The sequence below is a fragment of the Prunus avium genome, chromosome 6, assembly GCF_965620075.1.
Source record: "Prunus avium chromosome 6, drPruAviu1.hap1.1, whole genome shotgun sequence".
NCBI classification, from domain to species: Eukaryota; Viridiplantae; Streptophyta; class Magnoliopsida; order Rosales; family Rosaceae; genus Prunus; species Prunus avium.
In genome coordinates this window covers 10,140,105-10,281,685 of record NC_142289.1, presented here as the reverse complement: position 1 = coordinate 10,281,685, position 141,581 = coordinate 10,140,105, and the positions used below count along the sequence as shown (strand labels likewise).

The window sequence follows — 141,581 nt, the reverse complement described above, 5'->3', positions numbered from 1 at the left end:
TGGAACTTTTCAACTGGGAAATGTCTAAAGACTTACACAGGTCACAAGAGCTCGAGATTCTGCATTTCTTCCACCTTTTCTGTGACAAATGGGAAATACATTGTAAGTGGTTCTGAAGATAATTGTCTATACCTATGGGAATTGCAAAGCAGGAAGATAGTTCAGAAATTGGAAGGTCACACGGACACTGTTATATCAGTATCTTGCCACCCCACTAAGAACATAATTGCATCCGGTGCACTTGGGAATGACAAGACGGTGAAGATCTGGACCCAGGAGAACTGATTCATTTTCTGTGTTGTAAATGATTGCATCTGTGGCTCAAAGATCTTGACTTGAGGAGGTAGACTGATTTCTTGTATTACAAAGCGCGTTTTGTCCTATGCCCAAGCCATTGCTGCAAGACTCTTACCTTCTAACTTCGTTAGTAATTATCTCTCTGTATTTTTGTTGTATCATAGAACTTTGCTTCTTAAATTTCAGTTTAAACTCAGTTCTCCTAATTATTATATAGGGCATTTTTGTAACCTCTCTCTGTTTTCTTGTGAGCATGTATGCTGTGTTTTCTTGACGATGTTATAAAATTGTGTTGACGAACGGTTTTCTAGGCAGTGAGAAATTGTGAAGTGAAGTATAAATGGTAGATGAATGTGGTAAATAGAGATCAATGTTTGTGCAGGCTCCTTATGTCTTTGGGTGTGTGGAAACTTAAAAACCCTCGAGGTGAAGAAAGAGTGGTATGAACCTCCTTGATGGGTCTGGTTAGCCTCTGTTTTTCAATGCAGGTTTGAGAACTTGTCTCCAAACTCTGGCAATTTCTCCATCATCTTCAATGCTCTAATTTATTGGCCCTTTAGGCTTTCATCTTCAGGCGTGAGGCTTGAGACGAACAGTACAACGCGATCAGACCAGTACAAATAATAGGAGATTTTGAGAAAACTAACTACGCATTTGAGTCTATTCTAAGACCCGATAACTCTTAATGGTTAATAACAATTGACGCCACTCTTAGGCAAACCCTTTGACCTGTTTATTTATCAACCTCTTTTGGTTTTTGGAAGTAATGGCATTTCAGATCAAGAAGGCCTGATTGGTATACTTGGGCTTCAGAGATGGTATTTCTTTTCTAGCCAAGCTATTTGAAGCTCAACGAAAGGAATCAAGCACAAGTGCAGGATGGAGTTTGGTTCAAGTAAATAGATGGTTCTGCATTCATCCTTGTTACCAAAAGTTCTTAGAAAAGTTGAACCTTGAAATGAAAGAGGCAGCATCATATTTTTTTTTTTTTCGACAACATATACAATTGGAACTGGGAGATTCAGAAAACTTGGTTTCTTTTTACCACAAAACAATGAGCTAATAACCTAGCTAGAGGCTTGATATAGTAGAATAAGAGTATGGTTGATCACTTCAGATTATTTGGATTGTATGCCATCTGAAATTGTCATTTTAGTAGTATATATCTGAAACCCTAGCCACACTATATCCTCTCAACAAGTTGTCTACACATGTTGTTGAGTATCTAATTCGCTGAACTACTGCTCATGAATCATACAATAACAAGGAACTTGGGATGATATCCAGTGGCGAAGCTAGTAGCTTGTTTTTGAGGGGGCAATTACTGTAGTTTCAAGGTTTTATAGCCTTATATTTCAACTGATATAGCAGCAGGTGTTTAAGAGTTATTAGCTTTTTCTTGGAGCTTAGAGCAACTCCACCCATTTGCCCCTTGCCATGGCAAGGGGGGGGCTAGGGCAGCCACTATTCATGTGAATAATGGTTGCCCTTGCAAATAGTATATTTTGTGTTTCCACCCGTTGTCATGGCTAAGGGCAATTACTATTCATTTTTTTATTTTTTTCACAAATTTTTTTACCTCAATAATTAATTTGGATAATATTTTCGGATAAGATTTCCGGGTTCGTATGTGTCAATATTTATTATAAATTTCATATCTAAATCGGATTAAATTTTGGCATTTATAGAAGAAAAAAAAATCAGTAATTTTTTATAAAAAAATTCATTTTTTTTTTCATTTTTTTTATTGCACAAAAATTGACTGCCGTTGGATTGGAGTAAAAAATCTGATCGGAGAGCCCAGAGCGCGACACGTGGACTTTAGCGGCACTGTAGCACGAGTATTGTAGCACAATCACTGTAGCGAGAGCACTGTAGCGCTGACGTCACCCAACCCGCGAGTTGGACCTCAGGCTGAATTAGCCTTCGGGCCAGCCCGAGTTGGTGGGACCCCTAGGTTGCCCGGGCTTGGGCTAACCGCTGGAGCTTCGTTTTTTTGCCTTCCCCCCCAGCCTTGGACTCAGCCCCTCGCTGGACTTGCTCTTAGGGGGGCCACTGCCACTGCAGGCTTGTATGTGGCTCCGCCCTGATGATATCACACTTGCAATATTTTGATAAATATATGGTACGTACACTAATTGATATATATATATGGTACAATATATAGTACACTAATTGATGTTGTGCACATGCTTAATCCATGTGGGTGACTCATTATACATGAAGTAGATGAATGTATTTGATTCATGATCTCCATGTCCTGCAAATTCACTGGGCCATAACACTCCAATATATATATGGATCCTACACAGTTCAGTGTATAAGAAATATGATCCAAGGAGCACGACAAAAAAAACCGACAATAGCCACGGGATAATGGCACTTAACTAGACTGTAAAGCTCAAATTTCTCAAACACAGGTTCTTGGATCATCGATCGGATATTCCCTTCCACAATAATATATCTATGTTATATATATGTATATGTGTGTGTGCAGTATATGTGCATGCGTGTGTGCCCTTATGAAATGCAATGCTGGCAATAACGAAATTATAGAAGTATAGTAAATTCCAAGTTCAATAGTGGAAGAGGTTTTAAGTTCAAATTCCTCTACCTCGCCTCGCCTTGCCTTGCCGTTGATTAAAATCATCGGAGGGTCAATAAAAACTTAACATAGGATAGGAGTATAGTATGGGTGGAATAATGGTGGATGCTCTAGTAACCCAACGACAGCAACTCGCAGCAAAGCTGGGTGGTGGGGGAATCCTAACAAAACATGTTGGTCACCAGAAATAATGTAATGCAAAATTTACTCATGAGGCACCCAGAAGACGACAAATCAGTACTAGTACTTGCTTTGATGTCCTAGATTTCTTTATTGGATTTGCCAGGGTAGCCCTAGGAATTCTTCAACGTGAACATACAACAACATTGGACTTGGCCTTGGAGCAACATTGCTGACCCATTCGTGGGGATTAGAGCCATTAACAACGTTTTAATCTATAATTATTAAAAAGAGATACGGATCTGAACACAATCTTAATTAATGTTGATTAAATTAGAGGGATCATGTTTCTAATTTCCATGAGCTTTGTCAATGGAATGGAGAAACCCTTGGCATCAAGCTGAATTAAACAATTGCATATATATGTTGTCTGCACATGTTAAAATTGAGCTATAATTTATATATATTAATCAGCACTAACCTTTGATTTGTGCAAGCATCAAAGGACCACCTGCTTTGTGTTTTCATCCTTCATATTTTGTACTCTTGTGTTTGTTTTTATTAAGATTCTAGCCACCAATGTGTATGGGACCTTTCATTGTCGTTTTGTGAATTGGTTTGACCGTCAAGATCAGCATAATTGATTGCAGAAAATTAAAAATCAGTCCAAAATATCGTGGACTAAGATTATTATGTGATTATTATTGCATTAGATGGGGATCCCTGCAACAAATGCGATCCCGTCTAAGAAGGAATCTGTATGTGGAAACGATGTGATGATCATGTGTGTGAGAGTAAAAATGTAGGGTGTATTCAGTTGAGATTTTAATGGGATTTTAAAGGAGTTTAAAAGTTATTTTTCAAACTTTGGCAATAAATTTATATAAAAACAAAATTTAGAAGTTCAAGAGTATTCAATTAGGATTTTAAAAGTTCAATCCAGACTTTTATGGACTTTCATACGAAAGAGAAGTAATTTTTTGTACGCTGAAAACATTGAGGTAATAAGTGTAGTATTATTGTCTTCCAGAAAGGGGGAGAAAGTGCAAAGAGTTTATAGTTCAAGTGATTAAAAGCAGTCACACCTGAAGTTATGTGTTTGAACCGCCCTCTTCTATGTATGAAAACAAAATAAAAAATGAAAAGGGAAGAAAGTAGTGTCCAATTTTCACCATTTCATTATGAGACTGTTCACAATGGACTCCCTAAACCACCTCCTTAGATAAAATTTAGGAAGGAAGTGAAAAAACTCACCTCCAACCATGCTCCCTATCCAACTCTTAAAATATGGAGACCTCTAGAAGTTCCTAAATCTCAGGAGAGAGAAATGACTCCTAGTGATTCCCTATATTTAAATGCTTCTTTATTTTAATGCTATTTTAAGTATTTATTTAATGCTAACTATTTTTTTATTATTGTATATGAAAAGGGAGCATTTATGCTAAAAAAAAAAACAAATAAATTATTTATGATTCCCTAAACTAAGGAGCATGGTTGGAGTTGAAATTTTATAAGGAGCTCCTAAAATAGCTTTCTAGTATTTTTAGCTAAATTTTAACTAATAAATAAGAAGCATGATTGTAGATATTCTTAAGTTTAGTCTCTTCGTGATATCATTATAACAAAATCAGAAACAGAAAGAAAATAAATTAGCGGTCAGTTTACGAAATTCAAGCTCTCAAATAAACAGAGAAACCTTTCTCACGGGTTTCCCCATGTTTTTGCCATTTTCTTGGACTTGATGACTAGAGATAAGATAATTAACTTGTAGTGCACGATCAAGTGATCGTTTATTCCAAGTTCCAACTAAGGAAAAAGTAAATTAACCACAGATAAGAGAAAGAGAGCATGCATAGGCATCTGTAAACCAAGCACATACCCATATGCAAAATAAATTCTATTTGATTATCATTTATTAGTATTGGGATTTGATTGATAGACATAGTTTTGTCAAATAACCACGTAAAGTGTTTTCTTTTATTTACGATTTGTCATCTTGAATTATTTAATTTCTTTCATCAATTTAAACGTGAGGTTAATATCACAACAACTATTTTGATACTCCAACTTGGCTTTAGAGTGAGGAAACTGAAGTGAACGTGACGGATGGAGTTAGAAACAAACCAAAAAGAGATGACAATTTGTAGTGTAGGGTCCATTCCGTATTATATTATTCACTAATTCAAACTGTTTATTTTGTAAATACTCATTCGAAGATCATTTCTACAAAAAATCACTTGAATCCGATATCATTTGACCACTCAATTGAGTTATTGAAATTTTAGTACTTTCTTGAAACACTGTGTCCATTGATAGGATACAATTGGATGTCGAAACGGTTTCCGATTTGTCTAATTTTTTGCAAAAATGATCTATGAATGTAGACTTAAAAAATAAATGTTTTAGATTGTTAAGAAAATACTTGTAGGAGATTCTAAAGGGTGTTCTTCAAAAAAAAAAATATTTGGGGAATCCCTCAATAAAAAGGGACTAATATATATATATATATATATATATATATATGTTTTATATAGCTGTGAGCTCATGTGGTTGGGACGTGGAAATTGGATTGGAGGGCTAGGCCTTACACGGTAGGAAGGAGTCTCATTGAGGCAACCTGTGAATTTTGTTGGGAGCCCTTTCTGTACATAGTAAACCTTTTTTGGGTAATTAAGGTGGCGTGATATTAGCTAGTAATGTAGCATTTGTTTTTAGTTTAGCATGGTGGGGTTGGGTAACATGATTAAGAACATAACACGACACCAAATCCAATAAGAAATAGCTGCTCTAATTCTCATGTATATCCAATATATCAGTGACTCACTTTATTCAGATCATCTGATGCTTATCTATCTTCAAATTTCAACATTCTCAGCTCAATTTGCTGTCATCTTTTAACATTTTAAGCTTTACATGATTCTCTATCTCCGACAAAAATGGAAGGCAAGAAAAAAAAAATCATTAATCCGCTCTTCCATCAATTGTTGGAAATTTTATAATTACTATGGACGGTGAGGAAATTCTCATTCCAAATAATTCTTGTTTTTATTGTGCCTTTTTGGGTTGGACAAATTCCAAAACAAACAGCAACCCAACAACAGCCCATCAAGAGAAGACAAAACGGAGATGAAAATTGCTAGAATTTTTACAGAAACAACAACACGATTAAATCTGGGAAAGACAACAATACAAATTACAAAGTTTAGTTTTATAATTCCAGTAGATACGGTATCAATTTCCAGATCAAGTTGTCAAATTTTTTATGCCCCCATGATTTCACCTCACGTCAACGACTTGTGAGAGAGAAGCCAGCCTTATTCACATGAGGTATAGGAAAATATAATTGACGTACAACTGGTATAAAAGTGCTAAAGGATATCACTTTCTCCAACTCAAGGAAGGAGAAGGGTAAGCTTCCATATCTCTCTTCTTGTGAACTCCAGAGAGCTCCTTAAAGTTTCATTCTTCGAAATTTTCATGCTAAATTCGGATTTTGTTTTGACTTTTTGGTTTTCTTCATCTTTCTAGGATCATATTGTCCATATCTTTGACTAAATAGAGGAGCTTCCAGCCACATTAATATGGACATATCATCAGCCAAATGGTTCTCTGAATTGGTAATGTTCTGAATTGTTAATTATCCTGGAACAATTTTCCTTTTCTTTTTCTTTTTTTGTTAATATTTTTTTGTTACAATTAATTTTCAGGTAATCGATGATTACAATTTCATTCCTCAATGCGACTTGAACACTCTTGATGAAGGGTTTACTGCACAGGACATTGCCACTGCACTTGGGGAGAAATTCAAGCAATCTTTATCTTCTGAAAGTTATTCATCTTACCCAACTTTGACTACCCAAAACACCAAAACCACCACCACCACATTAAGTGGTGGTTCATCCATTAATGAGACTTCTCAGACCAGCTTTGAGAGGCCAGCCAAACAGCTCAAGACTAGTAACTGGAACTCTGGCATCACAGAACATGTTTCACCAAAACCCTCCTCTTCTTCCTCCCAGATTCTTTCTTTCGAGAGCTCGAGTTCACCGTCTTCCAAGCCTCAGCACTTCTGTAATAATTTTGACTCTACCTTGAAGCCGAAGGATGAGGCTCCATCCCAAATAAATATGCAGTTTTCACCTTTAATTTCCAAGTCTTCCATTAAAGACTGCAGCCAGGGGACTAAGAGGCCATACTCAATAACTAGAACACCTTCACACGCTCAAGAACACATAATGGCTGAGAGAAAGCGGAGAGAAAAGCTCAGCGAGAGATTCATAGCTCTTTCTGCCATTGTTCCTGGCCTAAAGAAGGTACTACATTTTTCTCAATGAAGTTGATTAAACCCCATTTCATATTAATAGCGGTAATTCTTGTTTGAATGTGTCGTCTATATTCGTAGTTACGTCTCGCAAGAAAAAATGGACTCCGAATAGTCTGTATGTTTACTAATTTAGATGTTTCAATTTCTTGGCTATAGATGGACAAAGCTTCTGTTCTTGGAGATGCTATCAAGCATGTGAAACAGCTTCAAGAAAGAGTGAAAGTGCTTGAGGAACAAACCAAGAAGAGAACCGTGGAATCCGTGGTGTTCGTGAAGAAGTCTCAACTCTCTGCTGATGATGGCACCTCTTCCTGCGATGAAAGCTTTGAGGGCCACTCTGACGAAGCTTCACTCCCAGAAATTGAAGCAAAAGTTTCAGAAACGGATGTTTTGATTCGAATTCACTGTGAGAAACAGAAAGGCTTTGTGGTGAAAATACTAAGCGAAGTTGAAAAGCTTCAACTATCTGTGGTTAATAGCAGTGTCTTGCCATTTGGGAATTCCGCTCTAGATATCACAATTATTGCTCAGGTATACATACCTTTCACTCATCTATAGCACTGAGAAAAGATTTTTATTTTTTTCTGTCAAAAGCACTGAGAAAAGACTATTCGATGCCGTGTACCGATATACAATACCTGATATATTATCGATGCAATATTGATACATGATCAAAATTTAGTCATATCAAACAAATTAATATGAATTCAATATGGTTAGATTGGTACCCAGTATGAGCGAAGCTAACAATTACATTTTTCTAAAAAAGTAATTTGAAGATGATGACATCAATGATTTAGTAAATTGTTTGCATATTTGTCTTGCAGATGGATGATGAATTCAATATGTCAGTGAAGAATCTAGCAAGAAACTTGCGAGTGGCTCTGCTGAAGTTCATGTGACAGGCCATGGGGCATTTTCATAGTCTGAGGTTTCTGGTTTTTCAATTAGCTAAAAGTTCTCTTTTCCCCACCTTTTTTTTCAACCTACTCTTTTTCCCAACCTTTCCGAGAAAAGTCCAATGCCTGTGAGTCTCCATTTTTGAGACCATCCACCATTGGGCCCATTGCTGAAGCTTTGTTTTCCCATGAGGTTTTCCCTATGTGTATTTGCTGGAGGGTTTTTTGTTCTTATTTTTGCGTGGTTGACTTGTTGGTACCACGTTGAATTTACCCACCTGCTGTTATTACAAGGAACCCCACGGCCAGACATTATTAAGTTTTTTGAGTTTTCATTTTTCAAATGAAATCTCTTCTTCCTAACTTTTAAGGGCTAGTTTGGTATCGATGTACTTTTAAATAATAATAAAACTGTGTATGATGTGCTATGAGAATAAACAGCTGTGAAATAAAGCAGTTATATGTTTGGTAATCTATATTTATAAAAGGGTTGTATAAAAAACAGTGTCATAACTTTTAGTAAACTTTCTTATAGAAGTGTTGTGATTGTGTATAATCACCAAAACATCTGTGATAAAAATAAAAAAAAAAGTTATTTATTTATGTTTTTTTTTGCAAAAATTCAAGAAATTTAAATACATTTACAATTTTTTTTTTATAATCTTAATAGTAATATACACTTATAATAAATAAAAATATATCTATGAGAAGGAAAAACCCCTTTTTCTCTCCCTTTTTTCTCTTGACCCTCCCCCCTCCTCCTTTCTTCTCCCTTCTTCTCGTCCCCCATCTCTGCAACCCCTTTGCTCTTTTAGCTTGAGCAAGTTTAGGGCTTCTCTGATACAAGCCACCCATCTCCCACCTGCCAACCCATCTCTTACCCTAAGATATTCCCACCTTCTCACCATGCCAAAGACTTTGATGGCCTCTAAAAACCAAAACCAAAACAAACCCACTTGTCGTTTATGCCCAGAATCAAAATTCTACCAACACTATGAACTATTTTGAGAGAAAAGGAAGAGATCTGTGTTAACATTAATAATGTGAGAGAGAGAACCTTCTTCACAGAGAAAGATAGATGTAGATTTCATCTAATCTTTCACAGAGTAGCAAACAAATTTTTAAAGAATCACAACACTTTATTGGAAGAATTTCTCCAACTTTTCTTTTAGAGAATCGACCTTAGGAATCGGGTTAACCAAGAATCGAAGTCAAGCATTCCAATTAAGTTTTTTACTGACTGTCAGAAATCAAAATATGAAAACCATAGTGATTACCAAAATTCCCTTACAAAACAAATTCAAATTGTTTCAACTACTTACACAATTTTTCTCAAACAATAAATTTTTTTGTTTTAACAAAAAAACATATTACATAGAACAAATGAAAAAAGTTCTCTGATCTAATAATAAATCTTTTTTTTATTAAAAAAATACAACTTTTTATATATTAGGAAAAAAAAAATTGCACACATCCTTTTTAGGGCTACCACACAGTGCAATTTCAATAATCAAAACCATCTATATTTTAGATATCCCTTCAAGGATCATCCTGCAAAAAAAATAATAACAATCAAAATATGAAATTGTTTGATCATCTAAAAATCTATAATAATTAAAATAAAATAAAAGGCACAATTCGTTAGATAAAACTAAAACAAAAAATGCAATAATCAAATGACTGAACAAATTTTCAATTTTCCTAAGTTTTAACATAAATTGTATTCAAAGCATAACAATCGTACAAGCCTGATATGAGAGGTGTAATAGAAAGTGAAAAGCTTTTATATCATTGTTCATTGGAGCTTGAAGTTGGCTAAAATATATACAAGATATTTTATCATGGATAAATAACCCTTTCGTTACCTATAACCTAATTCTAATTCATTTCCTCACCTTTAACCTAATCTCATTTAAGCCTAAACCTTGGTTTCTCATATATATTATTATAACAACTTGCACATTCCTTAATTAACAGAAACTGTCTAGAGGTGAAAAGGGGGTTATTTATCCATGATCAAATATCTTGTATCCGGCAAAAGTAGGATTTTGATCGGTTGTTAAGGGACACTATGGATTACGAGATCCCCAAGAACAATATATAACGAAGAATACTAACTATAATTTATAAGTAGATCCATCGCAGATTCCCCTCCCACTACAATTTTAAAAATAATAATATAATTAAATACGTACCCTTAGGGTCTGTTTTTATTATTTGGTTCTCCAATACCTCAGGTACTGTTTGTTATCAAATCCAATATATACCAAGTGACACAAATTTTTGAGATCATAGGATTGTAATTTATAACTACATATTATCATTGATTAGAATGAAACAGAAAGAAAAAAAGAAGTTGAAATCTTATGATTACCCAAAGCCAACCCATTGCCAACCATATGTTTTGATGATCCATCTATCGGCATTGACCTTTTAAAGTCCAAGCAGCAGCAGCTAGCTAGACACCATTGCCAGTGCACTGGCAATAATAACACAAATGCAGTGTCTATCATTTCATTATTAAAAGTTGTTAGATATTGCTGACTATTTAAAGAGATTCGAAGACTACTTGGAGCCTTATACTTGGGGGTAATTAAACTAAACAAATCTATAAGCCGCATGATTACATATTAATTTGCAAATCCCCTGAAATTTGAATGCACGTTTGAATTCGCTAAGCGTATGGTCTTCGAATACGTATGACACTAAATCATATACGAGTGAGATACATATATATTATATCAACCATTATTAGATAAAAACTTGGCTCTCTCAGTTGTCAGATTTGATCCTATTTTTTCGCCATAGTTGATAGGAGTTTCATTAAAAGTCCATATAGTTATACCATATTATAATGGAGACATTGTTGTCCTTACCAGTGCACTCCCCCCCACCCAAAAAAAAAAAAAATTAACAAAACTTTCTTATAACCACGTGATAGTTCTATGAAGAAGGATAGCTTATAGGCTGTAAAATTTATATACCACATGTAAAACTAACTAATTTACAGTATAATTTCATATAAAATTATACTGCAAGGGGAGAATAGTGCTTCCCCTATAATTATGATTCAATTCATATTTGAATTAGCTAGTCGATCTTAGGATTCTAAAATTAGAGTATTGACCCGTGTTCAATTCCGCCTTCCATTATCTGGAGAGAAACTTGACCTATAGGGACATTTCAGTTGTGAAAATAAAAGTTTCTCTTCATTCGTGAACTTCGTTTTCAATCTGATGCCATGCCAAATACAACCCGACCCCATTCTCTTATGTGAAAGACCAGACCCCCCCACCCTCCAAAATTCAACAAACCCCACCAATTCTTTATATCTTCCAACCATGTATTTCAAAGGTAGAGGATATCTTTTCAAAACATGTTACCTCAATGAAAGCAAAGTGATTGATGAAAAAGCTAAACTTGACTGGACGACAGAGGCGTAAAACAAAAAAGAAATGGAAGATATACATGAATTATATATAATGTTATGTTAAGTAGAGTGATGAGAAAATAACTATTGTTAATTAGCTGCTTGATGAGTAGCTTAAGATAAGAGTTAATTTAATCCAATCACGTTTATCATGTGATTACTGCCGGCTCTTTCCATGAATCGTGAGTTCTTATTGGTCATTCATTAATAAAATATATATGCATCTGGAAGGCCTTTGTGGATCGATTTGGACATCTCTCTTTTTTTTTTTTTTTTTTGGTCTGAAATTTGGACATCTCTCTTTATGCCTTCAGAAGCACACATGGGGGCCGCTGCATAAACTATACTTGTTTCCAATTTCGGATAAATCCAAGTTTTGGTGTACTTATTTTAATCTCTTTCCCGGCGCAACATGCCAACAGCTCATCTTATTAATATATATAATCATTTTTTGAGTTATATTATAATAAATAAATAAATAAATAACCCTAAACCCTAACTAACGATTGTGGTTTCTAGTGCTATTGCACATTGCATTATAATTAATATCTTGCAGCTTTTTAATTCCCATTTACATGGACAATGTTGATTAAAGTTTAGGCAAAAATGTCATCATTGAAGCATAAACAAGTGTACCAATTAGATCTTCGAGATCCTTCAATAAAGTCAATTGCTTGCTACTAAAAACTACGTACAGCTCACAAAGGAAGACAAAACACTTGAATTTCTGATCGATGAACAAGTTACTAAGTAAAAGAGTACGTCCATTTTTGAGTAAAAGAGTACGTCCATTTTTGAGTAAAAGGTAACTCACACGAAATGTAGCTATTGTATTTCTTTACAATAAAGGCGGTGCCTTGTTCACCTAGCAGAGCCAGATATTACTTTGCGTACTCGTAAACCCCAATTAATTATATAGATATTTATAAAAATACCCAATTCTAGACATGTATTTATAAAAATACCCAAGTACTATTTAAACATAGAAACATACCCAAAATGGGTTTTGGGTATGTGTGTAATGATGGGTTTTGGGTATGTTTATAAATGGGTTTTGAGTGTGTAATGATGAGTTTTGAGTATGTTTATAAAATGTTTTGGATGTTGGGTATTTTTATAATTTCAGCCCCCATTTTGGGTATTTTAGTGAAACTCCCTTAATTATATTGGTTTTTCCCTTTTTCATTTTAACGTGAAAAAGTATTGCTCCGTGAGAAATACATGCATGAAACGGGAATTAGCACTGTTTTGTTATTCCAGCAATAATGCTATGACGCGCAATAACTTGTTTTACATGGCATACAAGTATTGGCTGAGGATAGCAAAATAGTGTTATCCCCATTGCAACTGAGCACATTTTCATCTGAATGTGACTTGCCATGGAAACCAGTACCAATACTTTTTCTTATTTATAAAAAGGCAATAGAACTTTAGCACCAATATACTTTTAAGGCTATTGTTCGCGTAAAGCATGTTTAAAATTGTTACACTTTGAAAATTACAAAGTGAATACTATATATGTGATTAACATTGATAATTAGTGATCACTAGATACGATTTAAATTTGGGTTAAAAATAATATTCCATTCATCACTTTAAAAATAATATGTGTGCGTACAAAAATTAATTTTGATTTTTGAGATATATGAGAAGCTAAATAAAATAGAAATACAATTAAGATTCAAACTACCAAAATTTTGTCCGTCATACCATTTCGTCCAAGTTGAAGTCAGCATTAATTGTTGGTCCATAGTTGAAGGAGTCCTCCAAATGTGAAGCTACACCAACTTAATTAGTTTGTGTTTATACGTGCGTGTCCACCGACCAAATTAGTCAGTATTTTCGTCCTGCAAGTTTTTTTCTTATTTCCATTTTGTGTTTCTTCTTCCCTACATATATAAAAAGTAGTCATTCTAGAAGTAACAGTACGTAGTAGTAATCAGCCCAACATCATCTTTCCCGTTAGTATCTCACGAGTAGTTTATCTGCAGTTAGCAGGGCAAAAATGCTAATGATCTTGCTCGAAAGCTCTTTACACTTTGTTAATAGCAACGCTAATCTATGTTTATATAGGTTCAAAATCAATTACTATGACAGCTGAAGTTTTAAATTTTCTAATATAGCATGATGCTTAAGGCTTAGACGTGCATGGTTCAAGTCATCACCTCGGTTGTTAAATACAGCCAAAACAGCCATATATAGTACTGAAGAAATTAAGGAAATCTGCAAGTCATTGCTTCAAGGTGTCGCCCGAGTCATCATCCCAACAAATCATATATAAAAGAAAGAACAGAATCGATGCTCAATTATTTAGTTTGATCCTAAGCTTAAGTTAAAACTGCTAAATCTTTCAATCAGATCGTACACCTTAGAATATATCCTATTTTTTTGGGTTTTCCATTATCCCCTTTTAATTAAAACCACTATCCTTTATTCCTTTGTTTGTTGTATATATAATAAGTTCCAAGGTACCATTGGATTATCTATCTACCCTTTTGTTAAATAGTCATTAAGTACGTGAGCATGATGTGATTGATGACCATCATGAGCAAGATTATTGGAAGAGGAAATGGAATGGCTTGACCCGAAAATATATATATATATATAGAAATTCTCTTATGCGGACATCCGGACGTTATTATCGTGCGGACGCCGTGTATTTTGTACTACTCCTCTCTGTTTTCTTGCCTATTTACAATAGGATCCGCACGGTAATAACGTGCGGACATCCGGATAAGAGAATAACTGATATATAGTTATTCTCTTATCCGGATGTCCGGACGTTATTATCGTGCGGACGCAGTGTATTTTGTACTACCCCTCTCTGTTTTCCTGCCTGTTTACAATAGGATCCGCACGATAATAACGTGCGGACATCCGAATAAGAGAATAACTATATATATATATATATATATATATATATGGAAATGGCTACAATCGAGCTCGTGTGGAATTAGAACCCAGCTTGTCGCCGCCAAAAGCTGCCTTAGTGCATATAGTGAAACCTCAGCCAGCGCATAATTGCTTTCAAACTTTCACCCCATTTTCTCACATGCCTAAACAAAACTAATATAATAATAAGTAAGGCTTAAATGCCAATAATTTTACCTTTCGAGATTTTTTTTTCCCCAAAGTTAAGAAGGGAAGGGGAAAACTTACATACACGGGTACTATGGGGACTTGAATTTAGGACCACTTGGGCCAGGGGTCATTTGGAATTTACTTTATGTATTTTCAATTTGACCGGTTTAGTTCTTGTAATATTATTATATTAGTCAATCTTGTCCTTTCTATTAAATTATTATTTAAAAAATCATAAATACTATCTAAACTAATAAAAATATATATCACTAATTGTTTAAGGAAAAAAAATTCAATTAAAAAATCATCAGTTTTAAAAAATATAATTAAAAGGTTAAAAATAAAATGAAAAAAATTGAAAAAACAACCCAGACACGAAGTGGGGCGACAGGAAGTTACACGTTGAGAAGTAGGGATCGACCAAGGGTGTGTAGATGGTCATGAGTGGTGATGGTTGGATATTGACACCGTGGTAGGGATCGATACGGTGTGGTTAGTTGAGAGAATGGGGTGGCTTAGTTGGCTCATGGTGTTTGGGGTGGTGGTGGCGGCGGGTTGAGAGCAAGGGCAGGATGTATATGAGGCTGATGGGTTTCCAGTTTTTCTTAATAATTTTGTTATTTTAATTCTTATTTGTTATTTGTAAACTGAACTTTATAATTTCCTTAAACAATTAGAGTTTTTCTCATTAATTTTTAAAACTTTTAAAGAATTTTTTTAATGGTAATTTAACAAAATAGCCAAGATTGGATGACTAGGTAAACCACAAAATTTAAAGAGCCACATTGAAAACACTCATACTAAGGGGCGGTTTGATAACCATTTCAGTTTTCTTTTTGTAAAATGAAAACGGGAATTTTTTTTGGTAACCAATTTAACAGAAACTGATATAAAAGTTCCATACAAAAGAAAATGTTTAAAAACTTGTTTGGTAACTGATTTCAATTTCATTTAGTTTTATGGGGAACTTGAAAATGAAATTCCTTTTGAAGTCAATAAAAATTGTGAATTTGATATCATAGAATAAAAATGCATGTTACAAAGAGTTCGTAATATTTTTCGATGAATTTTTTGGAGTCCGGGGGAATGTCTGGTGAATTTTAAACTTAAAAGTCATAAAGCTCAAAATAGGGTCAAACACAAGAGTCGAGTAGTTAGGTTCAAGTTCGGATGTCCCAAATATCGAGTTTTGGTAACTTGAGTGCAATGTATGTGTGGTAATTTAAAATTGGTAAATGAGAAAGGAGGGTAAACAAAATGAAAACGAAAATTGAAGACACTATCAAGTTGTTTTTAAAAAAATAAAGGTGATTTTGAAAACTAGTTTTCACTTTTCTGAAAACACAAAATGAAATATATTACTAAATTTTTAATTTTTAGAAGAAAAAAAAAAGTTATTAAACGGGCTCTAAGTTAGCAGAACGGGTCAAATACTCAGACCATTTTTGACATTAGAGCCTATAAGTTATTAGAAATGAGTAGTGTTCACACTTTGACCAAGAGAAGAAAGCCTCCAAATGAATAGTGTTCATTCATCAGAATGCGGAAACCATTTTCACACGTGCCACTAAACTTTAATAGTAAATTAAATTGGATCTGTTACGTACAAATTTTCTTTGCTACCCTTTTCTTTTTAGTCATCTGCTCAGTGTGGAGTGGAGCGCGTTCGTACACCTATAAAACACTGCAAACTCGTCTTTCCTGCGAATTGGAAAACAAAACTTGGTTCTTCTCTCTTCTCAAGTCTTATTATTATAAGGTGAGCTTTCAACTTTCAACTCTCCTTTTCCTGTTTTTTTCCAAATACCAAGGAGTTTCTTTGAGGTTTCCACTCTTAATTTCTTCCCTGCACTTGTTTTTAAGGTTTTATGACAAAAGCTGGTTTTTCAGATTTGGGTTTCTTCTTCCTTAATTTAATCAAGCATTCTTCCATGATATCTTTATTCAAGTTTCATATCCCTTTATTTTTATCAAGAAAGAAGAAGTATAACTAAGATTTTACTGTCTTGTTTAGTCTAATCCAAAGGTGCTGCCAATTCCGATCCACTCCAAGGAAAGAAAGAAGGTGCTTAAATGGACATGATTTCATCAGCAAAATGGGTATCTGATTTGGTATGCAATTTATATATACATCTGAGCTCATATCCCTTAACATGAAGAGACTTTAACTAAGAAATTTAAAATACCAAAATAAATAAATAAAACTTTAGCAATAAGTTCTTCATAATTTGTGGTAGCTATCCATATTAATGCTTCCATATATATATATTTTTTTATAGGAGATGGAGGATCCTACTTTTATCCATCAATATGAAATGAACTCTCTGGACTACTCACTTGATGATCTCAATTTCCAATCTTTTTCTTCTGAGAGCTACTCATCTTACCCGAATTTCACCCCTAAAGCCACACACAACTTCGGCAACGCATCCATCGAAACTCCTCATCAGGCCGGCACTCAAGAAAGGCCAGCAAAACAGCCTAAGAACCACACTACTTGGAACCCTTGCACCACTGACCACACAATTATGGCCAAGGCTGCTTCTTCTTCCTCCTCACATCTGATTTCTTTTGATAACTCCAACTCATCACTCCCAACCAGTTCTCAGCAGTTCTATGGTACTCTAGACAGCACAATGAAGCCAAAGAATGAGGTGGAATATTCCAATGGGAAATTGAACCTTACAACTTTGATTTCCCAAGGTTCCGATGACCCCCAAACTTGTTCACCGAAACATGGACAAGGGATCAAGAGAGCAGCTACAGTCACTAGGAGTCCTTTACATGCTCAAGATCATGTTCTTGCTGAGAGAAAGCGCCGAGAAAAACTCAGCCAGCGGTTCATCGCTCTATCTGCCTTAGTTCCAGGCTTAAAGAAGGTACGTACTTAATTAATTGTTTCTATAGTTCAATGCGTAATATGTTCCCTTGTTAGATAGCTTTACATATTATGTTGTAAAACTGTTAATCTAACTATAAAGTTAGATTTTGTCTGCTAAACAGTTCAGATTGACCGTGTAATGTCTTGCAATAGAACAATTCCAGTAATATTATTGAAGTACAGCCAAGCTTTCTAAATGACCCCTTTACACAAAATTTCAGATGGACAAAGCTTCAGTCCTTGGAGATGCGATCAAGTACATGAAGCATCTTCAAGAACGTACGAAGACGCTGGAGGAACAAGCGGCTAAGAAAACCGTGGAAGCAGTGGTGTTTGTGAAGAGGACTCAGTACTCTGCAGATGATGATATCTCTTCATCGGATGAGAACTTTGAGAGCTGCTCCGACCAGCCACTCCCTGAAATCGAAGCAAGGGTTTCGGACAAGGAGGTTCTCATACGAGTCCATTGTGAGAAAACCAAAGGATGTTTGGCAAAAATACTAAGCGAAATAGAGAACCTTGATCTCACCATTGTTAACAGCAGTGTCTTGCGCTTTGGCAATTCAACTCTTGATATCACTGTAATTGCTCAGGTATATTTCAACACCTATTCACTAACTACTTAAATTAACATGATATTATTTCTTCTAGAAGAAATTAATGTTTGATTTTATGTAAAGGCCTAATTAATGAAACTTGTTATTTCTTAATTACAGATGGACGCTGCATTCAGCATGACAATGAAGGATCTTGTGAAAAACCTGAGACAGTCATTGCTCAAGTTTGTGTGACCAGCAAATCGGAAGTTCTGAAGTTCGCTTTGTGCTTCAGAGTTCGATCTAGAAGCTGGAAGATAAATAGGAATAAATTAATTTTATTGACAGTTTTCTTATGCATGTCTTTTTCCTCTTTCATGTCTTTTATTTTTTCTGGCTTTCATGGCCTTTTGAAGGAAGCAAAGCCTCTCTGTGAAGCATGAAATATTAGCCATTGCCATGGCTTTGTTTTTGTTGCGAGCGCGGTTTTATTTTGCAAGAGGGTTTTTTGTGATTTTTGCGTAGTTGACCCGTTGACCACGTTCAGTTTACCCTCCTGTTATATATGAAAACCTAGCTGCCGTTTTTTCTTTTATCTTTTTCATTTGTTTTCCGGAGGGGTTGTGTTAACTTCCTTTGTATTTTGTGACTTTAATGATTGATTGTTGTTTCTTTGGTGAATATTCTTCATTCCATGGCCCATATCTCACTTTGATATTCTATTGACAAGTTCTCTTTGTCGACCAAAAACAAAAACAGACAAAAAAAATCAGATTTTAGTTTTAGTTTTCATCTTACAATGGGCCACAACCAAGTATCGAACTTATCACAAATATTTATTGTCATCGCCATCACTGTGAGCCAAAACTGAAACCTCCTCCAACTTAATTGAGAAAAATACCAATAGACCAATGACTAGTTAGTCGAATTAAGATATTTAGGTTTTCAATAAACCTTATATTATTCTAAATGAAGTACAAAAGTTATTGTAAAACCACCCCAACCAAAAACAACAAAACTGTCTTTGTAAGACAAAGACGGGAGGAACCGCCTAAAAGTCAGAAGTAGAGCTTGCAAAAAATTCTTGACAGTCAATTTAGAAATGTAACTTCAAATTGTAAGGAAATTTGTAGAGTTTTCAGCAAAAGAATTCATAATTACCATTGAAGATGTTGTTGTCTCTCTCCCGTTTTATAGGGTCGCACAGGGACCATTTAAGTAAATATGATACGATCAATTATTGTTTAGGTAGGGGACAACCTTAGTCCCACCAGAGATTATGTGATCTGCCCAGTTTGTCTTCTTCTGGATATATTCTTGCTGTCTTTAGGTTCAAACCTCTTCGATTTATTTTTTAAGAATAAGATTTGATTCATAAACCTCTTCGATTTATTTTTTAAGAATAAGATTTGATTCATAAACCTCTTCGATTTATTAAATGCGAAGATGTTCAAGTAGTATTTAAGAAATTTAATTGCTAATTAGATATAAATAAATAAAGCTTAGCTTATTAATTAGAATATCATCTCCTCTAACTTGGTAGACAGATTGCATATTCTGAGGCCGATCAGATGTGAGGTGACTCTTTCAAACCGCTCAGCAAACAATGAACACTTGATGGGAGCCACCAAATGCTAATAAGAAACAAATTTCAAATATTTATTGACTTGTTGATGTAAACTATCTGATATGCACGGCTCCGGAGATTGGAACTAGAAGAAGGACTTATTGCATCATCATCTATAATATTATCTCTTATCTAAGTTACAACTAAAGATGCTTTACTTTTTTTGGTAACCAACATGATAGTGAGATGCAACGATTAGGACACAAGAGTGCATCCCAATCGAATCATTAATAAGTTCTCCTCTTTATTAAGGTTCATCACGGCATTCCCTGGTCGATAATAATATTGAGAATATGTCACATTAAAGAATGGAAGTCTTGGATAAGTACTACTTAAAATGATTTTGGGCTTATTTGCACATTCATAATTGGATTTAAGTTGGATACTCACATTTTAATAAAATTTTAATGTTTAAATGTACAATTCGACTTGAAAGGCTTATAACATGTTTGACTATCTGTTGAAAAAAGAACCTATCGGTTAATTATTTTCTTCATCTTATCTACTAATCAATTTCATTAAGTACAAGCTCTTTGTATGAATTGTAAGAAATGAGGACAATCAAGATTGCACTGCCATCTAGATGATGAACAAGGGGAAAAAAACAAAACAAAAGTCCAGCTGAAGAATATGCTGCCCTAATTAGTATTCAAACAAAAAACTTTGATGTCCTTCAATGGGGGTAGATGAAGCAAAGCCAACCCAATACACCGACCAAATTGCCACGTACGGCATTGGAAAACAAGGATTTGTATATGGTCAAAGGCCAATACGTGTTCACCGGATAAAGGCTTTGAAATTCAATCAGCTTCTTCTCCTACCAAGTTCTTGGACTTTGTTGGACCTCTGACCCAAATGGTCCCCATTATTAGTCGGTGATCTTATAGTTATAGGCATAGTTTAAAATATCGATAATATCGACGAAATATATTGAGGATATTATCGTTTTTTCGGGTCACGGATATTTCGAAACGTATCCATACACATATTGTATAAATATCGATAATATTGGAAAATATCGATAATATTGGAAAATATCGATGTTTATAATTTCGCCCACACTTCAGCAATATTTTGTCAAAATATCGCTATAATATCGAAAATATCGATGTAATGGGAAAGAAAAAAAAACACACAAAGCACTCACACAAAGGAGATTCAAACCCTTGCAATTTCACTCCTCCAACACCTTAACCATCATGTTGTTTATGTTTTTGTGATAATATGCTCAAATATGTATATTTATATTGTTTTGTTTTGAACTATTTTTGCAAGAATTAGATTTTCACATGAGAATGTGAGTCTTTGACCTTTCCTTTTGGGATGGAAACGAGCGGCTCATGGAAAGAATCCATGACCCAATCTTCAAATGATTTTGCTTATGAACAACGTCAACCAATCTCGGATCCATATGGGTGGCATGTTAACAATTACATGGAAAACTATTTTGGGGATTTATCATTTGATGACTACTCACAATACACTTACTCTACACATAGAGATGATGAAGATATTGAAAATTTTGAACCTCATAGTCACTCATGTATCTTACCATGCAATGTATAAAGTGTAAAATATTGTAGTAAATCATTATATATAAATGATTATGGTGTGTTTAATATTTTTTCATTAATTACTACATATTTTATACTCTCACAGTGTTTATCAGCTCGCTATATAATCAACTTAAATAAGTTAAACCCATCATGCAATGAATTTCCTTCCAATTTTTTGTGATAAACTAATAGATAATTGACTAAATAAACATCCTCCAAAGTTTCAATATTAATACAAATTTTCATGTTTTTCTTACAATTTCCGTGGTTTTTATTCCATTTTTATCGATATCGATAATATCCCGAAATTTACATCGAAATTTCTATGTTTTTAGACTACCAATATTTCCGATACCATTGATATTTTAGACCTTGATTATAGGGTAATAGAAGAAGCCTTAATTATTGAAGGCTCATACATACAGTCTACAGCGAAGAGAAAATAAAACACACACACCCAAAAAATAGGTATAATTAATCGGGAAAGTGTAAAATGACAGCTATTGTCATAAAGAGTAAAATGACAGCTACTGTCATTAAAAAAAACACAAAGATTAACAAAGCATCAATCTTTGATGCAACTTTTTGATTTTTTTGTGCTACCTGAGTCATAACATGTTATTTTCATTTAAGACTTATATATCTAATGTTATTCAACTTTAATCTAACATACATACATAATTAACCACATAAAATGACTTAATACTAATCTAATTCATTTTTTAATCACGTCTTTTTTAATTGCCACACTTTGTAATAGGGCTGGGCATAGGTCGGTTCAACCCTCCCTAGCCCTTTAAGGTTGTAGTGACGAGGCAATGTCGTAGAAGGGTAGCTGAAGCAGTTACAGAATTTTGATATATATGAGAAATTTTGGCTTTTATATGAGGACTAATTTGATTCAATTCTCTCAATCCCTAAATTTCAAACCACATCTGAATCATGTTCGGTCCAACCTGGGTGATGTAAAGAGATAGAAATTAAAAACATCATCACATCAATCCAAACTAAACCGTTTGGTTCATCAATTGACCCAATTTTTTGCCCAACCCTATTTTATTTTGTAAATTAAAGAATTCATGACTCCAATCCTTTCATATTAAAACAAAACTATCATCACTATTTGTACATTTCATAAAATAAATTTTCAATCAAAGTAGCACATCATTTGTTGCATAAATCATTATATAATGAATAAATAAAATCAACGATAAATTCTTCCATACAATATTCTTTGGCTCCGAAGGACCCTTCTCCTTGATTTTGATGTTCTTCAATAAATATTGTTTCTCTTTCAGTTTCCTTTCATCTAGAAACGAACCAAACAACATTTGCTAAAGTCAAAGAAAAGAAAAACCAAAAGAAATTATCATATTTATTGATTAACATTATATAGGTGAGAGCAAAAGTGTAAAATCATCCAAGACTTCCTTTACGAAGATACAAAGGAATCATCATCATGATTAGCACAAAAACTTTGACTTGTGGCAGCTTTTGCGTTGGTACGACTTTGTTGTTCCATGTAAACACCCACATTTCTAATTTTGGGGTCTCACACCATTAAAGCTTGTCGAACAAATAACTAGTAGAAAATTGAAATAAGTATGTTTCATGGACAGGTCGTTTTTCCAGCTTCAATTGTCAGATTGTTATTCTTATTATTGAAAAATTAACTCTTTTTTTTTTTTTAATCGAATTGAAAAATCAACTTTAGGTTGTTGTAAAAGGTTTATGAGAACAACCTTTAATATCCCAAGTAGGACTAACAAAGACTTATTAACAAATAATTTCGACGCAACGAGCTTGTAGCTTAAGATTATTTATCTTTGTGTATGAGATTCTAAGTTTAATTTTTCCTTCCCCAATATTGCTTATGAAAAAAAAAACAAAACAAAACAAGCAAACAATTTCAACTCGATTTGTACTTGGTTATAGGGGTGGGCAAGGTTCAGTTCGGACCGGTTTTTACCTTAAATTGAAATCGAAATTGATACTATTTATCCGGTTCGTTTTGGTGTAGTTTGAGTTGAACCAATTCCGATCCAATTCTGGTCTGATTCAGTTTTGAAGCGGATTATTATCATTATTTTTTCAAATTATTTTTTTATACAAATTTCAACTGATTTTTTTTTTTTTTTTGGCTTGAAAATTAACAAATTATCTAATTTCATACCAAGAAAAAAATATTGGAGCTAAAAAAGAGAGATGTTTTAAAATTGAGCTTGGATAAATATTAGTTATGAGATAAAAAAATATAGCATTGGATATAAATAAATATATAAATTTGGCTGGTCCAATTTGGCTTGGTCCGGTTTATTGAGGTATAGAATCAGAACATGAACCGGTAGTTCGGTTTTTTGAATTGAGTTTGACTTTTTGGTCAACACAGTTTTTTTTCTTCAGTTTTTCCAATCTGATTTGGTTCGATTCTTCAACTCTTCAGTTCCGATGCCCACCTCTACTTGGTTGGTTACATATCAAAACTCTTAGGCCTTCTAGTAGCCCAAATTGAATTTATTTAGGCCACCCAATTCCCGGAATGCCCAATTGCAATTTGCAAGGTACATAGTTTGAACCCAAACTTCCGACCAAAAAATAAAGGTTTGAACCCAAACGAAGGACTCAGTCCAGCCAGCTTAGAACTTACAATCCATGGACTTGAATTAATTGGACTATTCCCCAATTTCAAAATAGTAAATTGAGTAACGACGCAAATAATACTAAAGTTATTTTTTTGAAGTTCCAAAATAACAATATTAATAAAGCAATGCTCTCAAATAACGCTATCACTATAGCAAATCGGTTACATCGACAATATCAACACAATATTGATACTTTATGTATATCATATCTAAATTGTATGGAACCATTTGCAATCGATATAATAGGACAATATCGACATCATATTGAGATAATAATATTAGGTAATAGTGATGGAGGAGGATATTTTTTTCTTAAATACGCATCATAAAGTTTGTTTAGTTTATTTTTTAGCTTATATGTGGTTGTCTTTAAAGATATTTTTGTCACTATGATTTTTGGTGAAGTCTGTGACACCATAGGTTTGGACGTGACTTTATAATTTCAATATCATTTGAAGATCTCAACTGTTATATCTTGAATTAATTAAGACCTTCCAACACAATCAATGCATCTTATTCCCTCCCCTCCATAATACTCGTTCCTCACTGCACAAATAACGGTTTCTGTTATTCCGAACCAACATATCATCAGGAAAAAAAAATAAATGTATAGCAAAGCCAATATTATTTTGCAAGTTGTTGATTGATGCACACATATTGGCATCGGAGAGACAATAAAAATGAGGAAGGAGGTGCTGGTGGCGGCAGCATTGACGGCAACTGCCACGGTGGTAGTGGCAGCGGCATTACTTAGACAGTGGAAGCGGGAGAAACAGAGGCAATGGAGAGAAACACAAAAAATACTACGCAAATTTGCAAGGGACTGCGCCACGCCAGTGCCAAAGCTATGGCTGGTGTCAAATGCCTTAGTCTCTGACGTGAAAGCTTGCCTTGCTTCCAGTGGAACCATCACAACTCTCAACATGCTCGTTTCGTATGTTGCTCCCCTCCCCTCCGGGTAGGCTAGCTAGTTTTTACTTCATTTATTCAAGCCTCATTTGCTCAAATGGATTGTTAAAAACTCGTCTTTGTTGAATTTTGATTTGGGATATGTTGTGTTGTGGTGTGGTGGCAGAGATGAGGAAGGGTTTTATTATGGAGTGAATTTGCGAGGAACAAACTTCTTGATCTTGTGTGCCAGACTTGGAGGGAAGAACAAACCCATTTCAGATTTGCATAGGGAGGAGATTCCCATCCCCTCCAATCTCATGGCTGCTACTTCTAAGGTAAGTTTTTTGCGGCAGCTTCAGCTTCAAGGATCATTTCTTCTTTTGGGGAAAATTTAATTGTTACGATGTCATTTTAAAGTATAGAGTTTAGGGTTTAGCTCTTAGGGGAAACATCGTAGTTTTTTATATGAGTGCGGTATCAACATCAAAACATGTGCAGAGGATCTGAACACCTTCTTTTGGAGAAGAGGGAGTGTGGCTAATGACTTATGTACATGTATGCATTGGTTTCAAGTTCAACCAAGTAAGATCATGCATTGTCACAACTATTTTACATTTAGAGTTGAAAACTTGAACAAGATCAAAATGCGTTTTATGAACTGTGGTGGAAATAGATGCATCTGAGGTTTTCTGGTTAAACAGGAACTGTTTGATTTTGTTGCTGTGGAGCTAGGAAAGTTTATTTCAGAGCATCCAGACGGTCAAGCGGACTCAGCAGAGGAGAACAAATTGGGTTGTATAGTGTCATGTCCCGTCGATCAAGCTGTTGTTTCCCATGGAACTGCAATCAAATGGAAAAGTTTTGCAGCTGATAGCAAAGTTAAGTTCTATTTACCCATTTCTTGGTATTTTACACTCAATGAATCAACAAAAATAACTGCTCAATTTTAAAATTGTATAAACATTTCCATTGCAATTGATCATGGCAATTGCAGAGATTTTAACCACCAATATATCCACAATTATGCAATGTGATCAGGTTGGAAAGAAGTTGGTGAGTGACTTCAACCAAGCCCTGGAGGAACATGGAGTAAACTTGCGCGTTTATGCAATGGTAAGCAGCTCCCTTGGTCAATGTGACTTCCATTTTTGCCTGATTCTAGTACAACAAAGTGATTCCTTGCAATTGATTCAGCTATGTATCTTCTTGAGCAGGTTGATGATACAGTAGGAAATTTGGCAGGAGGTAGATACTATAACAAAGAAAGCGTGGCTGCGGTTACTCTAGCAATGGGCACAGATGCTGCTTATGTAGAGCCAGCAGATGCAGCTCTCCAGTGGCATGGTCCATCACCTAAGTTAGGAGAGATGGTAATTAGTGTCTATTGTAGTTGCTTATTGCATAGAAATGAACAGAATAATTAAATTATCTGCTTAGTTTTGCAGGTAATTAGCACACAGTGGGGAGATTTCAGTTCTCCTCATCTTCCAATAACCATCTTTGATACTTGTTTAGATGCTGAGAGCTCAAATCCTGGACGGCGGGTAAGGAAACCCTTGTACTCCAATCTATCGAAACACATGACTTCTCTGCTTCTTCGCTAATCCTGTTTTGTATCAGAGATTCGAGAAGCTGATTTCAGGAATGTATCTGGGGGAAATTGTGAGAAGAGTATTACTGAAGATGGCCCAGGAAACAGCATTATTTGGAGACCATGTGCCTTCAAAACTCATGACTCCTTACGAACTGAGGTGCAGAACAAAGTCTAATGTGCATGTGCTTTTAGTAGCATGTTGAATTTGTGACCGTTGGAAAAATTATGCATTGATTTTAGTTAGCATCTTAATTTGACTAACTGCTGGTATAAATCAAATAGAAATAGTGAAAGAAATGATGTAATACTGTGGTTAAAATTTGCAGCAGATTTATACTTATTTTGGCAACGTTGGACCCAAGAGAATAATTTTCAGCTGCTACTAATATGTCACTTGTCATTTCATCTAGCTCACCTGATATGGCGGCTATGCATCAAGATGCATCGGATGATCGTGAAATTGTTGGTGAAAAACTGAGGAAAGTTTTTGGGGTAAGGTGTCTTCACAATGAAGTACTAAAACAGTAACTGATATGCAAAATATTTAACTCTTATTCTCAATCACTACCAGATAACTAGTACTTCTCCAAGGGTGAGGGAGGTTGTTTCCGAGGTTTGTGACATCATTGCAGAACGTGGAGCTCGTCTTGCTGGAGCTGGAATTCTTGGGATAATAAAGAAGCTAGGGAGAATTGAAAACAAGAAAAGTGTAGTTACCGTGGAAGGCGGGCTTTATGAGCACTACCGTGTCTTCAGAAATTACCTCAACAGCAGTGTGTGGGAAATGCTTGGGAATGACCTATCAGACAACGTTGTTATTGAACATTCTCATGGTGGTTCAGGAACTGGAGCCCTATTTCTTGCTGCATCCCAAATGGACATGCAGAATGATGATCCTGATCCTGATAATGATAACGATGATCCTGATTCGGATAATAATGATCATGATCCGGATCCTGATGCTGATACCTGAATTTATTGCTACATTTCTTTTTAGCATTATATAACAGCCAAACTTTTTTTTGTCAGCTCATTCTTATAATCTTTTTCATCATTGAGTCTAATTCGCAGATTAGCTCTAGATCACTTCCACAAGACCTGTACTAAAAGCTTTTAAGGAAACGTATTCAACAGCTTGCCATGTTCAAGTTTGGTAATAAGATTGCAGCTTTTGCAACACATTGTCTCTTGCAGAAGTAGTTGGATGTATGCTTTGGTTTCTACTAATAAGATTGCAGCTTTTGAAACTTCAAAACACCAATAATGCATTTTGATTCATCTGGATTATTGCTTAATTATGTACTTTCTAATTCCTTACCAAATGCAAATGATGCTTGATTATCAGGAATTAGAAGGCCAATTCTTGTAAAATCATCTTGGCCATACCAAATATTAGGTACTGCAGAGAAGCAAACCAGAGCCATACTTCAGCAGAAATATAAAAATAAAAATAAAAATAGCACACCAGTTTGAGATTTTCAAAAAGATTTCTGCAGACTACAAGGTGTTCCTTGGACCCAAAAAATACCAATTGCGGAACACAGGAAACATAGAACATTACAAGCAAAATGGTAAACTGCAGTTTGACAGTATTACGACTTAGAATTGCACACCCAAAAAAAAAAACAAGGTCCAATGCCCCCAACTTGTTAGAAACGATTACAAGCTAGACAAGAAATAAAAAATGAAAGTGACTCATGAACAAAAAGAATCCTGTAAACCTGTTATTTTGTCAATTAGGCAAAGAAATAAGAACTGTCCAAATTCATAGAAGCAACAGAAAGAATTCTGTCAGATTTGTAGTGGAAGCTCCTACACACGAAGACAGACATACAAACAAATGCCTCTCAAAAACCTGGATATGGATGGATGGGTGCCACCAGGCTCCAATTCCATTTGGGATTTTCTTCAAAGTCTCTTCACTATGAATTATTATGACAAGTCCATTTTGGATATGGAAGCCCACTCCAGTTGAATGATAAATTGGAAGGGAGTAACATGTTCATGGACCACCTATAGTTCTCTCATTGGAGCTCATTAATCGAAGCCCATCTCGGTTTATCCTTTTAAGTATGATTTTCTCCTTTTAAAACAAACGAAACTGGAAAAGAAGAAATCGAACACAAAACCTCGTTGGAAACCCTCATTCTATCATTACAATTAATTGATCATGAAAGAAAAAAAGGCTATTGATGTGCTTTTTGTTGTAGACATATATAATTAAGCATTTGATAATTACATGAAATATAAATATAATCATTCCACATATACTAATTAATGTTGTACATACAAATGCTCATCTCATAAACAAATTGAAATCACATCATTGCTTATGGTTTCCAGAAACTCTCTCCACTACATGTCCATATCATAAGGTAACTGTAATACAATTTCATATTGAAAAATAATATCAGTTTTGTCTTGACATGAAAAAAAAAAGATAATTAATTATAGCAAAGAATGGGATTTGGGAAAGGTTCTTGTTTTAAGGGAAAAAAGGAATGGTGACAGTGTTTGATAACAGAACCGTGTAGCTTTATCCTTTTATTGGTCAGGAAAACACCAAAGGAAATTTGATTCCATATGGAAACAAATAATACATAATTTTAACAGAGATGGGAAATTGAAAAGCTCTGTAAAGAAAAGAATGCTAATCGATTGTTCAGTCACTTTCTGTCAAATTGTGTTGGAGCAGCACTCATTTCTGTTTATTTTTTGTTTATTTTTTAATTTTAATTTATTCATCAGAATTATGGCTGGCTCTTCCATGCCCTTGGCACTGGGTAACTGGGTATCAATTAAAAAGAGGTGCTTGTGGGGTTGGCAAAGAGATCCAAGGTATTGAATTCAAATTAACATTTATAACTTAGTTCTGTAGAAAAAGACATTGACTTATACACAAATGGTATTGTGTGTGAAAACATTGTAAAGGGTCAGATGCTTTAGTGCTTGTAATCATCCTTTCATGTAATTATCCATTTCCCAAATTCTTCTTCTTCTTCTTCTTCTTCTTCTTCTTCTTCTTTCTCTAGAGTCTCTTGCTCATGCTGGCCCCTCCAAATCAAATCTAGAACAGAACAACATTGAAGACTCATATGCAATTAAACTTGTTTTATGAGCAAAGCAAAGTGGCATACAATTTTTATGGAACTCTGGTGTTTCTTTTTGTTTGTTGGTTGGCAACTTTGCCAATGCCATGTTCTCTAATAATAAGTACTCCCCACTACCTCCAAAAGCCATCTCTATCTTAATTTGATACAATTAAGAAACCAGCTTGCAACTTGTTCAGCAGCCCACACACACATTTCTATAAAAACAGAGGCACCAACTGCAACATGATAGATCTTACACATAAACCAAAGGCCAAATTAGAAATAAAACAACTGAACAAAGATTAGATTAAGATTTAGGATTGTCAATGCCAAATTAAAATTAAAATTATGAATTTTGGAATTGGTGGATTCCAGATTTCCAAAGGTGAGGGGACAAAGGGAACACAGTCCAAGGCATAAATTAGTAATTTGATACAACGTGTTTTCTGGGATAAAAAAGCTTTGGGCTCAGGACTTTTTAACATAGCCCAAAGTTTTCTTTCTAGTTCTAAGTGAAACAGTTTGACGAAAAAGGCTTTGGATAAAGCCACCGAATCTCCTCCCTCTCTTCTTCCCTTCCCCACCCACTCCCTCCTCCAACTGCGCTCCCAATATCTTTACAAATAAAAAAATATAAGGAATGTGATTTTCCCACTCCTCTTTCGTTCTACATATTCTAGTAAAAAGTATTAAAAATCAAAAGGATTGTAACTGAACAAAAGAGAAGTGGGAAAATTAGCATCCGAAATAAAAAAAACCCGAACCTTTCATGTTATGCTTGCTTCCACCAAATTCTACACCAACGCCAAGTCTCACACAATAGACTCAACAACCACATGTGGGTGTGGAGCTTTTTGTTCAAAATTTGACTATTTGATGACAGATTTAAGGCTGATTTTTGGGCACTGTGATTCTTGATCATGGTCTCTATTTTGGGTAGAAGCTCATTTTTCTTCTAATAAAACAAAGATTTTTTTACAGAGCAGAAACAAAGTAGAAAAAGGAGAGAGAGAGGCCACAAAAATTTGACCCTCTGATGTGTAGAACTTTGCTAAAATAAGAACAAAAACCAGAAAATTTGCTAGAATTGTGACATTAAAAAGAGGAACTATGTGATTTTCAACCCTTGTTTGAATCAAAGAAGGATATGGTCTCAGTGATCACAGCCTTTAACATCAAATTCAGTACAAGTTTGTTAATAAAATCAGAGGAGCCAAAATCATTGCCTTTTGAATCTTTTTCATTAAGTCTGAACAATGGGGTGAAAGGTAAGTGAGCCAGTCCAAATCTCTGATAGCTGGAACCTCTGACTGAAATTACCATAAAAGCCTTCCAACCACATGAGGCAGTTTTTGTGCTGCTAGTCCCCCCTCCTCCTGATAGAGACGCTTGCTTTAAATCCATTAATTGCCCACCAAATCAAGGGCATTATGGTCACATAATAACAAAAATAGCAATTTTGTGTCCCTTTCTTTGGTGTGGGAAGGGCTGCAAGGTCATTTTCTCTCTACAGTCTTCTGGGACCATTTTGATTTCTTCTGGTTTGGGACCACTGTGAGAGATGAGGATCAAATGACTGTAATTTTGGTTTGGCTGTAGGGGTAGAAAGGGTAAATGCGGGATGATGAAATAGGGGCCTATTGGTCATTATGAGAAATGTGCGGAGAGAGACACAGAGATGGGGTTCAAGGAAAACACCACGTCTCGTGTCCCAACATGTCAGTCAACCATGTTTGACCAGCTTTATCCAACCCAGCAAAATTATTACTGCTTAATAATTACATATTATTGTCACTAATTTTCCCCTTTTTTTCTTTTGTTTGTTTTCTTATCTTTTTGCTCATAATCATTCTTTTTCTCTTTTTGGTATTACAAGTACTACTAACCATCTATAAATAAATAAATAAAAGCTTAATCCAAATAGTATAGTACAAAACAATATGTAACTCTAGATATCTTAAGTTCGAATCATTAAATATACGACATAATGTATTGTAACGGTCTACTCTTCGTGAGTGATTAACATTAAACCAAGGAATTTCAATGTGTTATCTTAACCTTTATGGTCACTTTCTCTTGGGTAAATCCTCCTAATGGGACCCCCAGTTAATCATCTAGTTCAAATGTTTTGATTCAACAAGAGGGCCCCATATATTTACCATGAAGAATATGCATATATATACATGTGTCACCCTCCTGATTATCATTAATCAATAAAGTTGAAAGCTGAAACTGTACCGAGGTCTAAGGGATAATAATGCACTATTCATATATGATGGAGGTGGAGCATCGAGCATTGCTGGGTTTGTCGTTTAGCCCTAGCATATGTTATAATCTGCAACAGTGTTTTTTGCTATGCTATAGTTGGACCGTACGTGGAAGCAACCCCATCAACACCCATTTTTCATCATTATAATAAACCTGAAAAAGAATTCGAACATTATTCTGGCTAACTAGCCTAACCCACATGTGTGATGTGAACGATAATGTTACGTTTAATACATTGAAGGGGATCCGAGGGCTTCGCCTTCCACAATGAATGAGAACTCGAAAAAGATATTTGGTTTCATATTTTTCAGGATGTAGGAATTCTATCACCATCGATACTTTTTGTTATAAATTAAACCCTAAATTAATAATTAATACTTGTGTGTCACAATTAATTAAATGTTTCTAAGAGATCCGGATATCTTACCAAGCAAGTATTATTATTACAACAATTTATAATTTTTTATTTCTACAAGGAACTTAATCTTATAAATTAGTTAATGTTAGTTACATCAAAATGGTGGTTGCTTTGCTTGGTCAAAGTTTTGGTCAACAAGTAAAGTAGGATGTTCTGATCACCAGCAAAATTAAGAAGAACGTAAGCTGTGGAGTGACACTAATGTCGTGTTTTTATTATTATTTTTATTTTTACACTTGAAAAAAAACAAAAATTTGTTTATACATAACATTAAAAACATTGCTCATGGGCATGATTATAATCATAATTAAGGACATTTGGGTAATTTGGGTGATTGTTTTATCATTAGGGGAATTGGCACATAAGTAGTTAAAATGGTACTTACGCTAATTCGTTTTTCACATCACAACAATTATCATTCATTATAACAACATAATTGGTAATTTGCACCCAATAAACATATTAATTCCACCAATTCATACAATTCATGTGAGCATAGAATATAGATAATATACAAAATCAGGATTAATACATTTAATTATAAACTGCGATAATCTAAACTACAATAAAATGTTAAATATTTATACGGATAGTGGATTACTTGATTTTTCATGTAACATTTTTGAAAAAATATATATATAATACTTTCAATTTTGAAATCGTAAGTAGTTGTATAAACCATATACTAGTTTATTGAGGAATTAGGAAATTGGGTATGTAAAAATAGACAAACCAACTACGTTAGGTCAGAATTGAGTAAAGGCAAATAAACTAAGGGAATCATATAGTCCCTTTTTGTTGTGTCTGTAAACCTTGTTCAACAACCAGAGATATATAATATAAAGCTACCCTACACAAAAGTATTTGATATGCATTACCTACGATTAGGGCCCATATAAGGACATTTTTCATATTTAATTTAAATATCTATTTTTATCTAACATTTTTTATATCAGCGATATTCTATTTTAATATAATCTAAATTATGAAAATGGCAATTCGAACTCGGATGCAGAATAGAGAGCACATCTGCTCTAACCCACTTAAACTATAAGTGTTTTTGTCCACAAATTGAATATTATATATTTTGTTTAAATGTATAATAATGTATTTGATGGATCATTTTGTGATATTGTATTTGATCGATTATTGTATAATAAGTTATTTAAATTATTGTTTGGAAGTGGATACATGATCCATTTTAATTTTTAATTGAATATTGTGTGTATATATATATATTTTAAATAATGAGATAGAAAAAGGAGATAATATTCAAAATTGTCGCAAGATTGAAAAAATACCACAGAACTACTACGAGACAAAAAACAAAATGCGCATATCAAGTTTGTTACGTTTGTCATCAAAGAGGAAAAAAAAAAAAAGAAGAAGAAGAAGAAAGAAATCAATCTTACGTTAGAAGGATAGCAAATTGGATGTTGAGCAAGTTGGAAGTTAACATCATCAACCCAACAAAGGCAACAATGTTGTAATTCGACAAGTCCAATTAAATACATGTAATGACGAATTGTACAAACATGATAAAGACTTAGGTTTTTTTTTTCTTCTTCAAATGATTAAAGACTTAAGGTTTTTTTTTCTTCATATGATTAAGACTTATATAATCCTTAATTTTAACATCCATTTCCATTTTATCAATTGCGTGAAGTACTAAGGCTATCTTTGACATGTGATCTAGTTGATTTTAGTCTATTTTATGTTAGCTGAAGTATTGACTTCAAATCTTATGAATGAAAACAAAATCAAATGTATAGATAGGATAAAGTTCTTTTACCATTTTTATATTCAGGAGCGGATCCACATAGGGGCAAGAGGGGTTAATTGACCTCTGCAAGCTCGAAATCCCCATTGGAGGCGAATATGTTGACCCCTGCAAATTGCCCATAAACTGCTTGATGAAATGCTCCAGAGGGCGCAGCATAGCAGGCAGATTATCTTATTTCCATTTTCAACATTTAAGTAAATGTCTTTGTCCTTTTACTTTCATTTATTTTTATATTACTCCATTTACTTAAGTTTACAATGTAAATAAGGAAGTACCCCTCATTTGGATTCAAATAAAAATACTAGAAAATCAAATTCCCACCAAATCAAAATATGAAAAATCGGTTTTAGTTCAAAATACGATTTAGGCTAAAAATGATGGCTCATTAAGTCAATATATACTTCATACTAAAATTCCATAAAATCAAGTTTTCTTATTTGATGTGTAAGGAATAAAAGCTGCAAAAAATTATCTTGAGAAAATGATTATTTTGAAAAACCATTTTTCATACTTAGCCAATATTTGTACATAAAATAATTTTTCATGTATGATATGAATGCATGAAGGGACCTAAGGTCAATCTAGGTAAAAAAACCTTAGATGTTCAATCCACAAAGAGTTTTATAAGAATAACCTAACTCATACGTATTGAAGAAATATTTGCTTGAATAAGCTCCCCCTAAGACAGTACTTATAAGGGTCCAAAGTTTGAGAGTTAGAACCCAAAAGAAATGCAGATAAAAGCCCAAAATCAAAACTACGACGAACCTTAAAAATGATGTAAATGCCCTAAAATGAGCAGGATTGCGCTAATATATGCTAGTTTTTATGTCGAATAGGATGAGATGCCTTGGGAGGTGAAGAGGATTGCACTAATTTTTTTGGTTTATTATCACATTCTTAGAGATATTTTCTGGTGTATTGCAATGTGTGTCTATTTTTTGAAGTTGATGCAGTTCTCTTTGATAACGAACATGAATATTTTGTATGGTTTTGTCTATTAACTATGAATTAGAGTATTATCATTTCATTTCAATGGGTCTATTTTGTATAGAAATTTTTTTAAACCTTTTACACGTTGACTCCCGAAATGAAAATTCCTAGATCCGTCACTACTTATATTGTCATCACAAGTTTAAGTTCGAACAATGTTGGAACCTAGGTCATTGGTTCCTACTTTTCTTTTTGAGTGTTTCATAAGTTTCTCGCTCAGATTTAACTTTTTTAACTCTCAAACACCGCGTAAAATACGAAGAGATAAAACCTAACAGGGATATACTTGAGAGAAGATAAATAGAAAAAGAAACTAAAAGTAATAGATACATGATGGTTGTGTATTTGTAGGCATGGCATAGCATAGTATAGATAGTACATCGATAATTGGACACACATCCATGATACATTGCACGCCAACTATTTATCAAACTTTATAGAAATAAATAAAGAAATGGGGTATAGCTGTATTATTGTAACATCGTTGAACCAAAAGATTCAAAACCAAAAAGCACCTCTCTTTTTCTCTATCTTTAAAATTCTCTTAACTTTTTAATATTTTTCCCGGTGCGAAAGAAAGAACAATAAGCGTCCAAAACATTCAATCAAATAATTCAAATTCAGGGATGCCCCTAAAATTTAAAAAAAATGAAAAGAAAAGAAAACCATCCTCTCTTTTTATTTTTATTTTATCTTTTTTATTTATTTTTCATTTTGAATTAAAAAAAAGAAGACAATAAAATCACACGAAGCTCACCCGCCTCTCTACCCTCTCTCTTCTTCTTCTTACTGAAGAAGTGAACAAAGTCTCACTCTCACTCAGCTACTCTCCCCCCACCCCTCCTCCTTCTCTCCTCCACCACCCAAGAAACCACAAACCAAAATTAAAAAATGCGGCTCCTTCTTCTCCTCCTCCTCCTCCTCCATCTCCACCACTCCCTCGCCGCACGTGAAATGTCCGATTACCGCGCCCTCCTCTCCCTCAAATCTTCCATATCCTCCGACCCAAACTCCGTTCTCTCCTCCTGGACCCCCACCACCAGCCACTGCACCTGGACCGGCGTTACGTGCGACTCCCGCCGTCACGTGACCTCCCTCGACCTCTCCAGTCATGAACTGGTCGGCACTCTCTCCTCTGACATAGCCCACCTCCGCTTCCTCTCCAACCTCACCCTCGCCGACAACCAGTTCTCGGGTCCCATCCCGTCCGAGATCTCGGCCCTCTCTGGGCTCCGCCTCCTCAACCTCTCCAACAACATCTTCAACACCACCTTCCCTCCTCAGCTCTCCAACCTCACCCGCCTAGCCGTCCTCGACCTCTACAACAATAACTTGACCGGTGACCTCCCCGTGGCCGTCACCCACATGACCAGCCTCCGCCATTTGCACTTGGGCGGCAACTTCTTCTCGGGTCGGATTCCGCCTGAGTTCGGCCGCTTCCCGCTTCTGGAGTACTTGGCCATATCCGGGAACGAGCTTGGCGGCTCGATACCACCCGAGATCGGAAATTTAACCAGTTTGAAAGAGCTCTATATGGGGTACTACAACGTCTACGAAGGCGGCATACCGCCCGAGATCGGGAACTTATCACAGCTCGTCCGGCTAGACGCGGCCAACTGTAACTTGACCGGAGAGGTCCCGCGGGAACTGGGTCGGTTACAAAATGTGGACACTCTGTTTCTTCAGGTCAATGCCCTTTCTGGGTCGTTGACTGCCGAGCTGGGTTCCCTCAAGAGCTTGAAGTCGATGGACTTATCCAACAACATGTTTTCGGGCGAGATTCCGGGCTCGTTTTCGGAGCTCAAGAACTTGACCCTTTTGAATCTCTTCCGAAACAAGCTCCACGGCGCCATTCCAGAGTTCATCGGCGACTTGCCGGAGCTCCAGGTTCTGCAGCTATGGGAAAACAACTTCACTGGTAGCATTCCTCAGGGCTTGGGCAAAAATGGAAAGCTTATAACCTTGGACCTTTCGTCGAACAAGTTAACTGGGACTCTCCCTCCCGATATGTGTTTCGGAAATAATCTTCAGACTCTCATCACTCTCGGAAACTTCCTTTTCGGGCCGATTCCCGAGTCGCTCGGAAAGTGTGGCTCGCTGAGTCGGATTCGGATGGGTGAGAACTTCCTCAATGGGTCGATTCCGAAGGGTCTCTTTGGCTTGCCCAAGCTCACTCAAGTGGAGTTGCAGGACAATCTCTTGGCCGGTTCGTTTCCCGAAACCGATACAATATCGCCGAATCTCGGCCAGATTAGTCTTTCAAACAACCGGCTTTCTGGGTCTCTGCCGCCGACCATCGGCAACTTCTCCGGCGTCCAGAAGCTCCTCCTCGATGGCAACAAGTTCTCGGGTCGAATCCCATCCGAGATTGGGAGACTACAGCAACTATCCAAGATCGATTTTAGCCACAACAAGTTTCTGGGTCCGATCGCACCCGAAATCAGCCAATGCAAGCTCCTGACGTTCGTCGATCTCAGCCGAAACGAGCTCGCCGGCGAGATTCCGAAGGAGATTACAGGCATGCGGATATTGAATTACCTCAACCTCTCGAGAAACCATCTGGTGGGTAGCATCCCTTCGTCCATATCCACAATGCAGAGCTTGACATCTGTGGACTTTTCCTATAACAATCTTTCGGGTTTGGTTCCGGGTACTGGTCAGTTCAGTTACTTCAATTACACTTCCTTTCTGGGCAATCCTGATCTCTGCGGTCCCTATTTGGTTCCGTGCAAAGATGGGGTTGCCAATGGCACCCACCAACCACATGTCAAAGGGTCCCTTACTGCTTCTCTGAAGCTATTGCTTGTTATTGGTTTGCTTTTGTGCTCCATCATATTCGCTGTTGCTGCAATCATCAAAGCCCGGTCTTTGAAGAAAGCGAGCGAGTCCCGGGCTTGGAAATTGACTGCTTTCCAGCGCTTGGACTTCACAGTTGATGATGTATTGGATTCGTTGAAGGAAGACAACATCATAGGGAAAGGAGGGGCTGGGATTGTGTACAAAGGAGCTATGCCTAATGGTGACAATGTGGCTGTGAAAAGACTACCAGCAATGAGCAGAGGGTCATCCCATGACCATGGATTCAATGCCGAGATTCAAACTCTGGGTCGAATTCGACACCGGCACATTGTTAGATTACTGGGTTTTTGTTCAAACCATGAAACAAATCTTCTGGTCTACGAGTACATGCCCAATGGTAGCTTGGGTGAGGTTCTTCATGGTAAGAAAGGGGGCCACTTGCATTGGGACACAAGGTACAAAATCGCCATTGAGGCTGCAAAGGGGCTTTGCTATCTTCACCATGACTGCTCACCGTTGATCGTCCACAGAGACGTGAAGTCGAATAACATCCTTCTTGACTCCAATTTTGAAGCTCATGTTGCTGATTTTGGGCTTGCCAAGTTCCTGCAGGATTCAGGCACGTCCGAGTGCATGTCTGCAATTGCTGGTTCTTATGGATATATTGCTCCAGGTATTATGATTCATTCAACCCTTGAATATTTGGGTACTTTTACTACTGTAGAAAATGTACTAACTCCCTCATTTTAGTCTTAATTGAGAACTATTTTGACCCAATAATACCATATATATATGTTTTACAGTGAGTGAGGCCCTGCATTTATTTCTGCAGAAGCCTCTTTGTCATGTGGTGAAATTTGACTTTGGGTTTCTAAATGTTGGATGTATGCTCTTGATTAAACATTTGAACTGTTGAAAATTTTGATATGGTGGTTGGCAGGAACCCTTGAAAGTACATGAATTTAATGATTTTTGACTGTTACCCATCAAACGACCGAGACTTTAAATATTGAAAATATTACCCCTACAAAACAAATCATAAGTAATTGAAAATTGAACTTGAGTCTGGGTTGACTAGTTCAAATTCGTACAAGGGTTTTGGTTTGATGGTTTCTGGTTGTAATAATATGATGTTTTCTTTTGTGTGCAGAGTATGCTTACACATTGAAGGTGGATGAGAAGAGTGACGTTTATAGTTTCGGAGTAGTTCTGTTAGAACTCGTTAGCGGCAGGAAACCAGTTGGTGAATTTGGAGATGGAGTAGACATAGTCCAATGGGTTCGAAAAATGACAGACTCAAACAAGGAAGGAGTCTTAAAAATCCTTGACCCCAGGCTCCCTTCAGTCCCTCTCCATGAGGTTATGCACGTGTTTTACGTCGCAATGCTGTGCGTGGAAGAACAAGCTGTGGAGCGTCCAACAATGCGGGAAGTGGTTCAAATTCTAACAGAGCTTCCAAAGGCGCCCGGCTCAAAACAGGGAGGAGGAGATTCAGCAATAACAGAGTCCTTCCCTCCATCTGGCACTAGTGCATCAGATTCTCCAACTACAACGAGTAACACAAAAGATCATCAACAGCAGGCGCCACCGCAATCACCGCCGCCTGATCTTCTTAGCATATGAAGTCTTAGTTTTCTGGGGATATTGGAGTGTTTGTTCTAGATTCCAAGAATTGTATTAGCCTTTTTACTGTGTTCTTTTAATTTTCTTTGGGGTGGGGTTGGTTTGTTCTAACTTTTAAGTTTGAAGTTTTTGGTGTACAGTAGGATTTGGGGGGGTATTTTCTTATAAGTTTGTCTTCTTCTTCATGTAGTAAGTACCACTGGCTGCTGATTTCCACTTTCACCTTATGCTGCTCACTGTTTATGGCATGTGTATGCTTTACTGTTTTAAGCCTTGCAGAAGCAATCCCTTTGTAAAAAGATCAAGGAGGGGCGAAAAAAGCACTTTTAAATCGAGTGTTTTCATTTGAGTACATGTGACTTGTGAAAGGGAAAGGTGGAATCTTGAAAGGAAGTGCTTTTTAACTAGTTTTTTTTATTTTATTACCGACGACTTGTCGTGAGATGAGGGAAAGGTTCAAGATACAAACGGATGTGTTTCTTTTTGTTATATACCTTTTAACAAATAACAGGATAAAATATAAAAAGAAGTTAAAATTTAAAAGTTCAAAAGTGAAAGTGCTTTTTTATTTGTCTAGTAATTGGTAAATAGAAATTGCGTTTGTGAGATGAAGAGAATGGTTTGGTTGGTTGGTTTAAGTACTAAAGTAATGAGGAAGAAAATATTTTGGTATCAAATATTCTTATAAAATAATCGTAAAATAATTTAAGATCGTACAACTTTTAGTAAGAATTTTTTTTATTTGCTAGAGCTAGTAATAAAAAATTATGGGATGGGAAGAATGAAATGAAATGGAGATTTATTTTTTAATTGCTTTTGTTACTTAAATATTAGGCCCGTTCTAGTGTATGAGGATTTTTGTGTAATAAGAAATAAACATAAGAAAAAGAGTGGACCGCTTGTACCACTTTTAGAATTATTGGCACAAGTAATTATTTTTTAATGTTAAAGAGATCCCAAGTTTGAATCTTTCTATTTAATTTTTGCATGGTAGAAAAACCGGAAGAATAGGTGAAGTTTAATGATAGACATCTTGGCTCCCTTACCAAGTTAGTACCCTATCTCCTAATTAAATAGAGCAGAAGAAGCATATGGGCAGTGGCGGACGCAGGATTGTGTCGCCATGGGGTCATAGTGTAAAGTCTCGAAATTTTGTCAAGAAGAAAATAACACTAAAAAATACAAGTTACAATTGTCCACTAAAACTAGAACTACCATAGGCACTTGCACTAGAACTACCCGGATTAGACTCACCATCCATGATAATTTTTTCTACACATAAATTTTTCTATGATAATCATTCCATGAATATTTTTTCTACACATAAATTAATTAAATCCATCAATTATAAACCCACACAACAACATTAATATATTGAATCAATTAATTAAATATATTAGAGAGGGAAATCATAAAGACTAATCTATATTGAATTAATTAATTAATATATTGAATCAACAACATTAATTTTTCTTGACGTGGTTGGCGACGGTGGCGGGGTGGAGGTTGGGGATTAGTTAGGTTTTTAGAGGAGAGGGAATTTTGAAGAAAAAGAATTAGGTTTTGGGAAGAACTGATGCTGCTGGGAGGAAGAAGAATCAGGTAGATGGGCTGGGGTTCTTTGTTTTTTTGAAAAAGAAAAAAAAAACCTAGCTCAAAACGACGTCGTTTTAAAGCCAGGTGAAAAAAAAAAAAATTAACACACCTGGACCAAAACGGCGTCGTTTTGGCCAGGCGGTTTTAATAAAAAAACAGAAGCTCGCGCGTGCGCAAGGTAGGTGCTGCCTGCACAAGCTTCTTCTTCTTCTTCCTCTGCTAGGCATTTCATCGAGCACTTGGTGTGCGCCATGGGGTCACACACCATGCCTTCCCCACTACAATTCCCAGCTTCCATGGGGTCAACTGACCCCATTTGTCCCTCTGTGCGTCTGCCCCTGCATATGGGTCAGCATATGCAAGAAAGACTTCCATAAAACGAGGATAGCACTATTTTGCTATTCCCGACGAATAACGTCGTGACACACGTGACAAAACTTCAATGTGACATAATATTATGAGAAATGCTAGCAACCTTCTCTCCAACCTTCTCTTTTGGACCTTCTCCCTTCTCCTCATGACAAGTGTCACTTTCCTTATACTAAAAACAATGTTATTAATTCATCACACAAGTTAGTTTTTATTTTCCAAGTTTACCCTTTTAAAATGTATTGGCTTCTATATTTCCTTCAATTTATTCAAATTTTGTTACAACTTCTTTAGCACATTATTAAAAATTAAATAATAATAAAAACATAAGAAAAACGTCATTTTTAAAAAAAAAAAAAAAAAAAAGTTCGTTTCATGACATTGTTATCATCTTTATTTTGTTTATAACAAAACACACATTCTCTTTGGAAATTTTTTTTAAAAAAAAAACTTTAGTTTTTATTTTCTTATTTAATTTTTTAACAAAATGGTAAGAAAGTTGTAAAAAACATTAGCTTGTTATTAAAAAAAATTAATACATTTAATAAGGGTAAACTTGGAAAACAAAAACTAGTTTGTGTGATGCATTAATGACATTGTTTTAAGTGTAAGGAAAGTGACACTTGTCATGAGAAGAAGGGAGAAGGTCCAAAAGAGAAGGTTAGAGAGAAGGTTGCTAGCACTCCCCTAATATTATTGGTAGAGGATAGCAAAATAGTGTTATCTCCATTGCAACTAAGTTTTTTTGCAACATGTGCTAGTCTTGCTCCTAAAAGAAATAGATCTTACTTAATTAGAAATGTATATTCTAGCTTGTACTTGACTCCACCAGGACTTTCCCAAAGGGAAATACAATGGGCTTCCAAATCCTGGTTTTAGTGGGAAATGAAATCGGCATTGTGTTGTTGTCGCCTCAATATTCAATTGCAACCCAAACACAACGTTTGCTTGCCATGTTTCTTTGCAATATGCATTTGATTAGACCATTTATTCATGCACCTCCTAGTTTCGATTTTCCCCTTCCTCAATATCTTTTGTGTATTAAGAAAGACTTTGTAATTTTAAACGGATTAAATTCGCGTAATGTGATAGTTGATATGTTAATTAACAGTTAATTATGATAATTGATGTTGTATATGTATAAATAAAAGGCTTATTTACACCAATGCCCCCTGAAACTACGGTCAAATCTCACTTTGTCCTCCCAAACTTAAAGTGGCTCACTTACCCCGCTTGACCGTGGTTTGGTGACCCACTTTGCCCCATGTTGTCAACTTCGTCCAAAAGTTAGTTAACTATGATGACGTGGCAAGGGTGTTTGTGTAATTTTGCACCCATGGTTCATTATTCACCAATATGCTAAATTGTAGTAATGGTCCCTCGAATAAGACCAAACTTTACTTTTCGTCCCTCATACTACTAAATTATTACAGTGGTACTTTAATTATGCCTCCACTTTCCGAAATCGTCCTTTCTGTCATCTCAATCAACTTTTTCGTTAAAAATGATGACGTGGCATGGACAAGTCCTACTTGGCATGGGCACAAATGTATTTTCACACAACAAATTTATAAGAAAATATCTCATCTCTTCGATTTTCTTCTTCCCCCCCCTCCCAGCCATTTTCTTCTCTCTCTCTCTCTCTCTCTCTCTCTCTCTCGCTTCACCTTCATCCTTCAGACCTATTCACAAAACACAAGTTCAAGATCAAGATCAAAACCACTTTTTTTTTTTTTTCTTTTTTTTTTTTTTTAATTCAAAGCAATTTGATGGAATGGTTATTACCTTGAGCCAAGCGTGAAGAATGGACGGCCAATGCTACATTTTCTGTGACTTGGTGGAGACTAGGAACGTTTAAGACATGCACGGCTTTGAGAGCCATTTGCCCTTGCAAATTTGCAAATTCGTAAACTTGCAAAATTGGAAGCAAGCTTTGGAATTCAAGAAATGAGGACGGTGAGAAAATTGGGTTATGCTTCTCTGTTTTGATCGGATCCAGGGTTATGGGTTCGTGGGTGCTGGGGTTGCAGGCTAGGGTAGAGGGTGGTTATGGGATAGGTTTGAGGGTTGGAGCTTGCAGGTGGTAGTCATAGGGGAATGGGGATATCGTCAAGGGAAGTGGGAGAGCGCAGAGAGAGAGAGAGAGATTTTTTTTTTGAATTTCCCAATTTGCCCTTAATTTTGACAGAAAATTTAACTAAGTTGACGGAAAGACCAATGATGCAACATGAAAGCTAATTGAAACACCATCGTAACAATTTAGAAGCATGAAGGACGACAAGTAAAGTTACGTCTTAGTCGAGGGACCATTGCTACAATTTGGCCTTGATAAAAATATAATTAAATATTTTAATACATAAAAATAAAAATAAAAACATTAAAAAAACTACATTAAAAGAAAAGGCAAAAAGTTTAAAAATTGATAACACAGTCCACTCACCCCATCTTATGACCGCATCTAGGGGTGAGCATCGGGTCGAAACCAATGGTTTCTTAACAATCCAATCCAATCCAATTTTTCATTGGATTACAGATTTTACAATCCAATCCAATATGATCAAATATCAGGATCCAATCCAATCCAATCCAATGTACATTGGATTGGATTGGATTGGATGATCGGTTTGTATGAAAATATAATCATTGCAAAAGAACTTTAGTTTTTCATTACATATAATTCAATTCAAAATTCAATCTGAAAATACAACATGAAATTTAAAAACAACATTACATTAAGAGCTACATCCATTCTTAAAAAAAAAAAAACTAAAATTAACCAAAAAAACTTTGAGAACTCTTTTAGGCTTCCAGGTCCATCAATCCTTCCATGTTAGAGATTATGCAATCATCCACATCAATTTTCATTCAATGTAAGTTTTGATGTAGGACCCAAAATTTCTACAAAGAAGAAAATATCATATTAAAATAAATATAATAAAATCAATACTAATTAATTTAAAATATGAAAGTTATCTTGAAATAATATTTACATGATTCAATGTCTTCGATATCATCTATGATCTCAAGAATATCAATTTTTGGTGAAGAACGTAACCAATTTTGTGTGCAAATGAGTGCCTCCACTGTTCTTGGGGATAATGAACTCCTATATGGATCAAGAATACGACCACCATTACTAAATGTTGATTCTGATGCTACATCATGAAGAATCGCTGGGTTTTGTTTCTTGTAGCAACACTTCAACATTTGAAACTTTGACAGCATCAATAACATTAGAAGTTGAAAGCACATCAATTGGTGGTTGACTTGTATTTCCAGTTTGGTTTCCCATGGAAGTTGAAGTAGAAGTTGCCATCTGTTTCATAAAACTATGTTAATAACTTAATATTATGCTTGAATGATGAATTACTGAATTCTTGAACCCAAAAATAATAAACACTTACCAAATATGCTGATGAAGGGTGTGAGAATTCTTCTGACCTTGTTCAAACTTGTGGACCCTTGGTAAATAAAGCAAGTATGCTATCTAATATATTAATAACGTATGGGAGTTTGTGAGCATGTTGAGCATGCTGTGTTGTCTGTAGGAAACAAATATGAGAGTTTCTGAGCATGTTTAGCATGCTGGGTATGGGTAAGGTCAATATATTAATTTTTAATCAATATGTATTTATATATTTTACAATAGGAACGTATGGGAAGAACAATATTATATATATATATATATATATATATATATATATGATTGGTTCGGTTTTGGTTGGATTTTAAAAACTTGATCCGTCATCCAAACCGATCCAATTGGATTTTCAATTTTCTGATCCAATCCAATCCGCCGATGTTGTCGAAACCAATAAAAATTGGATTGGATTGGATTGGTTTGGTCGGTTTTAGCGGATTGGTTTGGATCCTGCACAGCCCTAACCGCATCCCCCACTTCCCCATCTCCACCCTCTTCCCTATCCACATTCACCCAACAAACCCCTCAACCCACCCCCCACCCCAAGGGACGGACCCATTCCCAGGCTAACCTGGGCTATAGCCCAGGTGTCTTGATTTGTTTTAGCCTATAGCAATACTCCCAGCCTACCCAAGCAAACCCCACACACCCTCTTGCGCAGAAAACATCCCTTTGCTAATGCAAGGGGAGAAATAAAAAAACATGAAGAAAGAGCCAATCATCCCTGCTACACGCCAATCAACCATGCCCTTCAATGCTTAATTAAAGCAAACCAAATTAATCTTCAATTATTAATCTTCTTTTATTGTCTTAATTTGTTGATGTTGAAATTTGGGGACTTTTTAGAGTTTATGAAGTATCAATTAGGGATTTACAATTTTTTATTTAAAAAAATTATATGTAATTTTTTTTTTTCGGCTTGGCCAAAACATTTGATTGTACAGATTTTGTAATTAAAAATAAACAAATGACAGTAGGTCAGCCCCTTATAGTCCCCTAAAATTCCAATATATTTTAAATTGTAATCATTCATGTTTTACGACATAAAACTTTAATCCTAAAAATTTCTACATTTTTGGAAAGAAAAAAATAGCTTCTACATTTGTAATTGTTTAATTAGTATGAGTTTATTTCTTTTGTTGGTTAGTGTGAGTTTTAGTTTTGGTTAATTAATATAGGTTTTGTGTTTTTAAAAAAATTGGAAATTTGTATACATCGATCCCATTGATTATGTTCCTCCCTTCAAAGCTTGTACGTAAGGTAAATTTAGCCCACCCTAATTTGAAATCCTGGGTCCGTCCCTGCCCACCCCCACTCCCCGACCCACTCTCTCCCTGTCTCCCTCAACCCAACCCCTATACATCCGCCACCGACCCACCCACCGACTTGCCCTGACCTCAACCTAACCCCCATAGATCCGCCCCTCCCAGATCCATTCTCTCCTCTCCTTCTCTTCTTCTCTCTGCCCTTGTCTTCGTCAACCCCCTCATCCTAATAGTATAAACTCAAAAATCTGGGTAATGATTTAGATGAACCCGAATTTTTAGAGTACTACAATTGACGAAGTAGAGAGCCCTCACATGGCAAAGGAGCCCAGGCTACTGACGATCATGAAGCCCAAGCTCGAGATTTCCCAAAACTAGAAGAGACTACTCCGAGCTAATGAGGAGTTTCTTTAGGAATTAATATTAGAATTTTGTTCAATTTGTCTTTGGTTATTTGTTTGGTCGAGATCTGGATGTGTTTGATTTTGGGTTGGAATAGTGGATTTTGAATGTTGGTGGAAAGCACTGGTTCGTAGTTTGAGTGGTTGATTGGAAATAGGTAGCAAGAATTGAAGAAAGTATGACAATTGAAGGTGCCTTTCATGGTTTTATCGGTGTGGGTGGTGGTTGTGGTGTAGTGCGTGGTTGAGTTTGAACGAGGCGGAGGAGGTGGCTAGGGTTGCTTAGGGGGGTGGCTCATGGGTGGGTCGGGAAGCGAGGAGAGGAGAGTTTTTTTAATGGTATTTTATTACTATTTTACTTAATTTTTTAGTTTCAATAATATTTTTATCTATGTAGAGGTGGTCTCCACTTGCCACGTTACCCCCTCAATTGTGAATAATGATCCATGTGTACTAAATTACAAAAGCATCCCTGTCACGTTATTATATTTAACAGGCGTTTGGACGGAGTTGACGGTAAAGAGCAAAGTAGGTCATCAAATCACGGTCAAGCAGGGTAAATGGGCCACTCTAAGTTTGAGGGAACAAAGTGAGATTTGATCATAGTTTCAAGGAACATTAGTGTAAATAATCTTAAATAAAATATAAAATTATTTTTTGTTATGTCATTTGATTTGATGTAAAATCTCTACCTTCACTCCACATATCATATGTCACTTCAAGTATGGCTCATGTACGGTCATTTTTAGAATTTCTCAATTGACAACATGTGATTCTTCAACACTCAATTCAAAATTTTGAATACCTTTCGGTACCAACTAAAGATAATTATTTTGAATACCTTTTGATAGTTTGCTTATTTTGTATTAAAAAAAAAAAAACTAAAGAGAATTATTTCTTTAAATAGGGGTTGGTTGGTCAAATAACGTAAAAATGGTCAAACAAAAGAAAGATATTATTAAACACTGGTTTTGTTTTATATCTTGAGTAATTTTCCAACAAAATTAATCTAAATTCTGATATTCGAATCATTTCAAGTAATCTAAAGCCGAAATTGTGATGAATTTGAGTGATTGATTGTGCTCTTTGCTTTTCTTTCTGAGGAAGGTGACAAAAGGACTCACGTTTCATTTGGCGCACTTTGTTGTATCATCTGTTCTTTTACTCTTCATAACGTACAAATCAAACTAAGATGCCACCTCGGTATTGTTCTTGATTTGACAATCCAACTCAAAAAACCACATATTTTTTTTGCCCTTTTTCTTTTCTATAAAATTACTGACGAACCCCAGCAATTAAGATTTGATTGATTTTGCATGCGGCGTGCTTTCTCACTGGCATGTCCAATTTTTACCTGAGTTTGAACCTCGAGTAAAATAAATAAATTCACCTTTCAAATGCAACTATTTCTTTCTACCCGGGAAGAATTTATCCACTAATATCCGCAAATATTGCAAGTATGATTCATCGGATCAGATGCAAATCAGTCTACAGTAAGCTTATTGAAATTCAAAATCAAATTAGACCTTCACTTTCAACTCTTTTTTCCTTTGATTACGAGCAAATAATGCATCGATTTTGAATAATTGTGTGTTGTTTTGAGATGTCTATGATATTATTGAGGACGAACGGTGTCTCAAGAAATTATTATAGTCAAGGTCATAGATCACGTCTCCCTATTATAGGCATAAATCACGTACGGTGAATGCAAATCTTTTGCATGTTTAAATTAAATTCTTTACCGGACCTTGGTATAAAGTTTCACTCCACTTATTCTGCTTACCCAAACAAGTTTTTAAAGATATTTTTAGAATAATGCTACTCTTATTACAAATATATTAATTGTGTATGTATATACGAGAAATTTTTGCATTATTAAACAGTTAGACATGTTCAGGTTATTATTAAACAGTTGGACATGATTTTCTCCCATCATTTTTTACTAAAAAGTTATGTATAGTTAGATGGAAGGATTGAAAAGTAATTCTCATATAGATTAAAGAAAAGAAAAGAAAAAAAGACAATAGTTTCAAACCTGATGTATATATAATATTTAATTCATTTGACTTTGGATCTTGTTTTCAGTTTAGAATATACTATGGTACTTCTTTTTTCACTGGGATATAATTAGAACTTTAATGCATGGATCATGGTCATGGATGGGTACTGTCTTGTCTAAGTATTTAGCTAGTGAATAGAAACATCTTTAATTTTCTAGACTTTTCCACACATCTGTTGGGGATCTGGTCTTAATCATAGGGTTTAGGGTTTAACCCGTTGATACGTAATTGATTTATAATTAATTGGTAGGTTAAAAGCTGAAAGACCTATATGATCAAACCTAATCCACTTTCACCTGCCCACACTCGCATCATAAAAATATATGTACTCAGAATCTCAGTGCCCAAAATAATTGAACAAAACACACTCAAAAAAAAAAAAAAAGGGTTTGGTGTCCACTGTCAAGCTCAAGCATATATATATAAATATATATAATACAAATGGACTGGTCGTTCGAAAAGCCTAACTAAGAAAATTACAGCCTCCTGTTGCTGCTGATGATAATTTTGAGGATTTATTTGTAAAAATATCAGAAAAATTATATTCAGAAAACACCAAATATAGAGGACAAGAAACTTGTGGAGATCAATTAATGGGTTTCCAGAATATCATTTAATCGTGTGGATTTTCAAACGTACGTGTAGTGCAGGCAAAAAATATATGCAGAAAAACAGGTAGAGTTAAAGTTGAGGGGGAGGGGAGAGACAGTTTGGCCCCAAACTGACAAACAACTTTGCAGAAAAATCTATGGAGCATGGGACTCCACCGAAGGCCTACCTTTCTTTTAAATATGTCTAGGCAAATCAATCTGTCTCTTTGTTGTAAAAAAAAAAAAAAAAAAAAAAACCCAGAACTACAAAATATCCTTTATTTAGTCTTAGATTCTCATATTCGAATCTGCTCCTTCCACTATATATTTGTCTTGTGCTAGCTTTTTGCAAATGCTAAGACAAAAGAGGATTGAGTAATTAAATGCAACGCATATGGAATTAGCTAATTTGTCTCTGTCTGTTCCCCATTTTCCTTGTTTTCTCAAGCATGAGTTCATCATGGACCCTCATCTCTCCTCACAATTACTTCCATTTGAAAAAAAGAGAAGTAAAATAATTTATATTTAAAAATAATAACAATAACAATTAGCTTTACATCAAATTTTACGAGTTGTCTTGGTGATGTGTTTTAATCATCATTAATTTCTGTTGATTGAGGGTGCATGGCACGGCCCCATCTAATTAAGAGAATTTTCTGTGCTCCCTGCAGCGCCACAATCGCATTAACTAGATGAAGATCAATTAATTAAGATTCATAATTAGTTGACTTAATGGTTGGTTTGTGTTAGTGGAGGAGATATTAGTGGTTGACTGCATGCAAACACGACAACAATAAATTTAATAAATTTCTGCTTTTAACAATAATTTCTATGAGTGGATACGAAATACAGTTTTCAAAGACAGGGCTGATCTGTTCTGGGCGGAGGATTTGGTATGAGCAATAAAAGCAGCAATTGAATTGGGAAAGAGGGAACTGCAAGTCCACGATGTAGGTAAGACAGTTCAATTCCTTCATCTATGGTATCTATCTCTAATTTATTAATGTTGCCCTCTCAATCTGCTTCTTTGACTTCATTCAATGTCATCTATATGGTCCTCAGCTCTGAAGTGAATTCTTGCTGTTATAGTTGTCAACTTGACAGATCTCTCAACCCTGAAGATAAATTCCTAGAACGACATTTGGTGCTCTAGTGCGCAAGTCACAGTCTAAAATTACTCAAAGTAAATTTTACGCACGAGGAGTTTATACTTCGAGTGATTAAGAATATTTATCTCTTGCTTTTTTCGGTGTGCAATATTAATGAAGTGATTTTTACACAAAGAAAAAGAGTATTTACCATGAGACTTATTTCACAATGACCTTATGTTATGAATTCTAAAAAATTTACAGAATTTAATTAAAGTTAATTGTTAAAAAAAATAGAACTAGATGGTAATTTCAACCCTCTTTTGATTGTGTACTGAACTCATTTGAATTTTGAGCTGTCGACCTAGTTTTCCGTGGTTTGTAAGAACACAGTACTTGCCACAGTGCCACTGCATAAAACGTTAAGATGTGTTTATTGGACTTTTACGAAATTCCTAATTCTTGCTGTTATAATTGTCAACTTGACAGATCTCTCAACCCTGAAGATAAATTCCTAATTGGTAAGAACACAGCATAAAACGTTAAGATGCCAGTGCTTTCCAGTGCCACTACATAAAGATGTCTTTATTGGTCTTTTACGAAATTTCTATATATATGCTCAGCTTTATGTTTCTTCTTCTTTTAAAACAAGCAAAGGAGCCATGTAACACATGTTTCATACACTTTTCTCTCTAATTATGTGATGATCTAGATAGAAAGAAAAAAAATATGAAACATGTTAATCACTTGGAAGTTTTAGCGATCATAATCAAGAGGTTTGTGTCGTAATTTCTAAGTGTCCATGTCATATTTTTTTCATGAAAAACTAAAAAAAAAGCATTGCCTTCATTGTGTGTTCATCTCAAATATTGATAACGGCTAATAAGCATGTACACTTTTAAAGTGTATGAATCTATTGAAATTATTATATCATCCTTAATCTTTTTTTTCTTTGGTTGATAAATATCATCGTTAATCTTAAAACAATTAATTAAAGTACTAAAAACATACTTGACATAGAAATCTTAGAGGCATTAATTATTTTTCGTAATCTTCTTGTTGTCCTCTTACAAGAAAAAAGAAAAATGATCTTGTTGTCAAACGAATAAGAAAACGAAATAAATAAATAAATAAATAGAGCAGTAGGTTTTAGACCAGTCAAACAAGAATTTGTGATTGCATTGAAATCACGTGCAACCAATGATAGGATATCAGAACCCAGTTACTATTTAACCTAGCATCAATGCAAATGATGGAGACACGAGGGTTGATGCATGTCGTAAAAAGCAAAAGGGTCCAGAGTGAGTGACTCTGCCTTCCATCTCCATAACATTTGAAAAATCCAATCTACGCAGCAGAAAACAAAGCTGTAAAGGGGAATGCAAATGTTCTGGCCTTTTGGTTTGTTTTATTTTTACCATAAAGTTGCTGTTAAATTATTCTAGCAGAAAGTCTACATACTATATTATATTATCAGTGGAGATTAGAACGATTTTATCCAATGACAATAATGTTCTTCACTTCGTTGAACGAGATTTAACTTTAAAGTTTTAAGGAATAATATAAGCATTTTATCTCGGATTTTTATCACAAAATATCCCAAGTTTACGAAAGTATGAGCTATATAGCGCTTATCGTTTTACGATTTAGAATCAAATTATTTGAGAACGGGCGTGGGGTTGAACTTGATTGATACACAAAATGCATGTTAGAATGTTGTGAATAGCTAGTAAAAGAAAAAAATACGCAACTTGTTGGATGTTTTCCAAGGATATGCCGACATATATAAGGTTTGGTAGGGTCACAAAACTGAGAATTGAGAAAAGGGTTGTTCCTGCTTTAATAATGCAATTGCCTCACGGGCCCTTATTCTTCATAATTGTTGAACCAATCTTTGGATATATATGCACCGCTGGTTTTGCCCTATCAGTCGGGGAGTCAAAAATTCAAGATTTCAAGTACATGCATGATGCATGGTAATGGCATCCTATCTCATTATGTTCTTTATGCAATCCACCAACCAACAAAACAAGAACATCGCACTTTCCACTAACGTTCTTTTGTCTTCTTTGATCAATTTTGCTTGAAAGGGCGTGGATTTGTATCCCATTAAACTTTAGCGGTGGTTAGTCTTCCATATTACTTGATTATCCGGAAAGTTTAATTTTGCTCCCCGCCTTTAACCACGACGCGTGATTATAATTCAACTCATCCATCTCACGTGTTACACGTATTAATTATGGTTAAGTTTTTGTGGTAAATACAATCTCATATGTTAATCATGGTTAAGCATGTTGAATGACTTATAAGTACTTTAATTAAGAAGAAGTAGTTGGTTCAGAGTTGAAAAAGGCAGTCCAAAATTTGGATCCTCATGAAAATCAGAAAATCTGGCATTGACAAGCAGCAGTAATTGGGACCGGCCCTGCCCAACAGCCAGGCCTGGGTCTATTGGCCTATAATATTTTTTTTATTTTTTTGTAGTTGACATGGGTTCATATCTATCATATCATGTTAAGAGTTGGGTACGCACTGATTGCACCTTGTCTATGCATTGCTTTTTTCTTTTTTAAATGAAAAAGAAAAAAAAAGGTTTCGTTTAATTTTATTCAAGCATCTCTGTCTCTCTCTGTATTTTGAAATCAGTGTTTGATTGTTCATCTGAGTTTATTGTTTTATAATATTCAAGTCCAAGATCAGACCCACAGCAGAAAAACCCTAGTTCAAGACCCGTCCGGAAAAGTAACAAGTACCTTATCAGGCCAGCCCTTTCGGATCTGGGCTCCCTTCAGCATGACCCAGTTCAGTTATTTTGTGGGCCGCATCTACTAATAATAAAAAACTGGACCTATGTAGATGGGCTTAAATCTTTTTAATGGGCCAAGGTCTAAACAAAACAAAAGAACAAGGAACCAATGCTCGGTTGGTTTTATTTTTGTCAAAGTTAGGAAGGAGAGGGGGGCAACTCACACACACGGATATCATGGGAACTTGAACTCAGAAAGCACACCAAATGACACTGCCAATCCAACTAATAGCCAATTGGTGTGGGTTTTAATGTACTACTCATTGTTTGGTTTTAAGGAGTGTTACTTTGAGAAATAAATAAATAAATATAGAACCCACACGACAATATTCATTAATTGACATGGTATGATTATATCAGCTGTTGCATAAGTACGTTGGTTAGTTAATGTGGTCATTTTTGTGTTTCTAAATAGCATTACTGATAAGGACGGACCCATGATTTCAAAATTGGGTGGGCTAAATTTACTTTATCTACAAAAGTACTAAGTAGACAGAAAACTCAACAATACCATGTAATTTCATTGATTGAAAAAAAAAAAAAAAACCTATCTATTTAATAAGCAAGAACAATAAAATCAATTACAAATCCTATTTGATAATTCATAATTCATAAATCGAAACTGATAAGCCCCAATTGCAAATCCCTAATTTATAATTCATAAGTTTCAATTGCAAATCCTAATTGATACTTCATAAACTCCAAAAAAAACCCTCAAATTAAAGCATCAACAAATCGAGAGAAGCTTACCTAACGAATGTATGAAATTGGTTCACTTGAATTGAGTCTTGAAGGTGAGTGCAGCAACAACAAGAGCGTTCTTTTTTTTTTTTCCCTCTACGTGCAAGGGTAGGGTGCTTCTTCTTCTTTTTCCTTTTATTTTTCTTTTATTATTTTAAATTTAAATTTTACGTGCTGTGTGTGAGTTTTTTTCTCTCTTTATTTTTTTTCTATGTGTTGTGCTGTGTGTGAGTTTTGTTTTTTTTTTTTTTTTTTGTCTTATCTTTTTATTGACAACATGCTGTTCAAGGAGGAGAATTAAAGGAGGCTAGGTAGTTTAAATTGGGTGAGCTATGATTTTTTTTTTTGGGCTGGAAAATAAAAGCCACCTGGGCTATAACCCATGTTAGCCAAACCTAGGGTCCATACTTGATTATTGAGTGGTCAATTTTCTGTGTCTAAATAACATTACTGATAAAGAAATATCGAAGCAAGGAATAACCAATATTCTTGAGGAAATTACAAAATCAACCTACAATATATTTCCTCTATCATCTCTAATCAACACATTCATAAAGATGAGCACGAAGGCGTGGGGTGAGAAGAACCTCAACTGGGGTGGCCTTCATGTTGGTTATTCCAAGCGTTCCACCCATATCGATTAGTTCATCTGAACCTGATGGAGTTGCAATTTCAAACCCATGTAACAAATGAGCCAGCGTAAGTTGTACAACTTGAAGAGCCAGAGAAATTCCGGGGCATATTCTCCTACCACTTCCAAATGGCATGAACTCAAAATTCTGGCCTCGAACATCAAAATCCTTGTGAGTTGTAAGAAATCTTTCTGGTTGGAATTGGTCAGGGTCGACCCAGACATTTGGATCTCGCTGAATCTTGGAAAGATTGACTAGAAGGCGCGTCCCGGCCTTTACATGATAGCTTGCCACAGTGCAATCTTCCATGCATTCATGTGGAACAGAAAGTGGTGCAGCTGGATATAGTCGCATGGTCTCTTTGACAATGGCTTGGAGATAAACTAGGTTTTTTACATCTGTTTCCTTCACTTGCCTTTCCCGACCAACTTGCATGTCTAATTCATGTTGAGCCTTCCTTAAGGCTTCACGGTTGTTCAATAGTAAAGAAAGAGCCCATGTTAATGTCACTGTTGTGGTGTCTGTTCCTCCTAAAATTAGAGCCTGCAAATTAAGCACATGACAATGACATTAATTAAACAATATTAACCCCGGCACATATTGCAAGCTGTAGCTCAAATGGTTAAGAGTATTTACTCCTGCACCAGATATCTTATAGTTTCGATTGCGCCCTCACCCAATATTACTTTTATAAAAATAAATAAATAAATGAAACCCCGTATATACCAGACAAGTAGCTTTGTTGATTGTATCAGCAGATGTACTAGTAGAAGCTGGAACCTCTGCATTTATCTCATCGAAAACAGAAAGCATCATGTCCATGAAGTCATGCTCAGCCCTTGCATTCCCATAGTTACTTCTTTTTTGCTTATGCTCTTCCAACCATCCTTGAAGGGCAATGTCAAGATCTTTAGACGTCTTCTTCATGGCCTTCTCAAACCCACCCAAATCTAGCCACCTAAGAAACGGAAGTGCATCCGAGATCACAAACTCACCCCTCAATTTGAAAAAATCCCTCAACCCCTTTCGACACCTCTCGTTCTCTTCCTCCTCTTGCTTTGTTTTTGCCCCAAGAAATCGTTTCCCCACAACCATCCTGAACATGACGTTCAAAGTCACGTCTCCAAACCACCTATTCATCTCCACCAACACTTTCTCTGACCTACCTTTGTTTTCCTCCCACAAATCATATATATGTTTTGTACAAGCTTGAACCTCATATTCACGCACGCGCTTGAGCAACTCCAACCGGTGGTTTGAGAGGAGCTCCACGGTTGCTATCTTGCGCATTTGCCGCCAATAAGGGCCGTAGGGACTAAAACCAAACATGGCATAGTCATAGCCCATGATCTCTGCAGCCAAAAATTTAGGGCGGGTGGCAAAGTTTTTGTCATTGGTGGTGAAGAACTCTTTGGCTATTTCCCAGTTGCTTACAACAAGAGCTCGGTGCACGCCTAGCTTGATTGTGAAGATTGGTCCGTACTTGTCGGCCATGTTGCCCAAGCTTATGTGGGGAGGCCGAGGCCCTCCTAGATAGGGAAGGTGTCCGATTAGGGGCCATGCCCCGGGTGCTTCCGGAGGTGCTCTCTTCTTGGCTATGTTAGTTTGGTAATATTTAGATATGCATAAGAGAGAGAAGAGAAATAGTAGAAAGGCAAAGATGATAGATGGAGAAGAAGATGTGAGATATGAAAGAGAAAACTCCATGGGTGCGCAGTTTCTTGATGGTAGAATCAAATGAGATATGGGAATAGTAACTCTGCACAACTGTATGTTATTTATATGGAAAATGCTAGGGAGAGTGAGAGAAGAGAAAGAATAGTGCCGTGACCTGCACCCGATCGTATTAAGGGAATATCTTTTTGACGTACATTATTGATCATCTATGATTAAACCATAACTATTAATTATCACTAAGTTTGTAATAATTTGATGTTATAAAATTAAAACGTGAAAGCATCAAGAGATTAAATTTTTGCATAAAGATACACAAGATCTCTTGGGCATAGCAGAGAGGCGATGGATACAAATATTTATTCTTGGAGGAATTCGCACCCAATCGTAATAAGGGAATATCTTTTTGACGTACATTATTGATCATCTATGATTAAACCATAACTATTAATTATCACTAAGTTTGTAATAATTTGATGTTATAAAATTAAAACGTGAAAGCATCAAGAGATTAAATTTTTGCATAAAGATACACAAGATCTCTTGGGCAGAGCAGAGAGGCGATGGATACAAATGTTTATTCTTGGAGGGACCGAACAATGGGAGTATTTTTGCCCACCAATTTAACCATAGGTGTACTCTCACCACCATCCTCAATGCTTGACACGTGTCCATAGGTATAATCATGATTCCATAAATACAAAGCAAAAGTTAACTATGGTTATGTCTATGGACACGTGTCAAGCATTGAGGATAGTGGTGAGGGTACACCTATGATTAAAGTGGTGAGCAAAAATGCACCCCTGAACAAAAGATAATGGAAGTTTTGGTCCACTGTTTGCCTTTGCTAATAAATGGATTTGTGTTGTGAAGTATTGAGTGGAGCCCACACATTTGGAAATAATGAAGAATATCAAGATGAAAGTGTTGTGGAAGTGGAATCCACATATTGGAAGACATAATTGCACATCCACGGGAAGCCAAGAGACTTTGCCTTTAAATGGACTTCCTCCCTTCATTGTAATAAATAGACAAAGATTCAATAAGATTTGAGCTATAGGAATTGATCCTATATTTTCTCGGTCTCTAAATTCTCTCTACAATCTCTTTAGGGGGTGTATTCAATTGAGATTTTAATAGATTATTTTGAAGCTTAAAAGTCTAGTGGTATCCAATTAGGATTCTTAAGTAATCAATACAAGTCTGGTGGTATTCAATTAGGATTTTTAAATAATCAATCCAAGTCTTGTGGTATTCAATTAGGACTTTTAAAAGATAAGAAAAAGTACGGTGGTATTAAAAAACTTACTGATTTTGAGGTATTTCATTAAATGGTGTATTGTGTGAGACTTTTGAGTGGGTGATATAAATACCAAACCCCATAAAGAATCTCACCCTCCTATGCCTGATTCTCACGTTTTTTTATTTTTGGGGAAGATGAACAAATGAAGATAAACAAGGTACTCATGTCTTTACAAGGGCTTGGTTTAATCAAACTCGATCCATCTGTATTTAGTGAATAGACTTAGATAGCAGTCTTTGTTTTCTTTGCTTTCTCTAGTCTATCTTTGTTTTCTTTTTCTCCTTGTTGTTTGGTCACATGAGGTGTTTCCCGGCTTTCTTTTGACTTCATGTTTATACTGTTTGTTTGCTTTCATCTTATGGATAATCTCTTTGCCCAATAAAAAAAGAGACTCAGATGGCTTACCTTTCTAGACAATAATTTCAGATACGTTGCTTTCGATAGTTGTTCATATTATGCAATATGCATGCATTTTTCTTAATAGATTTTCGGTTCGTTTATTTCCTTTGATTTATTTGTCTTTCTTTAGTCAATTTGTGAAATCAATTTGAGGGACAAGTGTTCTGTACTAGTATTGTTAATACCACTTTGCAAAACCCAAGGGAAGGTATCGTATAGTAGTGTAGCTCGGAAGTCTGAGTGTCGTATCCACAGAGAGCAGTGTAAAGAAAATAACAGAGATGAAAAAGAACAAATGTGATTGAGAGGTAGATTTATGCAAGATTTGATTTAGAGAAAATTTAATTGATTAAAATACTAAGGCATTGGGGTTCCACTTTTAACATAAGCATGCAACTCTTATTAATTTGATCCACAAAATATTTTCCAATGTAGTTGTTCAAAATAATTAAAGCTCTTTTTAATTTCCTTTAGAAGTATTCTAAGCATAACTTGTACCATTGGCAACAAACTATCAAAAAAATAATCTTAATCAAAACTCTATTAATCTAATTAATTCTCTTCTCTTTTAAAAGTATGAAAATTTTTACTACACAATGGGAAAAACATGATTGAACCCATGAAATAGATTATCAAACATTCATCAATTAATTAAAAAGAAAACTACAAATTCCATTTGAACAAAAACTACAAATTCACATTAAAGCTTAAGTTTGAATCAAACTAATAAAAATTACACACTTATATTAAAAGATTTCTCCCTAGCCTTAGCTAGGGAGTTAGTTCCCCATAAAAACTAAATAGAAATTTAGAACTATAAAGATGGAGGAAAGAGAGAAAGCTCAAGAGTTGTGGAGCTTGGGTCTGTGAATACTGCGGAGGACTTCTCTATTTATAGGAAAGTGGGAGTAGCTTTTGTTTCATCAATTCCATTCATTGATTGAATATTTCCTCCACTTGCCGACAAGTCAATTGCCACTTTGCCAATTTTGTCTATTTTACTCTAGTGCTGGCAGCATCTTCCTTTTCTTTTCTTCTTTTAGCATGGGTTGGCACCTCTTGTTTTATCCATCATTGCATTTGCTGCAAGATCTCTCCTCCCATGATGTGTTTTCTGTGCATAGTCCAAGTTGATTAAGCCATCCTTTCCAAGTGCGGTAAAACGTAGAAAAAGAGTTGACACAAAAAATGATGCCACAGCAGCCCAAAATGAATTCTCTGAACCATGTTTGGAGTGGGAAGGCCTGAGGTGTCAATATTGATCCAATGGGGCTCAAATTTGGATATGTTATAATAGACACCCATTGGATCAACTTTCATGAAGATTGTATTCTCATCTTAGCAGTATAAGAGGGCATTTTGGGGCTTGCAAGTTGACTGCCGAAAATAGACTGGAGTTGGGGCTTCATTTCTTTTTCTCTCCTTGGGCTGCTGCACAAGAAAGAGCTACCAATTAGAGAATTCAATTGAATTAGCCTTTATTTCAATGAAGTGCAATTGGATTTGTAAAATGCAATGTAACATTCTAATTGGTGCAAAATTAATTAAAACAAAGTACTAACAAATATAGATTAGGGATAAAAATTGTAATAATTATGTGTTTATCAAATACCCCCAAACTTATAATTTGCTAGTCCTCGAGCAAACTAAAATTAAAAACTAAGAATAAATGAAAACTAATTAAGCCACTTCCGCAGGGATCTCGATTGCATTTAGCGTATGCAATAAGCCTTTAAACCCCTAGGTTGCCCTAGTGGACAAGTTATAGTCTCGTGAGGGTTTTCAGGAATGATACCCACAAACATCTGAAATTTTAAGTAACTCTCCTGCCAAATCATCATCAAGAATGTCAAAGCTCAAAAACCAAGATTCTCGATTCATGAACAAATTTAAAAGAGCGAACACAAATCCAAAACTTTAAGTTCTTCCAGTCTAAAGTCAAAGTCATTTATCACCATTAATAAACTTTTCATTTGCTTTCTTTGGTGTAAAGTGAACTAACACAGTTGAGAAGACAAAAATTCAATCATAATCACACCATCCTTGCTATCTTAGATTTTTATTTTTTTTTATTTTTAAATAATAAATATATACATGCTATTATGTGGACTGTGGACTGTGCAATGTTTAGCTCCCTTAAGCTTTCTAATTAACCCATGTAGCAAGTGTTGGGCCAATGACTCTCAAACACAAAGGCTTTAAGGCATTAGGTGTTGAAACACCCTGATGAGCTTAATAACTCGAGTTAAAAAGGCTACAAAGCTAAACAAGTCACACATGCATTTTTTATTTTTTATTTTTTTAAGAACTTCACGGTTTGACGCGAACACTCACTACTGATTAGGCAAGAGGCCCGGTTACTAAGTGAAAGTTCTCTTTTTATTTATTTATTTTTTTTTTCAAGACAACAAAGATAAATACAATCAATCTCAAACTCTATCTTCTCAAGCGTATTAGTGTGAGTGTGATTTTATCAAAGCCTAGCTCATAAATCATTCATTAAGTAGAAATAAATGAAAAAGACTAAAGACTGGATTAGTTATTGTATCGCTCAAGTGTTCTCAATTTTAAATTCATGCATGAATATCAAATCTCAATTTAATGCTAGTTTGTTTTGATAACAACAAGCGTGGAGTTTATTTGTCTCGGCATGAAGATCGAGCATTATGCCAACGAGATTCTTGCTTATACTAAGAAGGTATTGAAGCATTTTTATGTGGATTATCCGTTGGGCACTTAAAGGATTTTCCAGAAGTATACTGGATCGGATATTATATTTTTCAGATAGAGCTCATCTCCATCACCACCACTTTGGGATGATGTGAGGCATATTTGATGCTATCTCCACATAACACCATATACGGGCATATTCTTTTCAAGTGAACTTACAAATAGCCCAGATTTTGTTGGATAGGCGGACTCTGGAAATTTCTATGGTCGCTTACTGGAAGACGTTAGTCATGAATATTTCAGGGGGAGATATTCTTCAGAGGGAGCATCCAACAATATTATAAGATTGACTCACAGAAGTAGTGTCACCTATGATATTCATGAAGATGATCAACAGTATGGCTTAAAGATATTTTGCCAAGCATCAAGGGGAGCGTGTTGTCAATAACACACTATACTCTTTTTCCTTCATCCAGGTTTTTATCCCACTGGGTTTTTCCTGGCAAGGTTTTAACGAGGCAGTGTCACACGCGTGTCAATATACACAGAATTTTATGTTACACATGGTTATGTACTTTTTTTCCCTTCGACCAGTTTTTGTCCCACTGGGTTTTACTGGCAAGGTTTTTAACGAGGCATATTTCATACATGGTGGTCTCCAAGGGGGAGTGTTGTAAAGTCTTGAGTTGAGCCCACACATTTGGAAATAATGAAGAATATCATGATGAAAGTGTTGTGGAAGTGGAATCCACATATTGGAAGACATAATTGCACATCCACGGGAAGCTAAGAGACTTTGCCTTTAAATGGATTTCCTCCCTTCATTGTAATACACAGAACAAAGATTCAATAAGATTTGAGCTATAGGAATTGATCCTATATTTTCTCGGTCTCTAAATTCTCTCCACAATCTCTAGTTTATAACAATTTGGTAACTAATAATGGAAGTTTTGGTCCATTGTTTGAAACTTTTTATTTTTTTATATTTTTTTGGTAGGAAAAAGGGGAGGTGGTGTTGGAGTTTGAAAGCAATGCAATGCTTTTCATCCATTGAAATTTAAGCATTGAGAATGTGCGAAATTCTATCTTTAGGACATTACCAATATGTAAGCCTCTAGTTACATAAGGGAGCTGATTTTTTCACTCCTTTTTTATCTACTTACACTCCCTTTTATTTTTTCATTATTGATGTTATATATATATGTTATTATGTTATTATATTTAAACAGTTTTGATCTGTTGTTACTACATTAATTTTAGTGATCATTTAATATAATTATTTACTGATTTTCCCTAACATGTAGGAGTTTATGGAGAAAGAAGAAAGGTAGCAGCAAAAAAACACTCTTTCCGATTGCTTTCAAGATCAATCTCTATCGTATGATAAGTTGAGGACAACGTTGGTGTTCCTTGCTCTGTTTTGATGGCAGTTTGGTTTGGTGCGTAATCATTTCTTCAGCCTGTTTGGTGGGTTAGACTAGACTGGTTAGGATAAGACTTAAAAGTGTTAGACGCAAACATAAACTAACAGACTCAAACATAAACGTTGTTTCTCTAATTCTAATAGATGCAATTCTAACAGACGCAAGACAAGAATAACAAGCAGAAAGGGAATAAAACCAAAAACCTTCTATTTTTAGTTTTGAGCTTTCCTGTTTTAGCAAGGTTCTGCAATTTGAACACCCAAAAATGAAAAGGCCAAAAACTCTCAAAATTTTCAATTTTGCATATTCAGCAACCGCAACAGAGATTTACAAATTAGGAATTCCAATCCATGGCCAATTAAAAAACCAAAATTTCTCATCAAATCTTTCCTAATCAGAAAACCACCAGAAACCACAAAGTACACATAAAATTTTCATATTTAATAAATAAATAATAGAGTTTTTTTCGAGTACCTGTTATTCAACAAGTTCTCAACAGCGCCTTTAGTCCCATCACTAAGAATCCCACTGTAAACAATCCCATACCCACCTTTCCCAATCACATTCTCTTCACAGGGCCCATTGGTGGCCGCCTCAAGCTCTCTCAGAGTGTACCATCTCCCCCAACCCAGATGCGACACCTCAAGTCACATGCTTTCTGAAAAAGATGATATAACTGAAGTTTGAGATAACCAAAGTATTGAAATCACTTGCAAGCAAGCAACCAACCCAATTTGGTATTGAAATCACTTTTAAAAAGCCTTCAAAAAAATACAAAACAAAAGCCAAGTAAATTAATAAAAGCCCAAATCATTTTAGGGGTGCTACCACTTACAATCTACAAGGTACGCCAAATGCTGAATGTTCCTTATTTGTGTTCCATTTAACTTCAAAACCTGAAATCAATTTTTCATTAGCGCAGCCATACGGTTGGAAAAGACATGTCAAAGTTGTAAACTGAAACAGATAACTTGCCTGCTGATTGCTCATATCCTCATACCCTATGTTCACTTCATTTGCTAAGACCTATAGAAGATGAATCCAAAAATAAGAAAAAACAGCAACAGTTTAAAATTTTCAGAAACAAAGAGTGATGCAAAGGAATATGAATCCAAAAATAAGAAAAAACAGCAAGTTCTCAAGTTTTCTAATGAAAAGGAAGAGAGTGTATTAAATGAACTGAGATGATAATCTGATCTTTTAAAAAACACTTCAACTTTTGACAGAACAATCTAGATGCTCTTATGAAAGCTTAATGGGAGCAATGATATACCCTTTTCCAGACAGTGTAAAAATATTTATTCATCAACTATTACAGGTAAGAAAAATGAAAAAAATAATCTTGCAAAGGGTTCAAGCACCAGGAACAGAACCCTTTAAAAAAAATAGTGAAAAAAACAGCACATCATGACATGTGAAACATCAGCAAGCAACTAACATATCATTCCACACATATAAAGCAGATAATTATTCATAAAAATGGAGATTGTTAGCAATTAATCAAGAAAGCAATTAAGTTGACATGCGAAAAAGGGAAGGACTTTATATATTATATTTCATTCAATTTGGATGCACTGAAAAATAGCAGTAGCATAATTTTTTTATTTCAACTACATAGTATTGTTGTAATGGAAATTTGCATAAACAAAGTTGCAAACGCAACTAACCCACACCCCAAAACCCCAAATCAAAACTTAAAAAAATGCAGAATATTAGCATAATGAACCATCAACAAACAACCCCCCAAAAAAACCATGGCACTCGAGCTCTAATCCTGAAAAAAGAGATGGCAGTCATCTCAATATTTAACAATTAAATTAATAAAATTAAGAGAGAAATCTGATATCATAGATGAGAGTTGAAAGGAGAGGAGAGAGAAGAGATGATAGAAGAGAGAATCACACCTCCATAGAAGAAAAAAGATATACAGAGGAAAGAAATCTACGTTCAAAAAGGCAGTGATGAAGTCACAGAGGAGAATGAAAAGAAGAAAAAGATATACAGAGGGAAGAAGAGGAGCACACGTTGCTTTAAGCAGCGAACGGGGAGGCGGAGGCTTCGAATCGAAACCCAAGGTTTCTCTTGGGTTTATAATAACCCCATTTGCTGGATTGGTATCCCGAGCAAAATATCAAGCCCAACCAGTCCAAGAGTGCATTTAGGCCCACCAAACGACGGATAGGATTTTAGTCCATTTTAATTGGAGAAGTCTGGTCCAGTCCAGTCTATCAAACAGGGCCTCATAATATTCACTATAGATTATAGAAGATGTCATTTCTACAGTGGATGAGTAGGAATTTTTTTTTAGTGCAAGCGCACTTAACCACAAGGGCAGGTAGAAGGCCGGTGATTAGTATGATTTTATACTGTAAACTCAAAGTACGTTTTCTACTATATTCACGGGCAAGGGCGGAACCAGGAATTTTTCAATGGGTGGGCTAGCTAAAGTTATTAACTTAAAATCTAAGAACCAAGTTTTGTTTGGGTACTTACTGTTTCTCTAGTTTTTCTAGAAATAAAAGTATACATTGGGATAAAATAGTGAAAGGTTGAGAGTTAAAATCATGAGTGTTTATTAAGAGATTATGTTTCCTAATCGAGCAAACAAATTAAATATAAGATGATTATAGGCCTACAAAATTGAGTGGACAATGAGTTACAAGGCTACATTTGAGTGGGCTACTAAGTTTTTATGGGATGAATAACATTAAAATACATGTAATATATTTTAATTTTATAAAAAGGCTACCTAGGCTAAAGCCCATGGTAACCCTCTACCTAGTTCCGCCCCTGTTCATGGGTACATTTTCAATCCTAATTGAGAATTTGGCTTTGGCTTTAACCCTTCGAACTTATTTTTCTTAGCTAAAGTCCGATGACTAGAATCCAACTAAACAATGAAAGATTTTACACACAAATGGAAATTTACATAATCAAATAACTAATGCAATTGCATGAACGTTGGAGCTCCGTGCATGCCCAGCTTGCGTGTGAAGATTGGCCTGGAAATTTACATAATCAAATAACTAATGCAATTGCATGAACGTTGGAGCTCCGTGCATGCCCAGCTTGCGTGTGAAGATTGGCCTGTACTTGTCAGCCATGTTGCCCAAGCTTTTGTGGGGAAGGTCGTGGCCCTCCTAAATAGGGAAGGTGTCCGATTAGGGGCCATGCACCGGGTGCTTCCGGAGGTCCTCAATTCTTGGCGGTGTTATTTTGGTAATATTTAGATATGCATAGGAGAGAGAAGAAAAATAATAGAAAGACAAAGATGATAGATGGAGACGATGTGAGATATGAAGGAGAGAACTCCATGGATGGCATTTTGTTGATGGCAGAGTCAAATGAGATATTGGAATGATCCATCAATTTTAAATTTCTCTTTTTTTGCCTAGAGATTTTGATCTTATTAGGGCCTCTATTTTTACTGTCCATCATATTCCAGAATTTTGATTGTTATGGAACCTTCAGCTATGCCCAAGCTTTTTTACAGAGTCCATGTGTAATTAATCTCAGCCCAACGTCCAAACATGATCAGTGATCAACCCTAAAAAAGTAAATGAAAATGAAAATAAAATAAATTCCAGAACCATACAAGCTATGCCACACAACTCAAGAACCTTGTGTCATGCCCTACATCAAGGAGTTGTAAAGAGCCCCAGCTTGCATCTGGTTACCCACCGTTTATTTTATTTTTATCTCTGTGATCCTGAGGAATTAATGGACCATCTAACATGGCTTTATCTCCAACATAAAGTTGTCACCAGCACCTCTTCATTTTCTGACGAAAGAAACCCCCTTCTGAATGCTTGATTCTAATTCTTTCTTTGCCTTCTCCAAGCCAGCCCTGTTTTGCATAATTGGAAAATTTTCAAACTTGTCTCGTATAGAGAAATAAGATAAGGCAATTGCAAGGGTTCAAAACATGTAAAATTACAGACCTCTCGTACTCATTCAGGGGGCCAAGAGGGTATATTTCCTCAACTCCAATACGGCCAAGCCGTACCTTGGATGCAAAGAAGGGAAGTTCAGTCACCTACAACAGGCATGCGTCCCTTGTTAGGCCAAATACAATAGAAACCAGTTTATGATTTTCGACAAATTTGTTCAGACAACGCCAAATGAAATGATGGTAGTAACGTGCCTGAGAAGCCACAAATGCACATTCAACAACGCTGGCATCTCCTCGCAAGCCACGGAGGCATGCGTCTGCAAATTTAACAGCAGCATATGCCTGCATTTTTCACTTACTGTAAGATTTAAGCAGGTCGAAAGTCAAAACAGCTAGAAAACAAGGATTTATGAAGAAATAATGGGAAAAAAGAGAACTTATGAAAGCTAACTTTTATAACTAACCATTGATAATGTTGCAGAACCAGCTCCAGCTTTGGCCTGAAACAATGTCAAGATGGAGCATAAGATGGCAGAGTTTTGAAGCTAGGCACTATTCTTTAAACTAACTTTCTAAGATTCAATCGCGATACAGAAGACACATCAAACTTAAGCATAGTGTTAAAGAAAGTTACGGTATTGAGCAGAGATGGTAGCCTAAAGCCAAAAAAGCAGGGTGCCCACTACTATCAAGCCCAAGAGATTGCTAAAAGCCTAAAACTATACAACCTGTTCCTTGCCTAATATCAAATGACTACTTCAGGAATCTACGCCTACAAACTCTGAAGAAATAGCAAAAGTGATCAATATCCTGCAACCCGTACAACATTTTTAATTTTGAAGTAATCTCTTCACAAGAGCAAGCCTGTGACACCAAGCACCCCTATCTTACACTGTCATTTGTATAATCTATCTTCCATACCCTGATTTGCACCTTTCTATAATTATAAAACCAAGAAGGTACTCGAAATAGAAAGAGTCAGCACCTAATGCTCATTTAATTAATTGTATAGCATCTGAACAAACAGGAAGGCAACTACATAAATAATGGAAGATTTTTTCATATAGCTACTTTTTTGCTGTATCAGCATTCAGCGTACTGTACAGAACTTTAAATGTTTTTCCACACTGTCTGGTGCAAGATCATAACTATCAAACCATTCTTTAAAATTCTTAGAAAGACAAAAATTTAATAAACAAATAAGAGCGCAAAGCCAGGGACAGTTCCCTTCACCTAGGAATAATGTATGTACCCTGGACTCATGACATGATTAGCCCTATATGCAGCAACAACTCAACGAAACAAGCACTGGTTACTAACCTCAACAACCTCAGTTCCACCATTCTGAATGCGATGTGTTAGGTAATCAACTTCTTTTGGGGTGAAAGAGCATGGAGGCTTAACCTGCATAAAACAATAACAACAATGAATTTAACTCAACTCTATACCAACACACACATGATTGAGAATCTAAAAACAAGCTGTCCTGAACCTGAGACAAAAGAGGCAAAATTGTAACCCCTGCATGACCCCCAACAACAGGCACATTAACGTCCCTAGGATCAAGCCCCAGAACCTCTGCCTGCAACAAAATCACAAACTCATGAATTATAACCAAGATGACCAATTGGGTAGTAATGAAACATGAGAAAATTTTACCAAATGCATGCATACCACAAAAGTATTGGCTCTAACAACATCAAGCATGGTGACACCCAATAACTTCTTAGGATCAAAGGTGCCAGCTTTTTTGAAAACTTCAGCTGCAATGGGAACAGTGGAGTTCACAGGGTTGCTAATCACGTTGACAATGGCGTTTGGACAGCACTTAGCGATTGCTTCACTAAGCGTCCTGACGATTCCGGCATTGATATTGAACAAATCGTCCCTTGTCATGCCCGGTTTTCGGGGCACGCCGGCAGGAATGATCACCAAATCAACTCCGGTCAGCGCTTCCTCCAGCTGCTGCTGCCCCAAAAATCCACGCACCTACAAATCCAATCACCCAATCTTTGAAACTTTTACAAATTCAGAAATTTGGGAATTGTAATGAATGAACCAACGAAATTGAAATTTGGGAACTTACGACGGCGCCGGTGTCCATGTGGCTGATATCGGAGGTGACGCCAGGGGTGTTCACGACGTCGTACAGATGGAGGACGGAGACCAACGGGTTCATCTTCATCAGCATGGCGAGAGGCTGTCCTATGCCGCCTGCTGCTCCGAGTATGGCTACTCTGAAACCGGCGGCGGCGCCCTTGGCTCGGCAATTCAAGCGGCTGACACTGGCAGTGTTATCCATATGGAGATTTGGAGGGTCGAGATGAGCGGAGATTCTAGCAATCCGTTGATTCACGTTTTCTCCTGAGCTAGGCTGCATCGTGTATTTTTAGAATTTGATCTGATCGGCGATAAATAAATGAAAAGAGGGAGCGAGAGAGAGAGAGATGGGGAGGTTGATGATGAGTGATGACGTTAAAAGCTTCGCAGAGAAATTGGGAAGTGTGGAAAATGGAAACTAATCTTATCCCAAGTTCCCAAAACCCAATAATACGTTTGATGATCCGAACTTTCTGACTTTCTGATGCTAAGTTTTCATAAAGGACGAACGAAGGCAATGTATACATTTCTTTTGGACAAGCGTATGCCACAGAAAACAGGAATTTCATGGTGGTAGTTTGTGTCGATTTAACTTGACTCATTTAATTAAGAATAAACTGTCAAAATTCCAATCAACTTGTACCCAACTTCGAAAGTAAAAGGTTTAATCAAGAGTAAGGTTAAAAACACCAAATTATGTGTTGATCTGTCATTTATTCAAAATCGGGTTGATGAATAGACACATCATTTGATGAATGGATCTTCGCGAAGAAAGTTTGTGCCTCTTTAAATTCAAGGGTTGCATCTAAGTGTGTACTATACTCTTTTTAAAATGGTAACTTTCAAATTATTTTCCTTTCTTCAAGATATAAGATTGCGAAACAAACGCTATTGGGGTTAAAGAAAATGGGTTGCTTTTGATTATAATGTAGTTCAATTTGTTTTTTTATAAAAGCAATATTGCCAATATCATATTGTCATATTGGAGGAGTCATTCTATAGAAGGTCCTATTTTTTTTATACTATAAAAGGTCCTTAAATGCCCTATCTCTTAACCGTTTGATCAAATTGGAGATAGAAAAATTCTTGCATATTGGAGATGGTAAAAACGAATCTACCAGTTTCTTAAACCCAACAAATAAGACACCCATAATCTACACAAACAAAACAAGAGAGAAAAAGCCAGCGCCACCCCTCGACTCTTCTCCCCCCAACCCAAAACCAACTCCAGATCTGTAAATCTCCTTGGTTCTAGGGGATCTCCCTTGGAACCACCCCTTTCGGTTAATGATCCAGGGCTCTCTCCCCCTTGTTATGTTGTGGAGAGGTTTTCCTTCCCAATTTTTGTTGGGTTTTGTTTGCTCCTTGCTTTTGAAAGGTTTTGTTTCTTCCCTTTTTCTTGAGGGTTTGTATCCCAGTCTTTTGGGGCTGGTTATTGAATGATCTTGCTAGATCTGCTGCTTCTGTGGTAGATCTCGTGTAGATCTCTCTGTATTGGAGGTAGAGCTGCTGATTTTGGTGGATCTACTCTTATTGTGCTTGGGGATCAAGGGGGATTAGGAGATGTTGTGATATTCTTTGGAATGTCCTGGTGGAAGTTGAGCAGGTATGCCCTCCACTCGTGGGGTGTTTCTTGTCCCATGAAGTTTGAGAGATTATTCTGTCTTGATCTTATTAAAGCACTGGTTGCTGCAGAATTAGGGTCCTCCTCATCTGTAACTCCTTGTTAGCTGGGTTTCAAGTTGTATATTTGCTTTCTAACTATCTTGTAATACTTGTGCTTAGTTGGTGTTGTTGTTACAGTCTCTATATTGCAAGAACCTCCTTCTGGGACTGTGTTCTTACTGTTGTATCCTGGATTATCCTGGGTTTATGCCATGTTCTTCTAATTAATCTCTACTGTTTCGCAAAAAATAAAAACAAATAACATACCCCTGAAGACTCCCCACATTTAGGTTGGGGCCTATCCTTAGTAAGCCTGCCCTTATTGCCAACCAACTCAAGGATGAAACTCATTCTTGAAATGTTTTGGACATACCAGACCAGTCCAGCCCATGTTGGTTGTTAATAAGTTTAGGCCAATTAGGTAAATGGTTCACTATTCTTCCTGGGCCTCTTTGGCCAGGTGTCAAATGTTTAGCTTCCCGGAAAATCAAAATGAATGGAAGACCCGGAAAAAAAAAAAAAAAAAAAGAGGTAAAAAAGAGGAAAGCAGTTGAAAGATACTTATATATGCATATATCTTTTGCATTTGTCTTCCTGTGCTCCTGATAGCAATCAGAAAGAGGACAATGGCCCATCCTTTTTTACCTTAATTTTTAAGTACCCAAGTAAATAAAAATGACTAGCCTAAGATGTAATTAAGAAGAATGGTAAAAGACCAGAGGTCTAAGGTTTGAATCCCCACAGCATCATAGTTTTGTGTGTGTGTGAAATTCCCCTCCCCTGTAGTTTAAACTATTGCTTATACTATAATAATAAAAAGTTACAATTGTAAAAGACTAAATGGGAGCACAAGGCTGTGGACTATTTTGTCGGTCCTTTTGTTTCAATGGGGAGGACTCGGAGGCACTAAAAAGCACTAAAAAAATAATGAGCTTCTAGAAAACAGCAGGACGTCGCTTTTGGTGTCCTATATTGTGGAGAACGCTGTGATGGGTTTGTTTGAAAATGTTGGTAGAGAATCATTGACGTTTAAGGCACAACACCACCACCCTTTCATTGTCATGAATCATGAATCATGATCATCAAGCTGATATAATGGATATGTGTCTCCTTAACTATTTCACCAATGTTCATCAGACGCAATGTTTTTACACCAAACGAATTCAGAATGTCTCACTTATTAATTTTGCCATCTAAATGCACTACAATATATTTTTCGCTCTTTCTAGACTTGGAGAAATTTTTAAATGCTCCGGGTACACCACATGGTTGGTGTACCATCCAATAGACCTAAGACATGTGGAATTACTCTTCAATTTAATGCATTATTTTTTATGACATGTGGGCGGGCTGCATTGAAAATATTCCACATGTCATCCGTCTAGTGGATTGTACACCAACCACGTGGTGTACCAAGAACACCCAAAAATTACTCACTTGGATATTTATCGTAACACGTTAAGTATGAGTTTGATTCTTGTCATTTCACTTTTCTTGAATTGTAAAAGAAAAAACTCTATGAAAGTTTCAACACAAAGAACATCTAGAAGCTACAATCTTAGGAATCCCTAATTGTGGTAAACATGTGTAAAGATAGTAACTTCACTCATTACTTTTGACCGTAGTGTAACATTATCTTTCTTCTCAACATGTTACGCGTTTAGACTATATAGTTAACATTTCATGATGAATGCAATACACATGTTATTACTGGTTACACCATTGTTTAAAATGATTAGCAATGTATCTCAAGATGATAATTTTTTTTTTTAATGTGAAAAAATAGTAGTAGATATAATACAAACAAATATTGTGAAACATGACTCAATGAATGTTCACATCCATCTCCTTTAAAGTGAAAAGTTCAATTATTATCTCCCCTCCTCAAGACTTACTTTTTTGGGTTCATACATACACCAACTTGATGAGTTTAATTAAAGTTGCATGGAAAATGCATGAATCGTTGGGGCAGCATAGTGTGACTTTTGGGAATAATTAAATACCAAGAAAGGGCACACTTCCTATCTTACCAGAAAACGGACCAAAGGGTAAGTTGAAAAGGGTGTTTCACCGGCCATCCAAACGTCCATAAATCCAAATGGCTTTGCCAAATTTAGCCGCTTGGCCAAAGACAAATGCTTCATCTTCTATCTGGGCCCAGTCTATATAACCCCATCTCTCTCTCTCCCTCTTCTTTCATTCATTCACAGCCTTCTCTCTCTCTCTCTCTCTCTCTCTCTCTGAAAAAGAGAAAAAGAAAGGAAGGAAGAGAAGGAATAAGTGGTGGGGTCCGGCTGCTGGGCAAGCAAAGTCATCAGAAATGGCTCAAGACATTGAAGACAAGAAGCACTTGTTTCTCAACCACTCATTTCCATTGCCATTTCCCAATATGTCAAGTGCACTGGCCAAACTGCCCCTACAAATGAAGCGGTACCCTACAGTTGAAGACATTCCATTGGGGAATCAGAGGTCACTGTCAAACAATCCCAAGAAGAATGAAGAATGGTAGCAGATCAATTAATGTAACTCATCTCTTCTTGGTTTGTGTAGAGAGAAACCAACTCAACACCATTCCTTGATAGAACGTTTTAGAGGCAGACAGGATGGAGCCAGGCAATTCTAGTTATAGTTTTCTCATGTACCTTCTATTTGGTAAATTCCACAGTAATTAATTCTATATTTTCTTACTCCTAGAATCTAAGATTTTCATATACCAACTACCCTTTTTTTTGTTTGTGGCTCTTCTAACTTTTATGAATCTAAAGGAGGTCATGGAGAAGGAATAAGATGGTTGAAGTGGCGGAGGGTCATCGTCTTCATGGGTGAAAAGTTCATGGGAAAGTATACATACATGGAAGTGATCTGAAGAATTTGGTTCATGTATTTAAATGGGATCTTGAATTTTTCACTTTGTAATGAGATGCTAGCTGCTTCTGCTTTAATTTGCTGCATTTTTTTTTCTCTACTTATCTCCTTTGGGATTCATTTGTTTAGATACATAATTAGATCTTCTATACCGATCTGTTCTGGCTTCTCCATCTCATTTCACTCATTTGTTTGTAATGATAGCTGGAATGTAATGAATTTGAGGCACTTATGGCTACATCTATCCAATTATATATCACATGATTTTATTGTGTTGATTAATGCATTTGTCTAGAGGATTATACGATGATCAGTGTGATTTCGTTTAGATATGGCATCGTGTTAGGTTTTAGTATGTATAATCAGATGGATTCCTGAGGATCAACTTTACAGTCTATGATTTTCCCCAGGAAGTTTGCTTGAACCCCTCTCCCGCCCTCTACCGGCGAGAAAATTCAGAACTGAATCGATGTTTAGGGAAAAGGTTGATAAGTACTGTAGATTGATTCCTACAAACATAAGCTATAAATTCACATTTAGACTTTACATTAGCACTTTCGTCTGCATTGTTTATAGGACGATCAGTTTTACTTTTAAAGAACAAACATTGTTGCTAGCTACCGACACTTTTGGGATTGCTACTGTCAAAGGAGAACTGTGCCTGTCCAAGTTTTATGTTTTTTGTTTTCTCGTTTTGCTTCTTTGTCTCGTTGTTTTATAATAGAGTAAGTAAATTTATAAACCATGAAGCGTAAAATATGTAAATGCTTCTGTTAGCTACAATATTGTTGCTTCCCTGCAGTTTCCAGCTTCTTCATTCGTTCAAATATTTCTGCTGTATATGTTTTTCCTTCATGGGTTTCAAGGTTTCTTGGTTCTCTTATAAACAAGTTTCATTCCGACTTCCGATCATGAACTTTGATGTTTATATTTGACACTTTTGACACTGGCTGCGCACGTGTAGATAATGAAGACAATTAGTGTAACATTAGCATAATTATTTTCCTTGATGACTAGACTATAATATTATTGATGGGTGTTGGTAGTTGCTTACTTGCTCTGTTGAATCCGTGTGGTTCTAGGGCAGTGCGTATATGTTTTCCTGTCTGGCATCTTTCTTTCATGTTAGGTGTCTACTATTCCGCGGGGTCAAGAATTACGGCAGTTTCTAATTTTAATTTACGGTGATATTAGGAAACATTTTGCATAGGATGCTCAACATGCATATGCAATGTGGGAGCTCAATTATAGTTCTATGGACTTGTTTGGTGGCTCGATCTGCGCTCAGTTGGAATTGATTTCAAGCAAGTTCTTATGAGTTTTATCCATCTTAATAAGACTTGCAAGACACAATATATTCACTAAACAACAATCACGACATTGTCAAATTTAATTGAAATGGTTCATTGCATATCGAGCCACTGAGCAAAGTCATATATACTAGTGGTATAATAAAGACATTTATCCTTCCACCAGAATTAGAGTTCAAATTCATCCTCCAACCCTCTTGATTTAAAAAGCCAAAAAGAAAGAAAGATTGTGCAATTATATTTTATAAAATAAGAAAAAAAATATGTAAAGTTTCATATTGCTTTACCATGTCATTACATAATTTGGAGTAGAGCATCCTTTTGTTGTGAAGCATCTACTAGTAATTGATTATTAATATTTTATTTTATTTTACAACTTACTTGTGAAAAGATAAACACATATTTATACACATTTAATTACACCTAAATTTTTCTCTTGTTTCTAGTTTCATTCTCATGGATTAGATAAATTTAAGGGGTGTCTATACTTATAAAGACTTTTTTTAAAGTGAGTGATTTTCATAAAATTGACAAATTCTTAAATACTTTCATAGAGTTTATAAAAGTCACTAGTAAATTGGCAAGACTTTTACTATTTTCAATTAGCCTTTTTTTTAATATAAAAGATTGTATGTCATTTAACCGAAAGGAACATTTCACGATAAGAACTAGCATGTTAACGGGGCCTCGTTAAAACCTTCCTAGAGAAAACAAAACCTCGGGGTAGGAAAGAGTATCGCCCATGCTATTGACTAAACAGAAGAGTCAAACAACTTATACAAAACAGACAAACCTAAAACCCAACCACAAAACCCTTAAAACAACATCCCATCACTACGTAGGTACTAGTGAAAGAAGTCCTCCTATGATTTATAGAAAGCATCATGATTCTTCATACAAAGTCAAAAACGTACTATGATCCAGCCAATCACCCAACCGCAAAACCATTTAAACACATCCCATCACTACGCAGGTACTGTCAAAGAAAGCCTCCTATGATCTAAAGAAAGCATCATAGTTCTTCGTACAGAGTCAAAAACGCATTATAAGCATCATAACAGATCCAGCCAAACACCAACCGCCACCTCCATTTTTCTTGATCAAGAACCCCAGTAAAGGAGACCAAGATTGGCCTCTTTGCTTGAAGAAATTTCCGAAGAAAGATCTTCATAGTAGGAACGTTCATCGGTTGCCAAGCCCACGAACGTTCCATAGGGGAATTATTATGGAGACCTTGGAGACCCCTTGAGGTTGGTCTCCTCCGCCTTGTCAACAAAATCCTAGATACAAAAACTACGCTTACCAGAAAAAGCCATGCCACTAACAATCAAATGCCTAACACCAGTTTCCACACGCTTTTGATTCTCGCTTGGTGTTGCATGCTTATCATCCCCTTCAACATAAGAGGTGGCGGTCACCTCCATAGCATTAAGATGGAGACCCTTCACCAGCGGCTGCCTCCTTGGGAACCTAAAAAGGAAGCCAGTGCAGCTACCCCATGGAGAACAAAAGAGAAAAAAAAACAGTGTACCCAATACACCAAGAAGAACCCATAGAGAATCATAGAAGACTAAGAAAGACGGCGCAGAGAATGAATAAATAAAACTGGAGAAACCCTAACCCTAGCCATCAAGGCTCTCCTCGCGTGAACGAGAGAGCGACCTTGAGGATATCTTGAAGTCTAGCCTTAAAATTATGCAAAAGTCATTCATTTAATAAGCTTTTTTAAAATCATTAATTGGATACAACCAAACTTTTAAATACTTTTAAGTACTTTTTAAAAGTCACAAATGAATATGGGGGATGATTTCCCCACTCCCCTTTTCTCTACTTACACTCCCTTTTTCTTTTTAATACTTTTTAATCAATTTTGTTCTTTCTCTTTCCTATTTTATCCTTACCCTACATTAATTTCCTTTTTACTTCACTTTTATATTATTTCTTTTTCTTTATACTTAATTTTCCAACTTACACTCCATTTTTAATATTAAAGGGAAGAAAAAAAAAACTTAATTTCTTACTCGATTAAAGGAAAAAAAAAATACTGAAAATGGAGTGCAAGTTGGAAAATTAAGTATAAAGAAAAATAACTAATATAAAAGTGAAGTAAAAAGAAATTAATGTAGGGTAAGGGTATAATAGGAAAGAGAAAAAACAAAATTGATTAAAAAGTAAAAAGGAGTGTAAGTGGAGAAAATGGGAGTGAGGAAATCATATCCCTTGAATATCACTAAACTTTTAAATAGAATTGGATACACGCCCTTTGGAGTAGTTTAAACTATTAATTGTATCAACACAAAAAATCTCTTGTTTCGATAAATATGTACATCCATTTGAAGAGGATTGAGGGTGTGCTCAAGACAGAATGCTTTAAAAGTGAAACATTCAAAATTTTAGTATTAATCTTGATTAATGAAAATGTTAAAACAGAAAAACATTTTAAAATACATGCATACGTGTATATATATAATATACATATATATATATATATATATGTATATTATATATATATATACATGTATATACATGTATATTATATACATATACATGTATATATACCCATGTATGTATATTATATATATACGAGTATATACATATACATGTATATATATACATGTATATACATGTATATATGTATATTATAATATACATATATACACCTATATACACATATTATATATGTATAATGTATGTATATATATATATATATATATATATATATATATATATATATATATATGTTATATATAAATATATAAAATATACATATATACATGGGTATAATACATATATATATATATATATGTATTTTATAATATAATATATATATACATATATATATATATATGTATTTTATAATATAATATATATATATATGTATTTTATAATATAATATATATATATGTATTTTATAATATAATATATATATATGTATTTTATAATATATATATATATATATGTATATACATGTATGTGTACATATATATATATATATATACATACATATGTTTATATTATTTATAATATACATATATACATGTATATACACATACATGTCACATATATTATAAAATACATATGTACACATACATAATATATGTATTTACACATATATACATATATATAGATAGTTTTGAAATAAAAAATAAAAAATCTAGTCCTAGTCCAAGTGTACACCAAACGCAGGATAAGTGTTATCCAACTTAGACCAAGCCAAGCCAAGCCAAGACAGTCCCTAAGTATAGTCCATGTCAAGACAGTCTCGTGTACCAAACGAGCCCTTAATTGTATCAACACAAAAAATCTCTTGTTTCGATAAATATGTACATCCATTTGAAGAGGATTGAGGGTGTGCTCAAGACAGAATGCTTTAAAAGTGAAACATTCAAAATTTTAGTATTAATCTTGATTAATGAAAATGTTAAAACAGAAAAACATTTTATTAAATAAGAATAAATTAGTACATTACAATCTGTTTGAATTGAATTAAATAAAAAGAAAATAAAAGAACATCATCTGCAGCTGCCCATAACATTATGAGACAATCAAGCATTTCAGATATATATTTTTAAAAAAATTATAAAAGATAGAAAATTAAAATAAGAACTAAAAAATAATCCAATTGGCACGCACGCACGTTAAAGGGGCTGGTCTCAATTATGCTAAGGTAAATGCTTAAAACGAGCCCCACCAAACATGTCCTGAACGTCCCAATTATCCTAAGCTAAACCAATTCAAATTATTTGAGTGGTTTTGCACAATCACCGTTCAATTACTGTTGGGCCCATGAGCCCGCCCTCATCTTATGCTAATAGTATAATTATCCAATGGGCTTTAAAGTGGAATTTTAATTGAGAATGTCTGGTTCTCAACATTCAACAATTCCTTCACATGGGATAATGTGGCTAGACTTTGATCTAAAATGCCATTCATTTGATTGGTGTTTGCAGTTTCTGAAGCTTCCTCTCTAGGGAGACTTCGAAGAAGACTTGTGATGCTTTTGAGTCCATCAAAGTCTTGAGGCTAAGATTTGTTGAAGACTTTTTGTGTTAGGTCGGGCCCAAATTGAGACTTTTGTTTGTGTTTTATTAGGTTCCTGGTGGCGCCCTTTGTATCTCACTCAGAGGCCAACTTTTTGACTAATCCTTGGTTATTAGTTTCTGTGCTCATTAAATATGAGATAGGGACTGCCACCTTTTTTTTTTTTTTTTTCTTTTTTTTTTTATAAAGTCTAAGCAATAATTTAAACTAAAAAAAGAGGGGGCTTTTTACACACACACTACTATGGTGCTATGAGATTCAAATATGAGCCCACTAGTGTCAAGGTCTTTTTCCATTAGACTGTCACTTTTAATTAGTACTTAGTTTTGAATTTCTGAATGCAACTATTTTTTTCATACAAGCGGTATTTAAAGAGGAGAAATTCGAACACTGGATCTTGTATGACTCTAGATTAGTTAAGACAGAATTATAAAAGCACTAGATGCAATGCATTTTTGAATTTGAAATGCATTTATTAAATTTCCCTCTTATGCAGATATTAACTTAAAGTTGAATGAGTCAATTGAACTAATATCTTATACTTATATGTTTGGATTTAAACTCACTATTCAAATCGACTCTAAATTTCTGTTAACAAATTTGAACATGGGAATTCTTTCAACATTAGTAAGAGAATTACCACTAAATTAGCTAGTTGGTAATAATAAAAAAAATTATAAATTACTCGAACCCGAAACTATATTACTTGAGGATTGATACCTTAATTAGCATAAAAATTCTCACTATAGAATTGTAAAAAAAACTGCACACGAGGACAAGAACAAATTACAAAATATGAAAAATGATCTTATTTCATCTGTAACCACACACACCTCAAATCTGCCCAAATCACCAGTCAAATATGCTTTTTAAGTTTTTATCATGACATAAAATAAAACATGATTTGCCGAAAGTAGTGCGTCCACAAGTCAATTAGTCGCCCGACAATTTCAATTTGGACTGGTTGACTGGAGAGTCCAACACTTTGTTAGTAGCTAGAAGCAACAGTACCCTAATTACCATTTGTAATAAAATATGTCATTTCAATTAAAAATAATTGGGTGAAGAAGCTACTGTATTGTGATGGGCTAGTGGGTTTGAAAACTTGACCTCTAAAACAATGAAATGGAATCGGATAGAGACCCATATGGGTGCGTTAGCTCACCTACTTGGCTTTATCACCAACAATCCAGGACCCACTAGAAAGTGATCGCACATTATAAACGCGAAAATAAAATTATACAGATCAACCAACAAAAGCTGGTCCAACTATGTTAAACAACACGCATAATGTTCAATGTACTTAGCCTGAGTGCTATTAAGCCATCAGCTTAAAGTAAAAGCTAAGTTTCAAAATCCAATTGGGTCCATGTTGGTGGTTCAAGTCAAGAGCATCTACCTTTAAGCATATGGGTAGGCTTATGTGCATTTGAGGCATGCTGTAGCAGATGGCTTCATGCTCACTCGGGTTAACCTAAAGGACACATTTCCACAAGTTCAGGCACATTCTAGGGTTTCATTTTTAATAAGTCAACTTGGGGAACATGAAAGTTTCGACAGCTTCGAACCCCACCAACTGAGTCTTCACGGCGACGTTTCAGAGCTTGTTTTTTTACCTGCATCATGCATGGCTGCTGTGTTCAACTTCCTAGACGGGATATCCAACGTTGCCTTATCAGCTATGGGGGTATGCTCCCTGAAAAGTAAATGGTTGGAACCATAATGTGTTTATTAGATCCATGACATTGTGGTTGGAACCAATGTTGCCTCATTTCTCACTAAATAATTTGGCATGGATCAAGATCACTCATCCTAGAGCTTAACGAACAATCACTCATATTTAAATACATAATCTTAATTGGCAATGTTGTTGCTCATGAATTGGCTCAATTTGGTCTGCGACACAAGCAGTTTTTTGTTTGGGATGATGCTGCGCTGCCGTGGTTATCGGCATTCTTAGCAAAAGATTGGGAGGGAATGAGTTCTTTGTTTTTTAGGGTAGGAGGGAGCTGTGGTACTCTTTTTACTTGACCGGATTTTCCTCCTTTTGAGGTTTTTTAAAACAAGATTTTAATGAGATTATTATTTTGCTCCTCCAGTTTTTGTTTTCCTTTTTTGGGTTGTACTCTACAATGTGTTTAATCAATGAAGCATTTTTCTGATTTTTTTTTTAAAAACATAATCTTATTAATTGATAGCCTAACAACACATTTTTAACATCCCTTGTTATGAAAGATTCCAATGTCGGATTCAAAACTCCCTATCCTTCGATAAATAAATAATGTCATCACAAATCCAGACCCATACCATTAATATCCAGTAGTTATCATTTTGATCATAAATCACAAGTGAAATAAACGTAATCACACAGTTGTTATATCCTTACTATAAAATCATACCAACTTTCATTGTTTGAAGTTCTTACTATTTGTCGTCGTTTTCCACAATATATATAGTATATTAGTCTACAATATTATTTTTGCAATCTATATTCTATACCATTAAACCCCACACCACCTGTTCTAGGAATTGAATAAAATAAAAGGTTATTCTTCTAAGAAGATCCTCCTCTATCTCAATCCCACACAAATGTCTCATTGGGTTCTAATTCTTTTTCTCATCCATGCATGTGTATCTAAGAATTTAGAAGCAATTCAATTCACCAGATTATGTGGTCATCTAATCATCATGTATAAAAAGAAAAGAAAAGAAAAGTAGTGTTGATTCTTTTTTAAGTACAAGTAATGGTCTAAATTACATAAGAGAGAGATTTCTCAAACATAAACAAAACTAAGATATTATGAGAGTTCGAATCTGAGATATCTGATATGCACGTAAATACCGTTTTTCTTTAAACTAACCCCTATTGAGTCTTAAATTGACCCCAACCAAACTTTTTCCAATCCTTGCTCCTCAAGCTGGCATCAATTAGCAACACCACCCCAAATTCCCATCCTTTTCAAACATCACATTGTTTGCCTCAATTTGCAAGATAAACATCAATTCCCAACCTCCAATAGAACCTGTCCTTATTCCAATGTCCCAAAAAAAAAACTAAAAAAAATGACACCAAAAAACCGTAGTAGTAAATGAACCTTCACACTTTCCCCCTACTAGAAAAAATACAATGGCCCTGGTTGGCAACAATAATCAATAACAAAGAAAATTTGACCCAGAAATTGTTCTTTTGCTTTTGTGCTAAGTTCCAACTTACTACTAATTATATTGCCACTTTCTACTAAAAAGCCAAAATCGAATCACGTTTCATTTGCTCGCATAGTAATAATATCTTCCCTCCATAATTAAAACCCGTATCTTCTTCTGCCCTTTCCAGGAGAAGTTTCAGTCCCTCTTCTTCTCTCACAAAATCCAAAAAGATGAAACAATAAAGCACCTTCCATGTGAGCCCTTTGAAAATTGAAGCCCTTCTAAATTATCCCTCCCTCCATTTAAATCCCTATCTCTGTCTCTCTCATTGCCTCCTCCCACAAAATGTCACCATCTTCCTCCATGCACACACACAGTAACCCACCAACTCTAAAACCCAAACCCAACCGTTATGCTTCAACCTATAAACATATGTTCCCTTCTTCTCTGTCTCTGATCAAACCTTAATTTGGCTCTCTTTTTTTTTTTGTTTCTTTCAAATAAAGATGAGACATTTACCTCTAAAATCTCTTTTTGTGCTGTTTGCTGTACACCTATGCGTTTCATCGGTGATGGCCTCTTTGGCCGGAGATACCCAGACCTTGATTCTGGTCAAGGCTAAACTTTCCGACCCGGACGGAAAACTCGACGATTGGGTTCCCAACAGCGACCACAATCCCTGCAATTGGACGGGGATTACGTGTGAACCAAACAGCCACACAGTGCTTGCTGTGAACATTTCCGGGTTGGGTATTGCCGGCGGGTTTCCATTCGGGTTTTGTCATATTCGGACCCTCCGAAACCTCTCTGTGTCTAGCAACTCCATCAACGGCTCTCTCCAAACCCAGACCCTCTCCCTCTGCTCGCACCTTCAAGTTCTGGAATTGGAAGCTAACAACATCGTCGGAGAGTTGCCGGAGTTCTCGCCGGACTTCACCGATTTACAGGTCCTGGACCTACAAAGCAACAACTTCTCCGGCGATATTCCGGCGAGTTTCGGCCGGCTTCCGGCGCTCAAGGTCCTACTCCTCTCCCAGAACTTGCTCACGGGTTCAATTCCGAGTTTCTTGTGCAATCTGACTGAGTTGACTCGCTTGGCACTCGGTTACAATCCCTTCAAGCACGCTGTGTTACCTTCAGAGATCGGAAACTTAAGAAAGCTCGAGACCCTCTTCATCCCCCAATCCAACGTCAAGGGCCAAATACCAAACTCGATCGGGAACTTAGTGTCTCTCAAGAGCCTCGACCTGTCTGAAAATTCTCTAACTGGCGTGTTGCCTGAGAGCATTGGAAGGCTGAGAAGCGCGGTTGAGATCGAGCTGTTTACAAACCACCTGTTCGGCGAATTGCCTGAGAGCATCGCAAACTTGAGTTCTCTACGATACTTGGATTTGTCGCTGAACGCTTTCACTGGCAAATTGTCTGAGAAAATTGCAGGGATGCGTTTAGTTTCTTTGAATCTCAACGACAATTTTCTCCAAGGCGAAGTTCCTCAAATCTTAGGCTCCAACCCGATACTTGAGCAGCTCAAGCTCTTCAACAACAGCTTTTCCGGTTCGCTACCGGAAAATCTCGGCCGATATTCAGATTTGGACGAGTTGGATGTCTCCACTAATAAATTCACCGGCGAGTTTCCCAAGTACCTCTGCTACAAGAAAAAGCTCACGAGACTCGTCACATTCAGTAACCAGTTCTCTGGTAACTTGCCTGATACATTAAGCGAGTGCGATTCTCTCGGCTACGTTCGAATCGAACACAACGAATTCAGCGGCGTCGTTTCTGACAAGTTTTGGGGTCTGCCTCTGCTTACTTTTCTTCAAATCAACAACAACAGGTTCAACGGCACCGTTTCGCCTTCGATTTCCGCTGCCAATGGTCTCACGACACTTCTAATTTCCGGCAACCAGTTTTCCGGCAGTATTCCGCCGGAGATGTGCAAGCTTTCTGATCTCGCGAAGCTTGACCTCAGTAAAAACCAGTTCTCCGGCGACTTGCCGCGTTGCATAACGGAGTTGAAGAAGTTGCAGAAGCTTGAGATGCAAGAGAACGTGTTCTCTGGACAGATTCCGAGTCAAGTGAGTTCGTGGACCGAATTGATCGAGTTGAACCTAGCCAGTAACCGGCTCTCGGGTTGGATCCCACCTGAGCTCGGGGACTTGCCGGTGCTGAATTACTTGGATCTCTCCGAAAATTTTCTCACGGGCGAGATTCCGGTGGAGTTAACTAAGCTCAAGCTCAACCAGTTCAACGTCTCAAACAACAAACTGTACGGAAAGATTCCTTCCGGGTTCAATTACGAACTTTATGTCTCGGGTCTAATGGGCAACCCGAATCTATGCAGTCCGGATCTGAAGCCCATGCCAACCTGCTCCAAACCCAAATCCGCTGCCCCATTTCTGATAGTCATTTTATCCGTCTGCGTTTTATTGCTAGTCGGGTCTCTGGCTTGGTTTTTGAAACTCAGATCCAAAGCATTTGGCGGTAAAGTCAAGAGGCTTTACCGGGTGACCACGTTCCAGCGGGTCGGGTTTAACGAAGAGGAGGTGATGTCGTCTTTAACGAAAGAGAATCAAATTGCGACGGGCGGATCGGGTCATGTTTATAGGGTGAAGCTGAAAACGGGCCAAACTGTGGCGGTTAAGAAGCTGTGGGGCGGGTTAAGGAAACCCGAAACTGAGGGCGTTTTCCGATCCGAAGTGGAGACGTTGGGTCGGATCCGCCATGGCAATATCGTAAAATTGATGTTTTGTTGTAGCGGTGAGGATAGTAGAATCTTGGGTTACGAGTACATGGAGAATGGAAGCTTGGGCGATTGCTTGCACGGAGAGAAGGTCGGGGCGTTGGAGGATTGGGCAAAGAGATTCGAAATTGCGGTCGGGTCGGCCCATGGGCTGGCATATCTGCACCACGACTGTGTTCCTGCTATCGTGCACCGGGATGTGAAGAGCAACAACATACTTTTGGATGAGGACTGGACCCCACGGGTGGGGGATTTTGGACTGGCGAAGACTTTGCAAAAGGACGTGGCGGCTAGCTGTGGTGCCATGTCAAGGATTGCTGGGTCCTACGGCTACATTGCTCCAGGTGAGTCGTTTTCATACTTTTGTTGGGGTTTTCTGGTTGGTTGCTAACTTTTGCTTTTTTAGGTTTGTAATTTAGAATCTCTGGCTCATGTGATGGCAACTTTGGGACCCAGTGTTGTTTTCATTTTAGGTTAAATTGAAATCAGAAACTATATTTGATTGGCTGAATTTAAATTTCATGCAATCAAACTTCTTGTGGTCTTTGGTCTTGCTTGTTGATATATATTATTGTCAAATGCCTACTGTTGGCACAAGTGGCCTTGGTCTTGCTTGGGGAGGAACAAACGCTCTCTGCCAACACCAACATCAACATGGGTTTACTATTTTATTAGGTGGTAACCCCTGTTAATATGCATTATTATTATTCAAAACAAATCTTATCGACAATCTGCTTGTGCAGTCAGCCATGACTGTAAACTCTTGATATGTATGTATGTCTTACATTAATAACTGCTGTCGGTCACCCACTTACGTACGTACGCGTGTAACATGACCTTTACTTTTTATTATCGAGGTTCTTTCCTTAAAGGGGTGTTTTAACTTATTCACTTGTGCTTTTATCCTGTTGGCAGAGTACGCATACACACTCAAAGTTACGGAGAAGAGTGATGTCTATAGCTTTGGCGTGGTGCTGCTAGAACTGATTACAGGCAAGAGGCCAAATGACTTGTCCTTCGGTGAGAACAAGGACATAGTCAAGTGGGTTAGCGAGGCCGCCGTAGCTTCTCCTCCTTCAGGAGGAGGAGAAGAAAACGGAGGTGACGGCAATGGTTGTTTCAACGCAGATCTCAGCCAGATTGTTGATCCAAGGATGGACCTGTCGACATGCGATTACGATGAGATTGAGAAGGTTTTGATGGTGGCTCTTCTATGTACCTCCGCGTTCCCAATTAACAGGCCCTCCATGCGAAAGGTGGTCGAAATGCTCAACGATCGGAAACAATCTCGATCATTCAAAATGTTGGCCCAAATTTAGTACAATTTTGTTGCATGGCTTGGTCTATGGGATTTTGTAAAGACAGATCGGTGTTGCAACCTTGGTTTGGACTCTTGTTCCTTTTGCAGTAATAATGTAAGGTCTAAAAGAAAGAAAGATTACGTATTTATCAAGCTCTGTATCATATTTATTTCTAGTGTTTTCGTAAGAGCTATAAAGTATAAAGCATGCTTACAGCTTACACATAAGTTCTTTCAACAATTCGCTCTCCTATATAGATGTCTGTTTCAACATTTTCCTATTTTAATTGCGCACGTGTGATAAATCGTCGTGTTAAACTTGAAGTATAATTTTAAAAAAAACACAGAAAAACCTTTCCACCCTTTTCCTCCCTCCGACTCTATTTTAATTCATGTAGCAAATGGATCCCCTGAGAAATTAAAGAAAACCAAACAGAGGGATAAAAAGAAGGCATCAAACCAAAGCGTCATAAAAAACCAAACCAAAAGAACTGAAAACCGGAGAGAAGGCAGAGAAATAAATGTATAATTAAAAGATAATCAAAAGTTTTATTTATTGAGCCTATTAAATGTCAAATGTCACAAAATGCACAAAATCATGAGAAAGAGAAGTACCTGAGAGGATTGGTGAATTAGTTAGACATCACGATTTTGTACCCCAAACCCAAACATTTGATTCTGTATTCAGAAGGAATAAAACCATGAACTAGAAAAAAATAAACAAAAAACAAAATAAAGCCAGACTAAGCATCCAAACATATATATCACTTAAGTGGTATAATGAAAACATAGAATAAACAATTATTTTAATGTAATCGGTTTTGTTGAAAGCAGCTCACCAATTCCTCTGCAAGCCTCCTGCACTTTGGGAAGTTGAACCCCCCCTTGAAAACCTACAATGTTAACAATTCACATTAAGGAACGAAAGAAAGAAAATAGCCATTTGAACGAAATTTGAAACAGATGCAATAATTAATTGCATACGTCTTTATTTATAACCCAATCTCAATACATCAAGGTCTAATTGCATACATCTGCTTGTACATCAAAGCCTCCAGCTGCTGTCTTCTTTGTCACCAATTTAACTATCAAAGAAACAAATATCAGCATAAAAAGAAACAAACCTCTAAAAAGAGAAGAAACACAGCCGCGGGCAGTAAGTCCTTTAGCAGTTTTCCTCCACTTGAACTCCCTCCATCTCTATCATCCTCATTTTGCTTTTAATTCCTCTACCAAAGGAATCCCAGGAGAAAAAAAAAATAGAAGGAAAAAAATCATAGCATAATCTGTATACATGCGGTCCTCCTCTTCTTAGAACCCTTTCACCCCGTTCACCTTCCTGGCTTGGGTTTCATATCAGTCATGGCCAAAAAGATGTTCTCACCTACCAACTGCTCCACATAACCAAGTTAGCAAGGGTTGCAATATCCACAATATACAACATATATATATATACTAGCCTCCTTGCAAACCCACAAAATTCAAAGAAGCAGAAGATTGGGAACTCACTACTTCAATTTTGACCAGAATGTGCTAGGCTACTATCAATTTCTCAAACAATTTAACGAAATGCACAATTACAAATGCGAACATTACCAAAAATTATTAAAACAGTAAATGCTGACCTTTACAGCCAACCTCTGCAACTTGGGAACCTCCTCAAGCAATCGAGCCTTGGCCCTCCGAATCTCAGCGTTCAGCGCAACAGCATATGCCCTATTTTTCTCTTTCGAAGCAATTTCCGCTTTCTGCAAATAAAAAGAACTCCGGTTTCAGTTCAGCACACCTTCCATGAAATATCAGAAATATACATGCATTAATACCAAAAAAAGGGGGTAATTTCAATTCAGCAGAAACAAAAGAAAACAAAAACAAAACCCAAAATTAAACATGTAACCAATTGGACATTTTTATTTGGGTGGTGAAGACAACTGGTTAAAGTTGAGAAATGTAGGTTTAAAATCAATCAAATTGAAACCAATTGAATGAGTTAAAAAGAGTAGGTAGAGCACTAAAGAAGCAAAGTTTGTCAGACAGTATAAATTGAAATCCTAAAAGACTTATTTTACAAAATGATATCAAACCATTTCCTAAGTGAAGTTTTTAACTTGAATGCCTTCTTATATTAGTTTGCATTGCTTTCTTATATTTGTCATTCGTTTTATACGAAAACCTAAGCCCATTTTTTCAGTCACTTTGCATGAAAACCAACACCGTCCTAAGTTACACGGCTAATCGAACAAAACAATCTAAAAACAGCTTGTAAGTCAAGCAAAAGGTATAAACAACCACCAAGGTATATAACAAATTTCCCAATTTAACCCAAATAAGAGTGGACATGATATCCATATTACATGAACACAAACACTGCATAAGGAATAGAGAGGCAATCATGAATTATACCTTTAAAGTGAAGAGTGGTTAGACAATTTGGGCGAACGACCGCTTCTTGTATTTGGATTTCGTACCCAAGCTCTCCTGAAACAATCAAAATTTCATAAAAGCTTGAGATTAAATCAGGGAAAAAAAAAACAAAAAGAAAGAGAGCAGAAAACACATAGTAGTAGAGTCAAGTCGAATTTTGGGAAGGAATTTTGAGGGAACCCAAAAGAAAAAAAAAATGTCAATAAAACAAAATGAAGAAACATTAACCTGAAAGTTATCTTTGCTTCTTTGCTTCAATGATTGCTTATACATCAGAGAGGTGAGAGACGATAGAATCTGTTGAGATAAAATTCCAAAGTTTCAATGAGACATGTAGATTTGAAAAACTTTTTAATTTTCATAAGTCATACCTGAAGCAATTGGATGACTGTCTAACTGTGATTCATACTAAAAAATATATATATAAACAGTAATTAGAATGAAGTACAACAACCACATAATTACATAGCCTCAAAATACAACCAACAAACCAACTTGAAGCAAATACTTAAATTTCAGGATTCTAACAGTGTAACTACAAAAGAATTCTAACATTACAAATCATGAAGCATGAAACTTAAACTGAATATTTATTTAACCAAAAACTAATACGAAGTGCACAGTGAAATCCAAGTAAGTACAAAGGAAAACATGATTAGACATTCAAGCAGGTCATGTTCATGCTTTAAAAAATTAGAAACTAAAGTGAAACCATATGCGGATGCCAAAAAAACAAATGCAATTTAGGTAAGCGAAAGCAAAGATGGAGAGAAAAGGAAATTTGTTAATTTGTTTTAGTTTGCTAACAATATCCAAATTAGGGGGCGAGTGGGAAGAGATGGAGGCTTGAATGGCGGAATTCGGAGTTCGTTTGGCGGTGGACTCTTGAGAAAGATGGCGGGTTCAAAGGGAGGTGAAAGTCCTGCACTGAGAAAAAGTTGTGCTACGCCCTCTATGTCTAAGTTTCCAAGGAGTAGAAGTGTGTGTGACAGAGAGCCAAAGATCCCAATTAGTCCCTTCAACTCAGCTGTAGGTACATTGCTCCTCTTTGAAGGATTAAGAGCCGCAACAACTGCTGATATGGATGAAAGCAAAAGGGTGTGTCGTTTGTATTTTTTCACTTCCAAGAAATGCATTTCTTTTTTAACCTGGTGGTTGGTCACCTAAGAGACTAAGAGGATTAGATGTGGATGAATTTAGTGCCTTGTTGGGATCAACTTGACGGTGCTAGACTCGTGCACTTTATGCCTCCCTACCACTTTTTGCATGTGTTTGTGTGTGTGCACATGCCCAGGCTTTATCAATGAAATTATCTGTTTTTTATATGCTTAACAAAACCCTCCATTTTACATATCGTGCTTTGATTCTATGAGCCACATCATCTCCATTAATCCCTGAAAAATAATTAAAAACGCAGAAAATCAGAATAGATGAAAACCATTTAGTGAACCAAAAACAAAACCAAAATGAGAGAGAGAGAGAGATTCATACCATTGACATCAAACCCATCAAATCTAAATGCTTTCTTCATTGGTGCTATGGAGAAACAGCATATATAATCAAAGAAATTCCATTAGGATCCAAAAATTAGAGATAGTAAACAGATCAAACCTAAATGCTTTCTTCATTGAATAAGCCTAAAAGAGCAGAAATTGAAGCAAAATTCTATCATGAACCAAAAATGAGAGAGAGAGAGAGAGAGAGAGAGATTAATCCCCGAAAAATAATTAAAATTTTATAAGAAAATAGAACAGAGAAATCCACATAAGTAACTGAAACCCAATTGCAAACCCACAAAATTCAAAGAAGCAGAAGATTCGGAACTCACTGCTTCAATTTTGACCAGAATGTGCTAGGCTACTATTAATTTCTCAAACAATTTAACGAAATGCACAATTACAAATGCGAACATTACCAAAAATCATTAAAGCAGTAAATGCTGACCTTTACAGCCAAGGACGGACCCAGGAAATTTTATAGGGGTGGACTAGTATTTTTAAATGGGAGATCCATTATATTACCTTTTTTTCCTTTATGTTACATGGTTAATTGGCTATAGGCTACAGGTTTTTTTTTTTATATGTAAAGAAAATGAGTGGTAGCAACTATTTTTCAATTAACAAATTTTAAATTTTATGGGAGTACACATAGACGTAGGGAGTGTAGTCATATAGATCTACAATTGCACAATCACAAGCTACAAGCATTCAACAAAACCAAGAGACAACTAGACTATATAAAAGCAAAGATCAAGTAATAAATAGATTAAATTAGAAAAATGACAAGTCATCAATAAAATCCTAGCAAATTGTATAAGAAAAAAATTCCCAAAATTTAACACCCAAACTCTAAATCATAAAAGGCTAACAATAACAATTCAAATTGGAAATTAAACAAAAAGTAGGAGAGAAACTTTACTAATATTAAAGAACCCATTGGATATAGGTTGATACAATTTTAAAGAGGAGGAGACCTACTACTTCTAAGCTCTCAAGTTCAAATATAAAGTTATAGCTTACATGGGTGGGTAATAGAAAAACATGATTTTTGATGTGTGTGGGTGCCTCTAGAGATGAAATCTTACGGTTGTGATAGGCTAATTTCAACAAAAAGGGGTGGACTATTTTTAATTAACTTGGGTTTAACTTATAAAATTAATATTAAATTTTTTTCACCTCCAAATTTAGCACTAGGCTAGAGCCCACTCTAGCCCATGCCTAGATCCGTCCTTGTTTACAGCCAACCTCTACAACTTGGGAACCTCCTCAAGCAATCGAGCCTTGGTCCTCCGAATCTCAGCATTCAGCGCAACAACATATGCCGTATTTTTCTCTTTCGAAGCAATTTCCGCTTTCTGCAAAGAAAAAGAACTTCGGTTTTAGTTCAGCACACCTTCCATGCAATATCAGAAATATACATGCATTAGTACCAAAAAACCGATGCTTTACCTTTAGTTACAGGGTAGCAGGTGTGGTGTGGACTGAGAAAGGAAGGTTTTTGGGTCTGACTAGTTTTTGATAGTATACTCACAGTAGTTCAAGCCCAGCATAAAGACAAATCATCAGGAGTGCCATGTCAGCAGACTGAGGATGATTCTAGTAACTACGACTGTGGTTAATTTGGTCAATATTGTTAGAATTGATTTTAGTTAAGCTTTGATTAGCTGTCATCACAGCTGTGTAATCGGTTAGGTTGTTAGAGGTGTGAACACGCCTTCTCCAATAATATATTCCCAAAATGTAATTTTATCAATTAATGAGAATCAGATTTCACAATTTCATCATGGTATCTAGAGCCTTTGTCTAACGACTTTTCTCTGCTGATTCTCGGCCTTTCTTACTTTTTCTCAGCCTTTCTCTTCTTCCAAACACTACTCTTCTTCTTCGTTTTTGCCATGGATGCTCCCCCTTCTCCCCTTTCTCCTACCTCCGAAACTTCATCTCCTATTCCTCTGAATTCTCTTTCCTCCATTACCATTCCTAACATCGCAAGTATGGTTCCTGTAAAGCTGAAACGTGAGAATTTTCTTCTCTGGAAGAGTCTTTTTCTTCCTATTCTTCGTCGATTTCGTCTTCTTGATCTTGTTGATGGTTCGCCGTGTCCTCCTCGCTTCTGTGTTTCTGCAGCTGGTGTTCAATCCATCAATCCTGCCTATGAGATCTGGTGCGATCGTGATCAGAGCTTGATGATATGGATCAACTCTACATTATCTGATGATCTTCTTCCCCTCATTGTTGGTACTAAGACTTCATATGCTCTCTGGCAAACTCTGGAGAAACGATTCTCTGGCTCCTCTCGTACGCATATTCATCAATTGCGCTCTCGTATTCAGAATCTTCAAAAAGGAGATCGATCCATGGCACTTTATCTTCAAGTTATCAAAGAGATTTCTGATGGTCTCGCTGCTGCAGCTTCTCCGGTTTCTGATTCTGATCTTATTGCCTATGTTCTTGCTGGTTTGCCTGATGAGTATGAATCTTTGATTACTTCTGTTGAAACCGGTTTCTTTTGAGGAACTCCATGGTTTATTGCTTAGCAAGGAATCAGCCTTTCAGAAACGCAAGCTTCGCTCATCTACTTCCTCCTCTGGTGAGCCATTTCATGCTTATTCTGCTCAGACTGCTGCTCGATCCTTCTCTTCTGGTCGTGGTCGCGGTCGTGGCCGTAACTTTTCTTCTTCGCATTCGAGTAGCATGAATTCTGGTCATAGTGTGCCCTATAGTCATGGCATGCCGTCTGGCTTTCAGAATTCGCATGGTCGTGGTTTGCTTCCTACACCACGTCCCTCTGGCGGTTCCTTCACTAGTGGATCCTCTTCTTCTGTGCATCATCGCATTGTTTGTCAAATCTGTGACAAACCAGGGCATTCTGCTCTCATGTGTCGTCAACGCATGAATCATGCTTACACTGGTGTCTCGGTTCCTCACCGTTTCAATGGCATGTATGCTTCTTCGGCTGGTCCTTCCTCCTCTACAGTATGGCTTGCTGATAGTGGTGCTAGCAGTCATGTTACCTCTGATCTACAACACCTTCATCACCTTACTCTCTATGATGGTTCTGATTCTCTCTTTGTTGGTGATGGTCAAGGTTTATCCATCACTCACACTGGCTCTGCCTACTTTCATACTCCTTCTTCTACATTTGCCTTGCATGATGTGTTGCATGTTCCTCAAATTGCCCATAATCTACTATCTGTCTACCGATTTGTTAAGGATAATAAATGTTCTCTCACGTTTGATGAATTTGGCTTTTGTGTTAAGGAACTTCAATCGGGGAAGATGCTCTTCCAAGGCCCCTGTGATAATGGTTTATATCCATTTCATTGCTTTGACTCTGCTTCTCCTAGATCTGGTATTGCCTCGCCATCCTCTTCGGCGGCTTCTGTTGTCTCTTTACATGTTCCTTCTACTCACAGCTCTCATGCTTTTGTGGCATGCAAGGCTCCACTTACTGTTTGGCATGCAAGGCTTGGTCATCCACACCTACCTTTACTGAAGACTATTATTTCTTCACATAATTTGCGAGTATGTGGTGTTTCTAGTTCCTTTTTCTGTAATGATTGTGCTGTGGGCAAATCTTCCCGATTGCCTTTTACTTCATCTCACTGTACTTCTTCTGTTCCATTGGAAATAATACACTCGGATGTTTGGGGTCCTTCTCCCACGTTATCTTGTTCTGGTTATCGCTATTATGTTATTTTTTTGGATGACTTTACTTGCTATTGTTGGTTGTATCCCCTGCGGTATAAATCAGAAGTTTCTGAAGTCTTCAAGGTATTTCAAACTAAAGTTGAGAATTTGGTTCAGCATAAGATTCGTATTTTGAGATCTGATTCTGGTGGAGAGTATCTTAGCGCCCATTTTCAGTCTTATCTTAACTCTATTGGCATCACACATCAATTATCCTGTCCCCACACACCACAGCAGAATGGTGTTTCTGAGCGAAAACATCGGCATATTGTTGACTTGGGCCGCACATTGCTTCATGCAGCTTCTGTTCCTCACAAGTATTGGGTTGATGCTTTTCTTACTGCTGTGTATTTGATAAACCGCCTCCCTTCGGTTCACAACTCCAGTTCTCCTTGGCATCTTTTATTTCATAAGTCTCCCACTTATGATTCTCTCAAAACCTTTGGCTGTGCTTGTTTCCCATGGTTACAGCCTTATGCCTCTACAAAACTTCATCCCAAGAGTCGACAATGTGTGTTTCTTGGCTATAGTCTTAATCACCATGGCTATCGATGCTTGGATATTACCACAGACAGATTGTTCATTTCTCGCCATGTCATCTTTCATGAAACAACCTTCCCCTTTGCCTCTACATTTTCCGCTGCTCCAATGTTCTCCCCCTCTTCATCCTTGGTTTCTTTTCCTTTACCATTGCCTCCTCCTCCTCCTCCTCCTCCTCCTTCTCTATCTCCCACACATACCACAAATACCCCAGCTCCCACAATTTCCACAGCTCCCACAAATACCACCGCTCCCACCAATATCATGAACACCACAGCTCCCGCAAATACCACTGCTCCCACCAATGTCATGAATACCGTAGCTCCCATAACTACTACCGATACCTCTTCCCTTGATCAACCTTCTATTAATACACATCCAATGGTCACTCGCAGCAAAGCTGGTATTCACAAACCTAAGGCGTTGACTGCTACCAACCATCCTCTTCCCTCTGCTCTTGATCATTTGGCATGCATTCCCTCTACTCCTTCCACTTATAAACAGGCTGCTAAATATTCTCAGTGGCAAGAAGCTATGCACAGTGAATTTGATGCTCTGCAACAGACACATACCTGGTCTTTGGTTCCCCCACATCCTCAGCAAAATTTGGTAGGATGTAAGTGGGTATATCGCATTAAGCATAAAGCTGATGGCTCGATTGACAGATTTAAAGCCCGTTTAGTTGCCAAAGGTTTCCACCAACAAGAGGGTTTGGACTACCATGAAACATTTAGTCCAGTAGCTAAACCTGTCACAATTCGCTTGTTTCTTGCTTTGGCAACTCAATATGATTGGTTTCTTCACCAACTTGATGCTAGTAATGCTTTCCTTCATGGCACGCTCTCTGAGGATGTTTTCATGGTTCAACCTCCTGGCTTTATTAACTCTTCCAAACCTGATTATGTGTGTAAACGTCATCGTTCTCTTTATGGCCTCAAACAGGCTCCACGAGCCTGGTATGAAGAGTTGTATCAAGCGCTGATTTCCTTGGGTTTTACTTCCTCTGCCTCTGATACTTCCCTGTTCATCAGTCATACTTCTGCTCTCACTTTGGTGCTTGTGTACATTGATGATATCCTGGTTACTGGTACTTCTTCTGTCGTCTGTCAGCAGGTTATTCATCAACTCAGTTCTCTATTTCCTGTCAAGGATCTTGGCCCCCTTCATTATTTTCTTGGCCTTGAGGTTAGGCGCTCTTCGGATGGTCTGTTTTTGTCTCAGACCAAGTATGCTTATGAGCTTCTTCAGAAAACAGATTTTTTGGGTGCAAAAGCTTGCTCTACGCCTACTAGTTCTACCAAGCTTCTGTCTACAGGTCGTGTGCTTCCTGATCCTACCTATTATCGCTCTACCGTGGGTGCTTTACAATACTTGACTTGGTCTCGACCAGATCTTTCTTTTGCTGTTAATCAAGTCTGCCAACACATGCATGCTCCTATGGATTCTCATTTTGCTGCTGTGAAACGTATTCTGCGGTATCTAAAAGGGACTTTGGAGTTTGGTATTCATTTTTCCAAAGGATCGACAGCTTTGGTTGCCTACTCTGACGCCGACTGGGCCGGTTGTCCTCTTGATCGTCGCTCTACCAGTGGCAATTGTGTTTTTCTTGGGTCAAACTTGATTTCTTGGTATGCTAAGAAGCAACCAACTGTGTCTCGCAGCTCCACGGAGGCTGAGTACCGTAGCCTTGCTCAATCTGCTGCAGAGTTAGTTTACATCTTGAAGCTCTTTTGTGATATTGGTTTATATCTTTCCTCTCCTCCAGTTCTCTGGTGTGATAACCAATCTGCTCTTCGTTTGGCTTCAAATCCTGTGTTTCATGCTCGTACTAAGCATGTCGAGGTCGACTATCACTTTGTCCGTGAGTTGGTTCTTCACTCCCAACTCCGCATTGGTTATGTCTGTTCTGCTGCTCAAAAGGCTGACATTTTTACCAAGTCTCTTCCATCTGCTCGTTTTGTCTTTCTTCGTGACAAGCTGTTTGTTCGCCAGGCTCCTATCAGCTTGAGGGGGACTGATAGTATACTCACAGTAGTTCAAGCCCAGCATAAAGACAAATCATCAGGAGTGCCATGTCAGCAGACTGAGGATGATTCTAGTAACTACGACTGTGGTTAATTTGGTCAATATTGTTAGAATTGATTTTAGTTAAGCTTTGATTAGCTGTCATCACAGCTGTGTAATCGGTTAGGTTGTTAGAGGTGTGAACACGCCTTCTCCAATAATATATACCCAGAATGTAATTTTATCAATTAATGAGAATCAGATTTCACAATTTCATCAGTTTTTACACTCCGGTTACTCGCGATTTCAATTTCTGAAGCAGAAAATGGTGCCAGTAAAGTGGAGGAAGAAAATATAAGTAACATGGTGGTGATGGGTTCTGAAATTGTGGAAACTGCCAGCTTCGTGGGTTTTGAACCCGTGGATTTTTTCTCCACGTTCTTCAGCTCTTCTTCTTGTCTAGGAGTCAAGCACAGCATGACTATATTTTTCTTTTTCTTTTTCTTTTTTTATAAATAAGTGGTGTTTTACTATTTCACCCTCTTTAAATTAAAATTGTGTGCTTTTAATTCTTTCTTTGACAAAGGGCATATTTGGAGTTTTTGAATGTTTCACAATTCTCTACTTTTTACTTTATATATATAGATAGATAATACATTAAACATAACTCCATTTTTTTTTATTGAAAAGAATTAAATTTCATTAACCGGAAGCACTAGTTACAATAAGGTCATCAAGAATGCAATTCATTAGCCACGCAAGGCCTTTTTCTAACCAGAAATAAGGACCTTATTCGTGTAAAGCAAAACGGGCAATAACATGAGGCACTTTATTACACTCCCTAGGTCGAAATTGGACTTTCTTAATGGAAAACCGCATAAGCAAGTCTCTCACATCATCCACCATGTTGCCGACAGAAGCCCAATTAGTTTCCCTTGAATTAATCATCATAACCGCCTCCGAAGAATCAGTTTCAATGAGGAGAGGGAAAAAACCCACTTCTATAGCAAATAAAACTCCACTATAGATTGCTTGCAATTCTGTAGCTAGAATGGAAACCTCGCGAGGGCTATGCAAAGCTAGGGCCCCATAAAAACTCCAGAATCGTTACGAACAACTGCACCTATACTACAAATATTCACAAATTTTCAACTACAAATACCTCTAAGAGCAAAATAAACATAAAACTAAGTAAGTTGGATTGGATTGGATTCTCATGAGCAAATTTGTCATATGTTCTAATCATGTTAATTTTCAACATTATGGATCCAATCCATCAAATCATCAAAACCAATTGAAATTGAATTGGATCAATCAGTTTGGACGAATTGGATTGAATTTTGTACACCCCTAGGTCGGGCTAATGTTGGGGATATAAAACCTACTTTTGTATGTATGCTTCTTCTCTTCTCTTTTTGTTGCACAGTAGGCTCCACCATCTGGTCGAATCATGTTAATTTTCAACATTATGGATCCAATCCATCAAATCATCAAAACCAATTAAAATTGAATTGGATCAGTCAGTTTGGATGAATTGGATTGAATTTTGTACACCCCTAGGTCGGGCTAATGTTGGGGATATAAAACCTACTTTTGTATATATGCTTCTTCTCTTCTCTTTTTGTTGCACAGTAGGCTCCACAAAAACTAACACATTAGGTCCGGCTAATGTTTTACTTTTCTTTGTCCAAAAAAAAAAAAAAAAGTTTTACTTTTTCTCTTTTCCCTTTTATTTTCGAAGCACATGGAAGCACGTGCATTATGCAGAGGTAAAACGCCATCGTCTTCACCTCACAACCACTTTCAAACCCATTCAAAATTTGAAATTACAAAAAAGCGAACCGTTCCCGTGAAACAAGCGACGCGGTTAATTCCGAAGCAGTTAAAAGAAAAAAAAGGCTGTGCAACTGCAACAACACAGCCAATACCAGCAGGTAAAAAAGCATTGACCTCCCCGTGTAAACTAACCGCGGTTAAAATCCCCTTCCCGCTCCAATTCCCCTCGTCCCCAATTATAAAAACCCCAACCCAGCAAAAAACCAGACCCACATTGCCTTGTCTTCCACCTTTGGCGTCTTAATAAACGCCAGGTCTCTTTTTCTCAGTCTCTCTGTTACTTCCATTTTCACCTCCTCTTCTTAGTTTTCTAGGGTTTTCTTTCTCTTAGCGAAAATGAGGGAGTGCATCTCCATTCACATCGGTCAGGCTGGTATTCAGGTCGGCAATGCTTGCTGGGAGCTTTACTGTCTCGAGCATGGAATCCATGTACGTATCTCTTCTTTTTCTCTCATTTCTTGTGCGATTTATTTGGGATTCTGCTAGATCCTGTGCCTTATCTTTCTTCAACTTGCCTCATTCTGGCTAGATTTCTTCATTTTTCTTCAATTTACGCTGGATCTAGGGTTTCTAGGCTTCTCTATGGCTCTTTGGTGTGGATTTACGAAATGAATGCCTAATTTTACTTGATCCTGTTCGATTATTTGTAATTTGTGGACCGGATCTGCAATTTCTCTTGGTTTATATGATAGACAATCATAAGCGTTGCTTGTTCCCTTTTATTTTGACTAGATCTGTTAGGTTCTGTTTAAATATGTTGCATGTCTAGGCAATGTATTAGATCTAGTAATTTATATTGAATTAGTGCTTTTCTTTTTGTTTAAATTATGTTTGTTATTTTATTTTAGACGTGGATTTGCTTGATTTTTATTTTTATAAAGCTTTATGAGACATGAGAATTTATTTGGACTGTTTGGATTCTGAAATGCTTGTTTACATCAGATAAAATTGTTCAATGTGAGTAGTTTTGAATCAGCTATAATCTTTTACTGTGTATGTAGCTTTTAGCTTTAAGTATTAGAATTGTTGTGCATTTTATAATCACTATTAAGAACATGGTCTGGTGATCCAGTTTTGATGGATGTCATTTGGTTTGTAATCCTGATATGATGTTCTAAATTTAATGTCTTCCACAGCCTGATGGCCAGATGCCAAGTGATAAGACCATTGGGGGAGGTGATGATGCTTTCAACACCTTCTTCAGTGAGACTGGTGCTGGGAAGCATGTTCCTCGTGCTGTTTTTGTAGATTTGGAGCCCACTGTTATTGATGAAGTCAGGACTGGGACATACCGCCAACTCTTCCACCCTGAACAGCTCATCAGCGGCAAGGAAGATGCAGCCAATAACTTTGCTCGTGGCCACTATACCAGTAACTTTTTAACCCCTTTTGTTGTGATTTGTGATCTGTAATTTTCTTTCCAGGTTAAGTAGCAAAGCAGCTTACATGTCTTTGTTTTTATCAGTTGGGAAAGAGATTGTTGATCTGTGCCTGGACCGCATCCGAAAGCTTGCTGACAACTGCACTGGCCTCCAAGGGTTCCTGGTTTTCAATGCTGTGGGTGGAGGCACTGGTTCAGGTCTTGGCTCCCTTCTACTGGAACGTCTGTCAGTGGACTATGGCAAGAAGTCCAAGCTCGGGTTCACTGTCTATCCCTCTCCACAGGTTTCAACCTCTGTTGTTGAGCCCTACAACAGTGTCCTCTCGACCCACTCCCTCTTGGAACACACTGATGTTGCTGTGCTGCTGGATAACGAGGCTATTTATGACATATGCAGGCGCTCCCTTGACATTGAGCGTCCTACCTATACCAACCTTAACCGCTTGGTTTCTCAGGTATTGTTCATATTTTACTTTTGGTAATTCACCACTTTTTGTTTCTCTCTCGTTGAAGGGTCATGTATACTAATTTTCTTCTGGTTTGTGTTCTAGGTGATATCGTCCCTGACTGCATCCCTGAGGTTCGATGGTGCCTTGAATGTGGATGTGACAGAGTTCCAGACTAATCTTGTGCCATACCCCAGGATCCATTTCATGCTTTCATCCTATGCTCCTGTTATCTCAGCTGAGAAGGCCTATCACGAGCAGCTTTCAGTTGCAGAGATCACCAACAGCGCATTCGAGCCTTCATCCATGATGGCTAAGTGCGATCCACGCCATGGGAAATACATGGCCTGCTGTCTGATGTACAGAGGGGATGTGGTGCCCAAGGATGTCAATGCAGCTGTGGCCACCATCAAGACCAAGCGCACTATCCAATTCGTCGACTGGTGCCCAACTGGATTTAAATGCGGTATTAACTACCAGCCTCCAACTGTTGTTCCAGGTGGTGATCTTGCCAAGGTTCAGAGGGCAGTGTGCATGATCTCAAACTCCACCAGCGTGGCTGAAGTGTTCTCGCGCATTGACCACAAGTTCGACCTCATGTATGCCAAGAGGGCATTTGTTCACTGGTACGTGGGCGAGGGCATGGAGGAAGGTGAGTTTTCTGAAGCCCGTGAGGATCTTGCTGCGTTGGAGAAGGACTATGAGGAGGTCGGTGCCGAGGCTGACGAGGGCGAAGACGGTGATGAGGGAGACGACTACTGAGACAATTTAAATGATATATGTGGGGTATCATTTTGCTTTCAAAAGCATGTAGTAACATTGATCTGGTTTTCTTTGTTCCTGAACTAAAGACTTCTCAATCGTATGAATGTTGTTTAACAAGAGATTTGATTGAAGCCAGAAGAATTCCAAAACCTAATCAATTTACCTATGCATTTGTTTATTGTTATTGTTTTCTTTTGAGTGCACACGTGCAGGTACATAATCAGAGGAGACATTGGAAAAAGGTGGTATTTGACCAGAGCAGGATTTTAGAGGGGGTGGTCTTCCATGCACTAAAATTATACTTTCCTATTATTTGGACTCACAATTCTCTGTTTGAAAACTATTTTTGAAGGATCAATTGCGGGATATTTCATTATTAACTCGTTAATTTATTGTACCCCTTTATGTGTTTTGGCGGGAGATTCTTTCAGCGTTTTATTTTTTTCTCTATGGGTACTCTTGGGAAATTGAATATCGTAAATCAAATACTCATTGAAAATGACGAGCTCTGTTATTCCTTCTTGGAACGACGACATTTTCTGTAACTTGCCACTTTCTCATTCCATAATTTCTGAATTTTTTAAGAAGGAAATTAAGCCAATGACAGTACAGGGAAGTCTCAAAACTGCGGCTCTCTGTTCTCCTGCTGGTTTCCAATGCTGCTCAAATGTTTTTTATCTTTTTTAATTAATTTTTTGTGCAGAGCATAATTATTGTATTAATTTGGGGCTTAAAAAAAAAAAAAAGTTGGTCCAAGATACAGTAGGACAGGTCTGGAACCAGAACAAGTAGCAGAAAAAGGCTGTGAAAAATTCCTCCACACAATATTCTCTCTCTGGGGTTTGAAGACATTCGGGCACTTTTTATTTGCCTTTCTTGCATATATTTTAGCTGCTGTAGGGAAGTTTCTGACTTCTGAGAATCTCAAAGACAAAGAGTGTCCTTTAAATGTAAAAACAAATAAAGAAAGACTGTTTCTTTGAAGGCCATGGAGAAGAAGAAGGACCACAAAGTTGCTTGCGCCACCGGTCAAGAACCAGAGGCAAATGACAGTTTGGTATGAAACCCTCTTCATCGTTCTCATTTTCAGTCCTAGCTTTTGTCAAAACCCTTTCTATTTTGGGTTCAATCCAAACTTTTTATACTGTCAACTCTTTCTTTTCACTTTTGGGGTTTTCTCTAACTTTGTAGAGTTCATTTGCCCTAAGTAAGAATAACACCGAAAATTGTTGTCTTCTGTCAGGGTTTAAGGTGTAGGTTATCTACTGGTTATCTACTGCAATTGACAGTAACCCATATAGAATTATTTATGTGGAGCAGCTTTCTTTTTCTTCTGTTTTTTGTTAATTTGTAATTGACCTTGTTTAGTAGCTTCCATTGTCTAAGAGTTCTTGAGAGATTTGAGCTATTTTCTTAACTTTTTGGATGATCAAATGTGCTGTATGATGTTATGCTTTGAGATACCAAGGCTATTAACTTAGAAGAACAAGAATTACACTATCTTAAATTCATTTTCTACAACTTAACATGGTGAATCTGTTTATGAACAGAGCAAGGAGGACCAAAGCCAGCCCAATGTGACACTTTTTACAGAGAGTACAAAAACTGATAGTCCTTCAAACGGCAATGCACCGTCCCTAAATCACCAATACCCATCAACTCTTCAATGGCCGTACACGCCTCAGCATGGAGTGGAACAATCCCCTTTCATGCCTAGACCCTTTATTGCAACTCAAGCACCGTTGCCTGGAGTTATAAACCAATGGCCACAATTTCCACATCTACAACAGAATGCCTCTAACCATCAGGTCCCACAAGGCCAGCCACCAAGCAATTATTCCCAATCAGCTGCTCCCTTATGGCTACCCCAGCGAGCTGGTTACACGTTGCCTGGATTGAATGCAGCGGCAACTTTTCCATCATTCGTTGCGTTTGGAGGTACTGATACTAGTTGGCAAACTCCTGCAGCTGTTGGAGGTGGAACTTCAACAACAAATCAAGCTCAAGTTCCTAATTTCTGTTACCCTGTTGGGTACCCATATCCGGGCTTTCCAGGTATACGCAAAACTTTTGTTATTCTGTTTTATGCATTGTAACATACTTCTTTTGGACGTTATGATCTTATCTTGCTTAACTGATTGATCTGGAACATAATAATCTTCAATGTGGGATTGGATAAATAATCAAGCCATTCTTGACTACTAGTTGAAGGTGGTGACAGCTTTAGTAACTATGCAATACACATGACAAAATTTTCTTAATGCATAATTCCAGTTTGCTTACACAGTTTCCAGTTTGATATTTAAAGATATCAAACCACCACTTAAAATTTGAGTCATACAACGGTTGAGCTTTCCTGTTCACAGGTCCTTGTGATCCATCTTGGTGGGGTCAGGCTCAGGCACAACAACCTCTATGCACATATGCTTTTCCAGGAGGCTACTTTCCTTCACCACCTGCATTACCGCCTAGTTGCACCACACCCCTTGGACAATCCTTTCAAAAAGGAATTATCAGGCCACCAACTAAACTTTCTCAGAAGCACCAGCAACTTTGGGATGCTCAAGTACAAATCTTTTTCTTTTTTCCTTAAACCTGTTTAATATGATTTCGTGATCTAGTCAATATGATTATAAACGGAGTTTTTTTTTCTTTCTTTCTGGTTTTGAGGTTATAGTCTGCAGAAAATGTCCAGCTATGGAATGTAATTAATCACTTGCAATCAGAAATAATGGATTACAAAAATCACTTGGTGAGGCTTGAAGCAGAAGTGTCTTCTCTGAAAAAGGCAGCGGAAGTGCCTTCTCTGAAACCAGCAGCAGAAGAGCCCACTGCTCAAGTTAGTGGGGCCGTTTTATCTGGACAACCATCAAAAAGAGGGAGACCAAAGAGGTCAGTTGCTTCAGTTGATGCATTACCTTCTCCTGGTGAGTCTCATCGCCGAACTCGAGGTAGAAAACCTGCAGCGTGCAAGGTCCATCAGTTTGAGACGAAACCACATGTATTTGAGAAGGTTATCCTCAGCAAGGTAGAAGATAAAGAAAAAGTATATCACTCCACAGCTGCTGCAGAGCAGGGCAACAATATCTCAAACGTTGTCACACATTCTGGTGGCAGCTTGGTGGAGGTTAACGGAAGCAATTCAATGATGCCTGAAGTCCACTATCAATTTCAGCAGGACCTTCCCAATGTCCAAATATATGGAATTGGGCATACTGCCTCTTCAGAAATGAAAGGTAATGATGACAAGGGTAACTACTTAAGAACTAACAACTCCGTCACTTCTCAGCAAACTAATGGGACAAGCACCAAAACCAATTTGGCCCTTCATATGGGTGCCATTGGTACTGCAAGTATTGGGTGGCCTTCTAGCATTTCCTCAGAACCGGATAGAAACGAGGTAAATATAGGCTCTCAGGGTTTCTACAACAGTGGTAGTGTTATCAGAAGAGGAGGAAAGATCATTCCTGGATGGAGCTTCGTAAGTGAAGAGGATGCTTCTGAAAAGCTTGAAGATGCTGTATTAGGATCAGGAAAGGACGACAATGATGAAAATATGGGAGATGATTCCAGCTCAGAAGGAGAAGAAATTGCTCGAACAAAAGATGAGAGTGCCCACAACATGGATGGTAGTAGAGAAGGAACCAGCCCTAACTGGTCATAGAGTCCTTACTTTCACTAGTCTGCATTAAGACTTTGTTATGATTGACTTTTGATGTAGAGGACGATGATGAAAAATTCTGCTCAACAGGGCTTGCTTTCTAAGCAGAGAAATGTTAGGCCAAATTTTGTAGCTAGGGGAGCAGGATGATTTAATCATGGAAAATCTATAAAACTAGAGATTGAAGTCTCTCGAAGTATATGTATATGTGGAACTCTATCTAATTCAGGCATTCAGTTCTGTTATGAAACTCCCTGTTGTCTTTCTTCATCAATTCTCTATGACAGGCTATTCTTTATTACAGAAATGCAATACATGATGAATTATATGTGATAAAGAATGAATTAGAACATGCATTATTGTCCCTGACAAGATTTGCTTGGTTAAAGCAGGGAGAGACAATCATTACTTGGCCTGATGCTGGGTTTTAAAGAAACTGTGGATTGTGCACAGTGCACGTCATGGCTAATAAGCCTTTGTTTTGCATATATTGATACAGAAGTCTTCTTTTTTTTTTTTTTTTTGTGGGTAAAAATACAGAAGTCTTCTTTTGATGTGTATATATTATACATAGAATAAGAGATAGTTGATATTGCCGCACGATACGACAAATGCAAATACGTCGTATGTACGTGTTAAGGTCCAGCAGTCTAGAAGGTATTCATAACAAATATATTTAGCATAAAATCTGGCCGCGGTTTGAAAATGGGTTCAACACTCAAGTCAAAGGGAGAATTTGTCACGTTACACTGAAGACCTTATGTATTTTGCTTTCGTGAAAAGGATGTGATTTTTTTTCATCATAAAATAATTGATTTCAAGATTTTTTGTTGTTGCCAATAGCTAGAATGCCAGCCCTCGAACTCAGGACCAGCTGAGTGAAAACAAAGCTCCTTACCACTACACTAGTTGGGCATCTGCGATTTCAAAATTAATTGATCACCTAGATTTTGGGTGTAACATGCTTTGAATGTATTATAACTAAATACCCAGCCAAGAAGAAGAAATACATAAAAATTTCAAAAGATCTTTTTGCAAAACGATGAGGGAGTAATATTTGTTCATCGTTAGAGAAAACGTTCACATCTCGTTCTAGGGTGAGGAACAACCAACCTAGAGGAAGGACCAACCCATAGTCAACTTTTGTTACATTTAAAAGTAAAACAAGTGGATTTCAAATGGTCCATTGCATTTACTCATTTTAAGTGATTCAAAATGTTACATTGCATATGGTTATCTCAAATTCAATTTAAATTCATTGTATTCAGTGCTTGATGATTTATTTCCTTAACTAATATAGCCTTGTTGTCAACATCCAAACCATTCCATCAAAATCTACCCTTAGATTGCTTACAAATTTTATAGTTTTATCTAGGGGACCAAAGAAGCAGGAAAGTAACAAATTGGAGATGCAATTCACTCTACAAAAGTAAATAACCAAGCTATTTGAATTGGATTAATTTGCATAGAATAATTAGATTTATGTTGATTAGATAGAATTTTGTAGTCATAAAAATCATAATTCGAACAGGCTGTGCTAAAGACAGTCGCTCAAATTATTCTATGTTCACACATAGAAGAAATGATTTTGCATTACATAAAGAGTGTCGACGAAACTAACACGTGAGTCCTGATTCTGATATATATTCTGCCAAGAACTGTCAAAACTCTCTCATTTTCACTTGTTATGTTCCTCGCCTTTTCTCACACGGATTGTATTCGCTTCCTCCTCCTCTGGCTCTTTCGTCAAACAGTTGGTCATCACAAAATGCATCTTTCCCACCTTCTTCTTCCTCTTCCCAACCTGGACCGCCAAACCAGGTCAAATTAAACTAAAATCAAAATAATAATAAATAAAAAAAACCCATCTCAGATCTTCATCACCGCCATCAAAATATTATCCCAATTTAATGGCACCAACAACAACCAACAACCACACCCACAGCAAGCCCCCAAAACCCAACTCCACAGTGACCACAACTACCAAAAAGCCCCTCGTCTGCTTCTCCTTCGCCGCCTACGCCAAGTCCCTCATAAACCACCTCAAATCTTCACCTCTCAACATCCCAGTCGAGCAAGGCCTCACCGACCCAGAGCTCGCCTCCATCGAAGCCACCTTCGACTTCGCCTTCCCGCCCGACCTCCGCGCCATTCTCCAGGAAGGCCTCCCCGTGGGCCCCACCTTCCCCAACTGGCGTTCCTCCTCCCTCCAGCAGCTCAGCATCCTCCTCAGCCTCCCGTCCCTCAGCCTCCTTCGGCGAGTCTCTGTCGGAAGCCTCTGGTGCCAGTCGTGGGGCCCCAAGCCCCCTCCAGGCGATCACGATCATGCTGACGTGGCCAAGCAGCTGCTGGTGAAAGCGCCGGTTCTCGTACCGGTGCACCGGAACTGCTATGTTCCGTCGAGGCCGGGCGTGGCGGGAAATCCGGTTTTGTACGTTGACGCGGAGAACGTTACGGTTCTGAGCTGTGACGTCACCCGGTTTTTTTGTCAAGAGTTTGGGTTCGCACACGTGCCCGTATGGGCCCCCAAGACGACGCGGTGGATTGATTTTTGGAGCGAGGTGGTGGCGCGTGTGGAGACGCGTGGTTGGTGGAGTGGGGATGAGTGCTTGGGTGGGTGTTTGGAGGAGGTGTTTTGGAGGTTGAGGGAGGGCGGTTGGGGGGAGGAGGAGGTTAGGGAGATGATGATGATGGACGGCTGTGATGGGAAGATTGAGAAGAGTGGGCCCCACGTGATGGGGGACAGCGAGGATGAGGCAGGTGTGGGGTGGCGCGTGAGGTTGCTGTCTATGGTGTTGTTGCGTGGGGGTTGGACAAGGGAAGATATTGTTGACTCTCTTGGTCTTGAGGACGAGTGCTTATGCGATAACTCGCTAGTAGATCCACCATCAGATTATATTCACCTATAGGATTAGGATATATCATATTCGAGTCCGATTTATATTTGAATTATCGGATTCAAATTACAATTACTTAGACCATACATAAAGTATAAATTATCATTCTCATTACATTTATCCTATTGAATTAGGATTAAAATTTAATTATTCAATGCTTAATGCACTTACTATGCTTTAAGTCTCTAGTTAAAATTCAAATCTTGATGTGACACATACTTGTTTTCAAAGATTCAAAATATTCATATAACATTTTATATACGTTATGCATTTGTAGCTCTACATGCAACAACTCTTTTTACTAAGTAAATCAACTCATGTTCCAAATGACAGTAATCCATGTCATATTTGTTTTATTTAGTTAAACTTTATATGTTTATATATTCAATTCAAGAGTCATCTCCACTGTTCATCCGTTAAACCTAACCTATTATCTTATTTGATTTATTTTTAATTAAAGAGTAAATTTGATGGTAATTTTTCGAAAGAAGTTGCATTCCATTCAACCAAACGTATTCTTCAAGCCATATTTTGGACTGCAAATCAAAGAAGAGAAATAGTACATAAATTATGGGTGGGCATTCAAACTGAGCCGAATTAGACGGAAAAAATGAGACAAAATCGGGTTGATAAAAAACTGAACTTGACCAATTTGGTTCGATTTCGGATATAATTCTTATAGTGAAAAAACCAGACCATGTATAACTGGACCGGCTAGGTATTTTTTAAGTTTTTAATAAAATATTTAAACCCAATGCTAAATTTCTAAGTCCATGACTAATCTTTCTCCAAGTCCAACTCCAAATCACCTCACTTTTCTAGGCCTAATCATCTCCCTTTGCATGAAATTGAGTAATTTGTGAATTTTTAAGCCAAAAAATTAAATTTTAGTTGGGTTTTGTACACAAATAAATCAAAAATAAAAAATTCATCCAAAAAAATAAAAACTGAACTGGCTTATGGGCAAACTGGACTGCATTGAACCATATATTTTTTTCGTCAAAATCAAACTGGATGAATAGTGCCGATTCCAGTTTGGAGTGAGAATCCGACTGTACCCACCCTTAACAGAAACACAAACCAAGTAAACGTAAACTAATAAACATCAGCTTTGGTGAAATTGGAAGACCATCAACTACAACCTGCGCGCGATCAACAATGATGGCGGCCCTTGAACCCAACAAGAGGCACATCTTCCTAGTCTGCTTGGTTGATAGCCATGGCACTCAACACCATTTGGGAATAGACAGACTTCTTGGCTAATCTCTAATCTCAAAGAGGTAGCTGTTAATCTCCTATATGTTATTTTCTCCATTTTATTGTAGAATACGAAGAGACAACAGAGACACGTGGTGGTAGAAGGTGTTCAGGTGGTGTATGGTTGAGTTCAATGGATGACATGGAGAGTGAAAATTGATCTACCTGATGAAATACATAAAAAAAGTTACATTTAGGAACATTGCAAAAAATTAAAATGGATTTTCGACCAAGCAAAAAAAAAGAGGATGATGTGGCACACGATATGGACTGCCATGTCACTTTCCTCTTCGATTAATAACAAAAGTTGGTAAAGAGTTGGTGTGCCCAATATAGAATTTAGATTTGGAAGGTAATTTTTTGGGTAAATGTTTAAAAGGTAAATTGAGAGATAAGGAAATTTTACAATGCTATTTATGCAAAAAAAAAATAAAAAATCCAAATACATCTATACCATATATTTAATTTGATTATTTCCAAATAAATGTTTTGGGATATGATTACACCAAGAATATGTAGTATTAGTGCCAGTTTGGCATTGCTTATTTGGGGTAATAAGTGATTTTTTAAAAAATTTGGGAAGCCCAGCCCGTTTGGTAAACTATGAGAAAATCACTTATTGTTAGAAATTGCTGTGAGAGAAAGTTATAAGGGAAATCAGCTAATGATGTGCTTTCATTTTCTGATTATGCGGGAATTAGTTTCGAAGAGGCGCTAGGTTTAATGATTATGCGGGAATCATTTTCTGATTACGCGGGAATTAGTACCAACAACATTCTTAACAAAAAGTTTACCAAACGTCAAACTGCTTTCACTTACATCTGATTTCTCTCACAGCAAATATGACAGCGATTATTTTCATAGCACAGCAATGCCAAATTGGCCCTTAGTTCCAAATATATATACCGACCAAATCTAGGTCGTTAGATCTGATTCTTTTTGGATGCATGCACAACCTTAATTATGGAAAAAATCCATTTGTAAATGATTAGCCTTGTTATAGAATTCAATTATTTCCAATTACAGTGTTTTTGAAATCCGAGACTATACTAAGAATTTGTAATATGGAATCCAAAAACATCTACAATATGCACTCATGAAACTATGTTGCGTCTACAATAATTTTTTTATTTTTAAAATTTATATTTTTGCTTCTTTTTAGCCTCACATTTGTTAGTACGGCAAAATGTTGGACTTTCAAAGAAAGGTTCTATAGTTTGTTCAACCTGGCTACAAGCAAATTCAAATTGAATAGCACGTCAAGTTATTTAGTCCCTGTGCTATTAAAAAGACTTTAGACTTTGGTTCATCCACCATTGAAAAATCTTTTCTTGCATTAGGGATATACAGCAACCATTTGGTTGACATTATTACAGGTTGGAGATGCTATATATATCATACCTAAACTAATTTGTGATAGCATGCTAAGTTGTGATTTATCAATCGGTAAGCTAATTTAATAGAATTTATTTCGATCGAGTTAGGAGATTCGACATTTCTTTGAATTTTCCTTTTTTCTACTTGACGGCGCCTTAATCGATCTATATCTCACATGCATTGTTTGTTATTAAGTTCTAGTTGTTAATGCTTCTCTTTATTAAAGAAAAAAAGACATATAAGCGATATCGTTGAAGGGAGAAATCAAACATAAGACACGTAAATCTTTACCCTCCCCTCGAAATACCACTTTTCTTTAATAATTGTAAAATCAAACCAAAAAAAAAAATACTATTTCTTATCGTTTATCCTCTTGGGCCTCAGGAGTGAGAGCCCTGGTTTTCACATTTTGCATTTTTGGCAAACATGTTTCCATTTTTGGTCTCCCTACTGCTATAAAACCAGGTGACCATTCCACCATCTATTGCATCTCGTCATTTCGTGCCCACTGCACGGGATGGTAACTCCCTACATGGAGTGTATTACAGATTCCAGAGACACTGTCCCAACCATTCAGTTCTGAGTTCTGGTATAAATCTCTTATGCTTCTCTTTATTATTTCTTCAATTTATACAACATATATATATATATATATATATATATATATATATATATATTCTTGTTTATTTGTTAATGTTGTACTGTATGTTACATTCAATTGTATATATCAAAAGAGAACATTTTGGAAGTTGTAAAGTCATCAGCTCACGTAATTTTGTGCAATGACCATTAGGGATCAATAGAAGAAGTACCCCAGTTGGGTCAGTTCCAGGGAGGAGAGACAATTGGGCTGAGTTTTCAGCTGAGGATGAAGAAGACTTGGCTAGAAGCTCCTACTTTGGCTTGAGTAACTTGTTCTTAACTTTCTCAAGAGCCCCTTGTAGTTTGTACAGCTCCTTCAAGCTATGTGTCCAATCTCCTAATCCCTTGGTTCTTCATTCTGATCTGCGTGTGTCTCTCCCCTCGTCTCCTTTCGACCCAGGTTCGTCCTTCCTGTCTGTCATAACAAAAACTGTTGAGAATAAAATCCCCATAATTTAGGAGATTGTATATAGCATAATTGTTGTAATCCCATCATATATGGGTCAACCTTAATTCTAGCATAGCAGTAACTTATTTCCTAGAATAGCACTTTGCTGTAGCCATATATACATATGTATCTATACGTTGAATATGAATTATCAATTCATTCTCCAATTTTATTATGGTATCAGAGCCTAGTTGCGGGCCCGTACTGCCACGTGATGGGTGGGTCCCCGTTTGGCCCCGTGTGATGGGTGAGTCCCTACATGACTCCACGTGTGACCCATAAAAATGGGGTCTCACGTACAGGGGAGTGTTGGAACTCATTGTTGTCCCAGATCGGCCAGAAGGCCAAAGAGAAAGTAGTTTAAATAGAAATACCCCTCTTTAACTAACACCGATGCCTTTTGTGATAAAACCCCACACCTGAGGATTGTGCAGGTGGTAAAATGGGGACAGTATCGGTGTTGTTGGAGTGGGCCCTCGGCCCGTTAACCTGGAAAATTTGACAAAAACACAGTACTTTATATTGAGCACTGTTGAGATTGTCTACTAATAGTGTTTTTTTTTTTTTTTTTTTTGAAAACTGAAATATGTTAAAAGTTAGATCCCGTAGGGATCCTAAGACCATACAAATCAAAATAAACTCTAGCAAGGACATCCAAGGGGAAATGACTAAACCAAACACACGACTTGTTATAATTGTGTCCTTTTTTTCCAACTGATCCGCAATCATATTAGCCTCTCTGATTACTATTCTAAATATTTATTTCTGAAGTCCCCTCTAGTTAATAGGTTTTATCTGTATTTGCCCGTGCAGAACAATGGAGGATGGTTTGTGTGACTCTAAACACGATAATATGGGAAGAACTTTCTTATAGCTGTGATCTGCTTGAGCTCTTGGGAGGTCGAGAAGAAATGAGAGGACAGATTCAAGTAGATAAAGATGGAGTGACCAGTTGATATACGCTTAGTTTGAAAGAGTTGTATAGGTTAAAGGGAGCCCTTGGGGAAGTTTAGAACAGATTACTCAAGAGAAAGAAGGAGCTTCCAGTCAAGACTTCTTCATCTCCTCAGCTGAGAATCCTGCCGAATTCTCTCGGACTACTTCCCTGGAGCTGACGCAGCTCGGCATGCTTCCGTTGACCCGAATGTCCATATGGAAATGGCCATTAATATCACTTCTTAATCTCTACTTAGAGAAGTGGTTTTTGTGGGAATGTTCTATCATTGTGTTGATTTATATGATTTAATCAATCTCCCCATCCTTTTGTATAACTGGGGGAAAAAGGAATAATAAAATTCATCCAATAATCTATTTTCTCATATGCTTTTTTAACCTATTTCTTTTTGTATCCAGTATTTCTATGCCCTTCAGTTTTTAGAATTTAGACTCCTGATGTTATATTCCGATTGACTAAGGCCCCGTTTGAGATTGCTTTTTTTCGCCAAAAACCTGCTTCACTTTAAAGTTAAGCAGTTTAAGGTGTTTGGTAAAAAGAAAATATCCCGATTATTTTAAAAGCAATGGCCTTTAGACACCAGTTTTTAAAAGCAGGCTCTGGGTTGCTTTTCAAAGCTGCTTTCAAAAGAAGCAGAGATGAACATTTAATAAATTTTTTTAATTCCCAAAATACCATCATTCATTTTAAAAAATGACACCACCTCCACTTTCACATCCAACTCCACCACTTGCACCACCACATTCGCTACCTCCACAACCACCGCCACCAAATCCTCTTCCTCCTCATCCTCCACCACCACCACCACCACATCCTCTTCCTCATCCTCTGCCACCACCACCACCACCTCCACAACCGCCATCCCCACCACCACCAACCCCACCTTCATCACCACCACCACCTCCACTCCATCACTACAACTACCACCACATGATTAGTACATAACACTTTTAACATCATGTCTATTTTAGTCATTATTCACAGTTACAACAATTTTATATTAAAATTTACCAAACGCTTTTACACTACTTTTGTACTAACAGCACTTTAAAAATATTGTTTACCAAACATGAAGCTGCTTTACTTTACAGCTAATTATTTTCAAAGCACAGCAGAAGCAACTTTTTTTAAAAATGACAGCAATCCCAAACTAGGCCTAAGAATATAAAACTAATTTGGCACTACCAAAAGTTTCTTGTTGATAAAGTTTTCTGTTTGTTGAGGCCCAAAAAATCATAGGACATGCCCATGCATATTTTAAAGCCCAATCGCTATCATGCTATAAAAATGGCCTAGCTGATGCACACAACACATGCCATGCCAAGCAAGGCTACAATTTGGCATGTGGGGAGGCAGTGGTGTGAGTCTACCACTTTCACATGCAAACTTGTAAGAACTACAAGGTTTCGTAGGCCCAAGCCCACTTAGCCCACTGCACTGTCAAGCATTATCTAAATGCAAAGCCCAAGCCACTGCAATACAACACAGCCCAAGCATAAGCACGCAATAACACGCGATGCCAAGCAACTCCCTTTTAGTGCCAAAATTACACAACAAACTTAAGTGGGCCCAAGCCACATACGTGCCTGGGGCTTGCTGAGCGGTTGTGGTGTGGATGGTTACAAGGATCCATGAGGCCCATTAAAGGTTCAAAAGAATGTAGGTTTTGGGCTGCTTGGGAGCCCCAAAATCCAAGCACATTTTCTTGAGCCCACTAAATGGGTAAGCAAAGAGAAAGAAAAGCCCAGCACCAGCACGTTCTGTGCGACTGGTCTCTAGGATTTGGCGACCGGTCGCTTTTGCATAGAATCGAAATTCCAAAACAACACAGCTGCAGCGACCGGTCGCTGGTCTCGATTTCCAGCTTCTTCTAATCTGCTTTAAAACGACCAGTCGCTCATCCCTTGCCGGTCGCTTCCCCCAACACCTACCCATATGTGCAGCACCTCTCCTATACGACACTAAACCAACCATACGACACCTAAACCTTATCCTCTCTCCCAAAAACCAACCACCCGGCTGTTGCATTCCTAAGAGGACACAAATTAATGTGCAAACAACCAATTAAAAATACCCGCAAGTGCACGAGTCTATTGAAGTATAGATTATACAAGTACGAGGTCGATCCCACGAAGAACTTGTCGGCTCCCTATAAGTTCTAATTTGAGTACGTAAAGAACACTTAATTGACACACCACAAATACGCAAATGCAAAATGGAAACTAAAAATAAGTAAAGAAGTGCAAAAGAATTGAAACAACACAAGAAAACTAAAGAAAAACACAAACAGCATTTTATATCGCCATTTTATCACCTGTTTATCACCTATGAACAGTGAACAGTGACATGAACAGTGAACAGTGACGACCGGTCGTTTTTGGGCAGATTCGTTTCTCTGTTTTTCAGTTTCGACCTCTGTCCAGTGTTTTGCCTATAACTTTCCAACCGTACGTCGAAAATTCACGTTCTTTATACGGTTGGATTCAGAACAGAAAATTCAAGAACACATCGCGGACCAAAAGTCCAAAACAATTACGGAAACAAATAAAATTCAGTATCAAATACACACCACGTGTCGAACTCACAACTCACACACACATTGGGGGGGGGTTTTTGATTTGTTTCAAGTGATCTATTTCTATTGCATGAAAGTAAATGGACTTTGAATTTAAATGAGAAAGGCAGAGATGAATTATCGAATTGTGAAATTAAAATGTAACAAACACTAGGGTTTCGGAATCCACCCTAAACAATTCTACCTATGTTCATAAATACTCAAGTGATGAACTCTAAACGTGTTGATGAAAATGTTCGCAATCAAGACCATGGGTCGTGGCTCAAGACGCATTGATTCTCTCTAATATACGTAAAGTGCATGGTTCGTACTACAATACTTGTGCTCTCCTCATAACCGAACCTAGGTATGGTTCGTACTTCGATTCAATTACAAGGAGAACCCATTAAGTTCAAAGAGAATATGAACATCACAAGAATCCTAATAGCATGGTGTTTACATTAGGTATTCAAGAAACCAATTCACATGGATGATTCTTACTTCATCCATTTATTGCTTAGGATAACATGAAGATACACATAATCCCAACAATCTCAAGAAGCATGCTTTCAAAGATGGCCAACCAAGGAAAAACACACATCAAGGATAGATTAATTTGGTGAATTGGAATTCATCAACAATATCTAGAAATTCATACACTCAAGTATCAAAACATTAAGGTAATCATGTTTAGGGCTTCAACCTAAGCCCTAGCTATGGAGTTTAGTTGCTCATACTTATTTCAAATACAAACTCAAAATGAAATTAGAAAGAGTTTACAGATTTTCAGAAAATGATGAAAGCTTCAAGATCATCAATGGTGGAAGTCTTCTTCTCCACTTTTCTTGGCTGCACCTTGGCTTTCTCCTAGCTCCAAATCTCCAAAATCTGCTCTCTAGTTGTCTGGAATGATAGAATCCCCTTCTCTCTCCCGTTGCAAAGCTCCCCCAAATCAGATTGCCCTTTGACTTCTCCTCCCTCTCTCCTCCTTTCCAGCTTTTACCTTTTAATATAAAACTACCACCTTTGATAAAGCCTTAGCCCATTGTCCCCTTGCCATCATGAAGCTTTGTCCTCACAAAGATGCCAATTGCTTCATAAATTATCTCAAAGCTAAGGTAACTTCTTGTTACCAAGACTTATGGTAACAAGAAAATCAAAATAACACAAAGGAGGTAAAAGCTGGCCAAGTTCGGATTTCCAGAGCTGTGGTAACATGCTGGATTGGTTGGATAGGCAATACTTGTCCAATGGAGCTCAAATTTGGATATGTTGTAGTTAACATCCATTGGAACAAGTCTCATGAAGATCATGACCTCATCCGAGCACCAGAGCATGTTGATCCCAGGCCAAGAAGTTGACCTACGAAAATGAACAAAAACAGAATTTATAACTAATAACGCACTTTTAGCTCATTTTCATTCCAACCAAGGTAAAATCTAAGAAAACACAAAAAGGAAGTAAAAAGCTATAAAATGTCAAGAACTAACTCAAAATAGTGGGTGAATAACATGAAAAATCATGTATAAAAATGAACCGAACACCGGCACCTACATAGAATAAAGAAGCCTTGTCATCTCAATTGGGAGACAAGGGTGCATAGCCGGAGTAGCATGCGCGACCACCTCGATGTCGGAGTAGCATGCGTGCATAGAGAAGTGAACTCCCAAGGCCTATAAGAGGGAGAGGAGACACAGCCGGAAGGGGCATCCATGGCGGGGGGCCCGGAGGAGACAACCGGGGGAACACTCAAAACGCCCAAGCTTTAGCCATTCCAAACCCAGAAACAACAACCATTCTTGCTGCCATACTCTTGCTACGTGCTCACCCAAAAACACTTCAAGCTTTAGCCATTCCAAACCCAGAAACAATAACCATTTTGCTGCCGTACTTTAGCAAACTATGCTTTCATTTTGCTGCAGGACCCTTGTTTTGCTGCAGGACCTTTGGTTTGCTGCAGGACCTCTTGTTTTGCCGCAGGACCTTTGTTTTGCTGCAGGACCCTTGTTTTGCCGCAGGACCTTTGTTTTGCCGCAGGGCCTTTGTTTTGCTGTGTGGGCATTTTGCTACCGTACTCTAGCAAATTAGCAAACCATTCTTTTGCTGCCGTAACCTTCACTTTGCTGCCGTAACCTTTCTTTCACTGCCGTGCTCTAGCCACAGTAAACAACCCAGCAAACCATGCACTGTCATGCTCTAGATAAAACCCAGGCCTTAACCTCCCCATTCTCATTTTCTTCCATAGTATCACCTTAAGCCTTGAACACCATCCAATCATTCCACAATACACTGCAATAATCATTCATTTCTCAAGCAAGTTACTCACTCCTGCTAAACTTATGGATTCTTAGCTCCCACACCACAAGCCTCTCATGCCAAGCTCATTATCTTAACTCATCAGAGGAAACTCCCATGCCAAACCTATCTCTGTGCAACACTAGCGCATCATCCTCAACTCTTTCCAGAGAAGCCGTACACCATCTAGCAGCAGTGTACACCGTCTAGAGCTGCCGTCCATCTATTCCACGTATTAGCATCAAAAGCCAGTCAAATATGGAGCTGCTGTAAGAATAACAGAGTACCCCCTAGGGCTTGCCTTCCCTTCGGGATGCTTTGGGCCTAGTTCTCGCTAACTCAGAAACGGGGACTTGAAGGCTTCACTCAAGACTAGCGACCATCTGGCCCAGCTAAGCCTTCCAGCAGAAAAAGACCCCCACACTGTTATTTTATTTTCATGTTCGTAATGTTGCATGACTATTCTAATTTCAAAAACGCTAGTCATATCACTTTGTGTACCGCCTCTCTAATAGAGATGGATTCCATTGTATTGGTGAGCTTCACTTCTATTAGAGCAAGTCCAACAGCACGGTTTGGGGGGGTCTGAGGGGGGGTTTGGGCCAAAAACACGTTTCCAGCAGCAAAAACTGGCCTGAGCAGGAGGTGGGGGCCATGAAATTGGGCTGGCCCGAGGGGGAGTTCAGCCTGAGTTCAAGCTCGGGTTTGCTGACGTCAGCAACAATTTTTTTTTTTTTTTTTTTTTAAATCGAAAAAAATCTTTAAAAAATTCAGATTTAAAAATAAATAAATACTTAGTCATATTTTTCACTTCCCACACCAAAACTCTATACAAATTTATCTCCTCATATCTCATGTGAATAGTTGTTGCCATGACAATTGGTGGAAACACCACAACCTTTTGCAAGGGCAGCCACTATTAACATAAATAGTAACTACCCTAGCCCCCCTTTGCCATGACAAAAAGCAAACTGCTGGAAGTGCTCTTAAAGAGGTAAATACATAAAGCGATATACAAATATAGTATATGCCTACCATTGCTCATTCTAATTTATAAATGGAGGTCAGATTGAGCATCTAACTTGTTGTGCCTTTTAAATTTATTTTTCTATGTGTGCATGCATGCTTTTGTTACAACTAGTTGGGCCACTCTGAATGTGGGTCAGACTATTTTGAATTTTCATTTCGAATTACCCAATTTCTCATCCTTTTCTCTTTGTAGATAATTTTGGTAGTTTGTTCTGAAATTTAAATCCCAATTACGAGTGAGATGAATATTTTGGTATGCTAATAACGAAGAATTACGATATTTGGCAATTTCAATGTAGTCAAAGATGATAGATTTTTCTCATAGTTTTCATATTACCAAAGGTATATATAGAAAGATATACACATAACCAATAAAAAAAAATATAGAATTTATTATATTTACAAGTTGGTTACGCCTGCATGCCCTATAAATAACCACGTTCGTCCTAAAAGCGAATTCCCATCCAAGTAAAACTAGGTTTTGGCTGCTTTTTTTCATAGTTTCTACTAGCTAGAGTGAGAATGCCGAACATGGGCCGCAAGAAGACTCAAATGGAGTTTATCGATTCCGAAAGTGCTCGGCATGTTACGTTCTCCAAGCGCCGATCTGGCCTCTTCAAGAAGGCCAGTGAACTCTGCACCATGTGTGCCGTTGAAGTTGCCATTATCATCTTCTCCATTGGAGGGAAGGCATTTTCATTTGGCCACCCTAATGTCCAGTCTGTGTTTAACAGGCTTCGTTGTTCTGAGAACCCAGATGCCAGCACCAGCTCTAATGAGGCTGCAGGACAAGATCCAATTCTGCATGATCTTAACAAAACCCACTCTGATCTTATTGAAGATGTGGGGCTTGTGAAGAAACTAGGGAAGAAGATGAGGAGGGCAATAATGGAGAAACCGAAGCCTGACTGGTTTTATGCACCAAGGGAAAGCCTTAGCATGGAGGTTCTATACGAGATGAAGGAGGCTCTAGAAGACGTACAAGAGAATGTGCGTAGAGACAAGGAAAGGCTTCTAGCGCAGGCTTAACAGAGTTATTGTCTGATCATCTGTTAACCAAGTAATTTAATGTATCCCTAACTTTTCGCTTGGACTTAGTCTACAATTTAATCGAATCGTTTAATTTTGAGGTCCTCAATTTCATCCTAATCGAAAATTAGCACCGCATTAACTTACTAAATTTCATTCATATATATACACTTATATGTATGTGTCATCCTTACAAACATGATGAAAAAAATAAAATAAAGTGACGACACAACCTCCTTTTGGGTACTTTTGTAACCCTATTGGACTGAATTGAACTATTTTTTCAAAAACTATAGACTAGCTTGCATTTTGCAAGCACGGATACATGCATGTTGGAAGAAAACTTTCAAAATAAGTGATTGTTGCTCTAAATAAGCAATGCCAAACGGGCACCAAGAAATTGGATGGTGAATATAATAATTATTTTATTTTATTTTTTATTGAACTTGACTATAATTATCTAACTGATTTTTTGTTATCAAAATAATTATTCTAATCTAAGCTGTACAATATTATCAAACTTGTAATTTGGGTTCAACATAGAAAAATGAATTCCAAGGCATATGCATATAAGAAAATTTTAATTTTGGTAATAGTATTTATAAGAATTAATTATAAATGTGACAGTAATATTATGAAAATATGGAGATTCATTTTCTTCTCCATAAAACCAACGATAACAATATTTAATATAAATGATTTTTTATTTAAAAAAAATATATATTTATTATAAATTATATATATAAAAACTATTTTTTTTATAGAAGCGGTATCGAAACATGCTGTAAATAGTAAACTGGCCGTGATTAGAAATGGGTGTGTAAGTGTGGCTTTGAAATATGGGCCTCGTTAATGGGCTTCTAGTTGTAGTTTCTTATTTCCTCTATACATTTCTGATTCAAAGGGCAAAAGGGTTTCACATTTTCACTTGTCGATCGCAAGAGAGTTTTGCTAAGAAATGGCGATGTCGATGGTCCGATCTGCTGCCCTTCGAACCGCCCTGCGTGGTGGCTCTCGATCCTCTGCTCCTCCAAAGCGTTCCTTCTCCTCCTCTGCTGCGCACGACGATGCTCGTAATCTCTCTCTCTCTCTCTCTCTCTCAGGCGCGCAGGCATATACATTCGCAATTATGCGCTTATTTAGTTTTTGATCTTCAAAGACCTCTTTTTATTTCTTTTTATTTTGTTTTCAATTTTTGATTTGATAGCTTAATTGACATTGGAGCTATGGTTGCATATTAGGGATTTCGCTATTGTTCCCTAGGTTTGGGTTTTTTGATCTTATGTTTTGTTCAATAAAGTTGATTGATTTGTGCATATTGATTTGGAAATGTGTGATAATGAGATGAAATAAAATTTGGGATCTCATCTACGGGTTGTTTGAATTTGATGGAATTTCAAACCTTGAGATTTATCTTGGCTTGTAACGTGAAATTCAAAGTTTGTAATACTATTGACGCAGCCTATTGTTTTAATGATTTTGAATTTTGTGTTCACCTATTTTCTATTTCTCCTTTTCAGATGAGACGGCCAAGTGGGAGAAGATTACTTACTTAGGCATTGCTTCATGCACTATTTTCGCGTTTGTTGTCCTGTCAAAGCCCCATCCTCACTACGACGAGCCTCCTGTGAGCTTCTTCTTAAGCCTTGGGATTTTTTTTTGTTCTGTATTTTGCTGCTCTATGTGGAGCTGCCTACCTTTACCTGTATTTTCTGTTTTAAATATTTGTTCTGCTATTAGTTTTTGCATGTCACATTCCTTGGTATGCTATATTCCTTTACCTTTTTTTCATCATGTTTGCAGCCGTACCCATATTTGCACATCCGCAATAAGGAGTTCCCATGGGGTATGATTCTGAACATCATGATGGCCCTAAATTTATAATAATTTTTCTGTTGTTCAAATTCACATGCTCGCTGTTTTCTTTTCTGAGAAAGATTGGTTAGATTTTCATTGTTGTTTCATGTAATAAACATTGGATAGAGTGTTCCAGCATATTTATCCTCTATGATGGATTCGATCTTAGCCATTATTTTGGTTCCCATTAACTATTAATCAGTATGTCTCATGAAGAACAGCACTCTAAGTAGTTCAGGCAGCGGAGGGAGCATGTTTTAATTGTTTTCATGACCTTAGATGCATTTTGGTATTCTACAAGGACCAATGTTGTACCTAGAGAGTGTGATGCGGCCACGAGTTGATTTTGATACTAGAACTGGAATTTAAAAGTTGATGAGGGTTTGTGGGCACAAGGAAAGATACAAGTTATTCTGTTTTGAAACTGCTTTTCCCAAAGATGAGTCGGATAAGTAATATCATATTGGTTTATTTAACCTCAAACAGTTGATAATAATGCTACAGCTGCATCTTGGGTTTCGGCTATTAGGCCAAATTATTGTTGATAGCCTACCATGTCTGAGAAGTGTAGGCACCAAGGTTAAGGTCTTAAAATGCATCGATTCTGGATGGAAGTTTACATTGGATTTTAAAATCTATGTTTTGAGGATATTGTGATGTTGAAGCTTAATTATTTTGCATTATACTTGTTAATGAGCTTTTGTTTTTTATTAAGAAGAATTGCCTGGATTTAGTATTGCTCGAATATCTGATATGTTTTTTGTTGGTGTTCAGGTCCGAACGGTCTTTTTGAAAAGAAGCATGAGCACCACTAGGCTAGCTTTTGGGATACTTCAAAGAGAAGCCATTTGGAATAACTCTCGTCCATGTTTTTCATGTTAGACAGATTCATTAGACAACCGTGGATTTCTTTGGATATGAATTGGTTGCACTTGTTTCACATTATGAATTCTGGATCAAATCCTTGTGGCAAGTTGTGTTATGTTTTTCTGTAAACATCGAAACCCATAAATAAGATCATGAGATATTGTTTTTACCTTTTCTAGCGTAAACTATCTAGTGTGATTTGTAGGGGTGGGCATCTAAAACCGAAATACCGAAACCGTACCCTAACCGAACCGTACCATACCGATTTCATACCGTTTCATTCGGTACCGATCAATATTCGGTACCGTACCGTACCGTACCAATAGAGTATGGTATGGTAGCGGTATCAAGTATTTGGTACCGATCAATACCGTACCGTACCGAATACTATTCAGATATATAATTTTCTATTGAATATGTTGATGGATATTGCATATGTTGATTAGGATTTGGTTGATTTGGATATTGAATATGTTGATGGATATTGAATATGTTATATTCAATGGATATTGTATATGTTGATTAGGATTTGGTTGATTTGGATATTGAATATGTTGATGGATATTGAATATGTTGATTAGGATTTGGATATTGATAATTGAATATGTTGAATCTTTGAATTTGTAACTTAGGCATCACTTATTTTGGTAAATGAATATGTTGAATATTGAATTGGTTCATTTTTTAGTTGTGTCATTTTTGTACCGAAATGGTACCGATACCGTACCGATACCGACACGGTACGGTATGGTACGGTACCAATTTTGACAAACGATAATCCCATACCGTACCATACCGATTTAGATTTCCGGTATCGATAGCAGTACGGGCTCAATACCGTACCATACTGTACCGTGCCCACCCCTAGTGATTTGGAATGTGGAGAATTCTTATGGCATTTTCTATTCACACCCATTAATATGTGCCACACACCTTCCTAAGTGAAAATAGGTTGTAACTTGTAACTGATGAAAATATTGTATGAAATATTAGAAGAAAATTTGAGGACAAGTACATGCAAATAGATAATCCAAAACGTTGATGATATTTATTATATAATAACTCTGTGTTTTGGCAAGTAGATGCCTAATAATTAGAGATGGCAATGTGTTGAATGGGAATGCTATTCTCATCCCCTTCCCCATTAAGCGCTTTTTTTTCCAACCCCATCACCATTAAGCGCTTTTTTTCCAACCCCATCTTCATGCCCACAATCTTCAATTCGGGGATTCCCATCCTTGCCTTCATCTGGGAACGGTTCCCCAACCTGCCCCATAGAAAGTTTTTTGGTTGTTGAATTGTTATACGCTTGCTATGATAAATGCTAGAAAGGAGGAGGTGGAGTTAGCTCTTAGGATAAGAGCTAATTACTAGGAAGTAAACCTTATTAACGTGAGTTTAGTGGGTCTAGCGGCAGTTCTATTGTACTGTTGTTCAGTTGTGAATTTGAGCCTATTTTTGGTTGAGTTGGCAAGAGTTGAAGGGTTCCTCCATTAACCCGGTTCCAATTTTTGTTTCTTCATATCACATGGTTGGTGTCATTTTCCCAATTCAGAGCAGTAATAAAAGTAAAAGAAATGTAGATTGTGAAAATTTGAATTATTTTATGTTCCTAACGTCCATTCATCTTTGATTGATTAAATTGTTTTTTCTTCCTAAAGAAAGGTTTTGATGATTTTTTTTTGGTTGAGAAATACCGTGTTCATGTTAACGTCATAGTATCGAAGCTACAATAAAGGGAATTCAAAACTTTGGAAGAATCGATGTAATATTTGATGTTCTAAATCTAAACACATTCTCTCGCTATACCAAGCAATAAAGGAAAATCAGTTATCCTTTTGGGGAAAGCCATTGTTCAGAAGAAGAAAGAGTAAGAGACAGGTCAGACGAAGAAAGAGTAATTTCAAACCTTGGATCTTACAACTTTTCAAGTACAATGAGCAACGAACCTTACAGTTTTGCCTAATCACCTCAGAACAAAAAGATGAAAACAAAATGATATAAACGGTCGCGGAATGAACGATCAACTTATTACAATTTCTACTCTGCAGCCGTATCATCATTGGTATGAGTATCGATTTTGCTTTCTGGCAGAGTTTCCAGGTCTATACGAGCCTCGTTCTCTTCTTCAAGGATTGAAGAATGTGAAGAATCAACTGTAACATTCTGGCTCTCATTAGTATTTTCGTCTGTGTTCGAGGAATCTTCACTCTTCTTCTGCACATTACCAGATTCTTCTCCGCTTGCACCTTCATTTTCCTTTTGGCCTACATCTGCATTGTCATTGGTCTTGCTTTGAAGAACATTCTCATTCTCATTCTGTCCAGCCTCCGCATTATTATTTGTGTTTGAAGACTCCTCTTTGACTTGGGATACTGAAGAATCAGAAGAGTCAACTGATTCCTTCTGTCCCGCATCTGTGTTGTCGTTGCCATTTGCGTTTTCATTCGTGTTGTTTGGAACAGCACTGTCATTTACAGTCTGGCCTGCATCAGATTTGTTGTCTGTGTTTGAGGGTGCATCTTTCTCTTGTTGAAATGAAGGATTAGAAGAATCAGCTTGTTGCTTTTGGCCACCATCTTCATTGTCGTTAGTTTTTTGAGATAGTGTACTTTCCTGGGTCCCTTCTACCTCAGTGTCACTGCTGAACTTTTGAGTCTGAACAATGCTCATGGCTAAAGGTGCAGAACTATTTTCTGTTTCTGTAGATGTATTGGAGTCGACAATCTGACTCTCCGACACAACAGATTCAGAATTACTAGAAGTATCTGTAGATATTCCCTTAGTTGCCTCTCCATTCTCAGTTTTAGTGGAAGCTGTGGTGCTAGAGTCTTGTTGCTCGCTGTTGGCAGGTACATCAGATTTCTCGGGTTGCTCTAATACAACATTTTGCTGTGCAGAGTCCTCTTTCTTAGCATCGACTTTCTCCTGCTCAGTTGAGTTAGGCGTGGAACCATTAGCTGGTTCTGAGTGATTACTCTCGTTACCACCATCTTGTCCATTTTTTGCTGTCTCGTTCTGAGTTTCATGGGCCACAGCACTGGAAGCATCATCAGCCTTGTAAGGCTCTTCTCTTGCCCCCTCATCATTTTTTTCACCTCCATCTCGAACCCGATCATCAGATAAAATTAGTTGCTCAATCTTATCACCTTCCTTCTCTTCAGCCTCGTTTTCTTTATTATCTGTCTCAATGTGTTCTTCCCCCTCTTTATTATCCACTCCCTGACTCTCCTCTGATGTTCTTTTCTCCTCACTTCCGTCCTCTTTGGTCTCTTCATTATCCTTCTGTTCACTTTCTTTCTCTTTGGTCTCTTCGCTCTCCTTCTGTTCACCTTCTTTCTCTTTGGTCTCCTCACTCTCCTTTTGTTCACCTTCTTTCTCTTTGGCCTCTTCATTCTCCTTCTGTTCAACTTCTTTCTCTTGGATCTCATTCTCCTTCTGTTCACCTTCTTTATCTTTGGTCTCTTCATGCTCCTTCTGTTCACTTTCTTTCTCATTGGTCTCTTCATGTTCCTTCTGTTCACTTTCTTTCTCATTGGTCTCTTCATGCTCCTTCTGTTCACTTTCTTTCTCATTGGTCTCTACATTCTCCTTCTCTTCACTTTCTTTCTCTTTGGTCTCTTCAGTTTCCTTCTCACTGCTTTCCTCACTCTCCTTGGCTTTGTCGTCTTCATTCTTCTTCTGGGCGTTTTCATCCTCTTTGCTCTCTTCATTTTCATTCTCCTTGCCCGTGTCCCTTTCTTTCTCTCCTTCTACTGAAACAACATTATCATCTGTTTTTTCTTCAATTTTATTTTCATCATTTTCATTTATCCCATCGTCTCCAGTGCCTCTCCCTACATTATCGATCTCTTCAGGCTTGTTTTCTTCTTCATTCCTGTTTTCTTCTTCCTCCTCCTTTTCCCTTGCATTGCTATTGACACTTTCCTCCACAAGAGGCTTGAGGTCCTTTCTTCCTAACTTAACAATTTGATCCCCATCTTTTATGCTTTTCCTGAATTCTGCTTTCTTACCATGAGACTGCTTGACTTGGTAAGCTAGCCAGATGCAGACACCCGCCAAAAGAAATAGCTGTAAAGCATGTTTTACCTTGAAACCTTTAGATCTCGGGTTCCTTCGAGGAGATAACTTGAACATGCCTAATCTCTTTAAGGCTCAACAAAAATATTTTCTTTACAACACCTGCATAAAAGTTCTACTTCTGTTAAATTCCTCGACCCGTATTCAAAGAAGGGGAAACTAAAACCGAATTCTTCTTAGTGTCATCAAATCATAAGCTGAAAATAGGTAAAAATAGTTTCATAAAATCTCAGTACAACAAATAGAAGTTCATTGGAAACTGATGAAGAAAAAAAAATTGTGAATGTATAGTAGTAAATATGTGAATCCATCCCTACGGATCCAACCAAATATCAGCATTGTGCTTAGACAGGAACCCTGAATTCAACTAGACTAGAACCCAATAAGCAACCCCATATATCAATGTCATCCATTTTCACATGGGAAGCTATTCACGTTGTTATCACCAATGAGAGTTTCCAAATTCTGAAGGAAGCCCACTTGGATTTCATCACTATGTAACAAAATCAATTTTCTTTTTCACATTACAAAGCCAACCCAGTTCAACTAGAGTAGATATCAGAATGGGAAACAAAAGAAACTGAAAGAAAAAAAAAACAAAGCAAAATTCTAAGACATTGAAAAAATCAACCCAGATCTGAACATGCTCTTACAGCAAACCACCCAATCTGATTGCATGCAGCAACATTTGTGAAATTTCACAAAGTAAAAAAGAAGGAATGCTCATGAGAGAGAGAGAGAGAGAGAGAGAGAGAGAGACATACCAGAGAGTGTTGGAGGCCGTTGGATTCTGGCAATGACAAAAAGTGAACCTTTTTTCTCTCTGGTGTAGGTAGGTAAGTTACCAAAAATGAAATATGGCAGAAACTGGAAATGTTGGTAGATATACTTAGATACAAATAGCCATGGAAACTCAACACAAATGCAAGATCAGAGCAATTGTTTTATTGGAGAGCCTTCAATGTTTCTTCTTCCCACCTAGATTTGGATCTGGAATCTGGTAATGGAAGTTGGAACTTTGAACTCTGATTAAAGGATAGAGACAATGTAACCAATAAGTTATAGTGACGGAGAGAGAGGGAGAGAGAGAGTGGGTTTGCTATCCTTTCCTTTCCTTCACAATTTGATAAAAAGGAAACACCACCTGGCTTGCGTGATTTATTTAGGGCAAGTGGACGTGTCCCAAATCTGGTCACTTTACAGCTTCAACTTTCTCTATACACTTTACGACGTCGTTTCCTCAGCTTATACAGGGTTTACAAGCTGCCACGTGTCCTTCTCCAGATCGAAGAATGGTGACTTTAATTTCTAACTCTAAAATGTGATCCTTTTCTCCCCTTTGCGCCTTCATCACAACACCACCAAACCAAGAAAAACCCCCAAAAAATGGCTTCGAAGCTTCTGGCTTCCACTCTCCGCCAAACCCTAACCCCTAAACCCACATCAACCGCCTCTCACCTGGCCCGTGCCCTCTCTACCGCCGCCGCCGTAGCCGAACCCTACGAGGACACAGATGGAATTTCAATGAAAGGCGTCAAAATCTCCGGAAGGCCTCTGTACCTGGACATGCAGGCCACGTCGCCGGTGGACCCCAGGGTCGTCGACGCCATGCTCCCCTACTACCTCACCCGCTACGGCAACCCCCACTCCCGGACCCACATGTACGGCTGGGAGTCCGACTCGGCCGTCGAAACCGCCCGCGCCCAGATCGCCGATTTAATCGGCGCCTCCCCCAAAGAAATCGTCTTCACCTCGGGCGCCACCGAGTGCAACAACATCTCCGTCAAGGGCGTCATGCACTTCTACAAGGACAAGAAGCGCCACGTCATCACCACCCAGACCGAGCACAAGTGCGTTCTCGATTCGTGCCGTCATCTTCAGCAGGAAGGTTTTGATGTCACCTACCTTCCAGTGAAGTCCGATGGGCTTATAGACCTCGACGAGCTTCGCGCTGCGATTCGGCCCGATACCGGGCTCGTATCGGTCATGGCTGTGAACAATGAGATTGGGGTTATTCAGCCGATGGAGGAAATTGGGGAAATTTGCAAGGAATTCAAAATTCCTTTCCATACCGACGCTGCTCAGGCCCTTGGGAAGATCCCAATCGAAGTGGACAAATGGAATGTGAGTTTGATGTCGCTTTCTGGGCACAAGGTTTATGGGCCGAAAGGGGTTGGAGCTCTGTATATGAGGCGGCGGCCTAGAATTCGGGTGGAGCCCCAAATGAATGGAGGTGGGCAAGAGAGGGGGATTCGAAGTGGCACCGTGCCCACGCCATTGGTTGTAGGGTTTGGTTCGGCGTGTGAGATTGCGAAGAAGGAGATGGAGTATGATCAGAAGAGGATAACAGAGTTGCAGGAACGAATGCTGAATGGGATTAGGGAAAAGCTTGATTTTGTTGTGGTGAATGGTAGCACCGAGAGACGTTATCCTGGGAATTTGAATCTGTCGTTTGCTTACGTGGAAGGGGAGAGCTTGTTAATGGGGTTGAAGGAGGTGGCCGTGTCGAGTGGGAGTGCCTGTACTAGTGCGAGTTTGGAGCCTTCGTATGTGTTGAGGGCTTTGGGGGTGGATGAGGACATGGCCCATACTTCGATTAGGTTCGGGATTGGACGGTTCACCACGGAGGCAGAGATTGACCGGGCAGTTCAGCTGACGGTACAGCAGGTGAAGAAGTTGAGGGATATGAGCCCGCTTTATGAGATGGTGAAGGATGGAATTGATATTAAGAATATTCAGTGGTCGCAGCATTGAGGAATTTTGTGGGAGGCAGTGGGTGAAGCAGTAAGTATAGATATGCACTCGTGAGCTGCTGCTGATGGAGTAGAGGGAGAATTCGAGGTTCATTTTGCTATCCTTGTTGTAAATGCCTTTGACAACTCTCCATAGTTACTCTATAACTAAATTTTGCAAACACGGTAGTTGTTTCCAGTATTTGCCTGGCGCTGTTGTGTATCCTTGGCATTTGATATGGGCTAGACAGATGTTGACGATACATTTCTAGGTCTGCTGTTATTTTCTTTGTTTGTTTTTTGTATCATGTTGAATAAAGGGTTTATATTGCATTACAGAAATTATGATGCATTGGTGAATGAGAGTAATGTTTGAATATGGTTGGTAGTTCAATTTTTTTGTTCTTACACATTATGCATATATGTGTGGGTATGCACAAACAAGATTTCCCCATTGATGAACTGAGTACGATGGAAGATCGCACAAACCTAGGAAATAGTTGTCTCCGTTCATTTTAGTCTCTTTTCTTGAGTGCTTTATTTTCGCAATGGTCTCGCTGACTTACAAGTCATCAATACTTCTAAAGTATGTTATCGTATATTAGGGTTTATGGACAAGGAACACTTGCAAACGTCAACGAAAGAGTATTTCTGGGTGGTGGTCATTTCTTAATGGAATTTTTGTCTGTCATGGATTTTGCTTCTATAATTTGATAATAAAGCCACTTGATCTTCCAGCTTTTGGTATTCAGTTGTTTGCTTAAAGTCTGTCGATTCTTCATCTCTGTAAATATTTCAATACTCAATTCAGGAGGACAATGTGCAACACATGCACTATTTTCATCTCAGAGAAGATTGTTTATCCCTTCTCTTTATGGTGCCTTGAATTGTCTCTTTACTCTGTATGCTGGGAATTATAGAGTGTTAGACAACAAGAACCTCATTGCTCATAATACACCTGATGTAGAACATCCCGTTGAATTGTCTCTTTACTCTGTATGCTGGGAGTTATAGAGTGTTAGACAACAAGAACCTCATTGCTCATAATACACCTGATGTAGAACATCCCGTAGGTATTAAATTAATCACTTAACAATCGAACAGAGAAGAATTAAGAGATCAAGGAGAAGAAATATAGATCGAAAAGACGAGACAAAGGGCAGAAACAGTAGAACAAAGAAGAATATCAGAGGTCGAGGAGAAGAAAATATAGATCGAAGGGACGAAATCAGAGAGTTCTAGGAAAAGGTTTACTCAACATTCAAATCTGAATTTTAAAGAACTACAAGGGGTATTTATAGCAAACTAAAACCTAGACATAACAGGATAAAAATCTCTTGCTTAAACAGAAATCCTAACCCAAATAAAATAGGAAACTTAAAATTAGAAATCCTACTAGAATTTGGATAACTAGAGAATCTAGGAAACTAACAAATACATTAGGAAACTAATAAAGTTAGGTCCTACGTGCCCTGCATCATTCTCTCCCGACAAAAAGAACTCGACTCTGACGAGTAAACAACCACAAAAGGTAAATTAATTACGACAACGCCGACTGCAAGTATGAATAATACGGGACGAGGGTTAGCAATCATCAATGTCCGGATCATAGACACCTTCGAGAGGCTCCACAATCTCACAAAGTTCACTAGCGAGAGTGTTGATAGTGCGAACAACGAGAGGCAATATGTCTTTTGGTATGGCAATGGAAACATTCGATGCGAGCATTAGTAGAAACATCCGGTCTTTTGTTAGGTGGTGGTGTAGGTGGGTTAGATGGTCCTGAAAACCATGTCTGCATATCCGTAGTGGGAAGAGTTTGGTTGGTGGTTGCAAGTTGACTAGAATATCCTAAATGTTGTGGCGACAAATATGTCTCAGATTCCAAGGCTTGGCAATAGGCGTCCTTCAACACATCCGGACGTGACCTACTTACCTCGTGTTTGAGATCATCTTTAAGGCCATAAATAAAACGAGAAACTGTAACTGCGAGCTCTTCCTGCATGACAGAACGCAATTTGTGTTCCACAAAGCGGGAATAATAGTCTTGGACTGTTGAAGTACCTTGGGAAATAGTCCATAATTGATCTAACAATTGGTGACGATTAAAAGATGGAAGGTATTGTTCTCGGAGTTTGAATTTCATCTCATCCCATAAAATCAAAGGGGTTTGTTCGAGTTGTGGAAGATGGTGCTCGGTAGCCTTCAAGTATTGCTTTGCTGCTCCTACTAATTTGAGTTTGGAAAACCGGATCCGTTGTGCATTAGACATATCATACCATTCAAAATAATCTTCCATAGCCGATATCCAATCAACAAAGAGAGTAGGATCCCTGCGACCATTGAAGTTGAGAGCGGTAGGCTTGGTATGACGACGATCTCAAAACCCAAGTTTCTATGGACGACGTTCTGTTCATTGGGTTGGGGCGGCAGGGGAGGGATAGTGGCGTCCACCATAGGAGAACTTATCGTATGTTGGGTATAATGTGGTTTAGGTGCAGATCTCGCGGAAAAAATTGGTTCGGACCGAACCATAGACGTCCCCGCAGAAGATGATGGAAGGCCCAGTTGGCCTTGGAACTTGGAATCCATAGACGGATTAGGAAGGAGACCAGCGTGTGGAGAAGAAGTGAACGAACCGGAGAGAATATCGGATGTGGAGGATGGCTTAGGAGTTGCGGTTGACGAGCAACATCACAGAAGCTTGTAACTTGGCAATATCTGTTGACATGGACGAAAATTCAGTCTTTTGATCAACCATCAATTTGGCAACCTGATTTTCCAATTTGGTGACATCCGCAGAAATTTTCACCTTGAATTCATGATGTTGTTAAGCCAAATTGGCAATGGTGATGTTGGGAGCCATGACGACAAGTAGAGGCAACGAAGCAAGAGGCTCTGAATACCAATTGATGTAGAACAGCTTGTAGGTATTAAATTAATCACTTAACAATCGAACAGAGAAGAACATAAGAGATCGAGGAGAAGAAATATAGATAAAAAAGACGAGACAAAGGGCATAAACAATAGAACAAAGAAGAATATCGGAGGTCGAGGAGAAGAAAATATAGACAAAGGGACGAAATCAGAGCGTTCTAGGAAAAGGTTTACTCAACATTCAAATCTAAATTTTAAAGAACTACATGGGGGTATTTATAGCAAACTGAAACCTAGACATAATAGGATAAAAATTCATTGCTTAAACAGAAATCCTAACCCAAATAAAATAGGAAATTTAAATATAAAATTTGGCATAAGTCCAATTATGAGGAGAGATATTGGGTGCAATCCACGCAGAAATTGTTGTTGATCCAAGTCCTTTGATTTTTACGCCACATAAGATTACATGCCTTTTTCAATTTGTTGATATTTACTTTTATTTCTTTTTTATTTTTTGTTCCAGTTATGCACCTAAAACACAAATAAGGTAAATTATGAATTCGTAAAACTGGTAAGTTATTGATTTGTAGGACATTAATTATCATATTTGATTTGAATTTAATTGCAAATCTATTTATTTAATTCTGAAATTTACCCAAGGTATACTGACATCAAAATTTGTAATAAGAGTTCATAAAAACTTCATACCTTAACAATAGGTAAGGTACCTATGCATACACCTCGTATGCAGTATGCAGGTAATTAAACTCATAAATTACCTCTGGTCCAGGTAATTAAATCCATAAATTACCTCTAGTCCAAGTAGTTATACCCTTTAGCCCAGGTAATTGAACTCATGTAATTAAACTCATAAATTACCTCGTATGCACTATTACATGGAAGACATGTACGTATGTATATAAATATGAAGCTCTAGAAAAAACTGCTTAAGAAAACTCAAGAAAAAAACACTTACCTGTAAGGCAAGTACATATATATACAAGGAAAACGCATTATATATATATAAGGAAATGCATACATATACACATACACATATATATAAGGAAGCACTGAATTTTAGGAAAGTGTTTTCATATAATTCCATTTATGATAGTGGCATATCTTGTAAATTTTAAAAAAATTATGGACATACTAATTGCTTAATTGGTGAGACTGGACTGCAATTGAAAAAAGAGAGCATGTGGACTGCATCCATTATATCTTGATGAAAATGGACCTATATCTAAGAAGCCCAAATTTAAAACTAGAAATTTGGAAAAGTAGAAATCCTACTAGAATTTGGAAAACTAGAGAATCTAGGAAGTTAACAAATACATTAGAAAACTAATAAATGTAGGTCATACGCGCGCAGCACCTACAAATGATTTGATTGAGGGCTATGGCTTTCTCCAATGATTAGTTTCTAGATGGTGCATCATGCATAATTACAACTGCACACTGTTGGTAGTGGTGTTTGCCTTTAACCTATAAACCAAGGAATTGGGGTATCATATAGAATACATGGTCCCTTTGCCAAATTCTTGAAGTGCTACTACCCCAACACTAGGATATGCATCACCAATGAGGGGTTAGTTGGAATGGTCAGGCCCATGGTTTGCTCCCATGTGGTCTGAGGTTCGAAACTCTTAGAGGTACCTACCGAGCTATTTGCTAGTGTTTCCTGCTCCCAAAGATTGTAGGGTTCAACGGGCGGGGATATATGCATCTGTTAACCAAGGAGTGAAGTAATGATGTAGGATATGGGTGAATTGAGTGTCTAGGTACTTTAGTGGAAGTGAAAACAATGGAAAACAGAAAATAGAACGAACAAGGATAGGTCTTGAATCACTCCAGGGGTTTGGCTTCACACCAAGAAGTCTCTAATCTCTGGAAAATAAGCAAATTTAGTGAAAAATTCAAAAGAAACAAGCTCCTCTCAAACACACCCAAAAAACTTTCAAAATGACAAAAAAAAAACCCTTATCTTAAATATCAAAGACATGCAAGTCCTAGGCCTCTTTCTTCCACCGAAGACCAAAGCAACATGTGAAGAGACCATATGAAGTTCTTGTCTTTTTCTAGCAACAGCACAGTAACAATGCAGAAACCCATATTTTGAAACTTTTGTTTGTTTATGCATGTGAAATAGGCATGTGAATTCGTTGGATTGTATGGTGTGTGCATGTGAAGGCATCTGAAATAGGCTTGTAGTTTTCCGCAATGTAAATCCATAAGGCATCAGAAGCCTTGAAGCAATAGAAGGTGGTTTTGTGTGTATATAGCTAGGAAGCTCCGAAGAGAGAAGTACAATACCAGACAAGAAAAAATCTCAGTACTTCCTCCTTCAACTTTCAATCAATAAACTCCCTTTGTTCATATACTTTCTCTTATTCTCTTTTACACTCTTTTACTCCGACCGCTGTTAATACTGACGATCACCGTTAATACTCGGTCATAACAGTTCCAGCAACAAAAGCAATTAAGTAAGTCATTTTCTCTTTTATTTTTAGTTTTCTTAGTAGACTTCTTGTCCAAAACACGGAAACACTTTTTATAATTATGTTATTATCTTGCTAAACTGACAATCAATACTTTGTTTGAACACTTGGTCATGTTTGATATTTGCCATAACAATAACTGGATGTCTGTCAGGGAACCTCTGAGGCTCTGAGTTCAGTGGACCTCTGAGTTCTGCTCCATAACCTTTTTAAATTGACGTCTTTGTAGTTCCATGTTCTAAGCATGGTGTCTGGTTGTTATTTTGGCCTTTAGAAACCTTGACCGAGACCTGCGAAAAATATCGTATCAGAGCTTTAGTTTAGCATCTTAATAATATGATTATAATAGGAAAGTACCAAATAAAAGTACATGTAAATGTTATCTTTGTGGTGAAGTAGGACATATTAGACCTAAGTGTCCCAAATTAGGACAGCAACCTAGAGAAAAAAATACAATTAATTGAGCAATTTCAACTAGAAGATGATGAAGACTTAGAATCAATTTATAGTCTTGATGATAATTAAGTGATAATGAAAGTATTTATAGTGTTAATGCTTTAGACTCAGAATCAGAATAAGATTATTCTAATAATTCTGATAGTGAATTAGATGAATATGTGTATGTTGGAAGAACAAAAAGAGCATAAGGAATTTAAATAAGTTAATTTAGGATGGCCTCAAGAATGTAATCAATGTAAGAAAATAGTGGTAAAAAAATATTACACTAAGATAATAGTTTATTGTAAACCTTGTTATAATAATAGACCAATAGAAATAAATACAGCTGAAATAATAGATAACAATAATCAAAAGAATGAGAAACAAAAGACAATTAATTGTGAGTTAGACTTGTCAAAATAAAATAAAATTCAAGCAACAGCTATGATAGATACAAGAAGCACAAAAAAGGTAATAAAAGAAGAGCTATCGCCAGAATAATTTAAGCAAAAATTAGCTAGACTAGTAAGAATAATACAGTTTGATATAAGATCTGTATATTTAATACATTGTATTAATAATATACTAATTAGAATAGAAAGACAACAGTTTAATTTACCCTTAACCTTTATATTCCTAGTAGGATCATATCCCTTTATCTTAGGATTAAATTTCTTAAAAAGTTTACGAAGAGGATTTTTATATACACCTCCAGATATTAGAAAAAGCATAACCACAACTGATCAAGTAATATATTAGAGTCTTACAATAGTATTAACATAGAAGAACAAAATTTTAAATACTTTAATATGGAAGAATTAGAAGAAATAAATTAAGAAAAGATAGATGAACAAAATAAATTTTAATATGATGATATAATGTTTGATCATGAGTATCCAATTGTAGGAGAAATAGAGTCTTTAGAGATTATGCAAATAGATAGACCAAAGAACTTAGAAGAATTGTTACAATTAACTGAACAAACTAGAATTATAGGAGAAGATCCCCAATTACATGGAAATAAGAATAAGATATTAGCAAAATTAGACATTATTAATCCATACTTAACAATTAAAACAGCATATATGCCTTGTAATTTGTTAGACAAGCAAGAATTTGAACAACAAATAAAATAACTTTTAAACTTAAAAGTAATTAGACCTTCAAAATCTAGGCATAGATTTGCAACCTTTGTAGTTAGAAAACACTCAGAGCTTAAAAGAGGTAAAGCCAAAATAGTGTATAATTACAGGAGATTAAATGATAATACTTATGTAGATAGTTATAAATTACCAAATAAAGTTCAAGAAAGTGAATATTCCAGTAAATTTGATTGTAAATCAGGATTTTAGCAAATTAAATTAGCAGAAGAATCAATTCAATGGACATCATTTACTTGTCCAGAAGGACATTTTGAATGGCTTGTTATGCCATTTGAATTAAAGAATGCACCATTGATCTTTCAAAGATCTTTCAAAGAAAGATTGATCAAATCTTTAAGAAATATAATAATTTTTGTAGTGTATATGTAGATGATATACTTGTTCATGGTAAAAATAAAAATGAACATAGAAAATACTTAGAAATTATTTTGAAAGAATTTATCGATAATGGTATAGTCATAAGTAGGACTAAAGTAGAGCTTGAAAAACAAGACATATAATTTTTAGGTATGTATATTAAGTCAGGAACTATATAATTATAAGAACATATAGCTAAAAAGCGTTAGAATTTCCAGATAAATTAGAAGATTAAAAAAAAAATTACAAGCATTTTTAGAATTATTAAATTATGCTGGAAGTTTTATCCCTGATTTAGGAAGAAAGATTGCGGCATTGCATAGTAAAACTAGTAAAACAGGTCAAAAATATTTTAATAGTGAAGTTATTAAATTAGTTCAAAACATCAAACAATATATAACTCAACTTAAACCTTTAGCATTACCATTAGATAATAATTATAAAATTGTTGAGATAGACGCATCATCAATAGGATGGGCATGAATTTTATATCAGAAGAAACATAAAGAAGAACCTAAAATATTGTACAAGAATTTTATATCAATACTTATTATTATAATGGAATACCAGTACAAGAAGTTAGAAATCTTGCTTTAAAATATCGTACTCAAGCATATCATTAGCAGATAAACAAAAAGTTCTTTTAGACAAATTTTGGAACATTAGAACTAATAATGAAAGCATGAGAATAGGGCATGAAAAACTTATTAAAGCCATTGAGCAAGAGTTTTTGGCATATAATTATGACTATAAAAGAGCAAAACAACAACTTTCTTTTTTGCAGGAAAAACATGAAGAGCAAAAGAAAGAGTATCATACAATAGTTAAGAAATTTTAGAATTATTAATTGAAGATGTCAAAATTTAAGCAAGATTTTACAAGAAAAATGGGCTAATGAGCCCAACTTACTTGAGCATAATAGAGAATTTACCCTTGAGCAAGAGAAAGGTATGGATTTTTACCACAAGATATTAAGAGTCATATGATTAGATTAGAGTATGAGCAAAATACATCTCTTCAGTTATACACTCAAGCTTTTCTTTTTAATTTTTTTATAAAAAAAATCCACATCTTGGTATACAAATTATTACTAAAAAATGTTCTCATTATACTATTTACTTAGCTAGTATTAACATGGTTGAATATAGAGAGCTGCATCTAGAGCATAACTAAAAAACTATTACAATTACTCCAGCATTTTTAGCAGAGTATGGTTATTTAGGTCAACTTTATATTGAAAATAGTGATCACTTAGATTCATTTTCCTCAAAATTAAAAGAAGTTATAAGTATTTATATCCCTCTCTAGAAGAGCGTAAAATTAGATTTCATCGGCATACCTCCAAAGTGACTTAAGGATAGTATTTACCCAGATAGAGCACAACATAGTATTATTATTTCTCATAATGAACTGCTTAGTCCAGCAAAATCAGTAGAGACAGAGATCTCTACCAAATAGGACATTCAAAAATACAGAGGAGCAATAATAGCTAAGTGACAATTGTTCAATGATGATCGTTTGAACCTCCTTCACCAATCCAACTATATCAAGATTTATTCAGAAACTACATCCAGGAGACCAGATGAAACATATGAATTCAAGATAAGCACAACATGAGCAAAAGTTTTTGATGAAATCTATAACTAGATAGCAGAACAAATTGAAGCAGAAGACAACGGCAACTCATACTAGAATAGCTTAGGATAAGAAGAGCTACACAATATAGACAACATGATGGAAGCATAACTCCATGTGAAGGCCTCATCATTTCAAGTGAAGAGAGTATTCCAGCAACATAGACGCAAATGCAGCATTAGTCCAAAGTCTATCAAAGCAAGAAAATCCAATTATTTGGCTCCATATGGCTAGCAAGAAGCAAAACTTTTTGGCACCATATGAAAAGAAGAAATAAGACTCTTTAGGCAATATAAAAATGAATAAGGGCATTATTGTCCAAACACCCTTCTTTATAAATACTTTTGGGTTAAATAAAAAATACCCCTGGAAAATAAACTTTTCTTTATATCTCAACAACTCAACTCCTTAATGAATTACATGAGAGGGGTATTTATAGCAAACTAAAACTTAGAGACAATACAGTGGCGGTTCCAGGATTCGAAAGCCGACCGAGCAAAACTTATATACTAAACTCGACGGTATGAGTGAATTTCATTAATAAACATAAAAAGATACACATAGTGAGGGTGACGTAATGAGCCTTATCCTCAAATGCATCTATATCTACAAATACAAAAATTAATTTTTGAAATTTCTGAAACAGCTGTCTTTGTGTGAGATAAAAAAAAAATTATAGGCAGGCTTGGGGTTTGTGTGAGACAAAAAAAATTAATAATCATAAGTAGTGTAGGTAATATTTTTTTTAACAAAAAAGAGAGAAGGAAAAGGAAGAAAAAAGAATGAGAGAGATGAGAGAAGATAGAAGGAAAAGAACGGAAAAAAAAAGAGAGAGAGAGAGAGGAGAGATGAGAGAAGGAAAAAAAATTTAAAAAAAAAGGGAGAGAAGAGAGATGGAAAAGAACGGAAGAGAGAGAGAGAAGGAAAAGAAAGAAAAAAAGGTTTGTACAGGTCTTAGAGAACAAGTTAGAAACTAATCACAGGAATAAAAAATTGCCAGATTTAAAGACCAAATTAAATCACTTCCTCTTCCATCTCTTTCTTTTGTAAACCCTAATGGTTTAGACAAAGATGTCCTTATCAAGTAGTGATGCATTTCTGCCCTTTGTGTAAGATACTTCTAAAGTTAGTTGGGATTTATCTATTTCTAACTGATCAGTCAGGCTTAAGATGATGTTCTGTGGCGTATGCTATATTCATATGATACTTTGAGTTTGATTGATGAGCCTGGTGTATGGCTAATGTTGTTATTTCCAAGACCTGGATCACTAGTTCACAACTAGGAGGGTTATACTCAAGCAAAGCCAGCCCCTTCTTTCATCCCAAATGAAGTTAATTCATGAGCTACTGTGCTGTCTCAAGCTGTGTTACAGTTAACTTTCATCTACCTCACCTGGGCACTCTCACAGCAAGTTGGTAACTAAAATGTTACAGCATAAGCAACGATCTACTAGTGTAAAAGTCCATTGTTGGTTCCTCCATCGTAACTGTCTTACATCAGATCGCCGTTAGTTCCAGCTTCATATATCTGCCACTTCTGGTGCGGTTTACAGAGATGGTTGCTTACCAGCTTGCGAAGTACTCGTTTATCCTTATTACTACACTAGCTACACCACCATCGCTTGAAACACTTGAGAGCTTCATGCCTCCTCTTCCCAACACTTGCTTGGTAGCAGTTCTCTTGTCTCAGTAGGGGAGGAGAGGATGATGGGCCTGATTGGGGAACCTGAATAAATCCAGTCTCTTTTTTAAGGAAGTACAAAAAATTCTTAAAAACAAAGGGCGTCGATATCAATTTGTGGTGAAAAAAGGGATCAATAGATGCAAATCCCTTTGCCTTTGGATTGAATAAGAGTGGGTGAGGGGTTGTTGCCTTTGTGGAAGAGGCCAAAAAGGTCCAATTTGAGTGAAACAGAGTTGAATTATTTTCCAATCCACAAGGGACCACTTCTTCAACTTAGAAGCTGATTGCACTAACAAACATAGCATCATTTAACTTTGGAAATAACTTGTGATGCTATTAATTTTAATATCCCATAGATTTCAAATAAACTGAGGCAGAGATTTTGATTTTCTTCTAATACTTTTGCTCATCCCAAATGCCTTGTGAATTATGTTTAATTCGATCCCATGTGAATTATGTTTAATTCATTCCCAAATGGGATCCTAATGCAAACCTGGAAGTTTATTCATCTGCTTGGTTGTATTGCCTCCATCGCATCGGTAGCTTGGTACATGTGTATTTGAAGATCTAAACCCAGGAAGCTTTTATGCTATTATTCTGCTCTAAATTGTCTTTTCTATTGATGTGTCTTGGTTCACCTGCCACCGGAGAATCTAAGAATATTGTGGCAGTGGGGGCTCCCCGTGCCAGATAATTCTATGCTTACCCAATTCTGATTTGAATTGTGTTTACTGCTCTCTTCTGTTTGGTTGCGCTTTCAGGCCTGAACTTGCGTTGCTCCCCATCCCATGAAATGAAAGTGCCCTAACGGAGAGGCAGTTACACTAGTTACCATGGATAGTGACTGGGGAGCGGCCTATCCCTATTGTAACTTCTGATTGTTGGAGGACGTTTTGTCCATGCCCTACGGATGGAGAAGTTTCAATGTGTGTATTTTTGGGGTTTGGTGTTTGTGACAATAAAAAAAAGCGCAAAAAACTTGGGAGAATGAATGAGGCATGGAGAAGTTTCAATGTGATTGTTTGCACCAACCAACATTCTCATCTCATTTTTGAATTGCACGTGAATTATAGAGTTTCAAGGCAAGGCTTTTGCCCAAACAAGCTAAGCTGCTGCTGCACACATAGAAATTAAAACTTTTCTTTTTGCGTGAATGATTTGTTAATTTTCTCTGTGTGTGCATGCTATTTTCTCGATGAAAGAAGGACCACTGCTGACCAAAAAAAAAAAAAAAAGGTTTAGTTGTGATTTTTTTATTATCTCCAACTGTTTTCCCACAGAAATGTCCATGCCGTTGTGGTTCCCATGGAGTGATACAAGTTCCAAGCAAGCCTTCAAATGCTAATCTAATCAACTTCATTTGAAGAATTAGAATGGACTTAGAAACTGAGGACGTTGTTTCAATATTAAAATGAAAAATATCACTAAATTAAAAGTTAGTTAATTATGTTGACATTCGTTTGAGTATTGAGTAATGCACGCCATAATTATTATCCATATACATAGTCTAAAATGTTAGTGCTAAATATACATAGTCTAAAATGTTAGTGCTAAATATAGCACGACATAATTATAAACCATGTTAAGCATGTTACGAAGCACAAATTAGCTCAAGTGTAATGGACATGTTACATGACACATTTCTTATCTTATCATTGGTAACAATCCAAAGGAAAGCCAAAAGGGCCAAAGCTCCTTTTAGAGCATCTTGGGAAATGCAAAGTGTACTTTTGGCTGTAAAAAGAACGCAGTTAGGTGGTAAATGGGTGTTTTGTTACGCTACGTTACCGCTGTAAATTCCAACGTCTAATTCTTGGGAACAACGGAAAGGTAGCGTGGTGAAATGGTAAAAATCTCACAAATTTGCAAAAATCCTAGTCTACCAAAAATGTCCTGCATTGCATTGTCCATCTCCTCCTTTCTCACTCATCTCTCATCAGTTTTGTGCACAAAACAAGGCCACAGTAGCAATGTAATTGTCACTTTCCATCAAGAAAAAATAAACAGAAAATAAAAAACAAAGAAATCAGGGTCCAATCCAAGCCTCCAACTTCCAAGCAATGATATTTGCATTAAGTATATATGCTAATCAGAGATGTCAGACAGCGCTAATAAAAACAGGGGAAATTACATGGCCAAAGGAACCGATATTTAAACCTTTTTTTTTCGGGGGTAGTAAGATCATGATTATCCTCCATTTACAGGATCCAAAAATGGGTTTTGCTCCATAACCTAAGAATTAACCATAATTATAATTTAAAAAGTTAATCATCATGATGATCAGGGGTTGAAGATGGAGTTTCCGCATTTGCATTTCCAGCTCATGGGCTTGTAGTTGCTGGAGTTTTCATCACCTCTGGCATAAGCAATGGTGGATGCAACAGAAGAGGAGTTTTTGTTGCCTGATTTGACTTGCGGGTTTGCAGGCACTTGAATGGCCTCACAGTGCCCACATGAACTGCACCTTCTCTCACACCTTGGAGGCCTTGAACCTATCTGCCCTCTTACAATCACTTTCTTCTCTTCATTTCCTGCCTACCCAACCATACAAAAACACCAGAAAAACAAAATTTTAATGCATTGAATTCTTCTAAAACTCACAGGTGTTTGATGAAAGTTCAAAGAGAAAGCATTGCACTAGTATATGAAGGGTAATCAATATATAGTTGTAAACCCACCTGGGAAATGCCAACCCTGTTGTGAATTGCTCTGCCTTCAGCCATGAATCTCAACTGGGTTAACTGGGTTGAGCTCAGAATCAAGAGAAACAGAAGAGAAATTGTGTGATGGTGTAAGCAAGCCATTTAAGTGGAAATAGAGAGGAAGCTTTGAGAGTTTTGTGATAGAGAGAGAGAGAGAGAGAGAGAGAGAGAGAGAGAGAGAGAGAGAGAGAGGGACTAAAATGTGTGGGTGGCAATTTAATAGATGTGAAAAGTGTATATATTGTGTTGTAAAAGCAATTAGAGGATCAGTAACAGAATGACAGGTTAATATATGTATATATAGAGTTATATAAAAGTAGGTCTAATTCAGTGAGAAGTAGCAGTGGGATTTTTGAGGTGACTGAACATGGATACTTGGATGGACAAATGAGAAATTGCAGAGGCAAAAGAAGCAAGAAAAGGGAGCTATGAAAAGAGAATAACTCTCAACCTCGATTTGGGAGACCAACTACTACTGCACACACAACAAAAAAACAAAGATTTACACAAACAGAGAAGGAGGACAAGAAACCCAAACAGCAAAACACCACAAAAACAAATTAACAACCCCACAAGATATGAAGGGATGGGATCCAGTTCCTGCTAAAAAACGTGGATTTACAGCTGTGGTTTTTTGGGCTTTCGCTTTCCTTGAAAATTTGAGACTTTTTTCTGTTCTTTTTCTTACCATTTATTATTTAAAGGGTTTTTATTTTAACCAAGTTTTGTTTCTGGGATTTCTTGTTGCGGTTGGTCTGAGCAGTCCTACCTAATCACGCCATATCCATATCTCTCTGTGTGTGTATGTATAAAGATATATGTGTATGTATGTATATGATATATCTGTGTGTGTGAGAGGACATTGTCCTCTCTCTCACCCACTCATTGAGCTGTTTTCAATCATGATAGTGTAATCACATTCACATGTCCCGAATCGAAATGCTCAGTTTTCATCATTCATTTAAAATCACATTCCTTTTTTTTTTTTTTTACTGATTTGA

The 141,581-nt window shown here is 36.9% G+C and overlaps 15 protein-coding genes, 3 long non-coding RNA genes, 1 other non-coding gene and 1 pseudogene across 26 annotated transcripts in view; 14 read left to right on the top strand and 6 right to left on the bottom strand.

Annotated features, from left to right (window-relative positions):
* The window catches only part of WDR5A (Transducin/WD40 repeat-like superfamily protein), a 2,966-nt gene extending 2,328 nt beyond the window's left edge, over positions 1–638 (top strand). The window contains exon 2 of the mRNA XM_021973828.2: positions 1–638. This exon is cut by the window's left edge and continues 6 nt beyond it. Within this exon, the coding sequence (XP_021829520.1) occupies positions 1–285 (285 nt within the window). The 3' untranslated portion in view covers positions 286–638.
* Positions 639–6,229: 5,591 nt separating this feature from the next.
* Positions 6,230–8,694, top strand: LOC110769787 (transcription factor bHLH18-like). Its single transcript, XM_088254290.1, has 5 exons — positions 6,230–6,430; positions 6,551–6,639; positions 6,730–7,335; positions 7,503–7,877; positions 8,174–8,694. The coding sequence occupies exons 2-5, from the start codon at positions 6,604–6,606 to the stop codon at positions 8,246–8,248; spliced, it is 1,092 nt and encodes a 363-aa protein (XP_088110416.1). The 5' UTR covers positions 6,230–6,430; positions 6,551–6,603; the 3' UTR covers positions 8,249–8,694.
* A 7,859-nt stretch (positions 8,695–16,553) lies between these two features.
* On the top strand, positions 16,554–18,755 carry LOC110769793 (transcription factor bHLH25-like). Its single transcript, XM_021973834.2, has 4 exons — positions 16,554–16,868; positions 17,036–17,635; positions 17,859–18,230; positions 18,354–18,755. Exons 1-4 carry the CDS (start codon positions 16,830–16,832, stop codon positions 18,426–18,428), a joined length of 1,086 nt encoding a protein of 361 aa, XP_021829526.2. The 5' UTR covers positions 16,554–16,829; the 3' UTR covers positions 18,429–18,755.
* Positions 18,756–24,598: 5,843 nt separating this feature from the next.
* Positions 24,599–27,715, top strand: HKL3 (hexokinase-like 3). The gene is made up of 9 exons (XM_021973833.2): positions 24,599–24,956; positions 25,074–25,224; positions 25,591–25,767; positions 25,928–26,002; positions 26,104–26,259; positions 26,335–26,433; positions 26,510–26,640; positions 26,894–26,975; positions 27,055–27,715. The coding sequence occupies exons 1-9, from the start codon at positions 24,679–24,681 to the stop codon at positions 27,454–27,456; spliced, it is 1,551 nt and encodes a 516-aa protein (XP_021829525.2). The 5' UTR covers positions 24,599–24,678; the 3' UTR covers positions 27,457–27,715.
* An 8,083-nt stretch (positions 27,716–35,798) lies between these two features.
* Positions 35,799–39,681, top strand: LOC110769786 (uncharacterized). The gene is made up of 2 exons (XM_021973823.2): positions 35,799–38,509; positions 38,987–39,681. Exons 1-2 carry the CDS (start codon positions 35,929–35,931, stop codon positions 39,457–39,459), a joined length of 3,054 nt encoding a protein of 1,017 aa, XP_021829515.2. The 5' UTR covers positions 35,799–35,928; the 3' UTR covers positions 39,460–39,681.
* Positions 39,682–54,247: 14,566 nt separating this feature from the next.
* On the bottom strand, positions 54,248–56,204 carry LOC110769790 (cytochrome P450 CYP82D47-like). The gene is made up of 2 exons (XM_021973829.2): positions 55,155–56,204; positions 54,248–54,971 (listed from the first exon to the last, which is right to left on the bottom strand). The coding sequence occupies exons 1-2, from the start codon at positions 56,133–56,135 to the stop codon at positions 54,333–54,335; spliced, it is 1,620 nt and encodes a 539-aa protein (XP_021829521.2). The 5' UTR covers positions 56,136–56,204; the 3' UTR covers positions 54,248–54,332.
* Positions 56,205–58,455: 2,251 nt separating this feature from the next.
* On the bottom strand, positions 58,456–63,973 carry LOC110745261 (uncharacterized). Of its 6 annotated transcripts, none has more exons than XR_015836288.1 (4): positions 62,874–63,894; positions 62,734–62,794; positions 62,373–62,556; positions 58,456–59,235 (listed from the first exon to the last, which is right to left on the bottom strand). It is a non-coding gene; the product is annotated as an uncharacterized LOC110745261 (long non-coding RNA). The 6 variants fall into 6 exon arrangements; XR_015836289.1 differs by having other exon boundaries at positions 58,456–59,232; XR_015836290.1 differs by lacking the exon at positions 58,456–59,235 and adding an exon at positions 61,918–61,934.
* A 1,397-nt stretch (positions 63,974–65,370) lies between these two features.
* LOC110745262 (malate dehydrogenase, glyoxysomal-like) lies at positions 65,371–68,434 on the bottom strand. Its single transcript, XM_021945346.2, has 8 exons — positions 67,877–68,434; positions 67,465–67,779; positions 67,283–67,372; positions 67,111–67,194; positions 66,255–66,290; positions 66,043–66,132; positions 65,840–65,934; positions 65,371–65,745 (listed from the first exon to the last, which is right to left on the bottom strand). The coding sequence occupies exons 1-8, from the start codon at positions 68,168–68,170 to the stop codon at positions 65,673–65,675; spliced, it is 1,077 nt and encodes a 358-aa protein (XP_021801038.2). The 5' UTR covers positions 68,171–68,434; the 3' UTR covers positions 65,371–65,672.
* Positions 68,435–71,603: 3,169 nt separating this feature from the next.
* Positions 71,604–72,702, top strand: LOC148293623 (uncharacterized). Its single transcript, XR_015836735.1, has 2 exons — positions 71,604–72,207; positions 72,321–72,702. It is a non-coding gene; the product is annotated as an uncharacterized LOC148293623 (long non-coding RNA).
* An 8,285-nt stretch (positions 72,703–80,987) lies between these two features.
* On the top strand, positions 80,988–85,132 carry HSL2 (HAESA-like 2). Its single transcript, XM_088254833.1, has 2 exons — positions 80,988–84,002; positions 84,574–85,132. Exons 1-2 carry the CDS (start codon positions 81,425–81,427, stop codon positions 84,975–84,977), a joined length of 2,982 nt encoding a protein of 993 aa, XP_088110959.1. The 5' UTR covers positions 80,988–81,424; the 3' UTR covers positions 84,978–85,132.
* Positions 85,104–89,324, bottom strand: LOC110747157 (uncharacterized). 3 transcript variants are annotated; one of them, XR_015836526.1, is made up of 9 exons: positions 88,874–89,322; positions 87,611–88,776; positions 87,362–87,436; positions 86,584–86,706; positions 86,083–86,349; positions 85,798–85,851; positions 85,574–85,636; positions 85,254–85,368; positions 85,104–85,203 (listed from the first exon to the last, which is right to left on the bottom strand). It is a non-coding gene; the product is annotated as an uncharacterized LOC110747157 (long non-coding RNA). The 3 variants fall into 3 exon arrangements; XR_015836527.1 differs by having other exon boundaries at positions 85,104–85,368; positions 85,574–85,664; positions 88,874–89,324; XR_015836525.1 differs by having other exon boundaries at positions 85,104–85,368.
* A 1,975-nt stretch (positions 89,325–91,299) lies between these two features.
* Positions 91,300–91,426, top strand: LOC148293622 (small nucleolar RNA Z247). Its single transcript, XR_015836916.1, has one exon. It is a non-coding gene; the product is annotated as a small nucleolar RNA Z247 (small nucleolar RNA).
* Positions 91,427–97,144: 5,718 nt separating this feature from the next.
* Positions 97,145–99,674, top strand: LOC110755890 (tubulin alpha chain). The gene is made up of 4 exons (XM_021957194.2): positions 97,145–97,380; positions 98,088–98,322; positions 98,417–98,787; positions 98,884–99,674. Exons 1-4 carry the CDS (start codon positions 97,288–97,290, stop codon positions 99,538–99,540), a joined length of 1,356 nt encoding a protein of 451 aa, XP_021812886.1. The 5' UTR covers positions 97,145–97,287; the 3' UTR covers positions 99,541–99,674.
* Positions 99,675–99,818: 144 nt separating this feature from the next.
* On the top strand, positions 99,819–103,474 carry LOC110755889 (uncharacterized). The gene is made up of 4 exons (XM_021957193.2): positions 99,819–100,600; positions 101,094–101,598; positions 101,910–102,109; positions 102,221–103,474. The coding sequence occupies exons 1-4, from the start codon at positions 100,532–100,534 to the stop codon at positions 103,205–103,207; spliced, it is 1,761 nt and encodes a 586-aa protein (XP_021812885.2). The 5' UTR covers positions 99,819–100,531; the 3' UTR covers positions 103,208–103,474.
* A 1,405-nt stretch (positions 103,475–104,879) lies between these two features.
* LOC110755891 (uncharacterized) lies at positions 104,880–106,274 on the top strand. The gene has a single exon (XM_021957195.2). The coding sequence runs from the start codon at positions 105,115–105,117 to the stop codon at positions 106,111–106,113; it is 999 nt and encodes a 332-aa protein (XP_021812887.2). The 5' UTR covers positions 104,880–105,114; the 3' UTR covers positions 106,114–106,274.
* Positions 106,275–117,189: 10,915 nt separating this feature from the next.
* On the top strand, positions 117,190–117,687 carry LOC148293621 (agamous-like MADS-box protein AGL61 pseudogene; annotated as a pseudogene).
* A 901-nt stretch (positions 117,688–118,588) lies between these two features.
* LOC110746492 (cytochrome c oxidase-like protein) lies at positions 118,589–120,580 on the top strand. The gene is made up of 4 exons (XM_021946725.2): positions 118,589–118,760; positions 119,208–119,314; positions 119,491–119,533; positions 120,319–120,580. The coding sequence occupies exons 1-4, from the start codon at positions 118,646–118,648 to the stop codon at positions 120,357–120,359; spliced, it is 306 nt and encodes a 101-aa protein (XP_021802417.1). The 5' UTR covers positions 118,589–118,645; the 3' UTR covers positions 120,360–120,580.
* Positions 120,581–122,293: 1,713 nt separating this feature from the next.
* LOC110746489 (uncharacterized) lies at positions 122,294–125,624 on the bottom strand. The gene is made up of 2 exons (XM_021946720.2): positions 125,256–125,624; positions 122,294–124,593 (listed from the first exon to the last, which is right to left on the bottom strand). The coding sequence occupies exon 2, from the start codon at positions 124,546–124,548 to the stop codon at positions 122,452–122,454; it is 2,097 nt and encodes a 698-aa protein (XP_021802412.2). The 5' UTR covers positions 124,549–124,593; positions 125,256–125,624; the 3' UTR covers positions 122,294–122,451.
* A 183-nt stretch (positions 125,625–125,807) lies between these two features.
* Positions 125,808–127,602, top strand: NFS1 (nitrogen fixation S (NIFS)-like 1). Its single transcript, XM_021946723.2, has one exon. The coding sequence runs from the start codon at positions 125,878–125,880 to the stop codon at positions 127,243–127,245; it is 1,368 nt and encodes a 455-aa protein (XP_021802415.1). The 5' UTR covers positions 125,808–125,877; the 3' UTR covers positions 127,246–127,602.
* A 12,321-nt stretch (positions 127,603–139,923) lies between these two features.
* On the bottom strand, positions 139,924–141,121 carry LOC110746491 (EPIDERMAL PATTERNING FACTOR-like protein). The gene is made up of 2 exons (XM_021946724.2): positions 140,557–141,121; positions 139,924–140,413 (listed from the first exon to the last, which is right to left on the bottom strand). Exons 1-2 carry the CDS (start codon positions 140,680–140,682, stop codon positions 140,159–140,161), a joined length of 381 nt encoding a protein of 126 aa, XP_021802416.1. The 5' UTR covers positions 140,683–141,121; the 3' UTR covers positions 139,924–140,158.
* Between the last annotated feature and the right edge of the window lie 460 nt (positions 141,122–141,581).

Bases quoted from the DNA above. Each gene is read 5' to 3' on its own strand.
- LOC110769787 (XM_088254290.1), top strand. From the start codon at position 6,604: ATGGACATATCATCAGCCAAATGGTTCTCTGAATTG. The intron at 7,336-7,502 runs GTACTACATTTT...TCTTGGCTATAG, and splicing joins TTGTTCCTGGCCTAAAGAAG to ATGGACAAAGCTTCTGTTCT. The intron at 7,878-8,173 runs GTATACATACCT...TTTGTCTTGCAG, and splicing joins ATATCACAATTATTGCTCAG to ATGGATGATGAATTCAATAT.
- LOC110769793 (XM_021973834.2), top strand. From the start codon at position 16,830: ATGGACATGATTTCATCAGCAAAATGGGTATCTGATTTG. The intron at 17,636-17,858 runs GTACGTACTTAA...ACAAAATTTCAG, and splicing joins TAGTTCCAGGCTTAAAGAAG to ATGGACAAAGCTTCAGTCCT. The intron at 18,231-18,353 runs GTATATTTCAAC...TCTTAATTACAG, and splicing joins ATATCACTGTAATTGCTCAG to ATGGACGCTGCATTCAGCAT.
- HKL3 (XM_021973833.2), top strand. From the start codon at position 24,679: ATGAGGAAGGAGGTGCTGGTGGCGGCAGCATTGACGGCAACTGCCACG. The intron at 24,957-25,073 runs GTAGGCTAGCTA...GTGTGGTGGCAG, and splicing joins GTTGCTCCCCTCCCCTCCGG to AGATGAGGAAGGGTTTTATT. The intron at 26,003-26,103 runs GTAAGCAGCTCC...CTTCTTGAGCAG, and splicing joins ACTTGCGCGTTTATGCAATG to GTTGATGATACAGTAGGAAA.
- LOC110769786 (XM_021973823.2), top strand. From the start codon at position 35,929: ATGCGGCTCCTTCTTCTCCTCCTCCTCCTCCTCCATCTCCACCACTCC. The intron at 38,510-38,986 runs GTATTATGATTC...TTTTGTGTGCAG, and splicing joins TTATGGATATATTGCTCCAG to AGTATGCTTACACATTGAAG.
- LOC110769790 (XM_021973829.2), bottom strand. From the start codon at position 56,135: ATGGAGTTTTCTCTTTCATATCTCACATCTTCTTCTCCATCTATCATC. The intron at 54,972-55,154 runs GTATATACGGGG...CTTAATTTGCAG, and splicing joins TCAACAAAGCTACTTGTCTG to GCTCTAATTTTAGGAGGAAC.
- LOC110745262 (XM_021945346.2), bottom strand. From the start codon at position 68,170: ATGCAGCCTAGCTCAGGAGAAAACGTGAATCAACGGATTGCTAGAATC. The intron at 67,195-67,282 runs GTTCAGGACAGC...TGTTTTATGCAG, and splicing joins TTTTGCCTCTTTTGTCTCAG to GTTAAGCCTCCATGCTCTTT. The intron at 65,935-66,042 runs GCACGTTACTAC...TGCCTGTTGTAG, and splicing joins GTGCATTTGTGGCTTCTCAG to GTGACTGAACTTCCCTTCTT.
- HSL2 (XM_088254833.1), top strand. From the start codon at position 81,425: ATGAGACATTTACCTCTAAAATCTCTTTTTGTGCTGTTTGCTGTACAC. The intron at 84,003-84,573 runs GTGAGTCGTTTT...TCCTGTTGGCAG, and splicing joins CTACGGCTACATTGCTCCAG to AGTACGCATACACACTCAAA.
- LOC110755890 (XM_021957194.2), top strand. From the start codon at position 97,288: ATGAGGGAGTGCATCTCCATTCACATCGGTCAGGCTGGTATTCAGGTC. The intron at 97,381-98,087 runs GTACGTATCTCT...TGTCTTCCACAG, and splicing joins GTCTCGAGCATGGAATCCAT to CCTGATGGCCAGATGCCAAG. The intron at 98,323-98,416 runs GTAACTTTTTAA...TGTTTTTATCAG, and splicing joins TGCTCGTGGCCACTATACCA to TTGGGAAAGAGATTGTTGAT.
- LOC110755889 (XM_021957193.2), top strand. From the start codon at position 100,532: ATGGAGAAGAAGAAGGACCACAAAGTTGCTTGCGCCACCGGTCAAGAA. The intron at 100,601-101,093 runs GTATGAAACCCT...GTTTATGAACAG, and splicing joins CAGAGGCAAATGACAGTTTG to AGCAAGGAGGACCAAAGCCA. The intron at 101,599-101,909 runs GTATACGCAAAA...TCCTGTTCACAG, and splicing joins CCCATATCCGGGCTTTCCAG to GTCCTTGTGATCCATCTTGG.
- LOC110755891 (XM_021957195.2), top strand. From the start codon at position 105,115: ATGGCACCAACAACAACCAACAACCACACCCACAGCAAGCCCCCAAAA.
- LOC110746492 (XM_021946725.2), top strand. From the start codon at position 118,646: ATGGCGATGTCGATGGTCCGATCTGCTGCCCTTCGAACCGCCCTGCGT. The intron at 118,761-119,207 runs GTAATCTCTCTC...TCTCCTTTTCAG, and splicing joins TGCTGCGCACGACGATGCTC to ATGAGACGGCCAAGTGGGAG. The intron at 119,315-119,490 runs GTGAGCTTCTTC...TCATGTTTGCAG, and splicing joins CTCACTACGACGAGCCTCCT to CCGTACCCATATTTGCACAT.
- LOC110746489 (XM_021946720.2), bottom strand. From the start codon at position 124,548: ATGTTCAAGTTATCTCCTCGAAGGAACCCGAGATCTAAAGGTTTCAAG.
- NFS1 (XM_021946723.2), top strand. From the start codon at position 125,878: ATGGCTTCGAAGCTTCTGGCTTCCACTCTCCGCCAAACCCTAACCCCT.
- LOC110746491 (XM_021946724.2), bottom strand. From the start codon at position 140,682: ATGGCTTGCTTACACCATCACACAATTTCTCTTCTGTTTCTCTTGATT. The intron at 140,414-140,556 runs GTGGGTTTACAA...ATGGTTGGGTAG, and splicing joins ACAGGGTTGGCATTTCCCAG to GCAGGAAATGAAGAGAAGAA.